This window comes from Polyodon spathula, chromosome 1, assembly GCF_017654505.1.
Source record: "Polyodon spathula isolate WHYD16114869_AA chromosome 1, ASM1765450v1, whole genome shotgun sequence".
Taxonomy (NCBI): domain Eukaryota; kingdom Metazoa; phylum Chordata; class Actinopteri; order Acipenseriformes; family Polyodontidae; genus Polyodon; species Polyodon spathula.
In genome coordinates this window covers 27,149,689-27,283,940 of record NC_054534.1, presented here as the reverse complement: position 1 = coordinate 27,283,940, position 134,252 = coordinate 27,149,689, and the positions used below count along the sequence as shown (strand labels likewise).

At 37.6% G+C, this 134,252-nt stretch overlaps 1 protein-coding gene across 6 annotated transcripts; it reads right to left on the bottom strand.

Annotated features, from left to right (window-relative positions):
- Positions 1 to 36,356: 36,356 nt before the first annotated feature.
- Positions 36,357 to 122,174, bottom strand: LOC121316650 (pro-neuregulin-1, membrane-bound isoform-like). Of its 6 annotated transcripts, XM_041251723.1 has the most exons (12): positions 121,801 to 122,174; positions 110,328 to 110,499; positions 109,809 to 109,930; positions 106,619 to 106,648; positions 53,163 to 53,295; positions 50,204 to 50,262; positions 45,412 to 45,435; positions 43,318 to 43,420; positions 42,597 to 42,723; positions 41,924 to 42,048; positions 41,185 to 41,388; positions 36,357 to 39,053 (listed from the first exon to the last, which is right to left on the bottom strand). In XM_041251723.1, the coding sequence occupies exons 1-12, from the start codon at positions 121,901 to 121,903 to the stop codon at positions 38,396 to 38,398; spliced, it is 1,860 nt and encodes a 619-aa protein (XP_041107657.1). In that variant the 5' UTR covers positions 121,904 to 122,174; the 3' UTR covers positions 36,357 to 38,395. The 6 variants fall into 6 exon arrangements, with proteins under 6 accessions (XP_041107657.1, XP_041107627.1, XP_041107634.1 ...); XM_041251693.1 differs by lacking the exons at positions 106,619 to 106,648; positions 109,809 to 109,930; positions 110,328 to 110,499; positions 121,801 to 122,174 and adding an exon at positions 89,722 to 91,842; XM_041251700.1 differs by lacking the exons at positions 106,619 to 106,648; positions 109,809 to 109,930; positions 110,328 to 110,499; positions 121,801 to 122,174 and adding an exon at positions 89,722 to 91,842 and having other exon boundaries at positions 41,924 to 42,045.
- Between the last annotated feature and the right edge of the window lie 12,078 nt (positions 122,175 to 134,252).

The window sequence follows — 134,252 nt, the reverse complement described above, 5'->3', positions numbered from 1 at the left end:
CAGTGGCATTGCATGCTTCTCTCCCACTAGCAAAAGCAATAGAGTATTCTGCTGCTGAGAGAATGCCTTGCTGGAGGGATGCAGCATTATCTGTATTAGAAAGCATTCAGCTTGGTCCCTGACTCATACAGGAGAATGCAGAGCCCACACCTATTGAAAAGTCGCTTCTTCATAGTCATCTGTAACTGTCTGCTTCTCCACACACCATTGTACAGGCTGTACAAGCACCCACTGCTTTACCAAACATCACATACTGCATCTCAAAACTTGTTTGCTGCTTTGAAATCTTTGAGTGGAACATGGAGAATATGTAAAGAAACATCAAAGCTTTGCAGTAGATGTATTATTTTTAAAATATTTATAATACCAAAAATATAATATCTATGCAGAAATAGGCTGGACCACCAGTAACAGAATGCATTTTGTGTGGTAGTGTTTGAGGTTTTACATGAATGGGTTACCATGGAAATGTAAATTTCCTAGATATGTACAGTAAATGGTACAAGGCTAAGTGAAGAACCTGCAAGATACCAATCGCATGACTCAATCCACATTGCAGTGCATTTTCTAGGTGGGTTACTGGGAAACCCAAGACCACTCCTCCTAATCCATATTCTTTTCCAGAATTTCAGTGAGGAACAAACCTGAAAATGTAAGACTGTTTGCATCATTAAATTGACAGTTTTTCACTATTAAAATGCTGGGTTGACCATTTTGAATTAAAATGTAAAGCAAAAAATGATTTTCTAAGCTGTTTGAAAGACATGGTTTAATATATGTAACGCATTACAAACAAACCCTCCAAATTAAATTGTGTTATCTATTGCTATAGCAGCCATATCAGATTGCCTTATGCTAGGTTTATTGATAACTGATATAAAGTACAAAATATGTTAGTCCAATGTTCCAGCAGTCCCAGGGATCCTTTTTACACACTAGAAGTAGCCAACTTGCCATTATATGTAATTGAATACATTTTACTATTATAGAAAAAATATATATATATATATATATATATATATATATATTATAATATATATATATATATATATATATATATAACACACAACTATTACTATGATATAATAAACCTTTTAGTCCTTATTGTATACATTACATTTATCATTCTAGGTAGACAATCTTTATGCATATACAAAATGATCCAATATTTTTGTATCAGGTTTTAAATGTTTCCCTTTCACAAAGTTTATTGATGGAGTAAATGTAGCTTTTAGCTGTTGGCAGCAGAGACCAGGATCCTGTTTGTTGGCAGTGGTTTCCTACTCATTTGACTTGGCAGTTGGCAATATGTGTCCTTCAATTGGACATCTTGAATGAAATCCAAAAAGCTCTACCTTGATTAGTAAAAGTACACTATCATCTGCTAAGTATTTTTATTAATATAACTTTCTTAATTTATAGCCGTTAAATATTTAATTGTTAGTATAACATCCTAGTACTTTTATTAGCTTTCCATTAGCCTTGTCAGTGAAGGCTTTGATGCTCATTAAACCACTCCAAATGTACATCCATCCATCCATTATCTGTAACTGCTTAATCCTATAGAGGGTCGCTCCAAATGTAATTGCCTAAAACTGCACCACATTAACTGCACCCCTCTGCTATCTAACTGTCTTCTCAGAGAGACTGAACTCACACTTACAGAAAATTCCATAAATGCTCAGAAAGGGGAATGGAATTGGGTGATTTTTGAGGTAACCTAGATGACATTTTCTTTGTATTTTCATGATTAACAAGAAAACACAGTTTAGCAACTGCTTCTGCTTTAACTAGTACAGCCTGTGTCTAAGAATCGCATTCCAATCACGCTTTATTAACAGTTACTATGGTATCAAAACTGATTAGAGATGTTAGAAAAAGGGTTTGTATAAACTGAATACATTATGATGCGATTTGTATAACCCTATATTTTCATAAATATTAATTTCAAAATATACACACCACCCATCAATAGTAATGTATTGGGACCCAGGAGATAGAGAACTGCAAAGAAATGACTAAAATGTGAGAAAAGACCATAAAACACAGCACTTAATATCTTGAAAGCAGAAAGCCACCAAAAACTAAAATTAGCAGATGTAATATATCCAGAGGTGCCCACAATTGCTGTTATTATTCAACTGTGACTCATTATTCAGAACTGGCAACCTGGACCTTTCAAGCTGAAATTGAATCAGGCAGATTTCACTAAAGGGGATATGAATGCATAGCTTAGTACAAATTGCCTTAGCTGGCTAGCCTGATAATACAACATTCTGAATAACCTAATGTGATGCTCTGTGTGATGCCAGCTTTTCTTCCAGAACAATATTAATTTTAAATACTGGTAGAGGATAACACAAACATATTTTACAATATTTATCCTGTATATACTGTGCAAAGACATATTTTTAAAGCGTTAACCAAATGTCTTTTTTTTTATCACTATTAAAATCAGAAATTGAACAGAACTGCACGACATGTAAGATTTATGAAACTATTTCATGAGCTTCTCAGGTCATTAAAGAGGGAGAATCTCATGTGAAACCTTTTCATAGGGAAACTTGTTTGCACAAAAGAGACAAAAGGCTGGAAATAAAAGGACTATAAAAAAGTACACGAAATATATATGGCTTTGCTATATATATATATATATATATATATATATATATATATATATATATATATATATATATATATATATGTATACGGTGTGTGTGTATATATATATATATATATATATATATATATATATATATATGTATATATATATATATATATATATATATATATATATATATATATATATATATATATATATATATATATATATATATATATATATATATAATGTTTGTATATTGAACAAACATTATTAGCCAGCAGTGAGACAGATGACCTAGATAAGTTATCAGTATAACAATACCAAGTGGCAGCCAATACAATGATCCTTTTCTTGACAATCCAAGTTCCCTTCACTAATTATTTGAACCCTGTGGGAACTTGTTTAATGAATGGTTCAATTAGAGTTGTTTTGAATACTTACATATAGCTTTGTTCCTGATTTCATAATAGACTATTTTCATTAAAAATAAATAAATAAATAAATCTTTATTTAATGCAAACATGCTCAGTTGAATTAAAGCAATTGAATTCAGGAATATATTCATCCTGTTTGTGTCTGATTTTTTAATAAACATTTTACATTCTCCATGATGGAAACAAAGTTCAGCATCTTGGCTTGCTGCTGTAATAAGTGCAGACATGGGATTAATAGAACCACTGTGGTTATTTGGACATGAGCAATGGAAAATGATATATGTGGATGATGTACAGCAGATGATGTGACAGGAGGAAACCAACGCTCTTTGCTTTGTGTGCGCCTGCCATCTCATCTTTGGCAAACAACAGACCCTTCAATTCATCCTCATCAAAGCCTATAGGAAAAATGAAGGTCACAAAGAATAAGAATTCAGTCACCCTTCTCAGTTCTTGTTAGTCATTCTGCTACCAGACGTATCCCAGCAGTGCTTGATGACTGCTTGTCAGCTATACCTGACCTCTGACCTCTGTTAAACGGGTTAGTGTGCAATAAAGCTGATCAAATGCACTGGACTGTTCTGTAGGTGGAACATTCTTGTGAAAATAAAGACAGTATCACAGAGGTGCACATGTGCACTTGATATTCACTGCACAAGCAGTATGTATTAATAAAATGCACAACTTAAAAATAAAATCTTAATCCAATGTGCTATTTGCATGACAGGAATATGAATTAGTGATGTTACAAAACTTGTGAAAAAGTTTTATAATGTTATGGGCTCTGAAAGTCCACAAAATGTATTTCTTACTGGTGCAAAATTGCGATCATTTAACTTTTTACTAGGTTTCTGCATTCATTTTTGGTACACGGCTGTGTTCTAGGATTCTCTCTGTCAAGTTCCACTAAAGGTGTAGTCCAGACACCATTTATGAAACAATAGACAACACTTTAGATGTAACATTAAAAAAACATGTTTGCAAACACAAATGCTAAATTCCATTTAGATTAAAATTATTCAATTTATCTCCATTAGCTTTCCTCTATAGGGGTCAAGAAGACAATCAGTGTGTTGAATCAGAGTGCTGAAAAAGGGTCAGACAGGCAATTTATTAAAGGAAGTATTGATCACTGTAGACACACCACCATTTTGTACACACAGGCATTTTTCTGCCTTGAGTGATGTGGGGCATCCATTAATAAAAAATGTATTACTGCAAGGAATAAGAGCAAATTCATGAAAAAAAGACATACTTAAAATTTATATACTTGCTTTTTAAATTACAGGGGAAAAAAATGCTTTGCAAAGGCTGGGCCTGCATTTCCACCTCCAGAGACTTGGGTTTCATGGGCTGAAGTGAGTGGAATGGGTCAGGTGGTCTTCATGTAGCCATCATGAGACAGAAAGAAACACAAGGCTGAAATTCATTGCCGTTAGCACTGCGCATAACCCTACATTAGCACTGAGCATAACCCTACATTAGCACTGCTCATAACCCTACACCCTACATTAGCACTGCTCATAACGTTACACTAGCACTGCTCATAACCCTACATTAGTACTGCTCATAATGTTTCACTAGCACGGCTCATAACCCTACATTAGTACAGCTCATAACCCTACATTAGCACTGCACATAACCCTACATTAGCACTGCACATAACCCTACATTAGCACTGCACATAACCCTACATTAGCACTGCTCGTAACCCTACGTTATCACTGTGCATAACCCTACATTAGCACTGCTCATAACCCTACATTAGCACTGCTCATATCCCCTCCACATTAGCACTGCTCATAACCATACACTAGCACTGTGCATAACCCTACATTAGCACTGCTCATAACCCTACATAAGCACTGCTCATAACCCTACATTAGCACAGCTTGTAACCCTACATTAGCACTGCGCATATCCCCTCCACATTAGCACTGCACATAAGCCCTCCACGGCAGGCTTGATGAGGTTTTTAGGGCAATGTGAAAAATATGACATTGAACTGAAAAGAAATCCACATACACCAATTGAGAACACGTAGTTGGTTAACTGACCTCCAACTGGCAAATTAAAACCCTCTACGCAGGACTTGGATGCTCACTGGGGGCAGACTGTGGCAGTAGTAGTCATGGGTGAGTTAAAGAAAGCTGCAGACGTAGACATAGCTATGAACTGTTGCACCCTTTGGTATGACTGTAGGAGCGAGACTACACGAAGCGAGATCATTTTACCTTTGCTACTGTAAACTGAAGAGATTGTTCAAGAACATTTTTGCTTGTGGTATTTCCCTCTTTTGTCATATTCTGTGCATTACTATTAGACGTTAGACTTTCACATCCAGGACTGCAAAGAGTGACAGGTAGACCTAGATCGTGGTATCTCTGTATTATTACCCCCAGTGGTGGCATCTAGACGTGCAGAACATGGGAGATGGAATGTAACCTTGAGGGATTACAATTAGGGTAGAACTGACACAGCAACCTTCACCTTCGCCATTTGATTCCTCACTCCAACCTGAGCAGGCGTGTATTCACTTGTTCCTTTTTTTGAGACTCTCTTTCTCTTTGCCCTTCCTTTGGATGTAATGGTAGCTCTTTTTTAGTCTGAATCACACGGCTGTGTGTTTTTTGGCTGCTGTTTCCCAAATTCCAAAATTTAAATGTTAGCTTGCGTAAGTTCAGGAGGCGTGTAGCAAGGGGGTTTCCAATTTCCTGTCAATTAGTTCCTATTTACTATTTAAGCCCTGACCACTTGCACCTTTGCTGTCTAAGTGTGGCGCGTCTTTGCTTGTCGAAGAAAAGTACAAAGAGGAGATTCGATGTGAAACAACGGAAGTGACCTCCCAGTTAAGATAAGACGCGCACGAAGGTCTCTATAATAGTTTTACTAAAAGATGGAGCGGTACAACAAAGGGTAGTAAAGTCGAAGAGAGAGGCAAACTCCGGCATCCTTCGAGTCACCAAATCAGAAAGGACGGAAAGGTCGGTGTTGTCGTGGCACTCCCAGTTTTTGTCGTCGCGGGAAAGAGTAGAGTAGGGCGCAGAAGTAATCTTGTTTGAACGGGTGGTGATTTTTAGAGATTTACGGGAAAGTGGTGCTGTAGCTGTAAGGGCAGAAGCGCAACGGACCTGTGGTAGCGAGGGGATAAATTAGGGGGTAGGTTCTAGACGTCGACTTGTAAGGAGTGCAGAAGCGACGTTAGTTCTCGGGGAGGAGGGAGAGGGTCTCGGTCGTTTTAATTGGCAAGGAGTACCTAGGACGGGACTGTGAGACTAACCGATGCAAGTTACAAACATCCTGGACATGGTAAGTCAAAGCACGAGTGCAAACCCTGCGTTTCTTTTTTGTAGCACACGCTCAGACGTCGTCTTTTCATGTTTCTCCTCTAATCTACACTTTGTTGCCTTTCACTGGAGGTCAATTCTCTGCGCAGTGCTCCCAAGATATTATCAAATATTTTCCTACCTGCTCCAGTGTTGTTTCTCATCATTCAGCTTCTCCGTTTGGCCGCAGGAGCTCCAGTGTTAGTCTTTCCTGCTCTTTCCAGCCCAGCAACAGCACCGTTCAAACCGCAGCTCCATTTCTCATCTCATCCGCGTCTTCATTAGACAAACTTGCCCACCACTAAAATCTCTAAAGCTCCTTCAACAAGACATCGACATTCCCGTCGTCAGCGTTTGCCTTGACATCGCTCCCCTATTTAATCCACCATAAAGATCTGTCAGCTGAACATTCCTTCACTCTTCGCTTGCAATCAAGAGCCCCTCCTCCGCTCCCAGAGCCAGCAAAATTACCGTTCCTTCATGGGATCCTGCCCTGAACGTTTTTTCGGGACCTGTCCATTCAGTTCGTGCTCGTTTGGCCATGTGGTGGCTTGTGCTTTAGACTCTTCACAACAAGATTCAACACACTGCGTGTTTTTGAATTTTCCACAGTGCGTCTCGTTCGTGGCTACAAGAACGCCATCATTGCGTATGACTGCGGGGAGTGGAAGAAATGTACCATGGTGACAGGCCGCTTATCTGCACTGCGAGCTCCTACTCCCCAGTACTGCAAATTTCTGGCTGGCTTGCTGCTGGGCTGTGTTCCATCTGCGATCTATTGGCTACGTTCAATGTTTTTAGGGACCTGTCCATTCAGTTTCGTGCTCCGTTTTGCCATGTGGTGGCTTGTGCTTTCGACTCGTCACAACAAGATTCAACAACACTGCTGTTTTGCAACTTTTCCACCAGTGCTTCTCAGTTCGTGGCTACAAGGCAACGCCCTCATTGCGTGACTGCGGGGAGTGGTAAAGTAACCATGGTGACCAGGCAGCTTAATCTGCACTGCGAGCTCCCTACTTCAGTACTGCAATTTTCTGGCTTGCTTGCTGCTGGGCTTTTACAATCTGCGAGGGCTCATTCAACTCGTCGAATTGTGACATCTAAATACTGCACTAACGTATTCATATACATGACTGACTGTTCTAAAACATGTAACGAAGATATTAAAATCTAAAAGAGTACGCAATTGTTGTCTACACCGACAAGGATTTTAATCACAATAACCAAGTATTCTACCCGGCTTCACTCAAGCCAATGGTTAATTCTAATCATAACCTCTAGATGGCAGTGTAACACCACAAATTTTATACAGTCTCTAAGCTGGTTTGCTATCACTGTGAAGCTCACACGCTCCAGCTTTTCTACACATCCCCACAGTTTGTTGTCATTCTGAGGGATTTACAGGAGAACTCCTCCTCAACCTTTTGTAGCAACTGACATTCTCCAATTCCAACAGTTCCCCTCTTCAAGGACCTGATCATGAAGCAACCTTACTCAGCTGTTTGAGATGCTGAGTACCTACCATCATAGTAATGTCCTGCTTTCATGCATCACACATCCATTCCTGTGACTTATTCCTGTTCCCAGATTTGTGTTTTATCATCTGGCGCTGCTCCTCCAATCCGACCAGCTTCATCAAAAGTCATCATTTCATCAACGTGAGCCACTAGTCAGTCATGGAACCATGTCCTACAACTTATCAATGTTTCAGTCAATGTCTTCCTACCCCCAATAGACAATAAACTGCTTCCGACCAATCAATAGGTTTTGCAGACATATTCTTCATCCTCTCTGGTTCTGCAGCGGTCTCAGATCTCTGCAATCTTCATCTCTGCCCAAAAGCAGCCCCATCTCTGGCTCCATCTAAATCGGCCTTAACACCGAAAGACCAATATCTACTGCATTCAGCAGATCCCTACTCTCTGCAGCAGACCACCGCTCTCTACCAATGGTAGTCCTCCATTTCTATCCCAGATCTCTGCTTCAGCAAATCTCTGTTCTCACAGCTGGGCCTCTGCACACTACTGACAGCACTTCATTGTTTTCTTCCTCAGACCTCTGCTCTGTTCAGCAGATCCCGCCCTCTACTGTTAATTGCTCCTCACTACAGCAGATCTCCACTCCCTCTTCAGATCTGTTCACTACCGCAGCTGCAAAGTCGTTCTAGTTTACTGTTGAAGTCTGCAGCTGCACTTCTCCAGAGCCAACAATGCTCCAGCCTTCCTCCAATATGCAGACCGTGGCAGTATTCCCACAATCAAGGCTAATCTCCATCTAATCAAAATATGGGGCACTTCTTCAGCAATCCTATTCCTCCCAAATGTTACAGCATTAATACTTGGTTTGAGATGTGGTACAAGACTGGAAATCTGTCTTGATTATGAGTTCAGGATTTCCACTATTAAGAGAATAACTGGCGTTGCGAAACCCAAATCTCTGAATGTGAGTTTTCCTTTTCCATTTCAAGCAGACATGATAGTAGCAAACCGCTGATCGATCCTGTATTAACTAATACATAGAAAGGCGGCATCTCATCTTTGCCCTCATTTCTAGAACATGGGGCGCAAAGGAGCCGTGCTTCCCCAGTAGCCAATTCATGTTCGTTCAGTCCAGCTGCCACCTCAGCCCTCAGGTCCAGCTCTTCTTCTGCCTCTACTTTCGGTATCCAAGTTCAGTCAGTTGGTCCCATTTGATTCCACAACCCCCATCCAGAATCCTCAGCTTCTCCAGATGCTGTTTAACTGAAACCTGCTCTCCGTAACTCCCTTCAATCTGCTCAGCATTACATGTCTGCAGCCCTCCACCTTGTTCAAGCTCCTATTCTACAGCCTGCTCAGTGTCTTCAATCCCCTGCGCCCAGATTCAAATAATCATAGCCCTTCAATCAAAACCTGGCTCTCATGGTCCGTGCTAGGGATTCTCTCCAACTCCTTCCAGTCTCTCCATATTCAGCATTCTGTCTGACCCTCTGTGGGATTCTTAAGAGCTTTCCCCCTGCCTCACCTTTCTGTCTGTCTATATCAAAATATATTCTCCATTTGCTAATTTCCACTCTTCAGAAAAGCCGCTTCTCCCCCTACAATGATTTACCCATGGAGATCAGCTGCCTCTTGACCACCTTCCATGCTTACTCTATCACTTGGCTGCGTACCTCAGGACGGATCAATTCAGCGCGGTCGGTCCACTCACACGTCAAGTATCAAGTTCCCTATCTCCCTTTTCAAGGTATCTCCACAGCAGGACCCCCCCCCCCCCACTCCCCTCCTCAGACCATCTGTTCATTGATTCCTCTCACTCCTATCATCACTCGCCTCGTCTCGAGCAGACCTCCCTCCATTCCTCCGCCCCTGCCCCCCAAGCAGGCCTCCTTCCTGTCCACCCTCGCCTCGTGAGTAGGCCTCCATCCTCAACTCCACCCTCTCCTCCAGAGCAGGCCTCCCTCCTCGCCTCCTTGCATGGCTCCCTCCTCTCCACCCTCTCCACCTCGCTGGCCTCCCTCCTCTCCACCCTTTCCTCCAGAGCAGGCCCCCCCCCCCGACTCTCCCCTTCCCCCCAGCCTGATCACGAATGTGGGGAAGCTGGTCCTCCTGTGCAGTGGATTCCTACATTCATTCATCCTTCCCTGATATAGTTGCTGCTCCTTCTAAAAATGCTAGAATCATCTCTACTCTTCAGAAAGGCTGCTTTTCCCCCTACGAGGATTTACTCATGGAGACCATCTGCCTCACAGCCTTCTTGGCTTTCTCAGAAGCTCCGAATTCACAGTTCCCTCAGCTTCTTGCTTCCCCTCGGTGGATATTCGTTTATGTGACCTCTCTTCTATTTCCAACTCCTGTTTTCTTATTTGGCTGTGCACTTCAAAGACAGACCAACTCCGGTGCGGTCAATTCATTCAGCTTTCAAGGACCAAGTCTGCTCTCTGCCCTTTCAGCAATGTCAAGGTATCTCTCATGCAGGAAACCCTGCCCCCCCCCCCCCCCCCCCCCCCCCAGACCCTCTATTCATCAATTCTTCCAGATCCATCGTCACTTGTCTCTGGTTCTCAACCCACCTCTCCACCCTCCTCTCCAGGACAGGCCTCCCTCCTCAGCTATTTACCCCATTCCTTCCGTATCGGTGCAGCCACCTCCGCTGCAAGGGCCAGCATCAATCAGAGCCTGATCAAGACCATGGGGCACGGTCCTGTTCTGCAGTGGATTCTTATGTTCATTCATCTCCCTCTGACATAGTTGCAGCCCATTCCAAAATTGCTAGTATGCCTGAAGTGGGGGCTACCTGTGTGCCGGAGCCACTAGAGGTTTTCCCCTAATTAGCTTCAAGGGTTTTTTTCCTCTCCACTGAGCAGCAGGTATACACATAGTCATATCCTACTAATTTACTAACCATCCTCCTGTTTGTCCCATTTGTCCTTCTAGTCAATTGTTTATGTTATGTGCTGGCATGTGCTCTTTTGTTTGTCTCATGGTGTGGGTGATTTGGTGGAGTGCCGGGGGTCCATCCTTTGGGGGGCAAGTGATCTCACTTCCCCGACCTCAGGGCATGGCTTCAGCTAACCCTTGACCTTCAGGGGGGTTCTCACCGTGTGAGTCAGAGCGGACGCCCGGCCACACTCTGTTCTTTCACAGCTCCTGCGCTTATCTTGCCTCACTCAAGGCGTTCTATACTCTGTCTCAGTTTGGGACGTGGCTACTCATGCTCGAGTCCCATACTAACCTCTATGCCTTGTTCTTATCTCAGGTCCCAGGCAGCGTGATGTCTCGGCCAATTGAGGGTCTAACGAGCATCCCTTTACAGAAGTCTCAGATGCTGGATACCTCTCCCTCTCTATCTCCTTTCGTGTCCCAGTCTTCCGGGACCATCTTCCTCTGAGGGGCAGCTCCACGAGTCATAACCCTCATATATATTTTTGGTTGTTAGGTCCGTCGGCCCTGAGCTCGTGTCTGCATCGCCGCCCTCAGTCAGTGACCACTTTTGTATCCCGTTTCCGTTTGCTAGGCCTTCGGCCCTGAGCTCGCATCGGCATTGCCGCCCTCAGTCAGTGACCACTTCTGTTTCCTGTCTTCGGTTGCTAGGTCCGTCGACCCTGAGCTCATGTCGGCATCGCCGCCCTCAGTCGGTGACCACCTTTTGTATCTTGTCTTCGGTTGCTGGGTCCTTCGCCCCTGGGCTCGTGTCGGCATCGCTGCCCTCAGTCAGTGACCACTTTCTGTCCTAGCTTCCATGTCCAGCTTCGCTGGTCTGCTACTAGAGTGAGCCTCGCCTGCTCTTCTATCCTAGGTCCGGTCCTTTCTAGCCGACACTCTGTCCTACTAACCGCTCCCTTCTGCTTCTTCTGCCCTATCTCTATCCCTATCTCTACCCCCAGCTCACGCCTCGTGAATGGACATTGAAAACACACAAGTTATTGGAAAATCAGTGATTGGCTACTGAGGACTTACTTCTGAGAGTTTACTTTTTTTTCTCTCTGCCAGGATAGATTAGGAAAAGTCCTTGATTTTTGCTGCCTTTTTCAGCAGATTGTGCACCACCTGTTTCTATGGTACAGTAACACTTCAATTTTCCGCACCCCGATTATACGCAATTATGCATGGCCTTCAGCTGCATCTCTACTCAAATGTACCATTGTCAGACTACTGCTTTTGTTTGTGGTTTGGCTTGTGTGTTACTCATAACAGTTCAGTGCACTGACTGCCATATCTTATATTTACATTTCCCCATTTCTTATTTTTGAACAAATACCGAAAGAATAGGACTGTGACGTGCTTTGATTTGTGTTTGGTCACTCTGCTTTTTACCTTCTTGCTGGATCTGCCTCGGGTGTGTTGTGAAGTGGTGTTACCCCACAATGACACACACACCCTGGGTGCCATAGTCTCATTATCCAATGGCTGTGAGGTAATATGAAACTAAAAACAACAAAGCAAAAGGTTTTAAGGTAACCATGGTGATGACATCACATAGCCCATGGAAATGAATAGAAGGACGATCGTTGCCATTGGGTAAGCTATTCAATGGTGTGTCATTTCCAGTCCTTCTGTATCTGCTTTTTATAAATGACAGAATTAGTATAAAGCAATGAAATCAATTTGTATTTTAGTTTTTTGTCTTGCATGTATCATTTCTTTGATATGGGTTGGCAGGCACAAGCATATCATCTTAGTTGCCCAGGACCCAAGGCCTTCAGCCTGTCACATGGCCCCACACGATGGTCATCTCTGAGGGAGGTGTGGAAACCCAGCTTTGAGCAGTCCGAGAAGGAGGCTCAAGCATTGAGGCAGCTGGCTGAGAGGAATGCAAACTTCACAGTTGAGGAATTTTGGAAACTGATATTTAAAGACCAAAATTGACTTTTTTATGGTGCAATGAATTCCTTTACATTTTCTTGAAGGCAAATGTGTGTGTTCACAATAGGAATAAAAAGACTTTCAATGTATTTTGCATATATGTGTGTATGTACAGTATATGTGTATAAACACAAACATCATTGACTCAAGACTTATTGATGAAATTATTGTCTATTTTCTTTGAAGGTCAGCTATACAGTATGTCTAATAAGTGCACAGCTAATAACTTAAAATGCACAAAGGGCCTTGATTTAAACAGACCCCAATGTGTCTCAGTCGTTTAGCTGTCCATTGCAAGCCTGACAGATACATATTCTACTTCCATGCATATCGTAATCGAAAGCAAACAATACACCATGTTTATTTTGATATAGAATCAATGTCAAAACTCATCATGCCTTACCCCAAGCAAAGAAGGGGAACAATGACAAGGAGAGCTGCATTCACTCTAAGCTGTTCTGTGAAAGGGATAATAATAATAATAATAATAATAATAATAATAATAATAATAATAATGTGTTAAAGCTTAATTTCTTCATGCTTCACAAGAAAATCTGTATCAGCAAGTTGTGGATGCTTTATGTGTTAGCTAAGAGAGGCTATACTGAGAACCATATCATACTGTATATCCAATGCTCTGTACTATGTTGCTTGGAAATAATGTATTCTGTATACTAGAGGTATCACTGAAAAACATTTTCACTAATTTGCTTGCAGTATTTCTTTATATCTTTTGATTGTTTTAATTTGTAATGCTGGATTGTGACTTTTTATAAAACTCGATGTTTATGAGCATCTCCATAAAACACTGTATATAACATGCAGTACTGGCACAACTATATAACTTGCCTCTCTTTGTTTTTTACAAGGTAAAACTAACAAATAACCACCCTTGTGCGCAAGAGTATAACCTAAAATGGGCGGAAAATACAGTTACTGTTCTTGTAGGATCATATGCTTATACTCTACCATAATTATATGAATAACAAAAACTATATTGAAAGCAGGAGTGTTTCGTGGTGAGATTTAGACCCTGTAGATTTCTGTTGAGCCAGGTATATAGATAATAAGCTGAATTGCATTCCAGATGCAGAATTTCTTACAGGGGTCTGTTGCTTCATAACTAAATGATTGTTAAGCAGCACACTATTCACTAATGTTAATAAATCCTAATGGAAAATATTTACAACATGCCAGGCTTGAATTAGTTGATATCTACTGGTTTTGCTGTAGAAGACATATTTTAAAGGCAGGTAAAACTAGATCAAGCCATTGATCCGTGCTTGGCTCTATCCTTGGATTTCAATTCACTAAAAGGATCCTATGGGCTTTATTGGAATTGAATTGCTGCTAACCTGAGAGTAAACTAGCATTACCTAAATAAAGGAAAGCATAATGTATAGGCATGTGTCTTTTTTGCCAACAAAACAATACAATATATAAACATATTTGATATATTATGTTTTAAGTGAATCATCAAGTGCATACACTATATAAAATGTGCAGTAATGAAAACCTGACACGACCCCCATTTGCCAGCTGGTTATATAAATAGTACACATATCAGGCAAACTTGAAGAATTCCATTTGCTCAAGGGTTTCCCTAAGGTGTAAGACAGATAAGACTTATTTACCGAACAAGCCAACAGAATAATTTCCCACTGGCAGAAAGTGATCTTTATGAGGTATTTATAAGTAACTAAACAGGAACAGGATTCTGTACTGATAACACGCCCAGTTATAGGTCAGTTATAGGTATATATATATATATATATCAGATATATATATATATATATATATATATATATATATATATATATATATATATATATATATATATATGCTACTGTGACACAATAACAGTCTGCAACACAAAACCTTTATTTTTCTTTTGAAACATGTTTTTGTTTGTGTTGTATATTCCTATAAGGTGCCAAACCCATCAAAATATAACGCTGCATGAATGGTGGTAATGCACTATACTTAAGATGAAATCGTCTTCCACACAGACCTGTGGTTTGTGGTTTGTGAGTAATACCCCGAATTAGCATATTAACATATTCATTCCCACACACCCAGACTGCAATACAAATTACCATCCATTCAAAAGAATATGAAGTTCTATTTAAATCAATATTTGCATAGACTTAAAGCTGACTAAACATATTTAACCAGTTCTGTTTAAAAATGAATGAATATAACATTCCTCAACCTATGTTTATTTTTTAAATGCCAACTGCCAAGGGTTCTTGTAAAATGCGAGGGTGTAATAATAATCTGCTTAACCACTAGATGTCACTGTGGTGTAGAAAGTCGCTTTCCTCTGTGTTTCCTCAACTAATCTTCCCTTTTAGTCTGTTTTGTTTCATAATATATCAATGCATTCCACCTGCAGGTCTTTTAATCTGTCATCAAGAACTGCTGCATTCAGCGATTCACTGCCTCCATGGCTCCTTGAGAGGATTGGAACTTTCTGTGATACGCGAGTTTAGACTCTAACAGCCTCTTTCATTTTCTTTTCTAAATGCCCAACTCCCCACTCAAGCTTATTAAGGAAGCTGTGACGAATGCTTCTGAGGATCATTAGGCTCACTGGCAACGGAAGCTCCTTGGAGACTCGATGGTGACCATCTCACTGCCTCTCTCTATGCAGGACCACGTCAGTGCAAATAAAGATCACGCACCCTATTAGACATCCACATGCTTCCTGGTGAATTCATCTCAATGAATCTGCCCCCTCCTTCATTATCATCCTTGCCATGTGTGTATTACTCAGCTAATTGATTACTGCCATGCTACATTAAAGATGCCTCATTGTGCTATTAACATGGAAATTAAACTTTTCTAAAACAAGAAAAAAAGACATGAATAACCTCAAATGAGAAAAAAATGAATATTCTGAGTGGATACCTCGAAAGTCTAATTCCAGGATTTTCCAATTATGTGCTTTTGAAAGCTTTGCAAATCAATGTGGAGGGATGTTTTTATACTTGTTTTTATGCATCAAGGAAGAATGTGCATATTTCTTTTTGATTGTCATGTTGTTGCAATGTACATGCCTGGCAATTGTGTTTATTCAATGAAGTAGGAATGTGATTGATCATTGCTTTACTTTAATGGAAATTAGTTCTGACGTGAGTAGTACAATGTTGGATTTTCTAGCATAGGTATCGTTAATGAAAACTGATGCTGCTGTGTGTCAATCATACAGTGCATTTCTACCAAGATTCCTGAAATGGATCACCCAGCAGCCAAATAGGCATAATAGATGCCTTTAGCATAAAACAAACGATAGCTAGAACAATCTATTTTGGGCAAAATGTGTATTCAGAAATCCATACAAAAACCCTGATTGAATGTCAGTGCAGCTATTGCTTTGGCACATGCCAGCTCAGGAAGTTAGTGTGAATGCAGCAGCAGGTGTGTGTGTGTGTGTTTCTGAATTCATGATCAGGGCATGGTCAGATAATAGGAAAGAATATAGTCATATGTATAGTCATGCATGTGGCCTGATTGACTTGAAGGCTATTTTAGAAATGTAACATGTACACTGTTCTTATGTGTCAAGGGAACATGCTAATGTCATGCACATTATTATTTAGATTTGTCTCTGGAATCGTGCTTTATCATTACATTCATTAAATACATTGTATATGACAAAATACATATAATCTACATATTGTACAGTATAAGTAAAGTTTGCAAAATGTTTTTCCACTGTTGGAGATAGAGAACAAATACTGTATCTATTAACACACACTAGATTTCAGTACATTGCTCAGTTTTAACCAGAACAGAAACAAAAAGTTGATATTCTCTAGAAACTTCGACTCTGAGAAGAGGAGCCCCAGACATATCTTTTAAAAAGTACAGACATGTACTGTTGTCTCAAGGGGTTTTACATTTTTGTTGAATTAATCACTCTGCAGTCGCATGCAACCAGCAATTTCCACAGTACTGAGATCTGGGAGTCTTTCTACTAACACCAACATATGCACCATTAGTCTATTCGACAATGAATCATTTCCAAAGAGCTGGGCACTTTCCTCCTCATAATTAAAGTAGCACTAACAGGACTGACAGTGTTTATTAACATGCGTCTCACTCCCTGCACTGCTGTCATGAGTATATACGTTTACTGCACAACGCTTGGTGTAATTAATATTAATCCAGTTATTAATAATGAAACAAGAAAGGATTTAGTGCTTCCGAGGTGTTTATTCTGTTAGCACCAACAGAGAAATCAGGCACCAGTTGTGTTTTTTATCCTTTGTTCTGAAAGGTTTTCCTGCTCAACCTTTTTTTTTCTCTCAGACAAGAAGGATTTGGCAGCATTAAGCTGATATAAAAACAAGGTTTTGCAAATAATGTTGCCCCAACTTGCAGCCCATGTATGTTCTTCCTTCCTTGTACTATAAAATAGAACATATGACTACATTAGGTTTAGGCTATTGTGTATTGTAATATAAAAGGGAACCCTTTTCTTAAAAGGGAATTAGTGTGACACAATCATTATATAATCTACTATACACTTTAATGATACTACGTATTGTACTCAAAATCATTTGTGTATAGTTATTAATGTAGCATGAATAACACCAAAGCCTGGGTTAGATTAGAAAAAAACAAACAAAAAAACAAACATTTTTTTATAGATATGAATACAATACTGTACAACTGTAGTATAAACCAGTAAGTAACATCCGTGCCCACGGAGAGTAAGAATGCGTGACCATCAGACACTTTTCTCCAGGGTTGACAGTACATGTATGTGCAATAATGCCTTGTACCAAAGGTCATTGCAAAGTTGACCAAAATGACTATAAAAATATATTGAAACAAACAAACATACAGAAGTCTAGCGCTATTCAAATAGCAGCATAGCTTGTACAAAAGGAACAGAACATATACTAAATCATGCCTATGTGATATATGCTGTATATACTGTTCTAGTGATACTATTCCTCTGTCCTGCTACAGTGTTTACTGCTTAAGCCTGGTCAACCAAAAGCAGAACGCTGTCTTAGAATAAATCACTGTGTCAAATGGCAGCAGTTACAATGTTTAGACCAACAGCATCTTAACAATATGTCAAGAACATATTATTTAGAAAACACCTCATTTAATTTGTCCAGCTGCAAGACCCTAGATAATAACCCAGCTGGTGTGACAGTTTGCCTCAAAGGAATATGTGTTTAAACGTGGCTTGTTCAATGTAAATATCTGTCCAGTATGTCAAATAAAATGTAAACAGGTAAAATGTAAACAGGTTACCCCGGTCTAGTGCTCACCCCACAGTTACTGTGTTTTCTAAGAAAAACTACTTCAGTTCGAGAGTTTGAGCTGTCCTTTGTATCTGTTTATTTTTTCAACCAAGAAAAATCTATTTTTTGTATATTTACGCCAGTTTGCTTAATGCACAATTTGAATGTCACCTCACCACAGACTGAGGCTGGAGAACTGAAGATCAACAGCTGCCCCCACTATCTATCTGGCTAATAGCCTCTTTTTACCAGATTAATCCAAGCAGAGGGTTTTGCCAAACTGCTCAATTCTTGCTCTGATTTGTTTTTGCTAAAATGGGGAATAAACCATTGGATCCCCAAGCAATAAAACAAAACAAATTTCATTTTGGGGTGTTTAATTTCATAAGTCACCTTTCTTATAGCCCAAATCACTTCATATGGCCCTTTCCATTTAGCACATAATTTTGATTCTGAGGAGGGAAGCAGCAGCATTACTTTGTCTCCTGGTCTAAAGGTCAGAATTAATGATTTTTATTGTAATACTGCTGTTGCCGGTGATGAGCCAATTTGAGATTGTCCTGGGCCCAATGATCGACCAAATCCAGGCAATCTCTCAGTAGGAGCACATGCTTCATTACATTTTTGGATGAGCCTTTGTGATCCTCCCACCCCTCTCTCAGCAGATCAAGGATGCCACGAGGCTGTTGGCCGTACAAGAGCTCGAAGGGGGAGAACCCTGTCAAACTCTGTGGCACCTCTCTCACTGCAAAAAGGAGGTAAAGAAGAAGTGATGCCCAATGTTTTTGCTCTTGCGTTTCAAAATGTCTCAGCATCTGCTTGAAGGTCTGATTAAAGCGTTCTACCAAACCGTCTGTCTGTGGATGATAAACAGACATCCTGATGGGAAGTATTTTTTATATTTTATTCACCTGCTGTAACGTGTTAGACAGAGAGTTGGTTCCATGGGGATCCCTACTCTAGCCATAATCAGTACTAACTTTGTGGCTATCGCAGCGACACTAGTGGATCTCAATGCAACTGCCTCCAGGTATCGCGTTGCATAATCTACCAGACTAATATATGCATATACCCGGAGTCGGAAGGTAGCAAAGGGCACATTATGTCCATTGCAATGCGTTTAAAAGGAGTAGAAATAATCGGCAGTAGAACCAAAAGGGTGGGGCGCACTCGACCAGGTGCTACTTGCTGGCAGTCTGGGCATGTGGCTACATATTTCGACACATCAGTATGAAGACCTACCCAATAGAATCAAGTCAATATCCGTTCCTTTGTCTTGTCAACTCCGAGGTACCCCGCAAAAGGGATATCATGTTCCAGTCTCATGACCTCGGTCCAACAAGATGGGGAACCAATAATTTTGTCACAGCCTGTCTTCTACCCGCGGCTAGGGTTACCCTATATAGTAATTGTTCCTTGATACTGAAGTGTGGATATATTAGCACCCCAGTGCCATCAACATATTTTGCTTCAATAGACCGGACCTGTCCCCAAGCATGCACTAGTAACAGGTCGTTATGTTGGCCCCACACTATGTCCGCGCTTGAGTACCACATGTCTGGTATATTGAGAGGGGCTGAAGTAGCATCTGCCCTAGATGGTCCAATAACCTCACCCTCTCAGTCACACTGTGTTTTCCGACTCCTTTTGACTGGCGTTTGTTACCATTCGAGTGCTCTTAGTGATGTTCGCTCCCATTTTGCAGTGCTTCTCTCTTTATTTGTTTTTCTAGGGTGGAAAATAGGAGAAAACGTTTTGGCTTGAAAAGGAAACACAGCACCAATTTGTTACTTTTTTTTCCTGCCACGTTTATGTGTGCGGTTGAGACTGCCATTAATTTAACTAATTCTCTATAATTTAGCCAGTCTCAACCCAGAATTATTGGGTGTGGTAGCCTTTCCGGTCCTACCGATAAATATACCTTTAGGGTGGGGTATGTTGCCATATCTGCATGGACGCAGGAGATCGCCACCTGGCCTTGTGGTTGCCACAACACACCGTCCAAGGGAGTTGCTTTAATCAAGGTCAGCTCACATCCGGTGTCCACTAATGCATGGGCTGTCATCTTGCCTAAAACTGCATTAACAATACAAGGCCCCTCCCGACCATTTTCCCTGTGCTTACCCGCTCCAGGTGTCCAATTGCATGCTGCCACATCACACGCCATTGCCGATGAACATGACCTGGCCTGGTGCCCCTGTTGTTTGCATCTAGAAAACAGAGAAGGAGGGAACATTGTTTAAACATGTGTCTTGTTGCTGGTATGGCAACGAGGCCAGGGTAGTAGCTTTACCCCTGCTGGGGGCCAACCTTGACCTCCATGAAGAGGAGGCAAAGTTGCCCATTGGGGCCAGAGATTTAGGTCTGGATTCCAGTGTTGAGGGTGGTGGTGGTGGTGGTGGAGGAGAGAGAGGAGGGGCTTGGCTGCTCCGAAGGGTGGGCACCGACAGTATCCCTGTCCGGGCGGAGACCAGGGAGTTGGCGAAGCGTGGCAGGCATCCTTGGGCGAAGCGAGGCAGGCATCCTTGGGCGAAGCGAGACAGGCATCCTTGGGCGAAGCGAGACAGGCATCCTTGGGCGAAGCGAGACAGGCATCCTTGGGCGAAGCGAGGCAGGGAGTCAGGACAAGCTGGGGTGTGGGTGTTGGCCCTCTTTTCGGCCACTGCAGCCGGGAGGTTCTTCCCCGTGCTTCCCTTAGCAGCCGATGCAAGGGCTGCTGAGGACAGCCAGCATCTAGTCCTGGTCCTTCTGGTGCAGGGAGAGGCAGCTCCTGCTCCTCTCCCCTTGATGGAGGTGGAGGTAGAGGCTCTCCTCACCCTCTGCTGGTGGACAGGGACCCAGCAGGCATTCACCCTCTGCTGGTGGAGAGGCAGAGGCAGCTCCTGCTGCTCTGCTCCTGCCAATGGAGGTGGGAGCGGCGTGTAGTCTTCTGGCAGTGGAGGTGGGAGCGGCATGTAGTCTCCCCTTGTTACTGGGGACTGGTGCGGCTCTCCCTCACTTGCAGGGGACTGGTGCGGCTCTTCCTCCCTTGCAGGAGACTGGTGCGGCTCTGGAGACAGCGGTGGGACCTCTGCCTTTGGCACTGGAGATGGCAGCAACGGCTCCTCTCCCTCTGGCACTGGCGATGGCTCCTCTCCCTCAGGAGGCAACACCAGCAGGCATTCTTCCCCTGCTGGTGAAGACTTGGGCTGTGGACACTCTTTGATCCTCTTCCCCTTTCCCCTTCTCTGCCTCCTCCTCACCTTCCTCTCCTGCACAAGTTCCTCCTCTCCCTCTTGGTATGGGCAGCGGAAGGGACAGTTGGCAAACAAATGGTCCTGGTCGCAATAGAGGCACCCCGGCAAGGGCTTGTTACATTGCTGGGGATGTCTGGCCCTTAGGTGGCACTGCTCCTCCCTGTCCCTCACCTCTTTATCCTCCTTCCATCCCATTTTTTGTAGTGGTTGTGTTTTTTTTTTTTTTTTTTTCACACACACACAACACCTCTCCTGGTCTGACGCTTGGAGGCGCTGTTAAATCCCACACAGGACACCACGTGTCACAAAGACGGTCAAAGTGGGTGGTGTCAGAACCAGGAAAAGGAATGAATGACAGAGAGGTGTGGTTTGGTGGAGCTGAGCGAATGTTTCACTCAGCATTTAATAAACAGAACAGAAAATAAAAAGGTTGTACAAACAAACACAAACACAGGACACAGCACACGTCGCCAAAACAAAAAGACAAACAAAACGGACTAGACAGACAAACACGGTGAGCAGATACTTTACGTTGTTATTATTATTATTATTATTATTATTATACTTATTATTTCCTCCGTCTCCAATCCTGTTCTCCACTCACCGAACACCCAACCGCCAGTATGTGAAAACATGCATCTATATATACTGTTATGCTGGGATTCAATTACTAATTAATTATTCACTTGAATCCCAGCACGTGAATTAATAAAGTGCAATTCCCCGTGCTCACATATTACTACATTTTACTTGCACGTGAAGTGCTGTGCAATCCTCGTGCCTAAATACACATATACATTTTAAACACTTGTGTTACACAGACCCGTTTATATCCTGTGTACCAATGTCTATACACCAACATTTAAACACACCACACAACACATAACAGATAATATACACAGGGGCGGGCACTTTGTCACAGTGCTCAAGAGAAAAGCCAGGGAATAAATTGATTTATTACTGTAATATCTGTGACAGTGTGAAACCCTAATCAGCACCTTCCTCTTGGTGCAACACCAGCACTTGAATCCTTTTTATGTGTTATTAGAAAACTACCTAACACAGCAGAAACAAGTTGTTTTGTGTATTTCCCATGGCACCCAAATGGACTCATTGGACTTTACTTGAACATGCAGTATGTGCCGCGCTGTCAGCAACCTGATTACTACCGGTGCCTGGAGCTAACTGGTTTAATATCTTTTCCTAAAAATAGCTCACCTGTCTAGTCTGAGGCCCTCAGTAAATAGGTCATGTGCTATAATCAGCAAGTGTGTGTCCTTGTACTGCGCTTTAACTTTGCGTTTGTTAGTTCCAGTTTTACAATACCCTGATCTAACCAGCCAATGGTCAGTGAAATGTGTCCTTGTGGGTAAATGATTGGCTTTGCATTGTATTGTTCAAGAGGGCACAGGGATTGGATGATTCAGTAACATCATCCCATTAGATTTTTACGTCTTGGATTTCACATTCCTTCCTTGTAAAGGAATGTGAAGGCTCAATCGTCTGATAGTGGAACTTGACTTGTCCTTTCATTTTGGGACATAACTAATGTTCCTGTCCTATTGATTACTTTAAAATACTTTAAAATGTCTTTACCTCTCATTAGTAAATAACAGCATTCCCCTTTATTGTTTTTCTGTTTATCGCTTTGTTTTCTAGACTTATTTTTCACTTTATTTCCAGTGTAGCCCATTTACCCTGCCTCAATGCTCTGTTTGAAGAAAGTGCTTGGTTTTCCCTCACTGTGCACTTCCTGTGTTACAGTTATTAGGACCCTACCTACCTGAACACACACAAGTTGCAATAGGCTGCAAAGAACATGAATGCAAGGCTCAGGTGGGGTTAGCAAAATAAAGTACTTATAAATGCTGTATGTGTTGGAGCAGTAAGAACTATTTAATGTTCTGTTAACGGTTAATAGAAATCGTATTCTACAGAAACATTTTGCTTTAATGAGAAGTGTTATCTATGTTTAACATCCGTACGCATGCTTCATTTTTATCGAAAATCCCGTCCAGATGATATTAGTCTACAAGCATGCACTGAAGGTTCAGGGACAGCACTCCTCCTGTGAATGTACAAGCTCCTGGGTAACCAAGATTCTGAAGACATATTGGAAGCTAAAGGAAGAGCTCTGATTGGCTTCCTGATGAACACTCCCTTGTGAGCAAGAATAATGAATAATCAGAGGACAGGAAGAGTTTTACTAAAAAAAGATGCATAATAAAAAAAATGCACTCAGCAGAATTAAATAAGAGAAGTGAGGCTGAGCAGTGCACTTCTGTCAGTGTTCAAAATAAAGTTACTGATAGGTATTTGGATACTTGAATTGCCATACACTAGATTCATTACAGACCCAGTTATTATTATTTTGTTCTACTTTCTAGATTAACAAAAAAAAAATAAAAATGCATTTACAAAAGAAAAAAAAGTTATGTAAGTTTTTTTTTTTGTCCACAACTAAGAACAGGCAGCACCCATTTATCTGCCTCTCATTGATCCTTCACTATCATTAAGCCATCAGTCAGCACTGTAACAGAATGATTCTGCTATAAAATACTACATAGAACCACCACATGTGTTTTCAGTGCAGTGGTGCAGCGATATGCCCAGCGACCAGAGGTCCAGACCAGAAGGCCAGGTGGCTGGGAGCCTGAGCCACAGGAACCGATCCACAGGCACTGGGGTTCTGTACAGGGGTGGTGGTCTCCTCGCCTCCTCCTTTCCCCCTGGTTCTTGGTCTTCGAAGAGTCAAGCTAGGGTGCTCCTTGCACCAGCAGTGTTGATGAATAGAAGAAAATGAACAACAGTAAACAACCGTGGGAGGATGTAGCTCTAAACACAGTGGGGATAATATCCCAAACTCCATTACATCACTCTACTTTGAACCATTGAGTCAGCATCACGAGAGCACCGCGAAGGGCGACTCTTAATATAAAAAGTGATGAATAAAACAAATGATTGAATTCATACAATCAGTTTAGTATTATTTTTACAATATGCAGCTGACACACACTACAGAGGGCTCAGTCACACAGGGACATGTGACGGTAATCATGAGCAGTGGGAATAAGATAGGCAGGTTTGACTTCAATCTCTTGCTTTGGCAACTGAGTTACTTAGTAGCAATCAAGAACAACATGCCGGCAAACAACATACACACTGGAATAAAAACATATATCACTGGGCTAGTTGTATTTCAACTCCAGGCCTTCACCAAGAATTGCCTGGCGACAAGGAGATTGTTTATTTTGTGGTATTTTTTAAACTTTTTAAACTATATTACTGCATATAAGTAATATACTCCCTGAGCTAGAATGCAACAGCTAATTTATGGTGAGAACCTGTCTGGAGTAATTCAGGCTGACCTAGAATCAAATCGGCAAGGCAGCTATTCCCATTGCAGGTGCACAGATATGTGTAGCAATATAGTTAATTGCCTTTGCTCCGTTTTACAGCTGGTGCACAGAGGCTCAAGGAGATTGAGAGACTGGTCAAGTTTACACAAGCTATTTTGTCAATTTAAATGTAACTTCAGTTAAGTTTTTTTATTTAACAAAATAGGCACCACTGTTTTTGTCCCAGCACTGTTTTAGCAGACATTTACTCAACGTAAATGAGTCAGGGAAACATATTGTACATAAAGAAACCATGTTAATTACAACCCAATGTATTAGACAAACATGTAGACAAACACACATACTTCTCAATAATTGCTTCATACATTTAACAATGGTGTACTAAAAAAAATGTCACATCAGTTTCTGAAAAGGTTTTGCTAAGAAACCTGCAGGAAGGACTGAAAATGTAAGCATACACATTTCATATTGACGGAATGTCTGAAGAAATGTTGAAGAATGTGTTTTAAAATGGTGTTTTTTCCTTTCTAAATGCAGCTACTGTGGTAGTTGACCTAAAGCATTAACAGCATATTTTTTTTAAGAATGTTCCATTGTTTCCAGAGGGCAGGAAAAAGGCTAAGTGGATACAGAAATATTTATGTTATATTTTATGTATACTTTAAATGTTATAACAATTGATTGAAATGCCATTAATATAAACTGAATTGCATGCTGTAACTGAAGGTAAAGCAGTGCCTAAATAGATATATCTATTTCTGAGAATACCACAATATAATTGCACTGTAAATTATAATTTAATATAAATAAATGTGCTTTTTTTACAAGGAGGTTTGAGGTGTGTTATTTTCAAGCCATCGGTTTCAAGCCTAGTTTTAACAATACATGACACAATGTAAGCCCTAATGTTCATGCTTTATGTGACCGCATTTTAGAAGTAATTCTGTCACAGAAGCAATGGGACTGGCACTATTCTGGGCACAAAATATGCATTTGGCACTGAATAATGCAAGTAGCGTACAATATTCTCTGTGGTAATGATGAAGTCTGACTGGGCTATGTTACATAACTCAATAGTAATACTTGGAATGAAGATGTACTATGTTATCAAGTTTTCACCCTCCCTCCTGCAGCCGTCTAAAAAAATGTAAATACAAAAGCATGAAGTCATTCTGCTCAAGGAAAATACAAATACGAGTATATAATTTTTTTTTCCATGAAAATACTTAAATACTTCCATACTTAAAAGTGTGAAATTGAGTTTCTCTCACATACAGCGGGGTCTGACAGTCATTGACTCGCTTATGACTTCTCGGGTTCTCAGAATAATGACACATGGGGCCCATAGTTTCAGGCCAGCAAGGCCTCGCACTTTTCTGCCCAGTTCATGGACAGAATGTTTGCCAGGAGCTACAGATTGAACGCTAAATACTAGCCAAAAGGTACAATTTAATGATCTAAACGCTAGTGGTTTCATAACTTCTGTTTTGATGGACTGATGGTATATATCTCTCTATATTGTTTATTTTCCTTAATAACAGCCTTGAAGGCTTTAATGCATACAACATGATTTAAAACTTTGTGAACAGGGATCCTAGATGCTGACACACGGTACCTATTTTGGCTTGATTTTAATGCATTGTTAATGTGCTGTTATGCAGGTGGAGGTGTAAAAGTTGTCAGGATATTGACAAAAGCATTATAACATGTACCCAGCCAGCTTAATTAGCACACCTTGAATTTTTCTATTGTGCACCTGCTTACTCCTGGGTGGAATGAAGCAAATGTAAATAGAGAGCACTTCAAGCCTGCACCTTTATCAAGCTGTCCTGGGCTGCCAATTTTGCCAAATTATGTGGTGGGTTTATGGGGTGAACTATTGTGTCCCTGGAGCCTACAGACTTAGATGACCAAAAACCTTTACCTGTTTTACCGGGAACTTGTGCCAGTGTAACAGAGCAGAAGCTGGACATGAACTGGCAACCAGTTCATATACCATACCACATTATGCACTATGAAAATCTGTAATGGCAGTGCAGCACACAACACTGCCAGTTACACCAGACTCAAAACCACATGTACACAGTTGAGAAGCTTGGAAATTAGCGTGCTGCGTGTAATAACATTGTATTTGATCATCCCCACATACCTGCCTGTTTAAGTCAAGGAGAATTTACCCTTCCTGACAAAAATAGATTTTATGAATTACTTCAGCGGTGCCTGGGGGCATAAACTACTTGTTTTTTCCAGCATGATGTATCGCCTTGTGCTTTCAATGAAGACTGGTGTAAAAGCAGTTTTTACACCATTCGGTTGTCATCAGTTATTGGCAGCTACGGTTTCTTGTCATCATGCTACACTACTTTCCAGGCACCCAGTAAGCTCAGGACTCCTGTAGGACTACCATTTGTCCTCCAGAGGTTAGCAGTTGGCGAATCTGCTCTCAAGATCCTGGATGTAAGGACCTTCTTCTGAGCTGTTCTTAGGAACTGATGTGTTGAGGGATGTTACATAATATATATATTATATATATATATATATATATATATATATATATATATATATAGATCACAGTTTTTTTGAAGTTTTAATTTTCAAAGTATGCCAGGTTGCTTCATACAAAACAATGCAGTAACAGACTGGAATCCAGATCTGCTCGTCAGTAACTGTGACACTGGAATGTGCAGTATAATTCTCGTTCTGTTCCCATGCTCTTGTAAGCAATCTCTAAGTGATAAAGGATGCTGACACTTTCTTTCTCTAGTTTGATATTTAGATAGTGATTCATTGTATTAGCACTCGTCACTGTATGAAATTATGCTTCCAAAAAAATAAAAAATATCACTCTTACTTCTGTGTGTGTGTGTGTGTGTGTGTGTGTGTGTGTGTGTGTGTGTGTGTATTTACCACTGAAGTATTCAGGTAGCCATAACTGTTTTGTTTATACCTGTCAGGATATAACCGTACTGTGCCTTTCCTGGAATGCACAGCGGTAGTAGGGATTGTTGAGCAAAGAAATAAATACGATGAATGTAAGTAAGCTCCTGTGTGTCTGAGTCTGTATGTGCACCTGAAGATTATTATACAAGTCTGCATAGTTCATAGTACTTTACTGCACTGTGTACACACACTACTTTTTGTTTAGTGTTTTTTCAGGAGTTGCAGTGTGAAGATGAACACATGCAGGTCTAGCTCTCACTACTGTTATAGAATAGTCTTTGGTGGGAGTTGCATCTTGAATTGCCAAAGGACTTACAGTATGGTGCCGCTGTTCTTATAACAGGTTTTAAAAAGTACCACATAGAGAAAACAATGCTGTGTGTGAGTGATTAATTAATGCTAACACTGCATAAAATACAACTGATATGCATCACAATTGTTACTAGTGATACATATCAATTTGTTACTTGGCACTTTCTAAGGCTATATAATTTAGTTCCCTAAAGCAACGTGCTCTAAAACATAATTAGTGCAACCTTATCAGAGAGGGAAAAAATCATTAAAAAATAACTTAGACATTTAATGATGGATCTTGTAAATCAAAACTGCATCCAGTACCCAAAGATGCAATTATAATCTATGGTAATTCCTATAGTAATTTGCTGTGGGTAATGCTCTGTATGTAACTGCTGGCAGCTCCCTATATATATATATATATATATATATATATATATATATATATATATCTATATATATATATATATCATATACTCTGAGTATAGTCACTACAAAAAACCAAAAAAAGTAATGGCAACATGGATATGTCAAGTTACAGCATCTGGACAACAATTCCAGCTAGTAACCCAGTAACAGCGGGAGATCAATCGCCTTCCGAGAACAACGACTGCAGCAAGCCGTAACTGTAAATCAATGAAATCTCATTTAAAATTTCAGTGGCATGAGACATTTTTCTTTTTTGTTTTTGTATTATTGTGCACTGTACCCAAATCTATCTATCTTTCACAAAATTAATAACATTCACACATAGTATCATTGTTCCCTAACCACCAAGACATTCATATTAAAATCATGCGCTATTTTTTATGCTTTCCAGCATACCTGACCTACAGTACCTTATGTACTGTACTATACTGTATATTATCCAACAAACTGAGTTTTATTTCCCAAACTATGTTTGCATATTTCAGGTTTTCATAAACGTAAATTAGTAAATCAAAATCTCAGAAACCTGTTTCATGTTAGATAAAACCTCTGCTCCTTCTTTGCACATTTAGCATTCATAATTAATATCTAATATCCATATCTATTAAACATTCGATAGTCCTGAATTAAGATGTACTAAAACAAACTAACTGGCTCGGGTAATCTTACATATTGAAGTAGGATAAATACGTTACCTGTAACTTGTAAAAGTAATTAATACCTATTTACAGTTTCTACCCAGTATGTCATATACGGTATGTATTCAATGTATGGATGATGGTTGTATATTTTTTTTTTTGGGGGGGGGGTGGATGCTAGTACCACCGGATCGCACCGCAGGAGCTGGTCTGACAAAGCCACCCACCCTCTCCCCCATCATGGGGACTGTTTACAAATAAAACGGAGGTGGAGGAAGAGGAAGCCAGCAACAGCCAGGTGAGTTTCATTGAGGTTTCAGTAAGTTTGGGAAGAGCTAGCTATAGGAAAGGCAAGTCCCCCATGATGCCTACCTTAGTCTTTAAAACAGCCCAGATACTTCGGTTATCAATTACAGGTGTGACAGCAAAGCTGTGCCAGTTATTTTTCACACCTGTGTTTCAGTACCACGTGAACACAGTAGGTGGAAAGGTCTTTGCGTTGTTGGCATTTTAATCAGTTCCTTTGCAGCTGCCCCTTGGTTAGATAATTATATATTTATCACATTTCTGACATTCTGAGAAAGGACATACTGAACTTTAATTGTCTTTTCAAAGCAATAACTATGTGCTATTCACCGAGGAATCTGCTTTTAACTGATAGTTGCAGATAAAGTGACATGGCAAACCTAAATTAGGTGAAATCAATCATTTACAGAAAGATACAGGCCGGACAGCAGCTAAATGGGATCTTGGTCCAAATTTGTGAGGAGTCTGTGAGATCTCACACAGTAGGAGTGCTTTGTCATTCCATAACATTTTAAACAAACATTGCTTGAGAAAGGGCAGTCCACAGTGAGATATGTCAAAGTTAATGCATAACAGATCAAACACACTTCTTGAAAGAAACACTTCAGTGCAAATTCCAAGCCTCCCTCAGTCACAAAATCAGTGTCACTGACTGCACAGCATGGAACCCTGTGCAACCACCCATGTGAGCAGCATACTTCATTCGTTTGGCAGAGCCTCCAAGCAGTCATGATTGAACCCACAGGCCAATGGGATTAGCCTGTTCCCAGGTGGATTGTGATGTTTCAATGAGAAACAATCAGTGGAATGTAATTGCGTAACTATGGCTTCGGTTCAGGGAACATGTCTGGGCAGGTATGGGAACCTTTGTTCTGAAAAAAAAAAATAAAAGTCACAATTGGGATGTGTGATAATCCCATGAGCCTACAGTATTTCCTAAGCCAAGTGTAATATTCCTTCTATTGTAGTAAAGTTTGCTTTTCTTATAGAGCACAGACATTATTGACAAAGCATTTCTAAACATAAGAATATCATTGTCCTCATAGTGACCCATGCAATTGAATGGACATGTAGCGCCCCCCCCCCCCATAATCCAAGGATAACCCCCTCAGCTATCACTATAATTAAATAGACTATTTTAAATGACCAATTAAGTAGACTTAACGACTACGCCAATTTGGAGCTAATATAAATCCAAATAAATAACATTTTCTTTAAAAATCAAGATAGCTCAGTGTGTAAAGTGAGGACAACAAGGTATAAAAACAACAAGTATTTTATTTAGACAAAATGTTACAGCTTTTACCTATAGCAGCAGATTTGATAGCAGCAACTTTAACTATAACAGCAGGTTTTTAACCAAGAATGATCTCATCAGACCCTAAGCATTAGAATACTTTAAGCTAGATAACGTCACACCAACACTTCTAAGTAAGAAAAAGATAATGATTTTCACCGCACGATTCCAAAAGTAAAATCTTAAACACTTTTAAATAACACCCTTCAAAATGAGTAGTGATTTCCACAAGCACCATTTCAAACAGTAAAATATCAAACACTTAAATAACACACTTGAAAAACTAGTAGTAGACAGTGATTTTCATATAAAAAGAACGACAGAAAGCTTCATGCAACCTAAAAATGCCTAATGCTTAAACACTCAAATAGCTGCTATTTTAGTTTATGCACAGGTTGATAAAAGTGCAAAGGTGCAATCAAGAGTTAACAGACCGCTTATAAATATATATTGTAAACACATACACATTTACAGTTGGAATAATCAGGACAATGATGCTTCTCTAAGAATCTAAAACAGCCACTAACACAGGAAAGGAATTAGTATACAGTGCTGAAATATTACACCTAAATTCAAAAGATCGTAATTACAAACTCTGGATACATTCTCTTTTGTATTCAAACCCGTACAATTGCTATCGAAGTCTGAGAGCATGAGGGATACTTCACTGAAACCACTCCAATATAGAGAGGACCAAACTATTCCCTATGAATAGTAGTAGTTTACCATTAACTTCTAGCGCTTCAGCCAATTCACAATGCATCAGTATTACACTTCAAAATGTAGAATCCTTACCAAACAGTAGCTCCCCAGCCTGTGCTCTCAGCTCACAAATCTCTCAAACCCAGTAGCTCCCTGTTTGATTAACCCCATCTGTTTTTGTACAGCTGGCCCCATTATGAATTAGCACTGCAGTTACTATGGAGACCATAAGTTTCCCTGGGGTTTATAGGGACAGCGCAACATTAAGAAATGATAAAAATCACACAGTAAAACTCAATCTAATTACATGCAAAAAATAAACAATGCATCGATTGCACATCCGTTACAGACACAATAAGAAGAAATAATACTTTAGGTTCCCTTCCCTTCTCTATCCACTCTCCTGTTCCAGATGCAGGACCAGTTTGTTTTCCTTACGTCATCCGTAACAACTCTCCCTTGGAAATTAAAAATGTGTCCACACATTTGCTCAACCAGAACAAAGTGATATCTCCATCCTTACTGGTATCCTTGCAGCAAAGAGCGCGTAGAAGAAAATCTCAGTTCCAGTATCTCAAGAAAGTGCTTAGATACTTAAATACTTACAACAGGCCATACTTTTAGATTTACAGTTCTGCATAGCAAAAATTAAAAGACATCAGCCCTATATCGGAGGGGCTTAATTCCTCTGGTAGACCTTGAAGGCCTAACATTGCTTAATCTGGATTCCGGTTATATAGTGGCTTCATCACTGGCTGCTGGTCCGATTGAAACAATTGGAGTAGGAGGGGTAGCAACAGTCCTGAGCTTTCTTATCAAAGTGGTGCTTCTGTGCACTAGCAGCTTGTTTTGACAGTTCCCCAGCATTCCCATAAGCATAACACATTGTTTATGATGCTGCTGTATCCACCCATCCACAATCTGTCCCTCCCCAGGGTCAGATCAATAGGTAAACGAGCATATCTTTCATACATCAAGTAAAAAGGAGCAAAACCCGTGGAAGCATTAACAGTGTTATTGTAAGCATGTACCATTTCCAAAACAAAGTCAGACCACCTGTACCTTTTCTCCCTCCCCAATGTGGCCAACATGTTCAACAAGGTACGATTAAAACACTCACATTGTCCATTACCAGCAGGATGATACTGTGTAATATGTGATTTCTTTATGCCATACAGAGCACAGAGCTTCCTCATAACCTACGATTCAAAGTTCAGACCTTGATCAGAATGAAATTGCAAGGTGCAGCCATAATGTAATATAAAGTTTTGTCACAGGGCCCTAGACATTCCACCTGCAGTCTGATTTCTAGTAGGTACTGTAATTGCATATCTAGTAAAATGATCAGCGATCAGTAATATATGTTCATGGCCAGTAGTTACTTTTTCTAAAGTAAGGAAGTCCATAGAAACTAATTGTAGTGCTGCAGATGTAGTGATAGGCACTAATGGGGCATGCTCTTGGGGAGTCTTCCGGGTACAACACTGCTGACACTGCGCACACCACTGCTGAATATCAGCCCGCATATTAGTCCAGTAAAAACATGTCCTCACTAACCCCTATGTCTTCTCAGCCCCAGAATGACCAGCATGATCATGTAGTTGTTCCAGTACAAAGGTCTTACTGTTGGCAGGTACCACCACTTGCTGTACTACTTCAAGGGTTCATGGGTCCTTATACTCTCGACATAGTAATCCACTCCTTTGTGCAACTTCCTCCATTGCTTCAATAACTGATGACCCTCCAAAGACTGATCATTTCTCTCTTGCCAGTTAGGGAACCTTCTTTTTACTTTCAATTGCAACACTGCAGTCACCCCTGGGTCCTCTTGCTGTGCCTGCTTCCATCCACCGTCTGGGAAGACTTCAAGTATTGCTTCTCCCTGGGCCATCTTCATTGAAGCAACCCCCAGCTCCACTGCTGGAAGTGCTTGTAAACAGGCTTGAACCACCTGTTGGGGAATACAGACCTGCGCTGGTGCAACTGCAAGATCTTCTTCAGTGTCGATGTAATCTTGCACCTGAGGCCATCTAGGCAGCTTGTCCACATTGTCGTTTGTCTTCCCAGCTCGGTATTTAATCTCAAATTGATAGTTGGACAGTTGAGCAACCCGCCGCTGCTCCAATGCTCCCAACCTGGCCGTATTCAAATGTGCAAGAGGGTTATTATCAGTGTATACGACAAAGGGTGAGACAGCCAAATACTCTTTAAACTTTTCTGTAATGGCCCATTTTAGAGCCAAAAACTCAAGCTTAAATGAGCTGTAGTTCGCATCATTACGTTCCTCAGGGAGTAAACTTCAACTGGCATATGCTATTACCCTCTCTTTACCTTCTTGTACCTGGGATAAAACAGCTCCCACTCCAACTTTACTGGCATCTGTATAAAGAACAAATGGTGCCCATAATCACCATAAACCAAAATAACAGGAGCCAAGGGAAGGATTTGATCACCCTATACCAGGCTGAGATAACTCACTGCTGGATTTTTATTACAGCTCTTGGGAATTACCTCGGATTGCATGAACCACCTTCAGTGGTTCTACGATCCCCCACGATCACTCCTGAACATAAGTGACTGCTGTAATCCAGGTGGATTCTGTCATGCTTTAATCAAATCAGTGGCAGTGTTTTCATATCTTTAAAAATAATTTAGACTGTCTTGAAACACTGTGTTCCAGTGTGTAACTCATGTCTGATGTAACGCTAACGCTTGATGACTGCCTAAAGTTGGACTTTGAGTTGCATATGCAGTACATTCCATAAAAGCAAAAGTTTAACAATGTAATCATCCCAATAATTACCTTTGTTTGTATAAATGGCAGCTGGATTTATGGTCGTATCAGACTGGTAACAGATTGCATCTATAAACTAGGCTGCGTGTCAGTTTAAAGAAGGGATTTATTTGTTTAAATGCAATACCCAGTACAATGCCAGCTGTACATTTAACATATCTAATGTATTTAAGCATTCACTAGTTTGTTCAGGCAGGGGCTCGATCCTCAGTTGCTACCTTCTATGTTGTTAAGGACGTTGCAGCAATTCCTTACACCAGTGGTTCCCAAGCAAAAATGTTATTGCTAACTTGAAATCTGCAACTGTTTAAGAGCTGAAAAAATTAAAAAGGTCTAATTAAGCAAATTATCAGTTCCATTAAGGGTCTAGTTAAGTAATTGAGAGTTCAGTTGGAATGAAAACCAGCAGACACAGGGGGTCCCCAGGACCATGGTTGGGATGCACTGCCTTACACCATGTATATGTACTGACTCAAAAAAGATAAATCATTTTTTTATTTTGTTTCAAGTTTGATGAGGATTTTATTCTTCCACATACAGTATACTCGTTTCACGGATTCTCTTGATTTTCCAGTTTGATAATTTGCTATGAAAATTATTTTTTTTAAGAAAACCTCTGCAAAATGGTCGGTCGGAAACTGATGTTGGGTGCCTACTGTTAAAGGGATTGTAGATAACAAATGAATTAATTAAATATCCCTCTCCACGAACACCCTTTAGCCATATACTGTAGTTCTCAAATGTGCAGTTTTGAAAGAAACACATGTTTTAGCAAACATGTATTTTCATTTTAAAACATGATATCTGTTACTACGTGAAGTAAATGACGTTTCAATTTTCTCTGCCTTTTGCCACAGGAATCAATCTTTCCATTTAAACTCCCTGGATCAGTTCACCTCAGTAGTATCTTCTTGGTCATATGATGATACTGGCTGAAAGCATGTCAAGTCATTAGGGGAAGCAGCTGATTGGTTAATGACAGGAAATAATCCATTTTAAGGGTGGGGATGCACAACGCAAGTGCAACACAATCTGAAAACATTGATAAAGAGAGGTACTAGATAGAATCAGGTATCATGGTCTATAATATAAACACATTTACAACAGTGTTCTTTCCAAACTGGACATTTGAGACACGCGTTAGATAACGAATGGAAGTGCACGGCAGGTAAGTTATATTATTATTTTGTCTGCAACAATCACTTTAATACTTTGACTTTCTTGTTTTTCAGAAATTCCTGGTGATGTCATTGTGTTGCTGAAAGGTAAAGGTTTGTCTTGAAAACATCCTGATGATGGAACCCCTATGATTTAAATGAATTTTGCGCATTGTCACTTGTTACTTGGAGCTTCAACACATAAACCAACTTTGAACCTTACATCAGATTTGTATACCACACCTTTAACTTTTTTGATTAATGGATTAATTATTAAGAAAAAACAAAAACTGTGTGAGTGGTACAAGTATATCAAGGAGAATACAATGCCTAGCTTGAATAGAACAATGACATTATCCCAGGTGAACAGATGTGAATATGAAGCAAAAAAGACAGCATGGTCATTTTATACCTCTGTCTTAAAAGCAAAGGAAAAAGACTAACAAACAACGATTTCTGGTGACATAATACAATTTAATAAACAAGAAAAGGGTACGAAATGTAAGTTCTTTAAAAAAAAAAAAAAAAAAACAATAAATAAATAATAATGTATTGCTGAGTTTCCCAAGTTACAGTTTCTGGTTGCAACATTTTCTATAGTTTTCCAAAGATACATTCTTTATTCTCAACAATAAATTATATTTAAAAAAACAAACAAAAAAAACATAGTATAACAAAAAACAAAAATAACTTTTTTTTTTTTATGAATACAGTATACATTCATACAACATAACAAAACATCTTAAATAAATGACAAGTAAATACACATAATGTATCAGAGTGCCATTTTTAACAGTACACAACTTCTAAAGACTAGCCAATGAGAAAAAATAGTATTTGTATGCATGATGATGCAACACAGGTTCCATATATATTTTACGAAACAACACAATGGTGTTTGGTTCAGACCTGACTGATTTTAAATCTTGCATCTCAGTTCTTATATAAGTTCAACACTGAACCAGACATCAGCTTGGTGGGAACAGTTCAGTTTTATCTTGCCTGACCTTGTATAGGGTTTCTGAGTATTAGGGCTTTGCTAATAATGGGTTTACAACAGATTTGCATGCATAGACTGCCAGGGATTGAACTGTGTAAATAATGCAGATTACGGGAATCAGACAGATTTCAAGAGTTCAAGTTAATATATATATATATATATCATATATATATATAATATATATATATATATATATATATAATGTATGTGTGTGTGTGTGTGTGTGTGTGATGTTACAGTGTGTTGCTTTCAAAACAAGGTGAGTTTTATTATATTATTTTTATAGATTTTACTATTTTTATTATTCTCTACTGCACAGTGACTTGACTATATTGTCAGGCACAGACTAACTGTAATGTATTGCATTGTTTGACATCAGAAATGGATTTGGATGTTATAAAGAGATAGTTACAATAAAAGGCAGCAAAATGTATATTTCCACTGTCAAAACCGGAGAGCTGACCAGCAAAAAAAGACAGTGTCATTGCTAAAGGAGTGGCATTATTAATAGCTAGCAGAACTATCTGCAGGGCCAGTGACTTATTATGCGACCCATAGCATCAGATATGTAGCTGTGAATTGGTGAGACTTAAACCACTGATATAATGTGAAAGACATTGATCAATAGCAATTGGGGTTTATGGTCAAGTCTTATCAAGGTAAATTAAGAAGAGCCTAATGACATTGTGGGAAATGATTCAATAATATATATATATATATATATATATACACACACACACACACACACACACACACACACCAGTTTTCTGAGATTCGATAACTGGTGGGGGACACTGTGGAATGGAAACATCGTTTCAGACTGGCTTGCCGTGGGAATTAGTGGCTGAAAAGCAACAAAGGTGCAATAGTTCTGTCATTATGTAATAATTGTCACTTACAGAAGGTCCTTGTTTTGTAATTCATCCAATCCCTCACATGCACATTAACTACATATGTGCACCGCATGCTAGTTGTAGGTCTGGTCAATGCAATGTGCGTGCATGTTATAGTAATCTGGTTTACCAAAGCAAGTTTAACGGCCTTTGTTACAGTCATTCACTCAGCAGTACAGAGTTCCATTAAGGCTTTGGTATTGAACCATGGGCACCATTTTTATTCCTATTTACAGCTGCATAATAGGAATACTGGTGCACTACTAACCTTTGTAATCATGCTTGTTTAAAAACAGCAACCCTAAAAATAACAAAACAAGCTATTGCACTTTAACTGACAAAAAAATGACCTATAGCCGTAGATTTTTGGTTCTATGCAATTGCATTATGTCTTGCTGTTGGCCCCTTGTTCTAAAGCAAAGCATCATGGGGTGAGCCTGCTTGTATTCCTATGTGTGCACTACTCTCAGTCTACAGGGTGTCCTGTACTTGTTCAGGGGACAGTGTACATGCCCCAGTGGTATACAGTATGTCATGATAATGGTAAATGGGCAGTTTTTATGTCAAAATAACACTTTTAAAAGTTAAATAAATAAATACATAAATACATAAATAATTAATTAAAATAAGCACTTTGAAAAGATTTCAGGCAAAAGTTCCCACCTATTTAAAGAATGCAAAGGTTTTTGAATTTGGTTGGAGTATGATTCATCAAGGTCCTTTTATGTGTTTAGTTTTTTCAGTCTCAACACATAGCCTGTTATGTGTTATTACATTTGTGGCAGAGCACTCGTCTGCAGAGCAAGAACAGCTATGGTTTTCTTTCTGTACTTCACACAATATCCACTTGAAAGGGAAATCTATTTGAGAATGAAGGACTTTACAGAGTAAGTAAAGCAGTTTAGTTGATGGCCAACTCTAATTAAACAAACTAGAAGAAAGGCTGTTTATGACTATCCTTTGCCAGTGTCAGTTAACATGAGTTTTTTTTATTCAAATCCCCATAATGCATTACTTAGAAAGCATCGGACATATTGGTGACAAACACTAAACAGCAAGCCATTGTAAAGTGTAATAGTTTTGTGGAAATACTGTGGGACACCAATCACTGTACGAAACCTGCTCTTAACATAACAGAACAAAAAGGCACCACTGATATTTTTCTCCACTGAAATACTGTAAAAACTGCTACATATGGCACATTCATTCAAAACTCAAAATGCATTTTACATACATTGATTTAATTTATAAAAGATCTTTTTATTCCACTACTGCTAAAATAAAATAGTTTAAGTAATTATTTTCTTCTTTTTTTCAGAATACTTCATTTATATAAAATAAAGTTTTACTGGTGACTCTATGTATAAGTATTTTTTTTTACACAGCAATTGGATCTTGATTAACTATTACACTGGACAGCCTAGCTTGCAAATCCTCCTGCGTGGACAGCCGATGGGTTGTGTTAGTCCTGCTGCCATCAGCCAACCGGAATGCTGGGGCTGACTCGAGGATTGCTGCCATGGGGTTCTGTATGCTCAAGAAGGGCGTGTCTTCCCCTACTCGCTCGTCTTCAGTCTCGCTCTCGGAGCTGCTGCTCTCTGAGCTTGAGTCGCTGTCGGACTCCAATTTGTGTGGAATGTGGCCATTGGGCTTTGTTCTTTTTGCCCGCCGGCCATTGGCAACTTTCTTTGCAGGCTGTTGTACTGCTGGTTCATACTCCTGGGTGGTCTCATACTCATCATCTTCTACTATCCTCAGTGGGCTAGGAGGAGGGCTGTGGGCCTCAAGGCCATGGTTGTAGTGGGCAGAGTTACGCTGCTGGCTGCTATTGGTATTGTCGTTCCGTTTTTCCCTCACACGTGGAGGTGTAACCAATAGGAGCGGCCTCTCGTCCTCCACCAAGGGGCTGATGGCCATGGAGGGAACAGATGTGGCCAAGCTGGAAAGGGGCGGGGACATCTCTGAAGATGGAGACAAAGGGGACTGCAACTCCACAGGGGACATGCGGTTAGGTGTCGTCATCGCAGACACGTACCTGGCGAACAGAGAGAAGAAAACATGTGAATATGTGGGATACACAGATAAATGGTACTCTCAACCCTTTGACTTTAGAAACTTCTGCAACAAAACGAGGTACCACCAAAAGGTGTTTAGGGATGGAAGTATGCATTGCTATTTGATCCATTTGTAAAGATAACAAGCTCAGATGTGTCTAATTAGGCTAATCTTAAACAGAACAGTGCAAACTGGGAGTCCTTTTTCTATCCCTGTCATTTTCAGAGGTCACAACTGGAACAATCCAACTACTGATGAAGACACTATCTGAATAATGCATAGGATAATGCATCACACTGCTGAAGGCGCTGGACAAAACATTTGGATATGTCGAAAAATTTGAAACGTTGAAAAACAAATGTAACTGTGTAGTATGTGTTCGTTTTATATGGATTTGTGTATGCATAATTTAAAAGCAAGCAGATCAACATTTTAACATTAGTTTTGCCCTTCAACTGCTGTGCCGTTTTTTGTGTTGAGAAAACAGATGGGACTTTGTTTTTCCTTCATCTGAAATGAACGTGGAACCTATGACCCGCTGTCTCGGAGGCAGGTGTGCTACTTGCTGGGCTGTCAGCATTATAAGAAAAAGTATAAGATGGGCAGAGAGAACCACAGAAATACAAACAAACCAGGCGCATTATTTTTACAGCCTCCTTCCTTTGCCTTTGCATTCAGAATCGCCCACCCTCTAGAAAATGTAATGCATCACTTTTAAAGTGATGTTAATAGTAAAAGTAAAAAAATATATATATATATATATATATATATATATATATATATATATATATATATATATATATATATATATATATATATATATAATGTTGAATGCACTGTCAATACATATCATTGTTAATATATTTAAACATTGCATTGAGCATGGTGTTTCATATAGTGAAATAGGTGTCATTTTGTATCTTCTTTTGCCTGTAAATTGTCTGCAAAACCCTCCACCTTAAATTGCAGTTTGCACAAATACATTTCAAGGTGTTTATTAATAATTATTTTGTTTTAAAATATCAGACATTGCAAAAGAGACCTTGTTGAAACATTTGTACACTATGTTTAACGTTATAACCTGCTTGTGCTCCATAGTGTTTGTGTTAACAACCATAAACGCTTCCATTCCACCAGCCCCAAGATGCAATTAACAATATCAACAGAAATTTGAATAACTGTTTAAGTAGATTTCTAAAATAATATAATGCTTTACCAGACCACTTAAAAGTTCAATCTATTTTTTATACATTTTATACTATTTTGATACATTTAATAACATTTTGATAATAGAAAAGTATGGCAGAATCAGAACTACTGTACATTCTCCATTCAAACTACAAACACACTGGAATGTATGTTACTGAAGAAAAATGTCTATGTCAAGCTAAACTAAATAAATCACCTTACCTACTTTCATAAAACCACCCTTTATATTCTAATTTACAGCACACAAGTTTTGAAGGATTGAAGGAAAACAAATATTTTATGTGCAGTTTTCTTTCTTTCTATGGGAGATTAACCAGATTTTTTTTTTTTTAAATATGATTTACTGCCTTTCAAGTGTAAATGTATCATTAAAAAACAAATTAATGTGTATTCTGCTAGTTATGATACCCATAAATATTCAGTTGCTGATTATTTTTTTCTTAATCCCCTTTGTGCTTCAGCGCATGTGAGGAAGAGCTGTGATGAAACAGTGATCACTTGGCTTCCTGTCCTCCTTGGATGCTCTAATAAACAAGACAGTGGAATCTTACGTTCTCCATTTTTTTGGCCGGTCAGCATAATGCAGCAGTCTTTTGATTAAGTTTTGATAAAGACACAATTCAACAAACTTGCTCTTCAGTGTTCATAATTTAAGATTACTGAAGATTTAATGATTGTGTGTTTGAAGTTATGGCTGATCCCTCCATATTCTAAATGTGAAGCTCAAAACTTCAAAAGCAATGCAACTGAACAGAGATTAATAGCAATGTTTTCAAAGGCAATGCAACTGAATAGAGCAATGTGTTTTTGTGTTACATTATAACTGAACAGACGTTCTCTGAGGCTCCTTGGTCTCTCTGAAATATCCACAGTAAAAAATAAAAAAGCAATTGTGTCCGTACCTCTCGCTGTGTGGCGAGTCCTTATAAGATTCGGGAGAGTCCCTTGTATTCTTTAAGTAAGTGGTAAGATCTCGAGCACAGCCTGTACCATTCAGACGACCTCGGTACCCAACCGGACTGGTCTGTCCATTGGTTCCCATTGAAGATGTCACCAGTTCGGAACGGCTTTCAGATGTCATGCTTTCAGTGTTTTCATTGTTCCAGCTGGGAAACGGTTCAAAGGAAGAAAGAGCCAAATTCAATTCATGGTTTCACTTTCTTTTAACACCCGTTAAAGGTCAGTCAGTCAGTCTGTCTTATCTAACACAATTTCCATACACCAAGCAAGCCAACCGCATCATACAAGAACACTGGTCAAGATGTATTAGATAATACAGCATATTGGATGTAACCCTAGCTACTTACAATCATTATTTTATCTTCCATCTTCTAATGACAAAGACATCTATAGAATAGACCTCTTCGCAATGCAATAATAGACTATTTCAAAAACACTGTACTCATTCTGGGGCAATGCACCTGATGCTGAAGCTTTTAACTGGAAGGCAGTACTTTACAATAATAGCATCAGACAGCCTGTAGATGTGCCCTACAAAGTAACTTTCAAAGATAGTATAAATGGCTATTTGTAGGTATGCACTGAAAGGGGAAATTGAGGGCATGGTTAGTTTTGACAAGAACCAGAAGTTGGTTGTTTAAGTTTGTATTAAATTGAACTGAAACAAAGGTCTCCAGTTACCTGTGGCTCGATGTCTGGGTGACAGGGGTAGCATGACGTGTGGTTGACGAGTATTGGCTTGTTGAGAATGATGTTTCTGTTTCGGTTACATGGTCTGCAGAGATGGCGTTTTTAGATGCATGCTGCTGAAATAAAAAAGTTATTACAAATATCAATAAAATGAAAAACAGTAGACTACAGAACAATAATGTCATAAAAATACAAGAAATGAGACATTATGATCCTTTGACTAATTTTCAATGAAAAATTAAAAAAACATTCGCTATAATTAGCAAATTCTATTTATGTGTCATTACTGTCTGTGTGATTATGCTTTATTGCCATGATTGTTAGTTTTGTTTTACATTTGACTGCATTATGTTTTCAATAGTGGATAAACCCATTGATTTATTTAGTTTCTTTCATAAACGAAATGTTTCATGAACTCCACATAAAAGGTGCCTACCATTACATCACAAAAATGTCCTTTAACAGAACAGCATTTTCAGATTTGTAATACTGGAGAGCGTATTGCTTTTTCTTCTACTTTTTCTTCTTGTAAAACATGGCAGTCTGGTTCTGGGAGTGTGATATGACACATTTCATAATGTGCAAGAAATGAAGTACTCAAACCTTTTGGTTAATGTCTTCATGTTTGTTACCATATAAACAGTATATGCCATTTTACACTTACAATCACTAGCTGTACACTTTCTGTGGGTGGGTTGGGGTGGTGGGGTCCGTTTGCAAGGTTATTCATGTTGTTACGCTCGGATCGCAAACTCTGCCTTAGGCGGTCGTGAAGCTTTTTCCTCTGTTTCCTGTTTGAGTAAAGATAATCACTGATAAGTACACTGTTTTAGTGCTACGTTTGTTCAGTGCACTATTTACTTTCCAGTTGCATTCAGAAAAAGTTAGATTCAGGTCTTTAATTCTGCAAGTTTATAAGGACTTGCAGATATCTTCTGATGTCTTCAGCAGGGGCTTGAACTCCTTGTGCAATGCAGAAGAGTCCTGTCTGAACCTCAAAGTTTTTAAAATGGTTCTTAATCTGCTTCCAACATACATGTAAAATAACCATGATTTGGTATCTAAAGACAACAGCACAGTTTGATAAGCTGTTATGTAAGTAGAAATGGAGGTGGAACACTGGTGCATGCATAAAGGCAGACAGGCAAGCACCTCCTAACTACGGAGCTAAAGAATGCTCTACTGTAGTCTCCTCATAATTGGATAGGAGGTTCACTAGTTTTTCTACAGATTTTTCTTCAAATAAGACTCCACTTAAAAGTTGATGATTATACATCTATGCATATGCAGTAGTGGGTGATAACTGCTGTACTGTATCAGCTCAACACGTATAATTATTCACATTATACTAAGTCATCATTGAATTAATTGGAAAACTGCATTACTTGGTTTTGCAGTAGGCAACCACACACATGATGCCAACCACTAGCAGAGCAATGCAGATGCCTGTGATTGTTAGCACTCGTTTCTGGTAGAGCTCTTCAGCTTCTAAAAAAAAAAAAAAAAATACAGTTTTAAGTTTTCCACTCTTTACTAAACTTATCGGTGTTTATCATACAAACAAGATAACTGCATACCACAGTACAATGTTAATTTCAAAACTGATGCGGTGTTCTCTTTTAATGTATTTATTTTTTCATTATACATTCTCTTTTAATGTATTTATTTTTTCATTTTACAAGGAGACCCGCCTCCTTCCCTTATTTCAGTTATTTAAAACTTGGTGGAAGTTAGTATTAAGCCACTCTGAAATTAGCTCTTCTTTGATCTCCATAAACATACTGAATAAAGTGCTAAAGGTGATGGGAAACAAGGATGCACATACCAAATGTTAAATAAGGTATGGTTATGTAAATATATGCATACATGAAAATACAATATTGAGCAATATTTTAGTTTGTTACATCGTATTTTTAGTATATATATATATATGAATGATGAATTCCTGTCAAACTAGAAAATTAGTGAGTGGCTGTATACTAAGTTCCTGAATACATGTAGTCAACAGCCACTTACTTTTCATGGGCTATTTCAAATGTTTGAATATATTTTTGGTGAAAGTTATTATATATTTTAAATGTAAAACAATTAAAAATTACATTTCTTTCAATGCACGTATAATATATAGAACATATATCTTTACACATTGTACAGTACATGTAAGGTTTTGTTCACAGGTCACACATAATAGGGCTCTCTCCCAGTTAAACTGGAGATCTTACATACTTGTAGAGAATCCAAGTTGTTTCCTTTAGAATAGGAATGTAACTAATTGAATCTGTATACACATGTTTTACATTTTTTATGTAACACATCAAAATATAGTACCCAATGTGATTTATTAATTTGTAGAACTGTAGTATATTACAGTATGTTTGTGTTTTGTGTGCAGGACTTGAATTATTCCAATCAGCATAATCATTAGCATTACATGTAGATTTCCTGTGAACAAACCCTGGTAAGGCAAGCATGTAAACACAATACAATTATTGAATAATCATTGGCAGAAAAATGAAGGTTGTTTAAAAGAGACAAATGACAACTCAATAATCAACATGAATAGTGTTGTAAATGATAGGAAACACATAACGAGGAAGACACAAAGAGACACTCAATGAAACAGAAGTTTGAAAAAAAAAAAAAAAAGAAAAAGAAGAAATAAACAGAGAGTTTGGAGGAGTCAACTGTAGGCCTGGCACAGCATGCTTGATACTGGAAAAAACAGAGTGAAGAATGCTTGGAAAGGCTGAAGCAAAGTTCGAAGGGATTTCCCATACAGCATAACGACTACATTACTATGGCCAGCTAACAAGGCATGTACTGTACTCCTTTGATGGCATTACTGTCAGTCAGTGCTTAAACTGAACTGACACTAATCAATATTCATTCTGCTCTGTGTGTTCAATGCATATTTTCAGACTCTGCAGACTGAGGATCAAACTCAGTACGTGCAAAATAATTCTATAGCAGAGGTGTATATGGTGCTTGTACTGTCCTATGGCAGTGCAGAGTTGAGGACTTGACTGCCAGCATTCATAAGTGTTTGAGGTGAAAGGTGCATAAAGAATGAAGGATATATTGAATGTTCCTCAAGTGTATGACTCATGCAGGAATCTACTGTTACAGTATGAATGTGATTTGGAGTAGGTCACTACCATAATGTATAATTTTACATTAAATTGAAGAAATGCCATTTATTTTCAGGAAATATTGAATTGGTATGTTGCAGATGTTTAATGAATCACTGCCAAACATTTTTGCCGGGACTACTGCTTTATAATTAAAATGAATTGTCAGTATGTTCAGAGGTTTGTAAATTGTATTGAGTAATTCCTTTAGCACTACTTTTGTGTATAACTAAATCTGTTATAGCTGTATGATCCCTTCTTAAGCATAAGGAAACTGGTTGGAATTAAAGAAAAGTCTTAAGCGCCTAAGAATCCTAAATTCGCAAGCTAAAAGCAATGATCGGTCCATACCCATAAATTCAATCCCAAGATGCTCTGCCAATGCAGAAAGTTGACAAAAAGAAAGAAAAAAGGAAAAACAGTTTCAGAAAAGAGCATTACTCTGTACTCAAAAAGCAAATTACACATGACTAGTCTGCTTTCACACAGAAAATGTGACCAGTGGCAAACATTGGACAGCGCTCAGACAAGCTAATGGTTATCTAGCGAGACCTCTTTTTATAGTGATGGCCTTCATTATATTGGTCTGGTTAAATTGACTTCACTCTCTTTCTTACGGTACAAAAAAGACAAATGTAAAAAAGTAAGTGAAAGCACTCAAGGTTTTTAGAGCTGTACTTCATCTAACTTTGCCTGCAGTAAAACTGATGATACTAAAACAGACAGTAGTAGTAATAGTTCCACTTAAAAAAAATAATCAACTCTTTCAATATTATCATTCTTGCAACAGCATCAAAATAAAATAGATTGTTCTTAACAAATAAATTCAGACTAAGGGGTTGCTTCTATTGTACTGCATTATGTACTGTAACATATATATATATATATATATATATATATATATATATATATATATATATATATATATATATATATATATTTAAAGAAGACCTTGCAACATATAATGTAATTTGTTGTTACTGAAAGGTCAAGAAGCACTAAACTATTCCAATTTTAGTTACTGAAAACATGCTTTACATAACATATGTTAAATCCATGCATAATAATACTGTTTTTTAAGAATATTTAATGTGATCACTGAAAATGATGCATACTGTACTGCATTAGCTGCAGAGTGCTCGTAAAGCAGCTAGTAAAATTAGGAGCATGCTCATGCATACATTTTCACTATAGATATTCTGTTGCAAATGTAAGGCTGGTAGTTCAACTGTAATCACATTTATAGGGAAGTCATTTTTACCAGGCTGCTTCAATTTAACTAATACAATGGGAAACAGGTACTTAGAATCTGAATATATTCAGTCCATAATTCTCACAGGAAAACATGCTGAGAAAAACATGCACAACTCATTCCCAACCCTAACCCAAACAGCAATATAAACTGAATGTACTATTCAGAGCACTGTCTAGTACTCTAATAATGTGGTTAAATCACCATGTTAATCAAATACTTTAATATTACCATGTTAATCAAATACTTTAATATATACATATCCTGTTGCCTTCATTTATAAAATGCATCACTGCCCAGCAACTATTTCCTCTTTCATAAATATGTATGTACTGTTTAGGAAAAAAAAAAACAGAAAAAAAACCTGCTTTCAATTGAAGTTTTGTCAACACTCTTATTTTCCAGTAAGGCATGCAATAAATAATTCATAAAGTTTTATTCTGGACCCCATTTGAATTTAGACATAGTAACAAAATGGGATTTTCAATCTGAGACACGATGGGACTTGTTATAAATAGGGGTCTACTTAAATCGTGGTAAATTTACGTATTTTTCACGGGTAGGTTGTGGAATAAGATTAGGATTTCGCGGACATTTGGCGGACCTGTTTAAACATTAAATAAACCTACGTAGACAGTATTTCAGAACATTGTGAAGCCTAAACATAGTGGTACCTGCTTCCTTACTAAAACAGGGTGCTGTCATTTGTTAAAGGCAAGCATGCAGCATCCCCCTGCACTGGACTTGCCCATACATGAGACTGCACCTTCTGCATCCACTGAATTGGTTGGACGTTAAGGCAAATCTTTGCCAAGTTATACAGATGTGGAAATCGATTAAAAACAGCCCACAAACTTGTTTACCCAAGGGCATCTGGCATACTTAATAAAGGCAATAAATGCGTTTGTTGTCATGTTATTGCTGTCATGTCCCATCCAATAATTTATTTTATTAGTACCGAGTCAAAACAAAGAAAACGTGGCTATTCGGGTCTAAACTTCCAACTGGAAAAAAATTAAGCAGCAGGTTGAATCGAGGTGGATGTGCTAGATCGTTGTAGTACTGATTTAACTTGCCGACAGAAATACTTTTTGTCTGGGCTGACTTCCCAGTTTGGTTTCTGAAAGCTGTTTATTTTACGTTCTGTTCAGCAGCCTCTGTAGTAGCCATTTGTTTAATGTGTGATTCTGAAGCTAAATTGCGACCGAATCGTATTTTCTCCAAAGGCACATTAAGATATGCAAAACAGTTACCTCCATCAGCATGTACAGTTTCTTTGGGAAATATCTTGACACGATCAATCACCGAAATATACTTTGATTTTTTTAATTTTTTTTTGCTTTGTCGTCCATTTCTACTATTTTACATCCAATGCTGAAAACTAGATTTTAGCAACTGGCTAAATCAAAACAATGCAGCGCTAACACACTTTGTCCCACCCCCTACTGCACAGTACAGATCACAGAAAAGCAGTACAGACGCACTGATAGACTGATTAAAACTCTGTTGTCATTTGAATAGTAAACAAGAGCGTTAACCGCTTTGGGGAATTTTTTTGTAAATGTTATTTGTGGACGTTTTTTTTTTTTTTTTTTTTTTTTTTTTTTTTTTGCCTAAGTGCAATGCACACAGGACGGCGAAGGAATAAAAAAGGGCTATCTACAGAAGGAAGAAATGTAGTTTGTGTCGCTTGCATTGTGCAGTAGTTCATTTAAACAAGGTTCCTTTTTTTTTCCTCTCCGTACTTGTTCGGTATGCATTGGCCCCTAAACGAGGTTAATTTCATGGACCCCTCAATTTCACGAGACCCCTAGTTATAAAGTCATTACTGACCCACCAGTATGTTGCTGTTATGACTGCACATTGCTATAGAGCACCTTAATACACAAGACTCTGGGGCAAACAAAGCACATTAGTTTTAGATTCTCCTTAAAAAATAGATTTTGAACACTTGCCATCATCTCAATGGATTTTAAATGACTAAACTGAGGGGAATGAAATGGTAACTAACCTTTAATCTCAACTCTCTATACCCGTCGTCCTGCATATGCCCGTTGGATAAGCGAGACTTGCTGAGCAGCCCAAATGCAGAGCTGCTTTACAATTTTTAAAGTTGTGTTTCTGCTTTAAGTGGCTCTGTCCAATTGAATAATTACTGAAATAAATGTACATAACTACCTATCCCACACAAGGTAAAGGCAGCGGTAAGCAGGCTGGGGAGCTGCAATAGCTGGTGTGTTGCATTACTTGAAAAATACACTGCCCAAAACAATACCCACTTATACACAATACAGACATTCCATATTTATAAGAGCAGAGTTTGAATAACAACCTAAAAAAATCTCTTTGAGTAAATTTGTCATTTACTGCTGTGACTCTCTATTTTTAATAGCCTGATCATTTGGTTCTTGCTGTTTTGCTTCTCTGAATAACTATAAAACACCTGAGAATGGTTCTAACTGATCAAAAATACCCTTGAAATATATTCACTTGTTCTTGGAGGCTGCACCAGCCCAGATGCCAAGACTATCTTAGGCAGCAGCTATTCTTGCCTGTCCCACTCTGGGAGACTAGACACCCGCATCTAAAAGCACACTGACCTTATCGGTCATGGTTTTGCTATTGATTTCCTCTAACAAAAAAATATTTTTAAATGTAATGACAGTAATACTGCAGTGATCATTTGAGCACTTGCATGTGTTCAGATATTTTAATTAAAAACAGTTTAGCTGGTCATGATGACTCTCTAATTTTTAATGCTCATGTTTATGTATTTATCTGTTGCCAAAAGGGCTTCGTTAGAGCTTAGATTCAAAGCACAGTTTATTCATTTTCTCACCAAAACAATGCGCATTGGGCAATTAAAGGGCTTGTTTGTAGTAAAGGTAATTAACACATGAATTCCAGAAAACTCTTTCTGTCCAACATAAAGTACATTATATTGATGGCTGTGTCGTGCAATCGTGTTGTTAAACTTTATTTTTCATCTAAAATGTAAATACAGCAATGCAGTTACACAAGCACTTTCCGGCAGCATTACGGTGCAGCAGTCTTTTATGTTTAGCCTCTTGCATTAGGAAGTTGGATAGAGATAGACTAGCTATATTAAAGGACTGGGGTCCTCTTTGTCTGCTGCACCCCGACACTGCTGGTTAGCTCTCATGTATACTGTGAAATAAACTGCTCCATTGATCGGTCACTAACTATATGAACATTTAAGTTTCTGTATTTTGCATGAACCTTATTGGGCTTAGTTATCTATAGTGGATGCTCACCACCACAAACATCCATCCTTTCCCATGATCCATGTATATACCTCCTGGTGCTGCCTGTGAACTCCTCAGCTACATCTATATACCCATGAAGAACAGCTACCTCAGCACATTTATAATTGCACTAGTCTTTTGTTTGTGTCCTCTTTGACCTCAGTACTTCTAAACTGCAATAACCTTTTTTTTTCCTGTATACTAGTTTCCAATTCTCCTTACAAAGAGTGTTACTACTTGAAACGCTTGTCATTACTTGTTAAGTTTCTTTTAGCATTTCTAAATGTAGCACTGTTGAGTGTTTAAAATATATAGATGGTACACATTCCAGTTTGCATTTTTAATGAGTCAGTCTGTCGCTCACGTATTTTCACCTCTTCTTAACCTGTCTCTGCTCACCCCCCACCCCAAATGCAAGCACTAAAAATTAAGACTGCAATTACCTTCAATGTGGTGTATATATAACTGTTTTGTTTTTACAAAATAAATCAATACATGATACATAAAAATCAAATTAAGAACTAATCTGTCTAGAATTTGAGAAAAAAAAATGGAAGCAACAGGAAATAGCACTGATTGAGCATGTTTGGGTTCAAGCACAGACAGAAAGAGGAAACAGACGTACTGTAGAAGCTGGCCATTACGTAGTTTTGGCAACGATCACCAGTAAATTCATTTGGGCACCTGAGAGGGAAACAAAAACCACCAAGAAAAGAAACAAGAGAAGAAGTGAGTTTACAGCAGAGTAGATGCCTTACACCTCAGCGAGTATCACCGTTGTTGATCACTGTTAAAAAAAAGAAAAACTAGAATGTGTTTAACAAACAGACGTTCAATTACAGTACGACTGCGTCTGTTTGTAACACACGTCCTAGCTGAAAGAAGTACCAGGCTGTGTCTGCGCCGCAGTAGACTACAAATATAGTTTATTTTGTAAAAATAAAAAAGAAATGATAACAATCAACGTTTATCAAATTCAAGTGCAAATAATTTGACCGCTAATGATTCTTTGAGAGATTAAAATGAAGGTGGAGTACTCCAGTGTCCCGGTGGAGTACTCCACGTCCAATCAAAACTACATCTGCAATGCTGACAACCAATGACTAGCCTTTCTGGCTTGCCATGGAAACAATTTTGGAAATCCCTCCAGTAAAACAAATTTGTTCAAATCAAAAGGAAGAAGATTCAATTAGATTTTTTGATTGCACCGGCTTAAAGCAGCCCACTAGAAGACGCAGAAGACACAGACGTTGATACTTTTAACAGAGATTAAACACCAGAGATCTCTTTTTACTTCTGAAGGGACATACGTTGGATTCTCAGCGGCATTCTGTCTAGACATCGTTCTCCCATGAACTCTGGTGTGCACCTAAAGAGCAAAAACGTAATAAGAAACAAAAAAAAACCAAAAGCATAATGCACTGGATCATCACATATTATTATTATATTACTATTATTGTACTCTATATACTATCAAGTGAGGTAAAACAAAAAGGAAGTACTTTAAAATTAAAGTGAACAGAAGCTATTTCACTAATGAAAGAAGGATGTGCTTTCATATTGGTTTGGGACCTACAGTGTGTGACACACCTTTCTGTTTCTACACTGTTTTACACATTTGCTGGAGTCTGCAAATGCAATAGTGATGGTGAGCTTACACTCTTCAGGGTTTGGGGCATTGGATATTCACTTTAAAAGAAACAGCTCTGGCTGACTTAACTTTCCCTTGGCCCAGTTAGTAGAATTGATTGCTTTTCAATCATCCCAGTTATCATCTAGGTAATCTGTGTTCTGCTTTCCTACAATTGACTTGGTCTTTACATTAATTACAGCTCTGCAATTTCTATTAAACAAGAGAAACAGGCATTTAGTACAATTACGGGACAATGGGCAAATTGTTCAGAGCTGACAGCTCCCAGAGTTCTTGAGGCTCTGCAGCTGCGCTACAGAAAATGTCACTGTAGTGTGTCACACTAATGTCAATATTTTATATTGCTCTCTCTTCTTTCCATTACTATTCCTCATCTTGCATTTTCACTTGTGTTTTCCCAAAGTGGTTCATTTGTTCCTATACTTGTCCTTTAATGATGTATTATGATGACATAGTAGAACTGTAACATATGTCATCGATGCATGTTTGCGTGTTTTCACGGGTGGTAGTTCACAATGTCAACCTACAGCCGAGGAGACAAGCTGAGTGTTTGGAGCGCCTGCCTGGCAGTGAGTCAGAGACCTCTCTTACAGGGTAAGCATTTACTTGACACGAGAGAAAACAGGTTTATGGTTTATGAATAGGTTATTCCCCAGAATGCCAGCAATTTACAGCTACTGAACAGAAAACATCCAAGTAGTTGTGTGGGGGTGTCTTAATGTTGCCAGTTGATGTTGGTATGAGTGATATGTACCGTTGTTTGATTCTAGCTGTGTGTAATGTCTACTGGAGAATTATCAAGTAGTTCATAGAGAGTACAGCGCTCCTTGTATATAGTATGCAGCCCCTCCCCCCATGGCTGCAGGTTGTCGTCAACAAATGTTGTTATTTCTATCAAACTGCAATAACTGAAAACCATGCAGCACTTACTAAAAGGAAACAAAATCCCTTAGGGACAGCAGCATTATTTTCTGCTTAGTCATTGAAGAATTTAAACCAACAATTCAGCTTCCTGCAGATAGACTCTAAAACTCTTATGCAGCTTATGGACGGGAGCCAGTGTTGCCAAATGCCTTCTCAAGTGCTATTAAGGAATTCATTAGTTGCAGTTTTCTTTCATAATGTCAAGCCGTATGGGCAAAGGACAGGAAGGGGGCAGGACTGCAGACGTAGGGCTAGCTTTTGTTCCGGTACACATAGAACAACTCCAGAATCCAGTAGGTTAGTACCCTATGAGCTGCGGCTGGTCAATGTAAATCCTTGATGGTTATTCATTGTGAAAGCAGTGACAGTGTGGGTATCCACTTTTTCAAAACTGTGAATACACATAAACTGTGCCCTAATCCTTCTTCTGTCCATTACCTTTACATGCTCTCTAGCTCTGCAGTAAGTAAGCTTAATTAATGTATGCTGAGTTTGCGGTGGATGTCTGATTACTAGGGACACTGGACTAACATGACACCATTAATTTCACTATAGGAATATAAAATACTTTAATATTTGAATGGAGGGAGTGCCTGAATTCCAATGCATTTTCAATACTGATTATACAGAATATTCTGAGACCCGTATTTTATGATCAGGAATCAATATTTGTCATTAGTAAATTTGCTTTAAAATCATCCACTGTCTTTTTAAAAGTAAATATATTTATAATGTATGGTTCAGGGCTCCCAGCAGACAGGAGCCTCCACCTGTTCCCTTTTTAATCTCCTTTTAATACTGAGGCAATATGGTCAAGTAAATACTCATTAATTTTCAGTTTCCAAGGTAATTGGATTGGATAGTTGCAGTTTGAATCTTGGGGAAATATGTTGCCATATTTAATAACGTTTATCAACACAATGACCTTTAAAAAAGTACATTATAAAGGCAAACGTTCCTTGTTAGTTTTATCTGGTGGTTTTTCAGCTTTACCTCTGCTGCCCCTTACCTGCACAGGTATTTAGTTTTGCTTGGGATTGTGTTGAGGACGAAGCATTCTCCTCCGTTCACACAGTAGTTCTTCTCACTGTCGTTACACTTGATGGCATGGCCAGTTCCTAGCGTAGAAGCAGTTGTGGTTGCTAAAACAAAACAAATATGTTAATATGAAAGTAAATAGCTAAGCTGAGTCACATAATACTTAACAACATTAGAGTAAATGGTTTTAAATAGGAAAATGGAACTTTCTGTTTAATGACTGCTGAACTTAACATGTTTTTTTTTTTAAACCTGACTTGAAAGTACAGTGCTTGCAACACTTAAGATATGGATCCATTTTTTATCGTTCATAAATATTGAATAGGTCAGCACATCTATAAAGAGCTCTGCAGATTTTACATAGTTATGAATCTCAATAAAACAAATAGCCTTTTCCTTTTTTTACTAAAGCAAAATGTATTATATCACTAGCACATTTCTGCTGGTACAGTATGTACAATATTACAATAACTTAAACATCCATGAGCCATTTTAATACTGAACTGGGTCAAGCATAAATCAAAGATATACAGTATTTACTTATATAGATAGAAAGATTAATGTATATATATATATATTATCTATATATATATATATATATATATATATATATATATATATATATATATATATATATATATACACACACAATGCGCTTCATAGATAAACCATGTTATCTGTGTTTATGACACATCTAGCAAACAATAACATGCTGTGTTTCATGAATCCAAAGAACGAGGAACAGGAACTGGCAAAAAGTACAGCCTTGAAAGCAGACAGCACTCGTAACAATCACAGCGAGGCAGAGCAACTAGACTAAGAAATCAATGTCTTCATACATAATTCGGACCTGGGTGAGCAAATCCATCACTTCTAACAGGGCATGTTGCCTCCTCAACTGCCACTCGTGAAGGCGAAGAGGCCATGGCTATCCTCTATATCCCATTCTCATAGAAACTCCAGGTCAAGCATGACAACACTGAATGTGTGTGCCCTGCTTACACACTGCACTGTGTACGTTAGGAAAATCAACACACTGTGAGCACTTGTAAGACCTGTCGACAGCTTCTCTAATGGATAGCTCTTTACTTTGCATGATTTGTTATGGTAAAGCTTCCCTTCCAATTAAAATGGGTGCTATAAACAGATGTTCTTTTCAAAGCTGGCTGTATGATCCCTGTTGCTGAGGACTGAAAATGACACGTTGCATTAACTGCATGTTTCTATCACTTTCAAAGTAATAAAAAAGGGGACCTACAGTATGATGTTCTTTAACCCTACTGTGCTTCAAAAGATTGCAAAGCTGTCTTTGCAGGGAGACCTGAGGTGTGACCATTTCTTTTCATAGACTTATTGTAAAGTGCTCTGTTAAAAGTCGACACATCCAGTGGGCTATGCAGGTAAAGGAGAATTAAAAAGATACCTTGCTCAATATTAAGGTAACAAAGCTCACTGTGCAACTTACAATGTTTTTTTTCACTATACAGAGGGGCTTTTAATTTAGTTGCAATAACATGCATTCTTTATTCTGCTGAACTAGAATTTCCCATAAATTCTGGTTTTGTTCAACCGCTTTCAATAAACTATACAGTGGAATAGAGAAACACGCACACAATATCACTGTTTCCAATCCATCTATGGGTTACCACAAATCACTGAACATATTAGAATGCCATTTTAATACTTCAGAACAGAGAAAGGTCAGGACTTCCTATCACCTGCCCAAAAATCAATTTCTATCACATGAAATTTGTATTGGGTATCTGTGGAGAATACAATACTCAATGTCATTCCAGCCATCCAAGACAGATCACCTTGAACGATGGTAAATCCTAGCCGCTAAACACAAGAGCAAATATTGCCTCTGCAAGCTCCAGATTCCTCCTGCAGTATTTACAAGAGAAACATTTAATCTCCAACACAGTGTACACACACACACACACACACACACACACACACACACACACACACATATATATATATATAAAAGGTAATGTTCAGCAAAATCTAGTCTATTACTGTATTATAAACCAAAGTATGTACTGTATCTGAATTGAAATAAGATGAATTACAACATCTGAAAGCACATTTGCAATTTCTGTATAGAACAGGGTTTTACATGTACATAGATATACTGTAGTAATGAAATGTAAAGTGTGTCAAATATGTACATACTGTACATACTTCTCCTTACAAAAAGAAATTAAATAAAGAGAACGAAACTTGTATGAACCACTGTTCAACTGCTCTGGGTACATATTCAAAGGTACATTTTGGATAAGGTCCGGTTCTTGTGAATATAATTTAGCATTTATTCAACACCTTTATTTGTTAAATAAGGTACTTTCTATTATTGCAAAATAAGTCTTACAAAACAGCCATGCAATGAGCTATAATAATTGTGGTTGTATTTTTGAATAGCTAATAACAGTAAACATGAAAATATCATAACCATTGATATTGATATTAATCAATAAATTAAAAAAAAGTCCAAGTATCACATTTTAAGTATAGTATAGATTTATAGATTTTTTATAATGCCCATAAAAAACTATGTATATATTTTTAAAAATTAATAATTTAAAAAAGAAAGTGTTTTATTTATATGTAACTTTCTACTGTAGAAGTATGTGTTTATTGTTTTAGATAGGTGTTCTGCCTTTCCTACAAAACGGACAAAGATATTACAGGAACTATTGTTTGAATGTAAAACACTTCAAAACAAATAAACAAATAAAAACAGCTTACAGTATACAAACTTTCAACACTACACAAACTAGAAGTATTTACTCAAGGGCTTACCTGAAAGTGTTTTGAAGTGTCTGGGAAGGTATAGATGCATGTCGGCTCTCCTCAAGCACCGAGATTCCCTTTAGGCTCTCTACCTCAGATTCAGGACTTTGATCTATGTGCTCTAGATCTCAGCTACTCCTATCCCACCAATATCTGGCTTCCTCTGTCTGGAGCGTTAAAGACTATAAACTATTTTAAATAAGCTTTTTTTTTTCTCTCCAACAGACGTCACTGACAGCATCAGAGGTCTTATGCTCTCAAATAATGGTGGCAAAAAGACGTCAACAGACACTTGAAGAGAACAAAATAAGCGTAGATGAGCTGGCATGTCATAAACAAGTTTGCCACCTAAATTGAGAGGCACGTTCCTCCTCTGCGCTTTTGGGAGCAGAGCTGATTGGAAGCATGTAAATCAGCCTCCAAAAATGCTATTACAATAAATCAATACCAGTCTGGAACGCAAGCCTGGAGCCCCACAAGTACAAGCAGAGAATGCCAAGCGTGATTTCTCATACTAATTGCTCCATTTACCTAAAGCTTCATAAATGTTAATCTAATCACAAAAGGCTGAAAGTTGTTGCAGACCTCTGGCGTTCCATAAAACCCACCCATCCCCACTTGGGCACGTCCGAGTGTCCCAGCTTATCTTCCCTGATTTGTAATTGCGAATACGGTGTGACACCAATAGAGGCTTTTTGAAATTGGCATTGTGATGCAACCTTTTCAAAACCGCAGACAGCACTGAACCCTGTGTCTTTCCTGGCAGACCCAGCTGAGTTTATCCTTAGATTGTCATTTAAAATCTGGAATGATTTCATGGGTCACAGACCTCTCCAGGCCCCCACTGTAACACAAATTATTACTGAAATATCATCTATGCCAAGCAATTGTTTCTTTTATGCCCTAACATTAGCTATCTAAAATTAATAACAGGGACTAGCGATAAATGTGCTGTGTACAGCCAGTTTAAAAACATGAATATACTGTCATCCCTCACTCCTCCAGCCTAACCTCAATTTAATGGTGACATGGCTATTTCACTTATTTTAACTTTTTGTGTGAACATTTCGGTCTCATGTCGTGTCTTTCATCAACTGGTGTTGTGTGTTTTGTCTCATGAGTATCTCCTCAACCAAAGAAAGGTAATCTCAAATCGCTTCTGAATTTTTAGCTTTTCATCAGCAATTACTGAATTGAGGATACAAGATAAATTATTTTATGTTCATGAATTAATAAGCTAATATGGGATCACAAAAAAGCACTAATTATACAGCTGGAAATAATTAATTAATTTACAATTAAAGGGCACTAAATACACCCTGGGGAATTTAATTTACGTAATTATAAATTATAAACGTAATTTTACATGTAAAACATATCACCACGCATAGGTGCGTAATATTACATATCACAGTTAACAGAGAAGGACAGGGAAAATGTCGGATCACAATGAGGGTCAAGGGAGCCACAATAAAGGTCCCACATTACAAACATTTGAAGACATCGACTTGTTTTGGTCATCGACAGCTGACTATCTTTAACAAATACAGCTGATGCTGAGCGCTGCAACTCGCTGTATAATCTTGTCCTGTCCGATCGGAGGCGTTTTCTTTCTGGCGTTCCTTTATTTCAATCTTGCAATTTAGAAAGACTTTATGTTAAAAAAAATCCATTGGTTTCTACTTAATAATGCATTTTTGTTTTTAAATTTACGTGCTAGTATTTTGAAATCCAGTATGAGAGAAGTATGAGATAATTTGATAATTTCCACATAATTTTGCATAACGTTAATTTTTTTTCTGTGCATAATTCCCTGGGGTGTAACTATTCACAAAAATGTAAGGACTGCTTTTGTTAAGGACTATGTTTCCATTTTGATTAATTAAATCAAGTTTGCCCCTCTTTTAGAGAGGTTTTATTAGTTAATCTTATTTTTCAAAGCGCTGATCAAACTAAGAGAATGTTTAGAAATGCTCTTTAACCCTTTCATGCATGGAATATTTGTTTTAAAATATCTGAAAGAAAGTAGTTTTGAACACAATAAATATATTTTTCATTGAAAAAAAAACATTATATGTGAAAAACACCGCATCCTCATATGAAGCTATCATGCATTTGCATCTTCCCTGTGTCACCATGGAGATTTTGTATCCATCCCCATATAAGGTCTCCATTCATGAAATGGTTAAAAAAAAATTTTCTGAAAAGAGTTTTGTGAATAGGACCCATATAGACAATCACCACACAACCTATAGTAATGGGTGGATAATGTTCTTCTGCACTTATATGTGTTCTAATTTTAGTTCAGTACCATGTAATGGGAATACACAGAAAGTACTTCCATGCTCCACAGACTGTTGAAAAGTAGCACACAGTGACAGTAATCAAATCCTCAGGCAAATGTGCTCCACTATCAGGCCATCCTTCACACAAACCTAAAGAAAAAGTGATGCAGACCCTGTAAACTGCATAATTAAGAATGCACAGCTTATGATGCTGCACAGTATTTGGTCCTTTAGGACGAGCAAGTCTCTTCAAGGGGGTCCAGCTGTTATCATGAGAGATTTCACTTTGCAGACATGCTGATCTAACTAAGACTCTAAAAGCCATACACATTGTAGCACAAAAATCTGCATGTGTACGGTATATGGCAATAGGCAGACAGCACTGGTCATAAAGAAATATCTACAGCATCACTGCACAACCACTCACAATAACTGTTCTTTCAACCCTGCCCAGCTACTGATTCTCTAAGTAGAGAACGCTATCTTGACCCAGTATAGACGAACGATGGGTAATGGTGAAAAACAACCATTCTAATTCAGTTTTATGGTTAGATTAGGTGCTGTACATGTTAACTTCTTTATAAACTATATGGAAACAGACCTAATGGTATTTTTCCAACCCTTTGCAGTACAACAATCACTAAAGAATAACTTCAGTTATTTAAGGAAAAAAAAGAACAAATGCTTCCAGCAAGACTGAACGTTGTGTCTTTTTTTTCTAACAAACTTGTTTCTTGTGTGTTCTGTCACTTCTGATTCCTCATCCTCCTTTGAGACATGATATCAGCATGTATTCCAGTCAAAACACGACATTGAATTAGGACTTTTTTTCCCACAATACTGTGTGCAGGCTACAAGAGAGTGAAAATGGTGAAGAAAAAGACTATTGGACAAGATATTCACCAGTTTGAACAGTAGGTATTGTGTGACAACATTTAAAACAGTTTACTCAAGTCTTAAATGTACTCTCACAACGTATGTTCAAGAAAGATCCCATGTTAGAAACTACAATATAAAACAAAGAGCTTGCTAAATTAACAGGGTTTTTCTCCTTTTAAAAGCCAATAAATAACATCCATGCTGTGTGAATTAAAAGCCTCACAAAACAATATTGACAGTCCGCAGTATCTGTCAGAACTATAAGAAGCACAAATGGCTTCAGTAATAAACTTGACTTATAAAATGGAATTTAATTAAAAGGTTTTTTTATATCATGCGTCAGCATTATCCTGACTTCCTGCACACAGGAATGCCACTACTATTCTTGAGCAAGTCTTTTTGAAAATGCAAGGTATTTAGTTTCAATGTGGTAGATGTTCTGATCGGAACTCGACACTAAAAATTGATTAGGCCCTCTTTACATCTGCTGTGGAAAAGTAACACAAAACCTAAAGGCAAAGAAGCTGCAATGCTGCACAGACAGTTACTTGCTTACTCCACTAGCGTATATGTCTCATATTTTTGCTGTAGTGGCACATCGTTATTTTGAAGCAGCCCTATTCAAAGGAATCCACATCCAAATCTGGCCAAGGGCAGATTAAAAAGCACTGCATCAGTGTATCTAATGATGTAATGAAACACTGCAGGATACAGAATACATTATACAGCTATGGCCAAATGGTTTGCATTACCTACAATTTTAGGCTTGAGACAATAAATATATATATATATATATATATATATATATATATATATATATATATATATATAGTGAATGATATCACTTATTTTATCACTTTTTAAGGTTCACAGCCCTTTAAAATTGACCCAGACACAGGATTTAAAGTGTTTAATAGCACTTTCGTGCCATTTTATTAATTACAGAAATCCAAACCAACTGATTTGGTTTCGTTTGTGGACGACTAAATATTCCAACACAATATATATATATATATATATATATATATATATATATATATATATATATATATATATATATATATATAAACATAATTTATATCTGTTATTAAACATCATGCAATCAAAGAAACGACAAAATCATATCGCAAAAGTCTACCATATTTTTTGTCAGTTTTTCGTTAAGTATATGGAAAACTACGAAGCGGTATGGTTTCAGCAGGTTTCATTCAACCTTATGAAGCAAAATGAGTTAGGTGTATAGCTGTACACCAGGGAAGCGTGGCACAGTAAAGTACAAAGACACCCAACAGTAAAATAACAAGCTTCAGATTCACAGTAATCTTCAACCTGTCTTCACAAAGTAACAGCAGCACTTGCAAGCTCTCGTGGCTCATAATTGCATTCCTGTCTCTTGTGCAAATACTATTCTTTTATACCATGCCCTATCTTTTAATGAAGAAAGTTCACTCACTGGCCTGTGTTTTTTGTTTTTTTTTGGGGGGGGGGGGGGCATGTCAAATGTTAGTAATGGTTTTGACTTTGCATGTTAAATTTGTACACACCACAGATAGGGAAAACTTTGCTTGAGCTTATTAAGCGATAGAGGCTAGTAAAGTCGGGGATTCAAAAGTGACGATTAATTTTGTGTCCTCCAGCTTGGTAGAGGACAATACCTCATTAAAGCTATTCACCTAGAACAAAAAAAAAAGTAAAAATCCCCAAATTAGGTTATTTTCAACCATAATAAAACAGAATGTGTAAACTCATTGTATGCGTAACCTTTCAGAGTAATTTTTGTTAAGGGGGATAAAACATAAGGACTACAATCTGTATGCCTTAATGGTCTCTACAGCAGCTGGCCGCACACAGGTATTCACAGATGCTTAGTGTGTCACAGCCTGGCTGTACTATCAGCAGGGGCATTGAAAGGCAGTCGGGTGACAGTAAGTGCTTCCATGTGTTTTTGCATTAAGGTGGCGCATTCTAGTCAGAATCCTGGCAGGAGTCTGAAACATAAGAGAATGACGCAGCACACATAGGTCATAATCCCAGGTGCTGGAAAGGGTAGTTGATATCTGGAAACATAACCTTAAACCAGCTCAATCTAATGAGTTTGAAGCATGTATTGCCAAACCAAGATTACAGGGAAACTCAAGCTTTGCCTTTATCATCTGGGTTAAGAGCTAAATTGTTGGGTATTCGATACAATGGGATAAAAAAAATGACTATAAACTACAAAATATATACCACACCAAAGTGTGTTTAAAACTACACAATTAACTTCTATGAACTTATGTGAAGTTTCAAAGAGTGACCCTAGTTGTGTGGATTTATGCATGAGATACCATCACAGATCCTATACTGCAAAACACAAAGCTGGCAGCACATAACAATCAGGAATCGTTATATGGCAAATCTGCATGAGAGCCTGCTGCTCATCCAAATCGGCTTCTATCAGCAGGGGGTGCTGATGAGTGAGCAACATATTTTTGCTTTCTCAGTATGTGGAAATATCAATTTCTGATTTTAAATAATGACACATTGTGTTACTATATAGGTATGTTATATTAGCATTGCTGCAATTCTCACATGGAAATCTATAAATCTACTTGCAAATGAGCATTGTAATCAAAGGTAAGGGCTGTTTCTATACAAATGCTTGTTTTATAGTGAGCCCAGCTGAGCCAATTGTTTGGCATCTGGTAAAACAGTTTGACAGAACAGAAATAAGACAATCTGAAAGTGGAATGCTGCTATTAACACCACTAAATTGATAAAGAACAGACCTATAACTTCTACGATGGGCAGTAACATGTGTTCACATGTAAAACAGTACTACACCGAGCTCTGACAGCTAAAAGGAAATGGGTAGTTTGATCATCAAATAGGAAACCTTCTCACTGCAGCATGAAGCAGCCTTGTGGCAACATCTACCAGTAGAATACATTCCTGCTAAGTACAGCGGCTAAATGATCTGCCTTGCGTGCATAGCTAATCGGGCTTTAAGCAATGTTTTGAAGTCATTTGAAATCCCTGTGATTAAGCTATCTAAAACACCCAGCAGCGGCTTTCAGACAGCCCTAACGAATACTAATTTCAACCTGTTCATTTACAGATTACATTTTAATAGGCAACCACCCAGCAAATCTGTCGAGCCCAAGGTTTTTCTGAAGTTAAATGGTACGATGCGACCTTGAAACAAGAACACAATTTCCCCCTATTGTTACAGCACTCTCATTTGAAGGATCTTATACAGTAGGGATGGGTCGGTATATCGTTTTTTGGTTTACCTCGGTTTAGGTACATTACGGTATTAATACCGTTCCTTTTAGTCTACACTGCAGTTATCGTCATTCGTTTATACAACACAACGCATATTTCAACTGCAAACACGCATCTTCTAAATCAAGCGATGGTACTTGCTGCCTTAGCAAAGTGTCTGAGGAAGATATTTTTGTGAACTGATACCGTATTTTGATAATGGTTTGGAAGGAAACGGTCAACGACACAGAATTCAGTTGCTGCGTTCTGTTACCCACAGCTTGCTGCGCCGACTGCTCTTGGCTGCTGCCTTTCTGACATCACACGCAGCTTTTAGAGAAACGCCTTCCCCAAACCTTGCAGCACAGAACACATTTTCAACATGCTGTATTTACATGTGTCTGGTTTATCAACAGTCACAGTCAAAATTATACATCACATCACGGATTGAGTAGATTATGTTTGTTTAAATAATTTATTGATTTATTTAATATAGCGTTGAAAAGGCTGTTCACGGCTTCATTGTATAATGATAGAATGTCGTTCGCCTCCGCTAACAAGGTGGCAGCAGTAGTTTTAGTGGTTATTTGCATTACGATTAGCAGGTCACTCGTGTTCTTTGCATCGTCCCTTTAGTTCACAGCCGCAGCCAGCCTCCCGCAGTAACATTTCAAAGCTGCGCTGGACTACGCAGAATCTGCACAGATTGACGTCATCTCCGAGATTCTGTGCAGCGCTGTGCAGAACTGCGAAAATCTGCGCTATAAGAACACGACCAATGTCTCAAACAAAACTAGTATAGACCCGCGACTGCAGCAGGATAGCTTACATATTATCAACGTAGTTTTGTTTAAACAAGTTATAACAGTATTCCAATTTTCTTAGGTAAGTGAAGAAATCTTTTTTTACAAACTCCACATGTGTAATAATTACTGGAAGCTAACTTGTTCACTGTCGTGACGTGTAGCTATAAATCCACTAACGCGTTTTTAGTAACATATTTTATTTGTCCGGTTGAAAAAACAAACAACTCATCTCTGCCCTTAAATAATAACCTGTGCTACATGTTTGTGTTTTAAGCAATACGAACGATCATTTCCCAATTCTATCAGCTAAACAAAGTACTTTAATTATTTATTTAATTTTATACGTTAAAATGTTTTAACAAACTACAGCACCACGTCATTTTGAGCAAATAATAGATCTTAATACTGTCGTAGTATAACATTGAGAGTGTACAAATTTAGATTTTTTTATTATTATTATTATTATTTTATAACTTGCATGATATACAGTATACCGTGATATTAAGGTTTTTTTTACTGAAATGTTTCAGTCAAATGGGAAGGCACTGCTGTAAAGTCAGATTGGTGTAGCTTCTAAACCAAAAATCCATGTTATTACAGTCTGTTCCAACTGTAGCTTTGTGGCTGGTACCGTGTCACCCATCGGGACTGCACAGAAGTCACCAAGACAGTTACTGTAATCTGTGGACACGAGGAGGGCATTTGACCATAACACTTTCATAAGGCCCATCGCTACTGTTGTCCACAGAAAAGTCTGACCCTATTATGTGTACATGCATTATACTTTTTACCATGCTCGCCTATGTCTTACCATACTTTCACGATCTTTTACTATAGTGTACCATGCATTTTACCGTGGTACCTCACAAAACTTTCATAAGCATCATGTCATAGAAGTTGTTGGGAATAAATGGAGACTCATTTCAGCCGACAATTTGTATGCTGGAGGCCAGAACGTTTTTATCTACCCATATACAGTATTTTAGAATGGAAACAATGTACAAGTGCCCTTTAACAAGCTAAAACGACTGTTCGTTTCTTAGCATTTAGTTATTTAGAAGACCTTTTAAAACATATGTAGCACGGAACAAACATGTTTAACTTGATTGAACCAATAAACCAAGGCAGCCGGTGGCTTGTTATCACTCACCGTGAATTCCCTAAAAAGCCTGCTGTGGATGATTACCCAACTCAGCTGCAGCCCATGACAAGAATACGGAAGACACTCATAAGACACTGTCTTTGGCACTGGTTAACACCAACCTTCACCCATTCAACACGAAACCACCAATTACAAAGGTTGCCATTGTCACTCGTAAGTAATAACTATATTACTGCAGGCTGCAACTGTAGCGTTTCATTTTATCCTACTAACAGACAGTGGTTACTTTATGTTACTTTAGTCCAATAATTAAAATAGTGTGTTACTTAGTGAAGTCATATAGAGCTGTTAATTACTCCCATACTGTCTGTCATCAATCTTCAGTTACAATGCCAGCATGCAAACAGAGCCTTGCAAATCCTGACAGCTGTTACGTTTATTTATTTATCTTTTGCTTTTAGCTCGTAGAGTTTCTTTTCAGGCATCAGACAGGCTTTGAAAGTAAATAATATCAATAAAGTAAAGAGAACTATGAAAAAGTGCAACAAATTCTCCCCTATATCAAATATTAAAACCACAACTGGTTACATACAAGGTACTTTTAGGAACTCTTGCATGTATTTTAACAATACCCTTATTAAGTACACATAGCTGTTTCCTAATAAATAACTGAATCAGTTAGATATAGATTTGGATAACCCTACTTGTGCTCACAATAAGCACTGTTATACTGATGCGTTCTATTTTACACCTTACTGTCCTGAATGCATGGCATAAACTCCTTCAACTTTATTTATCCTGTTTACAAAGCATTTAAATTGACTAAGCTGAATGTATTCGCAACTGTGCAGTCCTAAAAACAAGTTTAAAAGCCTGTGGCGCTGTACAATACGCCGAGTCATTAGCTTGTATTGTGAATTTCATTGCTCTTTTAATTCTTCTCCTTCCCAGAGCCACAGGCTCAATTTCCAACATATGGAATTGTCTTTGAGTTGACAGATTTTAACGTGAAAGTGGCCATGAGAACAGAAGACATGGTAATAAATCTTAAAATCGGGAGACAAGCAACATGAGCGCACTGATCCACAGGTCCTTCAGTTCAGTGGAGTCATTTCATCCAAATATTGAATGTATGTACCTATTACTCTGCATTTTTACTTTAGACTGAAGCAAGCAAAACATTTCAGAAATAAGAGGAATAAAAGTCCAAGATAAATACACAGTAAAAGAATGATGTTGTGGTTATTAAGTCAGTAGGTACTTTTATTGTATGGGCATTGCAACGCAATGTAGGCTTTAACCACATCTCTAAAGACCAGCGCAAGAACCTCATTAAGTACTAGATAAATTAATTGTAAAAATAAATAAATAAAAAATTACAATTAGGCACACCAACCTAATTTATCAGTGAAGCAGGGAAAGCTGTCAGATGCTAACAATGCTGTTATTTGACTAAAAAGGATTACATCAACTGTGAAGTTCACTTCATTAGACTAAGGACTTAATCCTGCAATATTTAAACTAAGCACTGGGTGTAGATCGGTGTTAGTTCTACAAAGAAAAGGCGCCCCGGCCTTCTTATAAACTCTAGAGACAACTTATTTGTTTATTTTGCTTGATCTTCATAATACTAAAGAAGATGATTTATTAATGCTAAAGACTTTTTCTGATTCAGTTAACTCTTATCGCTTCCTCTCTTTTCCATGTAAATAGATTTGCAGCACAGAGGAGATTTCTATTTAGTAAGCTTGTTACAGAATGCTAATTACCGTTAAGGTCTGGTAAGTGCAATCAGACAATTAACCACAAGTGCCTACAATTATGACTCAGATTCTACCATGAGAGCTGAGAAATGTTTCATTATTCTTTTGGTAAGCAGCTATACATAGTAACAGATGATACCAAAGCTGTTATGAATTCTGAGCCTGCTATCTTGCCAGTGTTATCAAAAGATGAAATATGTTGTAATAACGTACCGTAGAGTAGAGGTTTTATAATGTATAGTCTTTTGTTTTGTTTTGTTTGTTTTATTGCTGCCTAGGATTAATTATGTAAGTTATTGCAAAACCAAACCATGTGACAGGCTTACTGTTGAAAGTGATTTTAAAGGTAGCTGTAAGAAAATCTCCCTTTGAAAACATTCCTTTGAAAAATAACTTTCAAGATAAGCTGAAACAGCGAGTAAAAGGTAACTGTACTAGCATAAATAAAAAGGCCAATTGCTAGTAGCAGTATGTATTTCCCTTACCAGGAGCCTTTTATTGCTCTCTAAATGGTAATCCATAACTTCACAGTGCAAACAAGTCTCCAAGGTGAAATTAAACCTTCAGCAGCAAGACCTATAAGCAGGAACATTGTCTCTCCCTCTCCGCCACTATCCACTCCTTTTGTGTCTTTGTGAGTGACTAATCAGTGACGGATTACCAGCAAAGATTTAACACGCACAGAAAGGCTTTTTTACATGAATACATCTTGATGTGTCAACCGGCTTTGCACTGGAGGAAGGGAGGCCCTGTCCTCAGTCCTTTTCCTTAATCGACTTCATGATTTATCTGAATTCTCTTCGCAGTCTCCTGCCTCATCTAAGTGCAAAGCTAGTCTGGCATCACACTAACCCCCCATTTTAAGCTAGGGATCACTTTCACATGCTGTCAGTGCGGAAACTCTGCAGGATCATTACCCTCCCTTTGGCAGCGGGTTGAGAAGAAATCACCTAGATCAATGGTCCACCAGTGAAGTATTGCTAGACAAGCATTTTCCCCCATTCAACCCAGCAGAAGAACAATAAGATAAACTATAACTGTCAAGATTATGTTCTGTTAAAAACATTATTTAAAGGAGTAAAATATGTTCTCCTAGTGCTAAGTATAGCATTTATTTAAAAAAATAACATCAATTTTATCACGCCGATGTAGAGTGCTGACTCTCGGTGCTGACATAGAACAAACAATAGGGAAGGCAAAGACGCAATAACAAATCCGTATTGAAGCACGTATTTGCACAAGGTTACTTAACTATGAAATGCACAATTAAAAAAGACTCAAAATGCCTGATAGACATAGTTAATTAACACACTGTAATCAAAGGCATGCTCCATGCAGCTGCATTGTAAATCATGCCCTCCCTAGCCTGTTGGCTATTGTTGAAGTGAAGTGAAAGTTTGCTGTATTTTTTGTGTTTAAATTTACAATTTCATATTTAATTAACCATGCTGTATGATGAGCTTTTAAATTGCGTTGCTGTACTGGCCATGCCCTGTTCTGTGCCGCACCAAAATACAGCACTCAGCATGCATGGATATGACCCAAGTGATATTATGCCAGCCTGTATACAGTACATCCCTTAAACGAAAACTTATATTATTAAATAAAGAGATGGTTGGAGCAGTACAGAGACAAAGCCTCTTTGCAGATGCAAAACTTCTGAAAATTGATAAGTGCATTCCAGCCTTGTGTAAAAAATTATGTCCCTATAATTTGTACTATGCTGTCACAAAGACGGCCGGAGCTGGGGACGTTAGTCCAGAAAAAGGAAATAAACAGAGAGAGAGGTGGAGTTTGGTGGAGCTGAGTGAATGGTTTCGCTCAGCATTTAATAAATGAACAGACAGTAAATAAAAGGTTTGTAACAAAACAAAAACACAGGACACGGCACATTCGCCAAAACAAAAGAGACAAACAAAACGGACTATACAGACAAAAACACGGTGAGCTTCTATTTTTCTTAATATGATTACAATTACCTCCGTCTCCAATCCCATTCTCCACTCACCGAACACACAACCCCGAGTATGTGAAAACATGCTGCTTTTATGCAGCTGTACCGAGACTCGACTGCTAATCAATCATTCAATTGGAGTCGCGGTACAACTGCACGTTAATTAATAAAGTGCAATTCCTCGTGCTCACATATTACATTTTACTTGCACGTGAAGTGCTGTGCAATCCTTGTGCCTAAATACAAATATACATTTTAAACACTCGTGTTACACAGACCCGTTTATATACCATTTACCAATGACTACACACCAACATTAACACACAACACAAAATACACACAGGGACGGGCACTTTGCCACATATGCCTGTTGGGTTTTGTGCCAGTATTCAGTTCTTTTGAATAAAATGTTTGTATGTATCTTGGGGTGCTTGAGAAGCCTATCAGTGTATTAGCCTGATTTTTTTCATCTATTAACATTAACAAAAATGAACTTAAAAAGGAAGTGATATATAGTAATTTAACTTGCTCAATTGTTGAGAAAGTCACAGGCTATACTGGTGGACGTATTCATATGTTATATGTGACGTGTTGTTAAACAAATCATTACGTTAAAGCTAAAGTTCACTGTTGCTAAGCAGCAAGCCATTTCTGTGTGTCTTTGCATGTTTACACAGCAAAAAAAAATCACAACAGCGGCACATTCTGCAACATGGGAGGTGCTGTAGACAAAAAAGAACCAACCCAAACCTTGCGTTACCTTTTCTGACAATTGCTACGAAATGAATTGAAGTTACGGTATAGAAAATACTGCATGGATAGCTTCAGACAGCAGAACAACAGAATATGCGTACCTATTTCTAAATTCAAGGATCACTTGTAGATCCTATTCATTTGTTAATTTATTTTTTTCATATCTTTTTCTTTCCAGAAAACACTCATAATTCAAATGACTGCAGCATCAAACAAAAAAGTGCCCAAAGAATACCTCATCAATGAGTCGTATGGCATCCTCTATCATCAGGACTGTCTATTAGATAAAGAGATAGATCCAGTGACCTATAACCTGCAGGTAACTAAAAGGTCATTAAATCCCTTTAAGTCGAACAGTTGTACACTCATTGACTGAAGCTATAAGGAAATATGAAAGCTGGTCATCAGAAAATCCTACTCATGAGAGGCACACCGTTCCTTTTGACGATGGTAGGGGAGTCGATAGCTCTGATCAATAACTTCATAGCCGTTGCTTTCTTTAACTTTAATTCTCAGTGGAATCAAACATGAATCAAGGAGACAGAGAGAGGTATAAAGGTTAGCTAACAATGCAGAAGCACTTTTATACAGTATTAAGATGAAATGGAAGAAAGTGAAATATGTAGAAAGGCAAGACGCAACTGGGTTTGTGTGCATTACTTATCAGTTCAGTTGTACAAAACCCACACAATTCTTTCAGGCTCCATATACAAGGGGCATTGTCAGTGAATCCAAATATAGCTTTTACAATACACAACATGTTCTTTTACAGCCCCCATGCCAATCCCTTTAGGGAACAGCAAGTGTTAATAGCTTAGTCTGAGAGCCTAATCCATTTAAAACACTTTCCTTTTACACGCCGACTGCCAGTGAGATTTACATAAATTAACAGAATAATAATAATAATAATAATAATAATATATAATAATAATAATACCTTTCTAAAAGTTTCCCATATTAAATAAAGCATAGTGAAAGCATCGCAAAGCATAAGAAAGCATTGTAAGAAATAGCGAGGTGCAGAAAAGCATATTAATATTATAGAGATGGTAAACTGGTTAATGCATAGTATATCCATGGGAAAAGCAGGTAAAACTGCACAGACACTGCAAAAATACCATGGTAAACTTTATAAGGGTAGTAGTAATAATAATATTACTACTACTACTACTACAACTACGAATAAAAATAATAATAATAATAATAATAATAATAATAATAAATAATAATAATAATAATAATAATAATCAGCATCATGATCTCAGTGATTAATGTGTTGTCTGCACACACAATACATCCCACATGTGAAGAAATACCTTTATTGTGAATCATCTTCATGCTTTATTTCCCTAGTTGTTTTTTTCCCCATCCATACCCATGTAAAAATATAGCAAAGTACAGTAGAGCATATTGGCATGGTAAGACACAGACATGGTAAAGCTTGGTAATAAACATGTGATTATTAAAACAAACCATGGCAAAAACATGGAAGAATTCTGAATTCAAAACTCTCGCCTAGAACCGAAAGACAACAAGCCTACATTTAACCAGTGCTAGAGCATCATGAAAAATATGTTTGCAATGCCTCGGACTCTTTTGCAACATGCTGTTTTCCCATTGCTCCGAAAGTAAATATTAAGTTAGCCCATACGCCAGCCTGGAGGGCTGCAGTTTAGCTGCCGTGCCAAACTGGCCTCCTCTATACAGTACAGAAACAATTGCATTTAGTTGCTTAGCTCGGTAGTCATCCAGTTAGAACAGAAATGAAAGAAATACGTTATATTCACTTGAATTCAGATTAATGGAATGTCCTATTAGATTCTCTACTGTTATTATTTGACATGCTTACTTTTGAAAAGCCTTATCCTCGTCAAGGCAGAATTTCTGCAGTCAGGTGGGGAAGCATACTTGTAGCTCTTTGCTCTGCACTGAACCCATAGTTGAAGCATTGTGCACTGGAGCAACAGTGACGTGCTTTCCCAAGAAATAAACATTCCCATTAAAAACAATGATCTAAGCGGACACAACAACAGGGTATTACCCAGAAAACAGATACTATTACATGTAGAAATCAAAACTTAAAGCAGCCCTTAAGAACATAGGAACATAAAAAAAGTTTACAAATGAGAGGAGGCCATTCGGCCCATCTTGCTAGTAGATAGATGTAGCTTGTAGCTTGTTAGTAGCTTATTGATCCCATAATCACACGAAGCAGCTTTAAAGTTATCCACTTTAAATTCTGCTTCAACCAAATCACCATGAAAAGGTTTTAATTAAAAATAGCAACAAATCGCCAGTAGTCTAAAGGTGTACAGGTATGACATATTTTAGTTTACTGATTTTTAAACATGATTTTAAGCTTATATTGTCTAAAATCTATCAATAGTTTAACAGAAGGTCACCCTGTCACAGTTCCATGGAGGGCTGTGTTACAGTTTAAAGTGTTGTTATTAATATGCCACGCTAGTTTTTAAAGTGAGGAATGCAAGCAGAGAAGCACAGCATTTCCCTTTTACTCAGTGTGATTGACATGTAAATATTGAATGTGCGTGCTGAAGGGCAATCTTTATGGAAAATTGATTTCATTCCTGCACAGTGCATTAATCACCAGGGTCAATGTGTGTGTGTGTGTGTGTGTGTGTGTGTGTGTCTGAACCAATCAGAATCCCTGTTTCACAAGTGCTTTAGTTTAATGATTCAGTTTATTTCCATGATTGGGACACAGTATACTCCATCAATATTACCTTTGAAAGGGAAGGAAGTGTAACGCTGTCATTTTTCAATTATAATTAATACAGCACCTGTCCCATCGCTATGTATCATTATTAAACATAATCAACTGCACACATTCCTAAAACAAAGTGCCAATAAGATATAAATAATGACAGATGTTTGCAACCATAATAAATCAATTAAGGCATTACTAACGGATTGAAACACTACACTGCAAATTAAAAACAAATATTTTTTTGAAGACTTCAGTATCCTACTAGAATTACATTCTATTTGAACTATACACGCACACAACAAGCATCAAAAGAAACTTAGCACTATTATATCACATTTATTTTAAAAAAAAATATGACACGCTTGAATGACGATGAGTGAAGCATATGCACTTAATCACCTAATTAGTGAGACAGTGATTGGACATCGGATATGGAGTGATTTCAGCATTTGAATTGCAAGCTTGAATAAAAGTAATAGAAAAATAGTGTGTCAGGAGAGCAGCACCTTCATGCAATCAGCATGTTGGAGGCTAGACTAGGACAGTGTACTGTGGCTTGCCATCTTGGGTGCTCACAGCCAGCAATTTCAAACCTGGCGAGACGGTATAACCAGACACACTCTTTCAGTGACAGGCCACGAACTGAGAGTCACAACACCTGCCCAAGATCGCCAGATCATTTTGCAGCATCTTCATGATGTCAGTTGTTAATCAGCATAATAAAAAGTCACTGTACCTGCTCTAAAACAGAGTTTGTCATTTTTTGATCACATCTAGTGAATTTTATCCAAATATAAGTGATAAGTTTCTTTTGATGCTCAAATATAAGTGATAAGTTTCTTTTGATGCTCAAATATAAGTGATAAGTTTCTTTTTTCTTCTGTTGACCTTTTTTGGGAGGGACTGAGTAATTGAAATGACAAACATGGCACTTTACACACTAAATATCAAAAGCATCCACTCGTGAGGGTAAGCCAATTGAATTTATAATGCAATATATTTCTGATTGGCACTTGCAAGTCAATCTTAAAGTGAGTTGATTTTTGTTGCATCAAAACTACAGGTTATAGAAGTAGGTTCATTACATAAGAAGTCTCGCCTTTGTAAGTCTAGTGAGAGGAGGAGCCTTTCAATACATGGTGAACCTGCCATTTTGGCAACAAACAACATTTCGTGAACCAAGGATTGTTTAAGACCTTTGCCAAGCGATATCTGTCTTCCACTCTATCTTCCAAGCATAAACGGTGGAATGTTATACTGTCATAGACTAAATATAAGAACTGTGATCAACAGTTAGAAGACCTTTTTGTTTCTTTCTCACAAACTTGGCATTGCTTGATGTTGGTTTGAATTGGCCAGAAAGCTATGCTCTTTCCCAAATACTCTTGGTTTTCCATGTATGCAGTAATATAAAACAGCAAAAACAATGTCAAGAGTGTTAATAGTCTTCACCATTATATAAATATATTATTTATATTTTATATCTGCTTTATTCTGTGCATTAAATATGTGCGAGTAATAAGATTCTGCACTTGGCCAAACTGAATAGAAGCAAGTTGTTAATGCTGGCATTCAGTATTATAATCTTTTGAGTTGCCCATAGCACAATTCCCGATGGAGATAAGGGAAGGGTTAATTGATTAATATGAGACAATATGTTCTTGATATAAAGTGTAGAAGTGACGGTTGTACTATGCACAGAAATATTTAACATTCAGCATGTGTCCTTCTTGCTCTTGAAAGTTAATATGCCTTAGAAATGTAAGTTATAGCACAGATAGAGTAGGAGGGAGGCTGTTTTAATGAATACCGTAAAAATAATTTAGTGGTACAATTTGCAGCAGAACTTGTACCCCAAGGGACTGAATTGAAGACTGCTAAACGACAAGCTCAATTTACCATATCAATTTACTAACTGTGAGAGATTCAATTATGCATAAGAATGTATTCCACTACAGGTGTGGTCAGGGCCGGCGCCAGGTTTTTGAGAGCCTCAGGCAATGAACCACCCAAATCAAAAATATTTTTCTCTCAAAAAGCTGTTCATAAAATGAAAGTCTTCATTGTTGGAAAGTATGAAATATTAGTTTACTCATATTTGCAATTTTATTTCTGTATGTGTGTGGGCCCCCCTCTGCCGTCCGGGCCCCGGGCGCTAACACTGGCTCTGGGTGATGGGAAATGAGAGAAGGGAGTTCAGATTCAGGTCTCATTATTCCTTCATAAATTTGTTTGCTATATAACTATAAACTAGTCATATTGGAAAGCTGAAGCTCAGATATGTTACTTTAAAAAATGTACGGAAGTAAGCGAAACAGTGGAATACAGTCCTGTCCCTTTTTCACTGAAATGAACACCTACACTATTGCAGCCCTTCCTATACTTTGGATTCCACTGTACCTGCTGAATAAACAAACCTTTTAAAAAAACGACCCAGCACTGGCTGAGCTTCCCAAATAAAAGTAAATCACATGCTGTCGGACATACTGACTTTGCTAAGAGGCTGAGTGAAAGCGACTCGCTCATCACCCATTATGCTGCTGGCGGGACACCAGTCCAGTAAATAACTTCACTCATTGTGAAAGCAGCAAGAATGAATACCACACTGCCTGTGCACTGCAGAGCTTTTTGATCTAGTGCCACACTAAAGGAGCAGCAACGCTAATAGAAATAAAATAAAAACGAAGATGCTTGAAGTACATTTTTTATTTATTGTTATCTTTAGATTTAGGTCCTCACTATCTATGATATGGGGGGGGGTTACCAGCCAGTATTTATTAACAATAAATGCATACTGTAAAACTTCAAATAATTACCGGGTCTCAAATACTCGCCTGCCCCCAATACGCGCCGGGTCTGGTGGCAAATATTGTAAATAAACATCGGGTCATTATTAAAAGCCGAGTCTCTGTCACTGCCATTGAAGCTGAGGAAGATAAGGAGGAGCTTCAGTGTAATGAACTGCTTATAAGTGACAGCAATGAAAGTAACTCTCAGGATTAATTATTAATAATAATAATAATAATAATAATAATAATAATAATAATAATAATAATTTAAGGTAGGCCTACATGTAATGCATATTAGTTTAATGCAGTTATTACATTATTACAAGTTTTGATAATTTTAAGCGTGCTGAAAGTAGGCCAGATACAAACCTCTTGGTGTATTTTAACATGTTTTGTTGAAATAACAATGTGCCAGTTTGAGATTAAACTATACATTATTTTTGAAAATGATACCTATTGCTTTTACTGTCCATTTTAAAAACATTTTAGAAGTTTGTATTATTATTATTATTATTATTATTATTATTATTATTATTATTATTATTATTAACAATGGTAGATCTAATTCCGTTTCTAAATACAAATTCGTACTTCTGCTTGTTCATTTTCCAGCGTTTTGCATAATGTATCCTTGTTAACCAGTGCATTTAAAAAGACTGTAATAACATCACTTTATACTTGAGGAGGTACAATACAATGTTTTTTGTTCCTTAGTTCCCACTGACACACAACCTTTCAACAAAGCAGCTGGAAAGTTTAAATTGAGTTACGATGTTGCTACAAGGTTGTGTGTTAGCGGCTTATCTATGACCGCATGAAGCATGTGAAGCTAGAGATCTAATATATAGAGATCTAATAGTCTCCAACACCTGCCGGTTCTGCTGGCAAATATTGTTAATAAATGGCAGAGGTGTTTAATTGAAGTTTTACACTACATTAATAAAACACCTTTTTTTTAATACTTTCACAATACTGAAGAAATGCTATTAAAATCTATTAGATGTTGCTCTTTTACATCTTTTAATTTCCTAAAAGCTGAAAATGAACGTGTGTTTTGATTTACATCATTACTTTCACAGTATTAACACAGAACAGCAGTTCATGAAATGAACTCAGCAGACTCCCAGTAAAAAACCCATCACGACACAAGGCTGTTCTGTTTTTGCCCATTTTCTCCACTGAAGTTCATAATCAGGAACGTTCACTTACTATAGCATACAGCAAAACAGTATAAAGGGATTACAAAAAACTAGCTACTGTAATAATAAATATGCATGAAAACATGTCTTCAGAATCCAGAGTTCATCTTTTGCGCTGACACTTCAAAAGAGGGTGACAAGCATTGTTTCTTTTTTGTGAACATTTTTTTTTTCTTTTTATTGTTTTAACTTTAGCCAAAAAAACAAAGAACATAGACACAATTGTAAAAAAAAAAAAAAAAAAAAAAAAAAATCAGTTAGAAATGAAAAAATGGAATAAATAATGACAAAAATAAATATACAAATGCATACAGGCATACAGAAATTAATACAATATATCGTAAAGCAGTGTGTAAAGCAATTTGCCTATGGGAAACCCCGTTGAGAAAATGTTCAGCTGCTGTCGACCATGAATTTAGAGTAGCCAAACTGGTAAGCGATGCCTTGCCATGGATCTTTCTAATAAAATAATCTCATGAAAAAAATATAATTAAACATTGAGTAGAGAAATACCAGGCTCTACCCATGCTCTCAAGATCACCTTCTTGGCTGCAGTCAATCCAGCAAGCAACGAGCGTTTGGCATTCTGTGACGAACGTTGTCTCTTGATCTAGTGCCTTGCCAGATCAAACTATCACAATACAACCGGGTGGCATTGGATGCTGAGCTATGTCATTTTGCCACAAGAAAAGCTAGCAGTATAATGTCTTTCATAATGTGTTAGATTTACATGTTGTGATACGGAACTCCTGTTGTTACCATTTCATCCTATTGTATTATTAAAAACTTTTGGTAACCAACGCAGTCTGAGTTGTGCTGTTAGCGCCTATTTCTAAGACGTTGAGCTTGGTCTCCTCTCCTAAAGAGGAGGCTACAGTCATTGAATCGGGAAAAGAAACAACTGAGTCCACCGTTTTTTGTTTTGCATTTTTACCTACAATCTTAAGCCTCTACTGCAAATTAATGCAGTTCAAGTTATTTAATAAATTGTTCTTTATCATCTTGAATCATAAAGTTGAATGAATTAGCCTTTCATCCTAGTTAAATGTAGCTTCCTTTAACAAATGGAGTACTAGCAAAATGAATGTCCAAGACAAACTGCTAATCGGTATTCATTAATACACCTCATCTAGTGGCCAGCCTCCTGGTTTACATGCCTCATGAGAACAGAGGCTACAGAAAGCCAGCAGCTGTTTGCATTGGGACTACAGTTACATTAAAGTACTGAGAGACGCATTTGTGTTCTGTAAAAGTATATATAAAAAAAAAACCACACATGCTAATCATACTTTCATTTGAATACATCTTTTTTTTTTTTTCTCCCTACCACTGGTTGGAAATAGAACATATTTAAATATTTAAATCCTATAAAATGACTTATTTTTTATAGCGTGTGGTTCATCTCAATCCAAAGCACTCATCTTAGTGCTAAAGGATGCAAGACAGTGAGTGAACAAAGACCTGAACTTTTCTGAGTAGGGACCTGCAATGACTCAGTAGGAAGCTGGTTCATTAATCAATCAATAACATTTTGTATCAGGAAGACTACAATGTATCCGATTCCAAAAAGCAATGCCTATGTATGTCAACAAGCTTAGCTTTCCAGCTCAGACAGCCAGATCTCTGAAACCTACCTCGTTCTGCACCTTTAACACCCCTCCGTGACGGGGATATAAAAACCTAAATTTACTGCCACATTTTCATTTGCCACTAGGACTGAGTTTACACCAGTCCTGGTCATTTCCATTGGAATCAGTAGTAGTGGTAGATTCATATTGGTTGTGTTACATAATCAGAAAGTATTGTGGCGATACTCTCATATGCAAAAGAGGATTCTTTTGTGGCATAACTGTGCAAGTTTCACAATTGAAAATATTTCTAGACGGTTTACTTATACTGGTAGTGATTTTGGGAGTGCAGGGCTTAATAACTTGGTAAACAGTGTGAGCCCTGATCTGAAATGTTCTACTGAAATGCTGTGTTCCAGTGTGTTGGAAAACATGGATTGAGATGCGTCTACAAACTGCCCAACAATGACTGCAAGCTAATGAGATAACAATGCTGTGGACTAGAAGGGAACAGGCTGTAGACTTCAGAGAGATCAAAAGAGATAATCCCACTGGCATCAAAGGGGGTCGCAAGGAGATAACAAAAGGCAGATGTATGGACCTTTTGTCTCCAGGAGTGTGAAGAATGTACTGAGTTCAGAGGTTGTCACATTAGACTACACACACACACACACATACATACAGACACACACACACACACATACACACACTAAATTAACAGAATAAAGTGTTGTACCTTGACCATTGGTTAATGTCAGAGAAAGGGGAGGTGGACCATCTATACAGAAGGGTATTTAATGTCACGCAAACATTGTAATTTTGAGTTCTGTATGTCCTGTACCTGGGACCAGACTCCCTGCATATTTCAATAAACCTGGCAACTGATTGAAGAAAAGGACTCTGTGCATTTTCTTGAATCTACTTACTCACCATCTATTTTTTAAGTACTTCATTGGCGAGCCACCTGTGGACTGTTTCCTGAAACTTTTTTTTTTTCCCAAATACCGGGGGGTTGATACTTGATTACGGAGAAATCTTTTTTGCAAGCCTGTATCCCATGAAGAGGACCAGGACAAAGCAGACAGAAGGAGACTGTTTCTACTTTCAGCTCAGACGGTGTGGATAATTTTTGAATCAGGACTTCAGATCGAACATATAACCACGTACATTGGTGAGTAGTTACTGGTTTTTTGTTTTATATGCAGTTTTTAGAATGTAGTGAGAATCAAGGGTAAAGTATGAAAGAGGACTTTTGACTACTTGATAATTCATGTACATTGAGGACACAATTAGTTAAGACTGCTTAATTAAAAGTGTATTGACTATTAGGACTTTAGGTATGAAAGAGGACCTCTGGAATCCTAAAAAAAGTCATGAGTAAATCGTGTAGTGTTATGACGTGCCAGTAGAGTTTATTGGACTAGTTACACGGACTTGTATTGCTCAACAGGTACGGGCATACTCGGATTTATGTTTTATGTTTGTTTTTGAGAAGATTTGTTACACTTGTTTTGTCTTTGTTTGTACTGTTTGGTTTATATGTCACGATAAGGGGGCAATAGGATAAGCCTCTTATTTAACTGTCCACATTAGGTGGTACAAATAAGGAACAATCAGACAGTAAGTTCCAGTTAAGAACATTGGTAACAACAAGACAAAACTAAAAAGTGTTGTTGTTTTTTTTGTTAGTTTTGTTTTGTTGGGAGTCTGTCTGATCAACTCCAAATATGTTAAAATATAATATTGACGGTCATCAAATGGATGACTGGAGAATATGGAATATAGGCTATGTTTTAAAACATGGCAAAAAGGGAAGCTATGTACAGAACAGTAATGTACATGTTCATGTAACAGATCAGGAGTGTGTGTCTCGTAAGAAGAAAAAGACAAAGGCAATTCAAGACTGGTAGCCCACAAAAAACTAAACAAAACAAAACAAAAAAAAAATAAACTGTAATGCTAAAGATTCTATATCAACTTTGAAGAATACATGTTGTAAAAATAAAATTAAAAGGTCACATTAAAATGTAATTAAGAAGTTGTTTATTAATGATTGTTTGAGTAATTCTGATTTTACTCAAGCGTGGATATAAAGTAACTTCTTAGTAAAATTACGTACTAAGAAATTGTTTATTAATGATTGTTTGAGTAATTCTGATTTTGCTTAAGCGTGGAGATAAAGTAACTTCTTAGTAAAACTACGTACTAAGAACCAGCACGAATACTTATTGTGTTGCCCCGATCATAAGAGGGTTTGATAAGGGAAAGAGACCCAGGTTAATGGATGAATTGTTTGACTGCAAAAGAATGGCCAACCTTTGGACTGAAACAGTAACACAAATATACAAAGGAACAATGAAAAAGTTTGTGTTGGATTATATTGATATACAAAGAGCTTTTTGTTTTTCTAAGGGTTAACTAGAAAAGAAAGTGCAGAGAGGGAGCGAGAGAGAGATAATGTAGAGATTGCTGCTACATTGACTGCTTGAAAAAACACTTAGGAAGAAAACAAATGTTTTTGGAGATCAATAAATCTGAAACTAATTAAGTAAATCAACCTTGAAATATTTTATTAAAAATATTTTCATGAAGCAAATTAAGTGTTTGTTTGTTTGTTTGTGAATTTTATGTTTAAGACACGGGTGAATTTTATGAATCACCTATGAATACATATTTGAAACCACAGATCACATGAGAATGAAATAGGAATGTTGGCGCAAGGGATTTTACAGTGCAGTATAGGACTGTAGGCTTGGTGGATAGTGGTACTGGATAATCAGCAGCACTGATTATGGAAAGTTTTTAGAAACTTATTTTTCAAGAATTAACAGATTTATTTGTAAATTCTTGAAAATGCTTGGCGTGATATTAATCAAACTAACACGTTTTTGCAAAGGGCTTTATAACTTGATTTAAAAAAACAATAAAAACAGAGAAAGCAATCTGTTTGCTACAGGCAGATAAACTAACACAGAGAGATTAAATAAAGCCAATACCAATAACTTTTTTTTTATTACAAATACAAGATATCACTGAGGGATAATGTATACTAAATGGACCAGCAACTAAGTGTAAAATCTTTGGTTGACATTAGGCTGTCTGTGTTAGTATACTATCACCCTACAGGGGTTTCTCTGTCAATTATAAGCACAAATCAAAGTAGTGCACAATTAGCATAGGACTAAGCCCCTACCTAAAGGGTTACAATTTCAAATTGGGGAACAAATGTTGCTTATGAAAAAAAAAAAAATGGGGGATGGCTAGGGTGCCAATTGGGACAGTTCCATATGAAACTATGGACAAACTTGTGCAAATCAATAAAGACTGTATAAAAGATATTAACTTTAAGTTTTTTTCGATTCTGGGTGATGTGCTCAAATAGCTGTTTTGTGATAAGACAAAGATAAACAGACTTTGCACTTAAACACCAGTAGAGATCTTGTAAATAAATAAGCTTACAAAGGCTTAAACAGATCACTGGATTTAAGAAGCGAGTATTATATTTCTCTGTTACAAACTGCTTTAATAGCCTATACATTCCCAGATGAAATAAAGAAAATTCAAGGAGAGAATAACCCCATTGAAGGTTTAAATGAAATCAGATGTTATCAAAAGAATTAATATTGCACTTGATTTTTCTTCTAGGTTTGGAAAAGAAATAATTCTGATGGAGATTCAAGTATTGGGACACAGGTGGAGACAACGGTGAAACAACTGATCGTACAGCAGGGGCTGTGAATGGGATGAGACCATTGAAAACTGCTGTGCTACTGAAGAATATTGTCAGTTATGCTGGACATTCATTTTGAAAAGAACGTGACATTTGAATGATTCAGTGTTGTATATGTCTAAAATGAATGAAGGGAAATTCATGTTAACATTATTTGTAATAGGTTAGCAGTAGAAGTGTTGTGCAAAATGATTATATTTGTGGGGGTATTGTATAGAGAATATCACAAGATATAATTAAGGTTTTTTATAACTATGAGAAAAGAAACACTTACCTACTAATGTGTTACATATAGATAGTTAAGCATTCACACGCTATTTTAGTACTTGTTCAATGTATTGTGATCATTTTTAAGTCATAGTTTTAGTTTGTAATCAATCTTACGTGCATTTTAAGATTGATATGGTCGAGCTAGAATATTGGATTCTAGAATGATGGAATTTTACATATGCAAGTTAAAAATAACAATGATTCACCTAAATGTGTAAGGTCAGAGCAACATACCAATATCCATAATTGGCTTTACAAAGAGAAAGCAAGATAGATACCTACACATAATGGAGAGACTTAGAATAAAGGAACATGCTTCACTATAATATATTATACAAACACGTTACTTGATGTGACTACTCCGAACCAGAGAAGAGGACATCTGAGGGCTCGGGATCACGTGAGCAACATGGTTCTAGCGGGTCACCCCCCTCCATCTTATATTCTAAAAGTAGGGTATGTTGGAAAACATGGATTGAGATGCGTCTACAAACTGCCCAACAATGACTGCAAGCTAATGAGATAACAATGCTGTGGACTAGAAGGGAACAGGCTGTAGACTTCAGAGAGATCAAAAGAGATAATCCCACTGGCATCAAAGGGGGTAGCAAGGAGATAACAAAAGGCAGATGTATGGACCTTTTGTCTCCAGGAGTGTGAAGAATGCACTGAGTTCAGAGGTTGTCACATTAGACTACACACACACACACACACACTAAATTAACAGAATAAAGTGTTGTACCTTGACCATTGGTTAATGTCAGAGAAAGGGGAGGTGGACCATCTATACAGAAGGGTATTTAATGTCACGCAAACATTGTAATTTTGAGTTCTGTATGTCCTGTACCTGGGACCAGACTCCCTGCATATTTCAATAAACCTGGCAACTGATTGAAGAAAAGGACTCTGTGCATTTTCTTGAATCTACTTACTCACCATCTATTTTTTAAGTACTTCACAGTGGAACTAGCATCAGCACATTCTTGACCTTGCACAGTTAATTTTTTATTAATTATACTTGCCTAAATTACTGCTGTTTAACAATGGGAATCACAAACTTCTGGAAACAAGAGGAGTTTGGTTTAATTGAAAATGGAAATGCAAGACAAAAATGGGCTGCAGATAGCAATTGCTTTATTTTTATTTTTGTATTATTAGTACTCTAATGCAAATGTGTCAGGAAGAACTGTTTCTGACTTGCAATTCTCCCAACATTATAGATGCAGTATCTTCTAAATGTGGTTGTTATGTTGTTGATCGGAACACAGAAGAAGGTTCCTTTTTAGAAAAGCAATCATCTGTCTTTTGGTTTGAGTTCAATTTATTCATTGTTGAATTAAAAGGCGGACAGAAACAGACTTGGGGATTACTGCATCATTTCACATTTCACCAGTGCTGGATCTGAATATTCCCTACACCAAAAACTATCAATACAGATTCATATCATCCTATTTAATGGAACTTTTATGTCTAAAAAGAATTGTGTCATTTTTTTTTAACAATCAGATCGACCAAACGTCTTTATAAATAACCCCTGCATTCTTGATAAAATCATATTGTCTATTATTAAACATTTTAACACTGTACGATTTTACAGTTTAAATTGCACAGTGTATATTGATATAACGTACACATTCTTAATCTTTACGAAATCCAACCTTTTATTCTTCTGGATATGTATACAGTATATAACACTTATTTCTGATGCCTGGTAGTTTAAGAGGTAGTTAACAAATAATACAGCTTGTTCCACTACATGTTTATTGCCTACACTAAATGAATGCATGTTTTACCTAATTTAATTAAGTCAAACACAAATATACCTGAAGCCAGAATTTATGTTTTTTTAAAAAATTGTTTTATTGCATTTCAGTTAAATGCCCAAGCAACATTATTATTGTCAAGTAAAATGTGCGATAAAGTGGCTCATGTGACTTTATGACTGGTGACATATAAAATGAAATGACCTGGGTGACGAATCAAACAAAGCACCAACCAACCAAAATGAACTTTATATACAGTATCTTGTGAATTTACCTCCACTAGTATCTGTATGGGCGTCACACACAGCAATATATTGCAGTACCGTGACATCTAATTGGATCTCCAGGTGTGCCTGCATGCTTCTACCATTGTTTAAAACCACCAGGAAGTACTGATGAGAACGATTCTTGCAAGACCACATATACAGATTGTGTTTTATAGGCCAATAAAATGACCTATGAAGCCCTGTCAGCTCAAAGAGCTGGATGAGTTATCAGTGCAGCACAGTGCCTCAAGGAAGGGCTGTAAATATGAGCCACTTCTACAATTTGTCTCCGCATGCAAACAGCTATTAGTACTTTGTTTTTGGTTTTTTTTTTTTTTTTGGGGGGGGGGGGGGGGGGTGTTTGGAATGTTTAAGTCTGCTTCCATTTTACGAATTCATCAAATAAGCCAACCTTCATTGGACGTCCTACTGAAATCCTAATTAAGGTTTTGTGGTTAAGAATGAACTTGTATATGCTGACTTTCACCTTCTGGAATACGAAGCCCTGCCAGGACAAGGACTATATTCTTATATATTTCATTGAATATTATATTGGTGTAAGCAAGTGCTTTTATTTAAGATAAGCACCTTAGTGAGATACAAAGATACATATTTAGGTAACATATAACAGTCTCTTTACTTTGAAGCTCAGCATACACAATAGCACTTTCTTCCAATTTAAAAGCATAATATATACATGAAGCATGATAAAAGTGATTTTAAGAGAACTGCATAATATTCTGGTGTAGAGGGCTCAAATATTCAAATCAATACACCAATGCAAGCCAAAAAACAAAGGACTTTATTTAAGTGTGAATGCCTTGAATCACTTTTATGAAGGAACAGCTTATAATGTCAGCAGCTAATTGCTCACGATATCCTTTATATTTTCGGTTGTTTGTTACTTCATAGTGCAGTAACCATACTGCCTCACTGCAGACACCAGTCAAGGATACAAGCACAAAGTCTACTAATTATTCAGTGTACCTTCAGAAGTGGCACTGAACACATTAAGAAAAAGTGCATTTGTGAATTGGGGAAACAAATACCGTTGGGGACCCCATTACTCTGCTTGATTTATTGCCTTCTAATATTGTAGTCTTAGAATCACTTATAGAATTGAATTCATAATTTGTGCAGTCTGTGCCCCATTAGCTTCTCTAAGATGGGTTATTTTCTAGTGCTGGGTAGCAAGCCAGCATTTGGCAGCAAACAACATACAGTGTAGCTACACTGTACATCCCATTGCTCAATTACAGGCTTAAAGGGTGATTCATTTAAAAATGATAATAAATAAATAAATAAAAAGTATCTGATTCCAAAAAGCTTTGGCCAAACATAAAACAAGTATCAGAAAAAAATACATAAAGTCATAAAACATTGTCTGGACAACATTTGACTCCAGGTTAAAGGCTGAACAAATTACTCTTGCCTGAATTTAAATTACTCTTACTTGACATCTTTAAATCATTTTGTATTCAGTCTTAGCTTTCAAGGGAGGAAAAATCAGAGTATCATGACTAAAGTATTCCTCTTGCTGTCTGAGAGCTACACCTCTAGTGAAGCCACAAGGGTGCTTTCAACCTCTGAGTTTTAAAACACCACAGAGATGTGACGACTGAAACAGAAACTACACAAAGCAAATCTAAACAACAAGAAGAACCTATCAGTATTCAAGTAGCTTTTTAAGACTAGATTTCCCATATTTTAGACTGAAAAATTATTACCAGATTTTCAAAATACATTTCATATTAGGTGGAAATGGCAACCCCCACCCCTTTTTTTTCTACTAACAAAATATAGCTTATAATGACTGGGAACTTCTTTTGTTGTCTCTAAATGGGAGAGAGAATTTTGGATTACAGTTTCTACTTCATTTGATCAAGCTCTACTGGCTTCATTACCAAGCTAAGTGATCCACTGTAGGGCTAAAGAGGAGCAGTATTGATAAAGTACTCTTTACAGTCGTACGCTCAGCTGCCTATGGATTTTTCATTTCTCAGACAAATAACCCTTTAGTTCTAATTCCAGTTAAACGGGTACCTAATGTGTAGTTATAAGTGAACTGGCTTCCTGGCTTTGTTGATTCCAGTGCAACTCTCTGGAGATTACACTTCATCAGGAGAAAGCTCGTTATCCAGGGAAAAGCCTTGCTTTAAAACCCTAACCAGCCTCCTGAGAACAGCATACAGATTCACTGTTTTGCACACCAACTCTTTTACATTAAAATGTACCTCTTTGTAATCATTCCACAATCTCTGTGAAATTAATCATTAAATGTAAAACGTTTTGTATGGCATACAAGCTACGTACAAAGCCGTAGTGCCCATAGTGATGTGTGTATATACATATATTCGTATGAGCTTAACATGCAGCCTACAGCACTCAGTATTCCCAGGTGGTCTCCCATCCAAGTACTAACCAAGCCCAACACTGCTTTGCTTAAGCATTGAATGGTAAATTCGATTTGAAGAGCTTTTTGCCGTCAGAGAGGAAGTAGCTCTTCTTGACCCCCTGGTAGTGATGTGAGACTGTGTAATAAGAAAGTTGATGCAATCTTTAAAAAAAAGAAACAAAACAACTTTTGATCTTTTTAAAGCCATAAATCCCCATAAAGAACACCAAAGGTGGAAGGAGGTAGACAAGAACCTCTGGAGTGCGTTCAAGACCATCGATAAACTAGAGAGCTCTCTGCACATCCTTCAATGGAGCCGCATCGAATGGGTCGCAATCGATCGCTGCTATTGATCACACCACTGATTCCATGGCTTCAACAGGATTAGTTAAGAAGGGATGAACTGTAGTTGGATGTCATGTAGAAATCTATCACTATTACATTTATTAACAGGGCACTACTATAGGGGTTCTTTATGAGAAAATAAGTGTGTGTGCTGTATCAAAGTGCCACAAACAGCTTATTACAAAGAAAACATTACAATTTGGAATAGCCAAATATTTTTAGGCTCAGGTCACCGCTATAACCCCTGTGCTGACTCGGGAGCGGCGAAGACGAACACACGCCGCCCTCCGAAGTGTGTGCTGTCAGCTTCTGTTCACACTGCAGGCCCACCATGCAGCCACCTCTGGGCAGCTTACAGGCAAGCCCGCAGGCGCCCTGACAGACTGCAGGAGTACGCAGTGAGCCGAGGACATCCTGGCTGACCTAAGCAACCCCCCCCAGGTGGCGCTCGGCCAATTGTGCGCCGCCCCCTGAACTCCCATCCATGATTGGCAGTGGAATAGCCTGAACTCGAACCGGCGACATCCAGGCTATAGGGTGCATCCTGCACTCCACGCGGATGGGCCACTTGGGAGACCCTTGATGCTATTTTTATGATCTAATCTAATACAATGTCAAAGCGATTAAGTTCACTCATACTAAAAAAATAAATAAAATGCACACACACACACTAGACTATGAATTCCGAGCTTTGTTTATTTTTTCAACAGATACCGGTACTGTAGTGTAAGAAATGTATTATTATATAGTGCTTTTCTCATCTTAGAGCCCTTTATCATAACTAAATATTGTACATAAAAAAACTAAAACAAATAACATTTGAACAATTCTAGTGCTAGTTGCCATATTTAATATCACCAACTGTAATTCAAACTGGTGGACACACTTCCGGCTCACCAATAGATTTGCAGCGGGAACAAAACAATGCACCCAGTTTTATACTTATTATTGGGCCAGTAAAAACACTACCTCAGTGGCCCAAGAGGCCAGTAGTAAACAAATCTAAATGTAGAGCCCTGAACCAGCTTCTGTAATGAACACATTCCTTTGCCATAGAGCCTTTAATAATAGTTCTAGCTTATAATTTCTATCTGAGTCAGCGAAGAACAGCCTTCAATGGTATCCTTTGCAATAGATGCCTATCACGCTCTCTCGCTGACTCACAAACAGCCAGCTGCTCTATTCTCCTATTGATTTTAGACTTAGGTTTCTGAGACAGCCTTTTGCATTTCCATTAGGGTCAGTAGAATTGATCAAACACATTTACAAAATGTATGTGCTTTCTTTTGCTTTACAGTTACACTTGGTAAGAATGACTGTACAGGAATATTATTTAACCTTTCATTTCCTCAGCTTAAATTGTTATCTAAATGAAGTCACTGTGATGCAGCTATTTTAGTGTGTTGTAAGTTTGTAACCTGAGATAGTGAACTGTCCCGTTTCAATCTTTTGGAGTCAAACATGGACTGATTATCTTTCTTTTTTTACTCAGTGTACCTCTGACAGGTTGTTTTCTGGTAGATTTTAAGATATTAAAGACACTGTCCATATAACTTGCATTCATGCTGTCCATTATCAAAGTAACAGCTGGCTTGTGCTTGATTAACTACAACAACTTAAACACTGATAAGGTGACAGAGCTTATATCTTATTGTACCTTAGGGAATCAATTTTTTATTAAATGTGAACTTGAAGCCATGTACTGTAACAGATAAGACTTTCATTGTATATCAGTATGAGCCAGCTTAACAAGGAAGATTTACAGACGTAAATAATCTCATAACAGAACCTGAAATCCTACTAAATGCTACTAAATACGACTATTATCATCAACCACGTGATAAATCTTTCTTGCCAAGAAAGGTACAATTCTCAAATGGCTACTTTGGTCAAAATGTGTTATTATGGGCATTTAACAGCAACAACAGATGCATTGTATTAAACAAAACAATTACCATATAATACTATTGTACCATCCAAAATGACTACATGTTCCTACAGTTTTGTCTTTGGAAATTATAGTGTTTTTTTTTTTTTTTTTTTTTTTTTTTTTTTTACATCCCTGTAATACTATTGATATTACCTGTGACTGCCAAACACCTCTGTGTATGCTATGATAGGTCTAGTACAGCTACTCACTAGTGTTCAAAGTGGAACACTTCACCAAAAGGGAAAACAAGAAACGTGTTTCACAAATATTTTCAAAGCCTGTTGTGCAAAGTATTAAAACATATTATCTTTGTACACTCATGGTCACCTCCATTATTTACCTCTCAGAGAAACGCAAATGGTAAACTAAGTACCAGAAACAATACAACAGTAGTAACAAACCAGTAATCTATACTCTAGATCAGTAGTGTAAGCACACAATGTTATTGGCTTATGCCTAATTTTCAATAATTAGTCTGCAACAGCATTGCTAATGCATCAGTCCAATCAATGCATACATTTTACAAAGGAGAGAGCGGGTCGGTAAAACGCTGTCACACATAATAATGCATCAAGTAACACAATTGACACACAGTAGTAAAGAAAGAACCACAACGAAGCAATGTATTATTGTAACAAAAAAAACCAAAAAAATCCTTACTAAAAGCAACAGCAAAAAAAAAACGGTTATAAATGGCAAACACTATGAGGCTGGCAGCTTTCCAAATGTATTAATTTCCCTGCTTCCAAAGTCACAGCAGTTAGTGAGCAGATAGCATTACTGGGATTGTCTTTCTCATAGACTCCAGGATAAAGAGGAATCAATTAGTCCAGAGCAGGCACTGACCTTGAAGTAGATCTCAGAGAGGAGAGAAAAGGGAATATCTGGGCTCCACAGCAATTCCATTCAGGAAGTAACATATCATTAGCTATTGATTTTTAATATAGCATCTCTCTACTGACTTTTATCAGGTGCAATTCCAAACATAGATCAGCTGTTCAGATCCTAATCAAATCTGGACCTCACTATTATTCTGTAGTGAGGGAATGAGGAAGGGCAGCGTTTCTCATCGTATGTTTCACTTGAACCTGCACTAAATTGCAACATTCACCACAGCAGGGTTGATAAAAGGAGCCATTTCATTACATGGCTGTCAAAGTACACAAAGTTACGTGTTATGTGACATAGCATCTTTTGCTTTCAGTTCTTTACAGTATCTTAGATTGAAAATGTTTACTTTGAAAGAATGTTGCAGTCTTAAACACTGGACAGGGGTTTAAACAAAAACAAGTGAGATATTAAGCCTGTGCCATTCGTTAAACAAGCATAAAGGGGTTTTCGGGGATTCTTTCCTATTTCAGATAATCTAATCAGTCATTTTGTCAATACAAATCTGAAATTACAAGAAGCCTGTCCATAGAGGTTTTACAAAGGGAGGAGATTTAAAAAAAAAATATTACCTGATCATTAATAAGAGAGGTTCAATTTGAGGCATGCAGGATTTTATTTTTTCAGTCTAGTCATGTAATAAAATAAATAAACACATAAACTAAGACTAAGAGAACAGCCTGACCTTTAAAGCTACTATAATGTGCTTACATATTTATATGTGCTGTGCACACATTGCTTTTCAAGTATTTTGCATTTATATGCACTGTGCCACTGAGTCTTGTACAATACCCCGTTAAAATTAGCTTTCAAAGTATTCATTTCTTAATAAGTAATGAATTTATTCTTCCCGTGTTTGAGAACAAATGCCAACCCACCACTGGTCATTTTAAACCAAACCTACAATGTCCTATTTTGGCCTTCCTAAGATAAGTGTTGCGCTTTCTATAGTACATAACATGAGGTAATTACGACCTACATCCCCACCCATTTCCCTAAGGTATGCTAATTGCATTTAAGGCAGTATGACTTAACAAAAAAGGGGGTGGGTGGTTATAAAAAAAAAAAATGAAATACTTACGCAACTTGAGTATTTTTATTATATTAGTTTCCACTGTTTGCAGAGGATGCCCAGTGGTGGGTCCTTTCACGTTAGGAGTTGTGAGGGGTCTCTGGTTGGCAGGAGTGGTTAGCAGAGTTAAAGCCGAGGTAGGGCTATTGAAGGTTGGATTGTGGACAGAGTCAGGCGCCATAGAAGGGTCACCTTTCACCTGCACTGTTTGCTGCCCTGTGCGGTGGCTGGGTAAGACTGAGGTATGTACAGCTTGGGGCTCGCCAGTGGGCCCCAGAGTTTGGTCGGCATAGATTATTGGGTCCTGACCAATCCGATTGGGGTCAAGGTGGGTGTGGGGCTCGAAGATCTTGTCCACAAAGACCCACTTGAGGCCAGCAGTGCAGAGAGCCAGGCTGATGAGGCAAGCCAGGATGGGCAGGATGCAGATCTTCTCTGAGTTCAGGCAGCTCCTCACTTGTGCTGTCTCCATGCAGATGCAGCAGGTAGCAGCCAGGCCTGCCAATCCCAGAGCTCGGTTTTCCTCGGCAACTCCCTCTGTTGCCGCGGACACTTCTGGGGCATTCTCCTGAGCCGTGGAGGCAAAGAGCGGTGAATCAGTAGCAGCAGCATCAGCACAGGGAGGGGTGGGAGGGCCCGGGGAGGTTTCATCAGCTCCCTCAGCCATCCTCACGGTCAGACAAAGATCTCCGGAGGCCTGAACTCTAACTTGGTGCACAAGACAGCAGCCAGCAAGAATGATGAAGCGTGTCTTCCATTATTTGATCACAAAATAGCTTGATGGTGCGGGCGTAGATACAGACATCAAGCTATAGACATATATAAAAAGTCAAATAAATGATGACTCTTCTTCTTTTGGGACCATTCTCAAGGCATGGCGGTTCTCCGGGTAATTAAAATGAAAATAAATAATTTTTTTCAGGTTTTTCACAGTTTCAGAAGATTTGCTGTAACTCCAGGGTTCAAAATTCAGCTGACTCACCTGAAGTCTTTGCGAGTGGAGCCGGCTTTCATGTAAACACTGTTGTTAAGCAGAGGCAGAAGCAGCATCAGCAGCACAAGCAACATCCTGTTGTGTTCAAACTGCAGCTGTAAGAGGCTGAATCACCAAGGAGCAGCAGGTGCCAGTCCTCTAAGCACCACTGGCAAAGCGTATCATTAGCAGAGAGAGACTAGAAAAACACAAGGACCAGGAGGGTGGATACTCCCCTTCCTTTTCTCCCCTCCTCCTTTTCTCTTTCCTGGTTTCTGTCTCTCTCTTTCCCTTCTGACTGCAGAGAAGGACTGAGCAAAATCAGAACACACAGCACACAGAGGGGCTGGCTCAACTTCCTACTTGATCCAATTAAGAAGAGAAAGCCATCACATCAGAGGCAGAGAGCACTTTTTTTTGTATTTCTTTTTTCTCTTTTCTTTCTCCTCTGATAGGTATAGATAGGCTGGCAATTGATGATGTTAATGTAAAGAGCTACTGCAGGTTTGAAGGGCTGGTGCTGAACCCAGCGGAACTGATATAAGATGCCTCCCCAGAGAACTGGGCTTTTGTTTTAATATTGCCACATATATTGAGGCTTGCTTCCCTGCTCCAGCACTATAGCTGCCATTAATGCTGTTTTTGTATTACAGGTTTGGTGTTGTTTAATCTTATAAAATAGCAAGTTGTATATGAAGGCATGTATGGTATTCATTAGATTTGTCAGTAGTCCAGATAGAGCAATATTCAATCCGTGGTACTCAGCTTTCTTGATTTCTTTCTTTTTTTTAAAACTCTTAATTCAATTTCCACAGTTTCAATTCAATCTATTCTGATTTGGTTTCATGTTACTGTCTGTGAATAAAATAGTTTCTTATAAAACTTGCTCTTTTGCTAATAATAATCACATTTACAGTGACACTGCTGTCTAGTGCTGACTCAGGGGATGTGTACTGTTGTCAAGACCAGCAGGAAACAGCTTTGGCTCAACATAAATATTTTACTAGACAGAGACAACTTGAAGTGTACTAGTGTGAATGTGAAAGCCCTCCTTTTATTAAGACACTAACAGAAAACCCAAGCATTTAGTGTTCATAAAATTAACAAATATTTTTAAAACAGACATTGTGAATTATCGCCAGAGAAAAAAACTATAAAACATGGCTTAAAAAAAAAGCAGTACGCTAATGAAAAAAAGCAACAGGTTTAAAAATATATATCATTTTTTATTATATTTCTAGTAAAACAAACACCAAAATAGTATTATTAAAACCAGGGCAACATTTACAAGAAGTATTCAAACATGATGTAATGGACCTACTCCTACTCACTTGAAACCTTTTAACACTAAAGATTAAAACACCTACAGCCACATGTTCATGAAGCTGCTTCAACAAGGAGAAGCATCCGATCCCCCCACACTTCAGCCCCCACAACTAGAATAATCACATTAGGTGTGCCTTCTCATTAACTTTTCCAGTGTACAAAAGGTTCTTGATACCCTAAATACAGATGAGAAGTGCATTTAGAATGTCAAATGTCCAGAGGGTCCAAATTCTACTTCATTAGAAAGGAAAAATAAAATATCACCCAGGGGAACAGTTAACCCCTCAGTGCCTGTAGCTGCGCTGTGGGAGGGGAAGCTAAGCAACCCAATAAACACAATGAAACTATGCATGTGATTCAGCCTGGAATCCCTAATATGAAGAACACCATGTGGAAAATAAAACTGTAAGAATAACTTTGTGAAACACTAACACTTTTCTTGCCTTAACTTTCCTGTATAAACTATTATAAAAGTGAATTTGCACAGCAATGTTGTAGTTTATTATGATTATAAAGTACTATAAATCTATCATACTTACCCATGTGTTTTTGTTTTTTTTTTTTTAATTTTTAATAATTTTTTTTTTAACAATTTTTATCACATATACTGTATGAAACCAACATGTCACTTTTAATATGCTTTAATACACTTTGAAACTGGGTGTCCACAGACCTTGAAACGCCTTTCACTGTTACATCTGAACTTAAACAAATTACAAATTACAAATCTTTACAGCCAATATACATTCAATGTCACTGCTACAATTCTCCTTTCTTTTTTGGGAGGTCCCTATTAAACATTTTAACCAAATTATTAAAAAGGCATAGGTTCTTAAAAAAAGAAGTAGGAGAACCTATGCCTTACTAAAAATCAATATATACCCATAACAATTGCACACTGTTTTCTTTTCTTAGTGCAGTAAGGGGCTTTAGTAACAGATATATCTGCCTTTTCTATGCTGGACAAAAGCTTTAAAGAGGTCAGGATTACAGGTCACCTAACTCCTGAAGCATTGTTGGGTTTAGGAGACACAATCTTTAAGCCGCACTGTGAGATGGAAAGCTGCTCAAAGAAATCCCCCAATGAGCTGTTAATCTTCTTACTGCTAATTAAGATTATGTAAAAATAAATCCAGATTGGTGTCAGCATGGGTTGCTTACACAAGTAAAAGGTGTTTTGACTGTGGGTCAATAGAAAAGTCTACTCTGAGCTAGAAAGCAGCGCAACCCGTCTCCACAGAGTCTAGCTCTATAACATTCTCTTTATGGAAAACTCTTCTTAGGCAAGCACACTGATAGTTTAAAACAGATGAATCTGTTCATTATTAGAACTCTTCATCTGTTTAGAGCAAGTGTCCGGTTTCTTGCAGATTTCCAGGTTGGAAATGCTTTCACACCAAGGAGGGGCTAAAGGGGGGAGGTAAAAACAAGATGTCAAGAATCACACAGTAGCGTTTCCTGACATCCAATCCTAAACTTAATCCACTATGATGCATCTCTCTCTTTTTGCTTTACCCCTAATTATTTCCCCCTAATTATTTCCCCCCTGTTTTTCTGCCTAATTTAGAATGTCAAATAATATTCCCTCACCTCAGGGAACTCCCAACAAGAGCTCAGGAGAACTGAAGGTCACAGCATGTCTTCTGAGACCACCACCAGTGTGGTGACTCAGTCCCTGACGATTTTACCTTCCGAACCTGCGAGAGCGCCACAGATAATGAAACACTAAGATCGATGACATAGCACTGCCAGGACGCAAACCTCTTCTCCCCTAACTGTATAATTTATCAGGTGAGCCTAACAGGTGAGCCTAACAGGGAATATATATACACACACAGTGCCTATAGAAAGTCATGGCTTGAAGATTGCTATCCATCAGCGTTCCCCAAGGAACTTGACAGAGTTTGAACAGTTTTGTAAAGAAGAATGGTCAAATATTGTCAAATCTAGGTGTGCAAAGTTGGTAGAGACCTATCCCAACAGACTCACAGCTGTAATTGCTGCCAAAGGTGCTTCTACCAAGTATTAACTCAGGGGTGGAGACTTATCCAATTATGATCTTTCAGTTTTGTATTTTTAATATATAATTTAGTTCTAAATAAAAACTTTTTTTCCCCTTAACAGTGTGGAGTATGGTGTGTAGATAAGTGGAAAAAAAAATGCATGAAACTCTGAGGCACTGACACAACAAAATGTGAAAAAAGTTCAAAGGGGTGTGTGTATTTTATATATATATATATATATATATATATATATATATATATATATATATATATATATATATATATATATATATATATATATCAACAGTTTATGTTGTACAATACGGGTATAGTATAAATATTGATTTATTTTCACTTTGTCATTTAAATAAAGCGTATCTGGTACACACATATGGTTAATAGCATTACAAATAATATTTGTCTTTTATAGTATTTCATTTATTTTTTCTTATTAGTCATTAACCAAAAGTTGGAGCTTCCTTATTGAATGCAACCCTGTATTATAGAGAGAATATGTCGTTTACCTATGTATTGACCTTGAACCAAAAACAGTGCTTACAGAACTCCTGTTGTACAAAAGGGCAAACACACATAACTGTACTGTATGTCTTCTTTAAAGGGTTGACAGAAAGGAGCAATCAACCATAAAATATTCCATTCCCTTGGAAATATTGCCACACTTACCGTATTTGTCGTGAAACATGTTTATAGTGGTCACTTCCCCCAGTCCCAGACATTAATAATTGATTGTAAAAACGACATCACATTAATGGTGCCTATATATATATATATATATATATATATATATATATATATATATATATATATATATATATACTATACTTGGGTAAGGCCTAATTCAAATATATTTGAGATCAATTGTCTTTTTTTGTAAAGAAATATGTGAATTTACAAAACATATCAATGAATGTGTCAAAAAGAATTACTAAATCAAGTTATATATTTATCTGATTATCAACAGTTGGTAAATTGAAGACTTTTTTTTTTCAACCTTTAGTGCCCTGTTTGTATATTAGACAGCACTGTACTGTATCACAGTTAATAGATCCGGTGTGAGCAGACTGCGGCTGCTACACTAATCTCTCGTCCCATCCCACTGCTTTGCAGACGGAGGTGGGGGGGGGGTCAAAGGGAGCTGGGTGCTATGGAAATGAGCACCTTGGGGGCACTGCATGCTGCTCTGAACCACCGCAGAGCTAAATAAGTGCATTACGGAGAGTGAGGTCCCGGTCAGTGCAGCATCTGTAATGAGTGAACTTAGCAGCACAACGGCTAGAGCCACAGCACAAAGACAGAGCTGCTCATTCACTGCAGATATACACAAACGACCCAGCAATTTAACACACTGGAACTTTACTGTAGGGCATGTATCTCATCACTGTGTGGAAAAAAATATTCTTCACCTGTAGAAGTGGTGACAGATCCTACTAAACACTGAAAACTACAGTACAAGTCATGGACTAATGCTGAAATACTGTAAATAATTTAGATTTTTTGGTAAGAGACCATGTTGCTTTCTATGAAACATCTCTTTCACCTGTACATCTCCTGCCATTAAGTTCTAGGCCCCTCTTACCATTGCCAGTGTGTGTGGTGGCTGTGTGATGTAATTGTATGAGGAATGTCCACTGAGATCTCCAAACTTATTCAAACCAAAGACCCAACGATTGTGAACAGCCCGCTGGATGCGGACTTGTGGTGTGTGAGTCACCAGTTCGCGCCAAGCCTCCGCCCTGATACAGTTCCACAGTTTTCCTTTTCAAATTGAACTAATTTTCAAAAAGAAAAAAAAACCTAGGTTTTAATATTTTATGGCCCCGGTCTTCAACAATAATGCCATCTTTAGAAAATGATTACAATCCATATATCTTTCAGAGCAGACAAGAGCACTTTGATCTGATCATATTTGGCACACTTACTGTATTGTAAACCACATACAGTATAATGCCCATTTATGTATCACGTACGGTAGAATGCTAAGCCACCCCTCTATATTATTATTTTTAAAATCCAGCCTCATAAGCCAGAATGTTTCATATGCACTAAGTTTCGTTGTCAAACAAGAAAAAAAAAGAAATGGAATCTAATTACATAAATAAAAAAGCTTTTCTCATTAAAAAAAATGTTTAGGCATTACAGGGTTAATAAAGCAAGGCTGAAGTGTGCAGGACAGAAGCTATTTAAAAGTGGCATTTAGGCAGTTTAACGTATTCCTACAACCAGATGACTGCATAATAGTAAAGACGTGTGAGGAAAGACAGCAAAGCAGCAAACAGAGATGTTCTAAATAAAAGATGAACCAGGACTCTAATCAGTAGTAATTAAGGTATTCCTTTAGCTAAACTGGGAAAAAATGATCTCCTTCTACAGGCAGACATTTACAGGAAGTTATATGTATTATTTATAGTGCGTGTGCGAGACAGAGAGAGAGAGAAAGAGACAGAGAGAGAGAGAGAGAGAGAGATAGACAGAGAGAGAGAGAATGACCTAGAAAATTCCCCCTCTGTAGCTTAGAGAAGCAGGGTGAATATCCAGCTATAGGCAACAGGATGTGCATTAGGAGATGAGATTTGGATCTAGCCAAAAACAGCAAAGCATAACTTTTAATAACAAATAAGGCCCCAAGTCTCAGAGGTAGGATTGAATTCAATAATGCAGCTATCTCTCTGCTGATGCACAGACAAAGAGGAATTTCAAAGGGATAGAAAACCTATTTTATCACCTGCTAGCACATTTAGGAAATCATGAGTACACTGTCAGTACAGTCAGTAAACACTGCCATCGAAAAGAACATGCTTCGCATCAATACAAGAGCAAGAGTACTTTCAGATGATAAGAAGCCGAATCTGACAGTCACTGGTGCCAAACCCTGCAACTTCATGCAAGGAGAAAGAACGCCATAGAAGGGAAAACACTCATGGAAATTAAGTATGAGTTGTTAAAAACTATTTCATAACTAACCCCACATTATATAAATTTACCATTACTGTAGGTGACATTTTTACATTATTCCTCCTGTTTTGATGAAAACTTCCGACCACAGCTGCCTAAGAAACTGGTGGGTGAACAGTGTGTACAGTACATATACGTTTAGCAAAATAAATTCAGTCAAGTAAAAAAAAAAAAAAAAAAAAAAAGTGGTATTTCTTTAATTGAATGTGTTCTCATTTGGCATGTTTACAGAACGTTGCTAGCTTGTTGTGTCTGAAGCTCGTGAGATATGTCATCTCTGCCCCAGCCTGCCAGTTCGGTGCCTGCAACAGAGACTCATTTGTCACCCGATCGTGACTTCTGGGGCTCCCTGTCAGAGCAGCAATCTGCTCGGCTGCTGCTGGGTGTGTAATGGAGCTCAGGGCAGGAAGGAACACAGTTGTTCAGTTAAGGAAGCTTTGCATGCTGTAGAGACCATCAATAAAAACAGCTTCCATTATCGTTAATGCTACACTGCATAGGGGTGGGGGCTTCAGCACCACAGCGGTGAACAGCTACTAGCTGACACAGGATCCTCCACAGTCCATACATGGAATCTCATTGATGGAAGAACCACTTAAAACAATTACATGACAGTAGCTTGCCTTAAATGAGTACATACTGTGTGTTCTGAAAAAGAGGCAAATGTTTGATATAAACATAGAAGACATGCTCTTAACAGCTAAATCCCCCTTTTGCAAGCAGAAAATGAAACCTGGAGTGTGTTATCATTTATTCTACAACGCTATGTGTTCAATTTTAAAGTAGAACAATGGGCAGCACATTGTAGCGTAGTGGCGTGCGGCAGAAATAGTAAATCCAGACACGGAAGACCGCAGTTCAGTGCTTTGGCGCACTTTTATTACTTCTACAACAACAAAAAAAGGTTTAAACAAAAATACAAATCCACACCAAAAACAGCATACCAAACAAAACAGCATAGCATTCTGGGGCTGATCAATCAGACAGTCAGCCTCCCCAGAAAGACACCACACCAAACCATTGATCTCATTTAAAACCATGTGACTGTGCAAAGGGTGGACATCATGGAACTTCTTTGCCCTGGGAGACAGCTTAGGTCTTCAGTACCCTAATGTGGGATGCAACACATAATTGGACTTTATATTGTTGGCTTGTTGTGATTGTTTAAATGCAAGCACATTCGCTGTAACTTGAACCCTCTACTTTTCCAATGGGTTGTTCTTCAGTATAGAACAGCCTATACGTTCACTAACCCAGTACAATATAAAAAAACGCATACTTTTCCCATTATATATCCAATTTAAAATTCTGCCTTCTGACAGCTAGAAGATTAAGATAACATCTGAAAACATTTGATGATGCGCACGCTAAAGGTTTTGTTATAATTTAAAGTATCTGTTAGTCACAGTGTGGGCGTACTTTTATTCTGTGGGGTTTTATAAACTTACATTACAAAGAATACTAGATCTCTGGCTGAAAGCTGTCAAAAATATAGATTTTCCAGTCAAGGCTGCAGCGCATGAAGGACCGTTTAAAAGCCGTCTGAATAAATTGTAGGGGAATTGCTTCAGATTTCCAATACCAGCCAGCACTGTGCTGCCAGTGTTAGAAAAAGAAAAACAAATGAGGTGTGTACAGCATACAATACCAACAAGAACTAACAGAAAAAAACTGGCATTGTTTAGTGTAATATGATATACGATGTTGCAATGTACAAAAATACTATAATATAGAACTGTACAATCATTCAATCTATATACTTGTTTATGTATTAATCAGACCACCATATTCTAGTAATCAGTAGTTCATGATTATTCATGACTTTCTTAAATGGCACTTATTGAGTAGTCACCCCTCGCCCCCACCCCCCACCCCAAAAAAAAACCCTACCTGACATTTAATAACTGCCATACCCCATTCATGTTATTTAAAAAATGTGCGACCATCAAATGTGCTTGGGTAGAGTTTACCTTTTCAGCCAAACTGCATAGTGAACTACTACGGTACTGCAACCTACAGTATGTACTCTGACACAAGACCAGTAATTCTAATTAAATATCACAAACACTGCTGCAGACCTCAATCCCACTGGGTACAGTCCTTTCCTATGTAGTGTCTTTGAGTTTGTAGATGCACGTGCATTTCAGGACCTGTCTGTATTTGACCCCAACAAGCTGAAAGACTTGGATTTATATATATATATGGATTTATATATATATATCACATACAGTACAGGTTTTTACATGTCTTATTGTAAAAACTTAACAGTAGCCTATGTTGTACTGTATGACTTTTTCACTTGCAAACAAATCATATATTGCTCTTGTAATTAGCTACGACTCTTTCATCGCAACACACATTATACATTACTCTTTTAATTAGCTGCTAAAGGTTCTGTTAACCTTTAGTACTTTATGAAGTGAAAAATATGTAGCACCAGCAATATTTGATTAGCAGTCAGTGGGCCATGCACAACAGTGGTTATGTCTTATTTCAGATCTCATAAATAATTGAATCCTTCAGCAATCAAGCACTCAACCACAGAAGCATATTATTAACCATGCAATGATATTGTATTGCTATTTCTTCTGTTGTGTTCCTTCAGGTTGAATACTAAGTAAATCACATTAACACGAATGCAGGTTCATATTTCTTTCTTAATATCCATTAAAATGCAGAGTGCTATGGTATTAATAGCTGTAATAAATTATTGAGCTATCTTTAGCAAAATTTCTAAGTGTTGGGGGAAGCACAAGGGGTATTGAAAAGTCCATTTTTTATACCCTTTGTGTACAGTAAAATGTAGTAATACACTCTTCTGTGCTTTAAGCCCAAGTATTGTGTAGCTCCTGAGACCCAGCTGTGTTCCTTATCTTACTTTATTTTAATTACCAATAAAATGGTTACATGTATGGCAGACAATAAGTCATAATGGATGTGTTTCTTTTATTATACGTTGTAATTGATTAAATTAAGCAGAGATTTCCTTTTTGAGGAAAAAAAAGTTTTGTCTGCGAGAATTCCACTCGTTATTTATTAAATTAAAAAGCAGTCAAACCACGAATCATCCGTTTTTCCAGCTACAGACTCCCAGACTGACAAGGGACAATTCCCCCAACCCTGTTAGCATCCTGTCAGAATCTCACAACATGTTTTAAACCAAAATATAAGCATGTTTCATTAAATAACACTAGAGTGCAAAATAATGCAAATAAAAAAGTACTATACTTCAAAAATATATACAGCAGAACAAATAGCCAATAAAAACATATGCTTGATTGCATAAAACAATAAAAAAAAACTACAAAAATATGAAAAACATGAATCAAAACACTGAATTCTATATGACTTCAATGCACTGTCATTATCATTATATGAAAGGGAAAGAAAGGACCAAATGTGGTGCAGATTTGAATATCATGGCAATATACAGACTAATTATATAACTGATACACATAACAAGATTAATTCATTACAGGGAAAGCTGAATCTATTAAGCAGTGTCAGAATGTACTTCCGATGACTAGCAAAAGCTTAGTTTCCACAAGTGTGTATATATTCCAGCTGGCGGCTGCACTAAAGGCACTGTGCCTTTTTTTTATTCATCTTTTTTGATCGCTAGAATTGTGTTTTAAATGTGGCCCCATACTAAAATCCTCGCAGTCAGTGTTGCAGTTAACATGTTTAATATTATATATGTATTCAGTTAGTTATTCCACATTTGAATCCACTAAAATAAATGTATGTACATTCCATCCCTGTCCAAGTCTACCTAGAGTGTGACATGAGTGCTCTGCAGCAGTCCACATGGTAGGTATCCTAATTTGGTGGGACCAGTTAATTAACTTATCACTTCATTGACTGAAAGACCCAGACTGTAATGGGCCAAAGTTGAGAACAACTGGTTTGAATCTTTCACCAACAAGTGCCACATAAACAGAAGGACAATGACAGTGAATATGCTCAATGTTTCAATCAGCAATGTAAAAATATATCATACTGTGCAATAAACTTTCATTTTCTATTAAGTTTGCAATTATCAATGTTGTTGTGTTTCTCTAGTATTAACTGAAGGACAATCTGTCCACTGGAATATACGCTTCAAAGTGCTCGATGGGAATAGGTGACCCAGTTCATTATGTGAGTATTGCAGTAAAGAAAAGCACAGAATAAACGGAAATATGTTTTTAGCATTTGCAGTAGCCTAGCCTAGCTTTTCCCAGTCCAAAAAAAAATAAAAAAATTTAAATGAAACTATGAAATATACAATTTTGCTCATAACTGAAAAGCCCAGTATACTGTACAGGGTTGTGTGATTTTCTAGGGAATATCATATAATTTTCCTTATATTGACTCTACAAGAAACTGATTACTTCAGTTGAATAATTGATACTAATGAAGCTAATCATATAAATACCACAATGCAATGTAGCAATCTACAGTAAATACGAAATAAAATGCATCTGAATGAAATTCTGATATAAAGAGACTATGGGACGGCATATAATATTACAATGAGACTGGGTGAAAACTGTTTCATTATCGTCACATAATATACTAATATTCAAGTTTTCAGGTTGGAATAACTTGTAAATTGGAGTTTTCATATTCTAAATGTCCAAATATTCTGTCTGTTAAAATGCATGATTCTTTAGACAAATGTAACAATAAACCTGATATAGTGACATAGTTTTCTGAAGAACAACAACAAATTGAGTAAAGGCTCCACATGACAAGGCCTTTTGGTCTACTCAGTGATGTCACCAGGAAGTGTCAATGGCCCTTATAAACCTTTCCTGATATTGCTGCACAACTCCAGGACCTATCCATGCAATACTTTTAGTAGATGGGGTAAAAGAGTCAGGATGGCTGGATCTGCACAAGGGAAACTACAAAAAAAATGTAAAAATGTAGTGGAATAATGATTTGACCTTACAAAATTATTATTATTTATTTATTAGCAGACGCCCTTATCCAGGGCGAACTACATTTGTTACAAAATCTATCATATTACAAAATATCACATTACAGAATATAAAATTCAAATAGAGAAAAATAATGAATAGCGTAAATAATTACATTTAGCAGCAAGTTTGACTAAGCGCAGTTAAACTTAAAACTTATAGTAAAAATATTTTCTTATACAAATAAAGTCCATAAGAGTACATAGTAAGTACGATAAATGGGTAAGAATGATTTCAAACAAGAGCAATTACAAAAACGTGAATACGGATATCTATAAGAGTAAAATCAAATACAAGATATAGGAAATAGTTATAATTAAGAGCAGCAGTAGAATACAGCAAGGTATGGAGCAGTTCAGTGCAAGTACAAGCTGTTGCAAGTAGTGGTACAATTGGGTGCCATAAAGTCCAGTATACTGGAGAGTTGACAGGTTTACAAGCCTTATCATGCCTTATTATTACTGCACAGTGGGAAATGGGGCCAATGTGTTTCCTGAAAGACTTGCTGTGTGCAAAAGGGAAAAATACTGTCCGTGCTCAACACACTAATTTACAAAGCCTCAGGGGAAAGGGGCTAAAGGCACCTAATTGTTATTGTACTAGAATTAATTGCTACTTAATTGCCCACCACGCTGGGAAAATAAGTTTTAAATATTACTTGTAAGGGTATTGTAACGAATGTTACTGCTGTGAAAGAAATTTCAGTGTCATGAAATGATTACACACACACACACACACACACACACACACACACACACACACACACACACACACACACACACACCGGGGCCTGAAAGGCTTTAGCAACAGCAATGACCAATGAGGCTGAAGGTAACAAATAGCTTAATTGTCAATAATACATTTGCTGTTTCTAATTCTAAGTTAGCATTTCACAACCATTTTAGGGTTGGGTCCATTTGGTTTGGAAAATGTCCTAAATAACTACACAACATTAAATATGGAATCTGTCAGGTTAATTAATTAATTTCATTTCATTCACACCATTTTCTCGTGAAATCTGGTTTAACCTTAATCATTTTTTTTTTAAATCCATTGGGTGTGGTAGATCAAATATAATTCTAAAATCAGAACTTCTGTATGTAAATAACCTTATAGTTTATTTTTGTTCAAACTTTCAAAAACCATTAAAGGATCCTACAGAAACCATAGGCTTATGAACCCATGTATGCCACTAAACAGAAGGACATTATATATATATATATATATATATATATATATATATATATATATATATATATATATATATATATATATATATATACACACACACACACACACACACACACACAACAGGGAAGGGGTTAATAGTTTCCCTGCCAAAAACAGATGCGAATGCATATTTTTGTTAATTATTTTATTGTTTGATTGTCACCTGCACCTGGGGATTATTGCAAATTAGGACCAGGTGCAGGGTATAAATAGTCAGCAGCCAGTCTACTCAGGGCTGCTGAGTAGTAGGAAGCAGAAGGTGTGCTCTGTTTCTGAGCAGTCAGAAGTAAAGTAAGTGCTGTGTTAAACCTGTATGGTTTGTGTTGATTTGTGACAGGTAAACGGCTTAGCCATCCTGTATGTTAGTCAGGGACCTGTTGAATGTACAATCAGAGCTCCAAAACGGAGTTAGGTTTTGCTGTGTTTGTTTATTTTTTATTCTGTGTTTTTAAAAAGTGCACGTAAGCGCTATAAACTTCCATTTCCGTGTCCTGGATTCTATCTTAAGGGGGCAACGAACGTCTGTGAGTTGCAACACATTTACTATATATATATATATATATATAATTTAACATATTTCATTTACTCATTAAAACTAGGGAATGCATTGGGTATTTATGCCAGTTGTTCATCAATGTTCTTATTAGAGAGCAGTGGTTTCCTCCTGGCTGTCCTTCCATGAACTTTTTCTGATAGTTGAGTCATAAACACTCTAGCCAAGGTGATAGTGGCCTGCAGATTCTTGGATGTTACTGTGGGGTTCTTTGTGACTTCCTTGATGATTTACCGATTTGTTCTTGGAGAGATTTTGGTAGGCCGACCACTCCTTATAGAGTAACTATGGACTATCTGTCTGACAGTGGATTAGTGTAGCCCCAAATCTTTAGAAATAGTTTTGTAACCCTTTCTGCATAAATAACTGTTTTTCTGAGGTCCTCAGAGATTTCTTTCGCTCATGGCATGACGTGTTTCCACACAGCTGTATAGTGAAGACCAAACTCACAAAGTTTCTGATCTTTATATAGAGTCTGGCCTCCCAAACTCACCCCTAAAGGTCTAACTAATCATGTAAACACCTGATTCTAATTATCCCCTTAATTGAGCTGATTAAACCAGGGGTTCACTTACTTTTTCACATACCCTGAAACTTAATTACCCATTGCTTGTCTAATTCATACATCATTTTGTTCCAAAAGACATGGAATTGGTTAATATAAACCCTATTGGATATTTAAGAAAAGACTGTTTTGATTGGGGTTCACAAACTTTTTCTCAGCCCTGTATTTCTACCATGTGAGGCCTCCACATTCTTACACTGAGCTTGCATAAAGAGTTACTTAGCTATTCAGAAAATGCTATTTGACTTGTGAAAATCATTTAAGAATTACTGTACTTAACAGACAACCTGACTGCTGAGGCAGTTAAAACCCCTGATTTATTCCACCAGACTTAAATATGCAGATGGATAAAGCTAATGATCTCTGATACTGTTCAGTTCTGCCAGCTGTATTTAAGCATTTTAAACTGGCCCATCCATTTCACTCCAACTGCAATGTCAGCTTGTTCAGCTTTTAGACAGTTGAGTTCATTTTCTCCCTCTCTCAACCCAGGGTTCAAATGCTGTACAAAGAAGAGTCTTAAATCAATAGGAATATATTCTGGAGATGTTCAAACTTTGCCAGGAGGCCACAGGTGGTGCTTAAAAAAATATATATAAACTTATAAATCAATCAGTGGGTGGGAGTGTAAGAAAATGAGACTGCCACATACTGTGTCCTTTGCATACGAGCCTCACAAGCATACTGTAGCTGAGAGATGTAGACTTGTGTTCTCAGGGCAGGCAAAGATGCTCTCACACAGCCGAGAAACAGGAAATGCTTTTCTCTCAAACTCTGTGACCTCATGCAGCCCAGGTTAAAATGAGGAATTTGACATTTTCTTTACAATTTATTTTTCTATTTTTGTATAAATAATTGCCCAGTTCCAATAATCAGCCACTATGGGCCAGATTTATCAAGGTCTTATGTCACCAAAGTAGTAACAAACAATCTAGGAGGTTTATTCCAAAGTGTAATCTATCTTGCAGCATTAGCAGTTGTATGTGCTAATTGTATTTTGAAGTAAAACCTTAATAAACTTGGCCCCAGGTGTGATAACATATATTTATTGTTTTACATCTTTCAACTAGTTTCCCTTTTCCTTAATTTGACTGTCAAATACAATATAATGAATGACCAAGCCCTGCACCTATTGAGCATTTGCTGTACCAGTGTTAGTATGCAGTCTCAAAGCAGGAAAGTGGGCAGAGTGATGTGTAAACTCATTCATTTACAAAGCCTTGTCCATGAACGACAGGCAGAAGTCATGCTGCTAAATGGTAATGTCAGGACAGATGTGCCTTTAAAACTCAGAAGGTTCCCCACTGTTTCTTACATGAGCTGAGTTATAATGTCATATGAGATTAAGCAGGGAACACTGCTATAGCTGTACATGTAAAGATGTGCATGCCACAGGGCACATGAAAGCAGTAATGCCCAATATGTCATACTCTGCATGCAGATACACCTGACTATATTAAGTGTCTGTCCAAAGAAACATTAATGATGGTATTTCATATTGGTAGCTTTGTTTAGACATTACTGAACTAAATAATATACAAAACATGTTATGCTGTAACTTTTATGAGATAGAAATTATGAAGGGCAGCTTGAGAGCACCGAGTCTATAACAGAGTTTAAAACATAATAATTAGGTTTTTTTCGTAAATGTTGGGCAAACAGTCAGCTGTTCCTAGTAGGTTTTCAAAGAGATTACTGTTACATTGAGTTCTGAAACTTCCAGGAAAAAGAAGCTGCAAAACATGCAGGAAAGAAAGAGTGAATGCAAAGTAAATGAGTATGCTGGCTCAATAGGCTCTCAGCATTGATGAAGGCAATTTATTTCCCAAACATATTAGGGACAAATGCAGGTCATGATGCCCCAAGAATGAATGAAAAATGACTTCCTCTATACAAGTAGGAAAGAAAGCTCAGATGTACTTAGAAATGGTCTCTGTGACTTGACTAATGACATCGCATGGTGTTCAATTACAGGGCTCTTCCTAACATGGTGTGTCCTGCCAGAGAACTCTAATCAAAGAGAAGCACTACAAATCAATAGCGCTGCACCAAGACCACTTCGTCTCAGCAAATGAGGACAGCATTGTTCCCTCACTATCTTCTCCCTTATGAAGGAGTGTGAGGGAGTTGTTCACTCCAACCCTCACCAAAAACCACGCGAGCTAGCACCGCAGTTTCATCGTAGTGTGTTTATCGTTGTGCTGCTTTAAAAAGGACTGCACGGTGTTACAAGGACTTGAACAGACATTATTCTATTAATTGCTTGTACTTTTAAGCCACATGCCAAGTATTGCAAACTGTGTAAATCAGTGTACTTACTGGTAGCAGTGGGCGCTGGTGCCCGGAGACCTGTGAAAAGAAAAAGAAAAGTCAGTAATCTGTGTAAACGCTGTGAAATGCACATGCTCTTTGATGATGCACACTTTTGTTAGAAGAATATTGTAGGAGAGGTTTGTTTTAAAATACAAACTACAAAGTAAAAAGAAAAACACCACCTTTTAATTCAGCCATGATTTGTTTGTTTGGGCTGCCCCGAGTAGCGTGCTGCGGGGGGTGAAAACACTTTGAAATAATAATAACTCTCTTCTCACGCGGATAAGCTTAAAGGGCGGGGCTGATGATAGTCAGCTTTACATAAGTTCACCTAGACATCAGTGAGGGTGGGTTTTGTTTTTGTGGTTTGATATGCTGAAATAGCAGCAGACAGGAGCTGTGTAAGTTTGGACAGCCTAGAGGCAAGCTAATCCTCTGTTAAAGCCCAGCTTAACCTTTCACTGGGCTGCCTGTTCAATATTTATTTTTTGGACTTTTGAAGAGCTCTGTTTATTTTTCCACATTTTTCCTTTTTGTTTTTTTTTTTTTTTTTTTTTTTTTTTTGGGGGTTTTTTTTATAATAATGTTCTAATATTGCACCTTCCATCTCGAACTTCCTGCCTTGCATTCTGTTCATCATTACTGCAACTATTCAGCAACCTCACAAGCAGCATGCTGTAATAGGAATAATCAGCTAGTTGGGTAGTTATGCAATAATTGTACTTATTTAGAAAAGCATATACTGTACTATGGTGGGAAAATTCATTCCAAGTTCCCCATTCACTCCCGTTTTTCTGAAAGGAAAAACAGACCTTGAAGTTACAAAACTACATATATTTCAAAAGCTCTGAAGTTTATTTCTAGTTTTGCACATGCTGTTTTCAAAATTAAAGGTGTTTGTGAAATAACGAGTTTTGTGAATGTATGTGCTATGTATTCTATTGTTTGAGCTCAGGTTGTAAATTATTTTTTAAAAGAATGTAAAAGATAATAATACAAAGGTCGGCCTTTTCTGATTGCTGCAATCTCTGCACAGCACAGGGTAGCTTATCTGAAGGACATCACCAATTACAACACAGCCCCCAACACGCACACGCACACACTGACACACACACACACACACACACACACACTGACGCACACACTGACCCACGCACACACACATTGGTGTGTTGGTATAATGCAGCCAGTCAAGGTTATCCCTAGCCGAGAAATTCAAACCTGTGAAAATCAAGCTCACAGCCAGTGAGCAGGTAATTTTATTATAAAACAGAACAATGAGAAAATGAAAGCCTTTACTTCAAGCGAATGATACTTACTGGAAGCATTAGAAGGTTTTATTATTATTATTATTGGAAGTGAAACTAAAAGCTCCCTGAAATAAAGACTAGTGGTAACTGCAATCTACTATACCTTTACAGTGTTTCTGTCCCTGTCTAATCTACTGTTTTACTATTTTACCTGGATCGTTCATTCTTTGCATAATTACATTTTTACATGCAGGGTTATTAAACTGCCTGTACCAGCAATGTAGATGAATTATTTTCAGTTCTATAAAATTTCTCTATTATTTAAGATAGGCTTTTTCATTAAATATTGCTTCAACTGCGCTGTGCATTTTTATTTCTGTCGGTGTGCTATTTAAAAGGGTTATATTTAAAAAGTAGGACTGCTGTCTAGCCAGTGGTGACATTTATATTGTAGACTGAGCAAGAAAAGCACTCCGATTGGCCACCACTTCAGGACTGCCAGCGAGTTTTTAAAATATTACTGCAGAGTAAAAGGCAAATAAATGACTGTATACTGCAGAGACAGCCTTGAGCATAGACAGATATTCTGGAGCTCGAAGCAGACCTCCAATTGGTTACTGGCATTTATTCCCCCAATTGGGAATCATGATGCACTACAGGGAAAAACACCTGCTTAGCCTGAGGCAAAGTTAAAGCTACAGAACTCCCAGTTTCACCAGAGCAACAAACCGAGCAAAAACCAAGCATCCCTGGTACCACAATCTAAGGGGAAGGTCAGCAAATCAGAGCCACTGGTAAAATGCAAATGTGAAAACCTCTGTATCACTGATGGGATGAACCTTGCTGTACAAAGGTTAAAACAATATGCCAGTGAAATGGTTCACTTCCAGTCGACACCAGTAATGTTTGTTTGTTCTTTTTTTTTTGTTGTTGTTGTATGACATTTTTTAGTCGTATAATTATCTCTTACCTAAATGTATTAACAATGAATACCATTAAAGCAAAGGAATTAAATTCATTCTTTAGGGGTGAAAAATCGGACTTAATGACCTTTGTAGTGGTAAAAATAATATTTCATTTATTCACAATCGTAAAGTTTTTATATTATATCATGAAAAATGAACTATAAAGACAAACCCTTCTAGATTTCAATTGTGTAATGTAATTTTCTCTAGCTGCTGTCTATGTATGACCTTGGCTTGGGGCAAGGGGTTGTTTTTCTTTAAACCCTTTTTGGCAGATGACCCGGGAAGCTCTTCCTTGGTGCAGAACACAAAACAATGACACAGCTATTTCAACTTGGCCCTGCTTCAGAAAAGTACTATTCACTAATTAAAAAAAATGATTGAGTGTCCACATTCAACCAGCCTACACAGCAATGACTCTTCTGTAAACGTAAAATAAGGAGAAAGTGGAAAGGACAAATGGACTTGCATATATTAGAAAAAAAAAATGGTATCACAAGGAGTGGTTTAACAAGCTTTTTACTTCAAATTGTAATTTTATTTTAAAAACGTAACAATAAACACCCTTTCACGTCATGAAAAAACAAAACAAAAACCTAACTGTACTTAATATGTCTTCATTTAAATACCTAACGTGGGGGGGGGTCCACTTTAACAGGCCATTTAAAACACAATAATCTTTGAAAACTGGCACACAGGGGGTAGATTCTCAAAGCTATTTACTACAAAACATCATGTGCACAATTTTTTTTCAGACAGACAATTCTGAGTTAACAACTTTGAGAATCCAGTACTGTATTTTTACATGTGACAGAAAAAAAAAACAATAAAAGAAAAAAAAGATACGTTGCAAGAGCTAAGCACTGCGTTCAGATACCTAAACCATACAGCAGGTGTGCAGTTTTGAATAATGTCTGTGTAGTATCACAGATTACCACCAAACCAGTACTCGTGTTTGAAGTGATCTGAAAAGACGCCTACCTGGAATGACTGTGATGTTGCCTACGGACCTGACCGTTCCATGGTTATTGGTAGCTTCACACATGTACTGTCCAGTATGGGATAGCTTTGCTTTTAGAATCTGAATATCTGATGAATTCCCACTACAGAAAACATAATGGAGGGGGGAAAAAACATACATTTACACATCACACAACACTGACTTTTTAAGAAAAGCTCACTGAGGTGCCACTTCGTAAATAAATAATTTATTTTTTATTCAGATGACAGTCTTTACACCTTAAAGATTGAACAAAATTGAACATTGAATGGGCATTGAGTTATTTTAGAGGTTGCAACTCTGTCACTGTTTTAATATATTTTTTAGATATAATGAGAACAAAACTATGATAATGATAAAGACAATACGTACATGTGGAATGGAAAACCACATAAAGTTATTACCCATCCTCTTCTATTGATACTGTATGTATCATAGATGAAACAGTGATGACCAATATTGAAAGGTATCTATTATCTAGAGTGATAAAGTCCTCTTACATTTTCTTTTGTTTGATCTTGATGTCTTTGGGTTTGTTGTTTTCTTTCAATGGTTTCCCATCTTTGTACCACGTGAGGACCGGCTTGGGATTTCCTGCACTGGCTTCACATTTTAAGACCACTTTCTTCCCCTCCTCCACTTCTAGGCTTTTTAGTTTCTTTAACTTTGGAGCTGTTGTTAAACAAAGAACAAAAGCACATTTTAGAGTAAAGTATTTGCTACAAAGAGTTTGGATTCCCTCCACTACACAGGAGAAAATCAAAGTGTGTCAGTGAAAAACATATCCCCTGCCATGCATAGAAACAACATTTTAGATGTCAAAAAACAAACAAAAGTAGGTCATCACGAAATCAAACCATGAGTTACCTTTACAGCACTGTGTTGTATGTGGAATATATTCTAAATAAATGCACATGCAAAGCTATATCAAATTTAGACATGAGGATCCCAAGATAAAGCCTTTTTACAGCTCAGCCAATCAGGTGTCAGTACAGTGAAAAAGTAGCCCAGACATCATACAGAAGAAAGTCACCTTTGTCACAACTGAATGAACTGTTCTATTAAAGTGAACATACTGTAGCCACATACATTGCTGGGAACATTCCGTTTTTACACACTGTACATTCATTAATTATCAATGCCCACATTCCTATTACCTGTGCTAGCTTGATAGTAAGTTAGGTTGACATTATCTACATAGTTATATATTTGTATGTTAAATTCCCCTTAGTGATTTTTTTAAAAAATGCACAGTGTCCCTAATGAAACAAAAGCATGGCTACAGAGGCTTTAACAATTAGAAAATACGACAGTGGATACTAAGCTCTTTTCACACTGGCATGATCTACCTGGGTCAGAACCTACCCGGGCAGGACCCGGTGTCATGCGGGTCAGGTACGCGATTTCACACTGCTTTTGATAAAGCAAGGCTGGCCTGGATAACAGACGTCAGTACACAATGCGCGTATCAGTGCCCCGGAAGCAGCTTGTTACGGACGTTTCCATCCAAGCTTGTCTGGACTGAACTGTCAGCCATGTTCTGCAATCTGACTCAAGCTGTGGCTCAATCAACAAAAACATGGCTAAACAGAATAAACAGAAACGCAAACGGCCATCAAGCATTTCATCTCACTCAACCCGGGTCAATGCGTGTCAACCCACATCCTGAGGGGGGTTACTGGATCCTCACCCGCATCCGACACTATACGGGATTAGAACCCGGGTAGGCGTGCCAGTGTGAAAGGGGCTCTTTAGGCAACTGAATCAAAAAGTTCAAAGTAACATGTACAAACAATACAGCTACATTCTCCTGGGTGCCCACACATTGAAACACAGCCCAGGTGTTATAGTAATCTCTTGTACAATTCATTATACCATCAATTGTTCTTCAACCAATCCTCTTTGTTGCACAATTTCCTGTGTAAAGCAAACAGTTTTAATATCGTAGTCTGTTCCCAAACTCAATCTTCCTTCCCATCAATTGTGATTTAAAAATGTGCTTTAGAATTATGTTACTTGTGATAAAATGAACATGTGACCCAGCCGCAGATTGAAGGGCCTGTACTGCAGTACATGTTTTCCCTTTTGATCTCATCTGGATTTGAGAATGCTGAGTTCACTTTGTCCACAAATATGTGTTTTCACTGAAATGTTCTACATTGGTTCTGAGTAAGTGAATTTAGACTCTAGTGCTGACTTGGAATTCTTTTGAAGCCTAAAATGAAACCTACATTGGACTGGGACTGCTTGTTGATTGCCCTGAATGGACTGGGAGACTGGTCTATTCCCAAAGGTGCAACATCATGCACCACGAGAGTAGCTTCTAGTGACGCAACATAAATGTAATAAAAAGAGGAAAGGATGCTAAGCTAACGCCTTGAAGGATAAGCTGCACAGTATCGGGACATGACCTGTGACGCAGTAGCACACCCACTCCCATTTATCAGCCAAGAAAATCCGCCTCATGCAACCACCCTTGACAAGTACGCAGAGTGAAAAGATCATAATCATAGATAAAATCCACCCACGGGAAATTAAAATATTGTACCCATGGGTACATAATGACTGATGAAGCAAACCTTAACCAGTGCTCATGTTTATTCATACCTGCAAGGCAGATCCAAACCTGCTAGGCTGATTGGAAAGATGTAGAACAAATTCACTTCACAGGTCCTGCAGCAGAAGTAATTCTCCATTAAGGTAGATATACTATACAGCAACTAATGGAATACTTCTATACACCTTACCTGTAATAAACTTCCATTCTTGATGTAGGTTTCATATGCGCAGTTTGCAGAAAGCACACCTTTTAGGAAATATGTATTTTCATGTATTATTGTTGTTGTTTAAATCTGATACCATACTTAAACAAAGGAAAGCACTGACTGCTTTGCGTTAAACTGCTGTTACATTCCCTCTGTCGTTTCACCTCGGCTGTGTCTTTGAAATCAAAGTGTGTCACTGGCTGCAAAGCATGTCAGTCATCAGGAACCAGCTGATTGGTTCATGACAGGGGAAAAAAGGAGCTGAAAGTGAGAATGTCACTCTCCAGGTGAAACGATCTTGGAAGCACACGTACACTGTAGCAGACTACCTGAAAGTAGGGCATAGCAAACACACAGGAGAAATGAAACAACATATTTATCATAACATGTGCTTCTATCAGAACACATGCGAGAACTCTTTACTGAACGGGCTGCACAGCAGGTAAGAGTTATGGAGCTATTTCACAAGCTGTAACGTCTTTAACAACTCTCCACTCTTTCTACTCTGTGAATCCTGATACTTTCCCTAGTCTAGCTGGACAGTACAGTTTTCCCATCTACTGTACCTGTGCCCCCTGGTGGATATTAATCGTACACCCTACAGTAAGGTAAATAATAACTACAGTGATCATTTCTGCACTATATTATACCCTGGATAACCCAAATAACATGTGAAAAGCACGACTACCACCCCCAGGGATAACAAGACCACAGGACGGTTGACCAGTAAGTCCGGCCCAGGGTTGGTAAGATAGTATGCTATAGTATGGATATTTGTCTGGTCCTATGTTTGTTTTCAGTAGTTATGACAGGTCATGCTTGGTTTGGACTGTGAGGGCTGTTGTTGTGGCTAGGGGGCTGTATTTTTTGTTTTATTATTGTGATGCACCTAAGCAGGTTAAGGCACAGGAGCAAGAACAAACAAGAGCAAGCGATACTCATTACAACATACACTGCACACTGTAGCGGCAGAAACAAATCTTTTTCACTAGCACTTTAAATAGATTACAAAAAAAATAACCCATTCAAGTTTCCCTTTATTTTGACTTATAAAGTGGACAATCTAATCTGTGACAGCAGTAACAAGAAGACTCTCTGTCCACCTTAACTGCTATTAAACGTGATATCTTCCCCTTCGCTATGCAGTGGCATTCCAAGGAGCTTTATGGACACATGTGTCTAATTAAATGTGTCACCACCACAGCTGTTCACACCGGTAACAGTGACACAGACATAATTAATGAACATATGTATTAGGTGTAGCAGTGATCAGCTCCCAGCATTATTATAATGACAGAATACTTCATTTGAATGTATTCAAACAGATCTCCCTTCTTTGTTTTACAAATATTTACCAACAGATTTGTGTTTACATACACACACTTCATCAAGAAATCATTTAGGATGAGTCACATTAAGAAATGTTTTGTTAGGGTCTGTTTTTTAAAGCACATTTAGACTGATTAAATCAAGCTTCCAGTTCATGAAACACCACTTCTTAGCTGTTTTAGAGATGTTGTATTTGTTTTTTCACCCCCCAAAGCAGACGGCACCTGTCCACAGCACTTTAATTCATGCTGAGATATTGGTTGATACAGAATATCTAGGATTTCCCAAAGTAGGATTTGAAAAATCATTGGAATAATTTAGAACAAGGAAAAAAAAAAACATTTACAGATGATCCTTGTCTAATAACATGTGATTATAGTGCTATCACTGTTCGATACCTACCCACGATAGCCAAAATGTTAATGAAGAGGAAGCAAAAAATCTGTGCTCTGTAAACGCAAAGAAATAAATATGAAACACGATGCCATGAATCAGCACTGATTCACGACTCTCTCCACAGCTGTCAAAGACAGTGGCTGCCTTGACAAAGCCCCCACCACCCACAGCTGCTCTGTAATGTACTGACATCACAAATGTGTGAACAGTATCCACATGTGATAGCTTTCGAAAAAACTGCCTGGCGAAATTATACAAAGATTTACCTCAACTACACTTAAAAGGCCCCTACACAGCAGACGCAATGCGGCAAGCGAAAATGTGCAGCAATACAATAAAATTAATAGAAACTTTTATTAGAAGGTCTGGTGTTCCAGACACCTAAGATGTTGGAGGTGACAGCAGACTTGCAGTCTTTGTAATCCACTATCAATATTAAAACAGTGCATTTTGTTCCTCTAATTCCGACATCTAAAAAGGGGGATTTATGTTTATAAACTGAACTATATATGTACTATTGGTTTTACTTGTGTGCCCTGTATGCATGTGAATGTGTCTACAATGATTGTCGGGCAGTGGCCTGAGTTCAATTTTGTATCAAGTGCACTGAACCAATAGAAAGACAAAAAGGAGAAAAGACCTCAACAGTAGCTAGAGGTTATAATGTTGGACGGCATTAGCAATTCGTTTACACAGAAGCAGTATCGCCTCCCTTCAGATACAGACCACTGGGAGGGCAGCATGCAGAAAGCAGGAAGCAAGATTCTGTTTGGTTCAAACAACAACAGGAACACCCTGTGCTCAAGATCAGAATTTGTGAGCCTTTTATTGTTTCTATTCAATGCAGCTCCATTCTAGCCTTTCTGAGCACATTCACCAAAGCAGCTTGGTGCAAACTGTAAGTTATTGCTTTTTAATCATTGCATTTGGGTGCCACTGCATGCTGAGTAGTACCTGGTGTAGCTCATGTAGATACTGTATGGAAATCAGCTTTGTCTCCTAATTTTTTTATTTAATTTTTTTTTTTTTTTTTATTTACAGTTTGACATACGCAGCTGAACAGCAGGTTAATATGTGTTCAGACGTAGTTACAACGTTTGATGTTCATATTAATAAGGAATCTAATATAGTTCTACCAGACAATGTCCTCAATTTACAAGTACACAAACAGCTCTCCATTGCAAAGCTTTGGAGATCAAGCTAGATCACTTGAGGTTGAATATACAGTGCTGGAATGTTCTGGCATCTAAAGTTGCACAACACAGCATACAGTACAGAACACTAATGTTTTATTTGAATAAAATGACATGAAATAAATTCCAGAACTCCCAAACAGCGTAGGAGTAGCAAACGTGCCACTCAAGAATAGCATGTGCTTTTTGAATGTATGCAAACTGACCTTAAATCACTGCCTCCTATTAATAACAGTACTGAACACAATCATTTGAATAGGTTATTTTTTTTTAAAATGTTCAGAAAATGTTGTGAAACATTGGTGAAACACTGTATATTATAAATCACATGAGGCATGAAGTTAAGGATTTGTTAAAAAGCACATCTTACGACCTGTAAAAAATGTCATTTCAAGCACAGAACATACAAAAGTAGTTTTGTGATTTAAAATAACTTACTAGGGAGTTATTATACTTTATAAAGTAACCTATTTACAAACTAATACAAACAAGGCCAGCTGCGGGATTCAGGATTATCAAGTCCAAGTCTATACAGAATATTTAGACAGCGGGAGACCCTGGAGAATCACCAGCAGCAGCTCTGTGCAGCACTATGGGTGGCATTTCCTCTTTGATCTGAATCCGAATCGCTTTTTACCATCACATGAGTTTACAATGCTAGCTCTGCATCCAAACATTTACGGTTCCTGCTCAAAAGAAATTGAATATTGACTGCAGAGTGACACATTTGTACCAGTGCGCCGCAGATTCAACACACTCAACTGATTTTTATCACGTCTGTTTTCTCCACGATATTTCAGTGCTGAAGAAGTTGCTTGATAACATTCACTGAGAGCAGTAGTGCATGAAGATGTCTGCATAATGGTCATAAATACAATATGCACACACAGGGAAATTGACTCATATTGAGTCATATGGACTCAAACAGTTCTTCTGCTGAATGTTTTGTTGGCCCTCTGCTGTTAAAAATAACAGTTCTATAACTGTTTTATTTTTTTTTGCAAAACCAATGATGACTCAAAACTATTATATTAGGGAAGGAATATACTGGAGTTGTGCAAAAATGGGGATTGACAGCCAAGGCTCAAGTCAGGTTTTCCCAAAGTTTTGGTGACGGAGGGCCAATTTCCAGAGGTTGCATGGGATGGGGGGCCACACAAGAAAATGTACCACTCAAGAAACCGAAATATGTTCCAAATCATACCTTTTTATTTCCTATACATTTTTGTATTTAAATTAGGAATGTATATTACTACCACTGCAACACCAGCAGCTTTGAAATGTATTTGTATTTTATCCTGTGTCTTGATGTCACAACAGGCTTAGGTTTGAGCACCAATATCATGCTGTCACATCTTACATTGTCCTGGTAACAACAATTAAAGAAGATAATCCCGAAATAGGAACTCTTCAAACTATACCAATTAAACTATTTTGTGGGTTATTCTTCAGTAGCGAGGCAGAATGCATCTTGACTTGTACAACTAACCACTTCACTAAGAGCTGAATATATGTACAGTGAACTCCGCTTAATTCAAATCTCTGGGGACCATACTAATAGTTTGAGATGAAAGAAAGGGGGTGGGGGTTGAGGGTGGACCTTGGGGGGCCGCACCAAACACTGCATTTGGCCCACGGGCTGCACTTTGGGAACCCCTGGCTCAAGTAATGCCTAGCATGCACTAGCTCCTTTACACCACAGGGGTCAGTCTTCTACCAGCTCTTTCTGATTCTTTTTTCATTGCTGTTTTACAGTGTCATGGTGCAAGAAGAGAATACTGTGACTACTTTGCATAATTGATATCTGTTTTTGTTGGAATAGATCCGTCTGGAACGTCCAACATTTTCACAGTTTGTTGTGTTACAACCTGAAATCTTGATGCATTTAAATGGGATTTTTTGATCCTTTTTACACAACCTACTCAACACTTTCAATATGCGGGGGGGGGGGGGGGGGGGGGGTGAAAAAACAAATCAATTAAAAATAAAAAATAAAATAAAATCCTGTCTAAAATAAAAAGTCTTCATTAGATAAGTATTCACCCCCTTTGCTATGACACTCCTAAATAAACTCAGGTGCAACCAATTGCCTTCAGAATTCACACAATAAGTTAAATGGAGTCCATCTGTGTGCAATAAAAGTGGTTCACATGATTTCAGATTAAACACACCTGTCTTGGGAAGGTCCCACAGTTGGATAGTGCATTCAAAGCAAAGATACTACCATGAAGACCAAGGAGCTTTCAGAACATCTCTGGGATAAAGTTGTGGAAAGGCACAGATCAGGGGAGGGGTATAAAAAGATTTCAAAGGCATTGAATATCCCTCGGGGCACAGTCAAGTCGATCATTAAGAAGTGGAAGATATACAGCACCACCCAGAAACTGCTTAGAGCAGGCCTTCCTCCCAAACTGAGCAGCCAGGTATAAAGGGCATTGATCAGAGAAGCCACCAAGGCCAATGACAACTTTGAAAGACCTACAGCGTTCCACGGCTGAGATGAGAGAAACTGTCCATTTGTCAACAATAGCCCATTACTCCACAAATCTGGCCTGTATGAAAGAGTGGCAAGAAGGAAGCCATTTCTGAAAAAAGCCCATGTAAAATCCTGCTTGGAATTTGCAAAAAGCATGTGGGAGACTGAAAAGATGTGGCAAAAGATTATGTGGTCTGATGAAACAAAAATTGAACTATTTGGCCTAAATGCAAAGCGTTATGTCTGGCGTAAACCCAGCAGCACATCACCCAAGTAACTGCGAAGCATGGTGGTGACAGCATCATGCTATGGGGATGCTTTTCATCGGCAGGGACTGGGAAGCTTGTCAGGGTAGAGCGCAAAATGGATGGAGCAAAATATAGGCAAATCCTTGAGGAAAACCTGCTTCAGACTGCAAAAGACCACGACTGGGACAGGGATTCACCTTTCAGCAGGACAATGACCCCAAGCACACAGCCAAAGTGACACTGGAGTGGCTTAAAACAAGAAAGTGAATGTCCTAGAGTGGCCCAGTCAAAGCCCAGACTTGAATCTGATTGAGAATCTGTGACAAGACATGAAGATCCCCATCCAACTTGATAGAGCTTGAACAATTTTGCCAAGAAGAATGGGTGAATACCGCATGATCCAGATGTGCAAACTTGGTAGAGACTTACCCCAAAAGACTCACAGTTGTAATTTCCTGTAAGTGCTAATCAGGGCTTGGAAAAACCTTACAAGTGAGACAAAAAAATTATTTTAACGGCCCACTTAATGTTCTACCAAACGCTCATAGTTAACATTTGGAATTTACTGGAAAAATACCAATTTTGTCATAAAATTTATGAGTTTTAAAAGCACACATAAACTCCTTACATGTAATTCCAGTCTGCATACTGTAAGGACAGCAAAACTAAGACACAATTAAAATTAAAATTAAAAGCATTTCTATGCAGCATACTGTATAGGTCTACTTTTTAATTATTGATACTGTATTATTGTTAAAGCAAAAACACTCCCTCAGTGCTGCATTCTTTTGACAGCATATTAGTGATAATGAAATATTTTTTCATTTCTGTCAAAATCAAAGCACTTTAATTGTATGAAATGTCCTAACTATCTGTTCACATTAGAATGCTGATCACCTTGTTTAAAAACATCAAGGCATTAACTCATCAGTGATGCTTACCTCAAGCATCTAATTAATTATAATTCTCTCTTTTAGACACAGCTGTGCATTTGTTTTCAAGACAAACTGTAACCAATGGTGGTTGTATAACAATAATGAACCTAAATAGTACTTCTTGGTGCTTGAAATAATACAATAATTGTGTCTGGCTGAATGTTATGCAATTGCTTTCGTTTCGTCTTTGGCTGACTTCAACATAAAGTTGTAATCAAAAGTTTACACACCCCAATGGAAATTTATGCTTTCTAGAAATTTCTCAAAAACAAAGAATTTTAGGAAAAATCTTTTTTAGCAAAAGTTTTGCTTTTGTGGAAGAGGAAAAAAGTTTATTTAATTTAGCAATTATTTTTGCAAATCTCCAAAAATGCTAATTCAAAAGTATTCACATTCTTTGATGCTATGATAGTATTGTCTACAAGGTGGTAGAAATTTCAATATGATAGTGCAGAATCTAATTCTAGAAAAGTAGAAAATGCTGGATTGTAGGTGAACATTCTTAGAATGCATAAAAGGGTTAGGCATAGGATCACAATGCTCCCTTGGTCTGGAAGAAAGAAGGTTCTTTCACCAAGAACAAGTAGAGGAATTTTGAGGAAGGTTAATAACAATCTGAAATTGACTACCAAAGATATTCAAAGTGAACTGGCTGCAAGTGGGACTGGGGTTTCCATTTCAGCCATAGGGTCGAGGATTGCATGGTGAAGGTCTCGATGGTCGCAGGCCAAGGAAAAAGTCACTCTTAGAAAACATCACAAGGACAATTAAAGTTTGCACAATAGCATTTGAATGACGGATAAGAATTCTGGTCAAAGGTTTTGTGGAGTGATGAAATAAAAATCGAGCTCTTTGATCACGCTGATAGTTGTTTAAAGAAATACTGGTGAAACATACAAAGAACACCATAACTACTCTCACGCATGGGAGTCGTAATATCCTTTTATGTGGCTGTTTTCTATATTATGGCACAGGAAATTTAGTTTCAATACATGGTAAAATGGATTCCATAGCATATCAAAAGATACTGGCCAATCATCTTCAACCCTCCGCTGGTTTAAAGCACAACAACGTTCCAACACAACAACGATCCAAAGCACACATTAAAATCTACTTCAGAATGGTAATGAAGAATAAAATCAAGGTTCTGGAATGGTATTTGAAGACAAGAGAACTCCTCAGAATTTGAATGAACTGGAACAATGATCCTAATCATTAAAAAAAAAAAAAAAGTTATTATTGCAAAAGGTGCCTCAACTAGCTATTAATTTCATTTTTCTTGTCAGGGTATGAATACTTTTGAATTAGCATTTGCAAAAAATAGTGCTGAAATAAATAACTGTACACATCTATTTCTTGTAACTTTCTCCTCATCCACAAAAGCAAAACTTTTGCTACAAAAGATTTGTCCTAATTCTTTGTTTTTGAGAAATTTCTACAAATTATAAATTGCCATTGGGGAATGTAAACTTTTGACTGCAACTGCATACTGATCATTGTGATATAAACAGCTGTTAGCATCCTTCACCTGTATGGTGCCCAATCCATAAACACAAACTTGTAATGACTGAAAACAGCAAAGTTCTACAGAACTGCAACTGTGACAAAATCTTTTATTTTGCAAACATTAGCAGCTGTGTCAGCACCTTGCACTCAGGGGCTAACTGATACATGGCATAAATGCAGAATACCTCATCTTTTGTTATGCAAACGGAAACCCAACTTACAAAACAGTGCCTCTCCTTTTTGCAATTAAGGCCTAGTCCTCACAGACAAGGTGCTTGGTTGGTGGATGCATCCTACCTTAAGGTGGCCCTACACCCTGTTGACAGTATTATGACAATTGTTTTATTTTATTTGTGTGTTCACACCCTCATTATTAAACAACAAACATACACATTCAGCTACAGTTACAGTTAACAACTCTTACATGCAGCCTTACTTTCAGCCTTTATCGCGTCCTACCCATTAATGACTGAAACGTGTTATATTATCCCTTACTCCATATATTCCAATATTGTGTTCATGCCCATTATACTGTAAACTATAGGCTACCTTATGGCTTTAAGAACAATATTATATAACATATAGCATCTCTTGAACTTGCTCAGCATGAGCTTAGAATTACCTTCTCTACACGCAAAAAGTATTTATTTATTTTTTAAAAGTACAGTCCATACCGTATCGATTTGACGTTATTTTTACACCTGCCGCTACAAGGCGTTACAAAAAGTGAAGCTCAAATTTGAATTAATAATACGCAAAGTAAACTAGCAAAGCAAACTAAAAACAAATTAATGAATCACGTTTAAAAACTGATAACAACTAGTTTTGAGTTACCTTACTGTAAAGATAGTCAATCTCATAGTGACTAGATACACCTGTACTAGGGTAACTAGAGTGCTTCCTCGCCGGCCTGAAGTGGAGTTCTGACCACTTGAAATTCCAGTTTGGAATTGGCTTCTACTGTAGCGTTAGTAAATACGACACTTTTCTGTACGTTTGTTAAAGCATATTTGATGTTCAACACAACTAAGCTTGCACGGGAAAGTAATATTTGATTTATAATAGCGTAAACTGTAATGTTTTGATTGCGTGTCACGTTGCCTTTGCTTGGTATGCTAAACTTACCTGGATCTGAAGTGTCTTCTGCGGGAGCTGTATCGACTTTTCCTTTTCCTTCCTTCTTATTTTTCCCTTTATTTCCACGTCTTCCTGTTTTCTTCTCCGACATTGTAAATGTTATATTAGATCCCTAAACTGTGTAAATCAGCTAGGTCCAGGCAGTTCAAAAACAATTTTCCAAAAACGCTTATTAAAAGTGTTTCAACTGTTGAAGAAAGGTCTATATGTAACTGTCTTGTCAAAACGTATAACAATATTTTAATTTGATTTCCTTCAGATGTATTTTTCTTGTCACGCTTTTGTCCCCGGAGATGATCAAAAGTTCTAACTTCACTTCACTAACACTTACAATAACTACCAGCAACTCCTCTTGTGATCAAGGTCTTATTGAAAGTTAACATAGCATGTAGTGTAGATGACAGGTTAAACTCCTCACTTGAGCCCATCCCCGTGGGTGGAGTGTGTGTGTGTGTGTGTGTGTGTGTGTCTATATATATATATATATATATATATATATATATATATATATATATATATATATATATATAGATAGATAGATAGATAGATAGATAGATAGATATCGTTTTAATGAAATGTTTTATAACATTTTTTTTTTTTTTTTGTTCCTGGATAGTAAGTGTTATTTCCTAATTGCTTATGCCCAAAAGTATAGAAAATGGCTATTATTCCCCACAAACTTTGCTTTTGTGACCAGGACAGTGATATTTCAAAATATCACCATTTCCAATGGGAAAACGGGCAAATGTGTGTCTTTTCGTTCACATAAAGTCAGAAAAAAAACAACATATGAATCCAAATTAACATGTATTTATACTAAAGTAATACAAATATGACTACAAAAGATTTAGAAGTGAGTAGTTTTTCGAGATTTACGATTATGAGTAGTTTTTCGAGATTTACGATTATACTGTATTTACAGTATAATCGTAAATCTCGAAAAACTACTCACTTCTAAATCTTTTGTAGTCATTTTTTAAAAAATTAAAAAAGGACTGCATAACCTTAAAACTGAAGTTTGTTTTAATCACATATTGTTGCTATTGATTATCATCTTTGACTTATTTATACATGAACATAACACTTATAGTGGTATTTATTGCAGTTAAGTTTATTAAACTGCCTTGTAAATGTTACAATACTCCATTGAAATAATCATTAAAAATATCTCAAAACATAATTTACTTTGGCAATAAGCGTACCCCTATAGTGAAAACGTGGTGGATCCTAAATCACCAACATGTAAATATTAAAACCTGTAATCTGACTTACTTTTAAAAGGCAAAAATACAGGTAGGAGGCGCGCGCGCGCGCACACACACACACACACACACACACACACACACACACACACACACAGAGTCCCTTCTTTTATGGATTCTATGTTTAGATCAAGTGAATGATCAGTAGTTACATGATTGTAAAAGGTTGCACATTCATTTCAACTGATCATCTTTAAGTCGTGGCTTTTTAGAGACTCCTTTTCTAAATTGACACTTTTTGTGACTGCGTTTTTTGTATTTGTGTGTGTGTTGAAACTGAATGTCGGTCTATATTCCAAAGTGTTTACTCCCGTTTTTAAATAACTAATATTTTCTGTCTGCAGAAAAACATCTGTCAAAGCTAGAACAAAAAGTCTTTTGAGTCTCATTTAGTAACTTCAATGTTATCTTTTTCTCTGTTAAAAAAAATAGGAGTTGATTAAAGACTGGCGTAAACGCTTTGAAAATATGGTCCATCTCGTTATTAAAGTTTATTACACATTTAAAATAAATAAATAAATAAATAACTTAACGACTCATTTTCACCGGAATCATTTCTATAAACATGCGTTCTGTGGCATTATGAAAACACATAACATTGGTGATGAGTCTGATGACGTCAATGAGTGTCATTGTATAAAAATCGATAGACACTGCCGTCTTGTTTGCACGACAATGTACACAGAGGAAGAATACTTAGGGCTCTGCAGCCTTCATAAAGAAGTGGGGGTGGGAAATCCAGCTGTATAGCTTATAGTTGTTTATATAACAATGCAGATTTAGGAAATTGACACATACCTTTGTTTAGGAAAAATGTACAATACTATTGCATTCAGACTGGATAATGCTTGATTAAGGTTAGTGTCATAAAAGGTATTGTAACATCGACAGCCTGCGAGGTTAACGTCACCAGACTCCCTGCTGCAGGGTAAGGTTAATGTAGAGTCATCCTATCAGGAAAAGGGACACTGCTATGGAACGCTGTAAAGGGACTTCTTCATCTAGACAATGTGGGAAAGCTATAAAAAAAGGCCAAGATGCTCGGATACATAGTGAAAAGTGTTGAGTTTAAATCAAGGGAAGTAATGTTAAAACTTTACAATGCATTAGTAAGACCTCATCTAGAATATTGTGTTCAGTTTTGGTCACCTCGCTATAAAAAAGATATTGCCGCTCTAGAAAGAGTGCAAAGAAGAGCGACCAGAATTATTCTGGGCTTAAAAGGCATGTCATATGCAGACAGGCTAAAAGAATTGAATCTATTCGGTCTTGAACAAACAAGATTATGCGGCGATCAATGCCAACCCAAGGGACTTTTTCGACCTGAAAAAAGAAACAAAGACCAGGGATCACAAATGGAGATTAGATAAAGGGGCATTCAGAACAGAAATTAGGAGGCACTTTTTTACACAGAGAATTATGAGGGTTTGGAACCAACTCCCCTGTAATGTTGTTGAAGCTGACACCCTGGGATCCTTCAAGAAGCTGCTTGATGACATTCTGGGATCAATAAGCTGCAAACAACCAAATGAGCAAAATGGGCCAAATGGCCTCCTCTAGTCTGTAAACATTCTCATGTTCTTATGTTGTTATGAATGTTTGGGACTGGTGGGCTGAAGTCAGGAGGGGTTGGGTTAGAGCTGCTATAAAAGCAGCCTCACGCCCTCACCACGAGGACAGCGTTAGGAGCAGATGAAGAGACTGGTTAGCGTTGTAAACAGTACATGGTTGTTTTGCGTGGTTGAGGCCTACAGCGACCAAGTGCATTCAGAAGCCTGTAAACAGTTAATTGCAGCCGCTTCTATTATTAGTTTAAAGGGACTGCCAGCTGCTACCTCAAGTTCGGTTGGCACCCTGCAATTGTACAACAAATAAACCGCAAATTGAAAACTGCACCATCATCTCCCTAGTCTCCTTAAATGTTGAAAAGTTACAATATTAAAGAGTTGTATGTATGTTTTTAACAATGCTCATAAAGTAAATTGTTTACAGTGCTCCCTTTTTATGTCACTAATTGATGTACATATCACAAAATCAATCAAACAATCTTTATTTTATATAGCGCCTTTCATAGTGGACCACCATCACAAAGTGTTTTTCAAGATGCAGTAACAACAAGAAAATCCATAATACTTTAAATACAGAGGAATACATAATACATGATATACAGTAAAAAAAAATTAAAAAATACATACTGGTAATACATTAAATACATGTTACAATATTGAAAGCAATGAATCAGTGAAGGGTCCTTATACTGCATAGTACATCTGAGCAAAAATCAAGCTGTATCTCTTTTTTTGTTTTGTTTTACAGCTCTGAGTTACAATTCAAAATCTAGTATGGGTATTGTGCAATTTATTCAATGACAAAGTAAGGAAACCAACATTCACCAACAGGTTTCAATAAAACACAAGACGAAAGCAGAAGCTGTCTTTGCAAGAGAAGACGTGTCTGTAAAGCTAGATTCCTGGAAGCACTGCTGCTGTTAAAAGTTGAAGCCTATTTGACAGGTGCAGTTACAGTACATTGCAATTGATGTTGCCCCTATCAGTGAATAGCAACTGGAGATTTGGCAGATATGAAGCAAAACAGTCCAGTCAGTAGCAAGGCGATTGCTCCAGCTAAACAGGCATCATATATTCCGGGTGGATTGTGCTGTGGGTGGGGGTGTAGCACGTTATCAGTGACAGGGTGGGTAAACAAAAGCAACGAAAACCATTATAGATTTAGATGTTTCCATTATTTCTAGCTAAGAATAAGCAGTGTGTCATTTATTTGAAGACAGCTACTCATGATTGAATCTGGGGTTCTATTTCCATGAGGCCTGTCTCTATTTATAGGTGTTGTGGAGATAAATACTTAAAAAAAAGGTTTTATATTTGTAAGCTAGTGTGTGCAAGGACAAAGGGCAGGTTTTTTTTTTTTTCTTAGTACTTATTTAATACATGTTTATTTACTATGCATAACTATTGCAAAAGTGAATATATCTAAAAGCTACATTGTATCGGTATAAAATATTGTATCACAGATGCAGTGTAACCATGAACCTATCCACCAGCAACACTCTGCCCCCTAGTGGAAGCAAGAAATGCCACACTTGTTCTCTGTGGTATTCGTTATTCTTTCATCTCCAAGAGGGTGCTGCAGGGCAGCATGGCACTGGCCACACTTTGCTGTACCAGCTGTTCTTAGAGATTAGACATGTTTGAGCTCTCTGTTGAGGCCACAAAGGTGCTTCAAACTGCTGCGTTTCAAACAGTCACAAGGAGGTGACATCAGAAACAGAACATTATATCCAAAGTGAATGGAAACAAGAAAATAATCAGTCAAGACCAAGTGATCATTCATACCAATTGGCTCTTTACATTTGCCACATCAACTTCTTCCATTAGAATAGAAAATGAATTAAAGCTAAAAGTTGAAGAGAACCATGAGTGACACAAAACTGCTTTAATACAAAGCGTACAGTGTAATCCTTGACTGTTAGGAGACAGCCGAGCTGCAGCACCATGTAAATGAAACAAATATATAATTTCAAATATAACAATCCTATTGGCTAATTGGTCCTTGGCGTAGAACCTTTTGAAACATTGATAACACATTAAGGGATAGTCCCAGTCTTTAATTAAAATGCATTGTGAAATGTCCATATTAATGTTACAAAATGAGAATCAAACAATGAGAGAACAGAAGACCTTAAATCATATGACTGAGTACTTTTATTGAAGTAAATTCTGTAGCAGTAAATTAAAGGGGAACTGTAATGCCAGTGAATATATAATCATTTCAATGGAAAACATGTTAACTAAAGCTTCTGATGCATTTTCAACCTCTCCTTGAGCAGTTTTTCATATAAAAACCATTGAAACAAATGAACATTGAATGTATTGGAGCTCTCTTCGGTCACGCTTTGTGTGACGTCCTGTCGTTGACTCGCTCTATAGTCACACATGGCATTTTACTGAGCAGATGTCCCGTTCCTATATTATGTAGCCATTGTTTTGTTAAGGCCACTCTTTGTTGGTTTAAAGGCTTAGGCACACAAAAATAATTTTTGTTACTGTTTTTCCTTTTGCTATTTTTGCACCCGAACGCTTTGCATTCCGACATAATTCACCCTGCCGGCGTTCACTGGTGTGGTTGGCTGTCAACGATATGACGTAACAGCAAAATACTGGCTAAACGCTTGACTTTTTAACAAAACTGGTGCAGCGAGAAGCATTTGTTATGTATATAGAGCATTTAGTTCCCCTTTAAAGATTGTGTAACGCCATGAGAATATGCCTCACAGTGTCAAACATTATCTATTTAAAGTCAGTATTCAAAATACCATTCCTGTCTACTGCTTAGCAAAAAGAAAAGAAAAAGCTGTACTTTTGGAAATATGTGTCTGGCTAAGGCATCATCATCCAAGAATTTGAAACGAATACAGAATACGAATGCAATAACTGAAACGTCTATATAGTCACTGGGGGCCTGGTTTCTAATGTTTCTCAAGTCTTTTGAAAAGATCAAATTCTACACTGGCAAGTTTGGGCAAGCATCTGGATATAAATGTATAGCTCAGTGTGCGTAGACTACTTGATGGTCTCCTTTGAAGTATCAGTTTCACTCTGTGGGTGTAAATCAAACTAGTAGAAACAGATTTTTTTTTTAAGCATCTACAGTATTGTGTAGTAGCTCACTTCCTTTCCATGGCAACGATAAGTTTTGTGCATTGAACTGCTAAATCTAAAAGAAAACAATTTGTTTAGGTGACCATCTGCTTAATAAAAATTCCATACAAATTCAGATTTCGTATTTCAATAGATTTCATTCCATTGAATTAAATGGCGAAGTAGAGTGTGGACACAATTGTAGTGGAGAGGTAGAGCTACGGTATCTCCGCAGGCTGACTCAAGTAAAACAGCACTTGAAAAACAACCTTGATCCTGTTCCTAGATGGCAATGTTTCATATTTCTATATAAACACTTTGGATAACCTAGCTTGGGCTGTCTATAGCAGCAACAAGACAGAAGAGAAGCTCCTGGACTCGAGTCACAGAACCACAAAACAGGAAATATTCACAAGTATGATTTAAAAGAAAAACACAATATTGAGCATTCCACAACTACTCAGTAGTTGCAAACATCATACACGTTGTAAGGAGATGGATGTTGTGTGTGTGTGTATATCTATATATAGAACATATCAGTAATATGGTGTGTATATACTGTATAATTCCTATGATAGTAAACGTTGGGAGATCTATTCGAGGACACAACAAGGGAACATGTTTTTTGTCCAAAAGTGGTACCCGTGTATGTAATGAATATAAATTCCATCACCGTTATATCCCAGGATGTTATATGCGGACGTTGTGTTACGTACCGACTTCTCTCCCTATACTTGTCGTACCCCGGTCATGTCTGGGATGTGCCTAACTCCTTTTTACGAATGTTTTGTTTTGTTTCCCTGCCAAACTCATATATTAATATAATATATATATATATATATATATATATATATATATATATATATATATATATATATATATATATATATATATATATAAATGTTGTATAGTCTTTATTGGTCACAGAAGACCAAGGAGTTGAGTTAGTTAGCTGGTTTTCTAATTCAACCACACTTCCTGCAGTTAATTTACCAGTGTTTATTTTGGCCCACCCTGAATATTCTTAACCAAAATGATGACATATTAAGATACTATCAGTTGCAACCCTCTAATAAGCTCCTGTGTTTCCCTTGTAGCAAAAAACAGGTTTTCCATGGCACATGCATTACTATATGTAAGGAGTGGTCAATATAGGCCTACATATAAGACCTGCACACAATGCAGTCTGAAAGAGGGATATGAAAGCATGCAGTACAGACCTACCGTATGAGGAAAAATGCTTAACAAAACAACAAGGGACGTTGCAATAAAAATACTTATAATAATAATAATAATAATAATAATAATAATAATAATAATAATAATAATAATACACCTTTGGTTAAATAAGCCTCTTGATTGAGTGATGAACTATATTTGACATGTCTTCTGGTCACAATGTAATCACAAGACATTAGGCTTGTGTTATTAACGGCTTACATATAGATGGACCAATTCACAAGGGCTGTCAATCCATCCCTAGCATAGGAATTACACTAAACACCACCAAATGAAAGAAAGGGAAAAAAAAGCCAGGTACAGTTTGTCAGTCACGTGGTTGTGCATTGGAATAAAAAGTTACAGGAGTCACTATTAACTTATCACCCATCATACAGTAGTCTTTACTTGTTTTCTTGTAACTTGATTCATATACAATACACAGTATACTGGTATAACGTGTAGGGAATGAAAGTCTAAATTTAGATTAATCTTGGCACAGCACATCTTAAACAAAGGAAAGCGAAACTCCCATTTATATATATATATATAGATAGATAGATAGATAGATAGATAGATAGATAGATAGATAGATAGATAGATAGATAGATAGGTACATCTCGCAAGTTTTCTGGGTTTTTTTAGAAAAGTGATATATATATATATATATATATATATATATATATATATATATATATATATATATATACACACACACACACACACACACACACACACACACACACACACACACACACACTGTATATGTGTGCTTTTGTTGCAGTACTTCCAGTGTGGATGGGATTTTGAAAAGACTGTACAATACTAGTGGTAGGGAATAAAATGTATCTCAGGATCTGATAGTGGCTAAATAAAACTATTAAACTATAAAGGTTACTTTAATATGTGAACAAATGCTTTGGCTAATGTCTCCACATCAACATACTGTACTGTAACACAGATGCTAAAACATTTTGTCTTCTTGACTTTATTGTTATTTTTAAATAGATTTTTAATTTTTGAGTAAAATCTTGTTGCTTTTGTAACAACAATCTATAAACTAAAACAGACAAAAGCCTACACATCAAGCAGAGAAAGAGAACACTTTTTTATTTATTTATTTTTATTTACCAAGATAAACAATTGCATGTAATTTTATTATTATTTTGTGTGTGTTTTGTTTTTTTCAGTGTAATCCTGTTGCAGCAATTTCAACTTTTGGACTCAGATTTCAGTATTACACATTTTCAAAAAATGCCTGTATGTGCACACATTTAATCCAAATATACAACCAAGATGCGAGTTAATGGATTTGTTGCATGTTAGAAGAACATCTGTATCAATAATGCTCTCCTTTGCCCTTTATCTTTCATTAAACAAGCTAGATCAGCCCTCTTCACCTACTCATAGGCTTGTTTGTACAAACAGTTTACAATAATGAGGCCCCACGCACTTGAATTTCAAATCTTAAAAGTGTTTTTTTTTTTTTTCTCTGAGAAGTTGATAATATATCCATGTTGTAATCAGTTTACTCATTACTCCCACGTGCAAACTGCATTGGGAAAGTTACATTTTACCTACATTATGCCTAACTGTAAATGGTGATATTGTCTCTCACAAACTCACAGAAATTGTATAAACTCAAACAAAATAAAGTTAAGTCATCATAGTTCTAAACTTTTACATATATTTTTCCAAGATGAATAAGTGAGTGCAGTGCAATGTTTATTGGTGTTGTTTCATTTATAGGCTTCACTTAACAAACTGGAAAATTACAACAAACAAATAAAATAAAAACCCAGGAGTGTATACCCCAAAAAGCTGTCTAAGAAGGATGAGCAATACTTGAAGATAATATCCTTAAAGAATAGAAAGAAGACAAGCGTTGAATTGACAACAGAACTGGCAGAAGGCACAGGTGTCGTTGTCCATCCATCAACAGTCCAAAGCACTTTTAACCATTGTTTCATAGTCCAATTTCTGTGTTCTTGTGCATATTTTAGCCTTTTAGTCTTTCTCCCCTTTCTTAACAGAATATATAATATATCCTTTAAGTCCTGATTTCAAGAGTAACCTTCGTACTGTTGATTTGATTGACAATGACACCTGTACCTTCTGCCAGTTCTGTTGTAAATTCAGCGCTTGCCTTTTTTCTATTCCTTAAGGATATTCTCTTCAAGTATCGCTCATCCTTGTTAGACAGCTTTATGTGTCTTCCAGTCCTGGGTTTGTCAATTACAGATGATGTTTCTCTGCACTTGTTGATTATGCTTCGGATACCACACCTTGAAAATCAAGTGACGCAAGCTATTTCACTCAATGTTTTTCCTTCTTTATGCAAGTCAAGGGTGTTATAATAGTAGAAAATACTAGTGGAGGCTTTGAGTAAATTGTTGATGCTCATAATGCATCAGAGTAGAAAAATGCAACATGTCTAAGACTTGTCTAAGACACAGCAATGCATAAAAAAGAACTAATTACCATACTGTGCAGTTTGAATGGATTGCCTTTCATATCTGGCAGATATTTGTTTCAGTCATTCCTTGCACTATTCCTGTTCTGTGAAGGGATTCGGTGTTAATAGGCTTGTGACAGGATAGTGTTGTGGACCCAGATTTTACCAGTAGGGAAGGAGACTCAGACACTAATCGCTTCAGAGCACTTTAATAAACAAAAGTAACATAAAATACAAAACAAAAAGGGACACGGGCCAAAATAAAGGTTTACACAAACACAAAACTGTTCTGGCTTGGCAGAGTCTTCACTTAACTTTACAGGTACAAAAATGTAAAAACAGAGTCACAAAAAACACTCACCAAACTCCTTTACACCCACTCCAATCAAAGGATTTTTTTCCCCTCATATCCTATGTGGCTGAAGCCTAATTAAGCACCAATTATTTAATAAAGGTTCCAGCCAGTGTCTCACATGTTTTTGGCAGGCATATGAAATTAACCCCATCCCTGCCAAACACCACCAAAACACCACAAAACACTATAAAGGCAGGGCCCTGCCCTGCCACAAGGCTCTTCTTTGGTTTTTAGGAGGAGCCTTTACCTTTCAACTACCTTTACTAGACCCAAAAGCATGTTTTAACTTGAACTGTTCATTGTATCCTATTCCATTAGTCACTAGATATTCAAGTCTAAAAAAAGACAGTTATTCTGTACTCCATTGTACCTGTATTGCCTGTGCTATTACTGTATTACAAAGCATATAATTAATTTTGAGAGGAAAGTGAAAGACAATTAAAAGCAATAACATGTTGATTATGCAAAGAACAATGGACTAGGCTTCCTGTTATTATTTTTAGCATTTATCCATCACAGGTTTCTAATACAGAGTGGGACAGAAGTATTTTCAGACAGGAAATTATCCAGTGGTATTTTCTCTGGCAGTAGATGACTGGTCCATAGAGATGGCAGGCTACGGGACGAGTCTGTGACTGTTGCATTGGTGGTATAATCAATGCCATTGATAGAAATAAACAGTGGTGTGACACTCCATTAAAGTGTCTCTGAGGAGGACAACAAATCCACCCTGTTCAATTGATCGTGCACCAATACATGTATACAATCACAGGTCAAGAAGGTTCAAGAGAAATATCAGGTTCTAAAGGAATTATGAACTGACAGGCAGCTTAAGCCCTGTTTCCATGTTTGCAAACCCATGCAATTTGAAAGAAGATTTTTTTAAATCCATTTATCTTGTAGCATTTTGATCCAGCTTATTTGAAATCTGACAGATTTTGGGAAAGCACATTGAAACAAGGCATCAGCTGTAGCTGTGTTAATCTAAGGGAAGATGCAGTATGTTTATATGACAAAGCGTTTTTAGAAAACTAATGTTTTCAGAAAACTGAATCAGAAAAATGATTTTCTTAAAACGTCACTTTTCTGTGTTTACATGATTAACGATAGAAAGGATATAATTAGAATTGAACTGTAGACATGGATTGAAGTTTTTGGAAAACGCAGGATATTTTTGCATGCAAAGTACTGTAGTAGCCCAAGTACGATGTGAAGACCGGAGATTTCTGCGATAGAACAGAGACCAATCCAATAACTCAAGTGCTTAAATTCAAAGACTACTATCCTATACCTCTATTCAGATTCCCCACAATGTGCAATCAGCCTTTCCAACAGCTCATCCTGTTCTATATTACCAGTTTCTTTTGCAGACATTATTTTTTGCTGCTTCACTATGGGCTATTAATAAATACATATGGACTTTAAAATGCAGTACTTTATCCTTAACTAGACAAATAAATGCATGCAGACTGACTGCAGATTATTATTATTTTCTCTGTTTTCTAAAACCACGTGCAGGAGAAAAGGGTCAAAGTGTGCACATGCACAGTATGCTATTTCAATAAGTTTTCCAAAAAGTGTGTTTACATGATTTACATTTTGTTAGTTTTTGGAATTTATTCGGAAATTTCAAAGTGCTATTTTCTGAAAACTGACTTTCGGAATATTCCGATACATTTTCTGAAAACTGTGTTTATATGACTTTTGATATTAGAATTAGTTTTCCGAAAAATGTCGGAATTCTTATGCTCATGTAAACGCACTGGATAAAGCCACCTTTTCAGGAACAGTGGCTTGAAACCTGGTTCCGGGAGACTGGAAGATCCAGTCTGAGGTAACTTTGCTCTTTTAAACCCCAAGTCTCCCCTGGTATGCCGTGCAGTGGCTTGAAACCCTATCTCCTGAAACCACGTTTCAAGCCACGTAATGTCTTTGCGCTCCCTCAGCTTTACAAACAAATTTGCATACAGTATTCTTACCTATCTTTGGTGCCACAAATCTCTGTTTGCAAGCCACACCTTCAGATTGTCTTACACTTCCAGTTGCTGTCCCTGACATGCTTTGTAACCAGTAAGATACTTTGAACCTAAAGAAACTGCTGCAGTGACCTACAGTAAGATTTAGGAAGTAAAGTAGTAACAAAACAAGGCAAGCAAATGTGCTTTTTAAACCTATTGTAGTACCAGATGTTGCTATATCAATCAATCAATCAATCAATCAATTTTTATTTTATATAATGCCTTTCATAGCAGAACACCATCACAAAGCGCTTTACTAAGCTATAACATGTACTTCTTTCAAATAAGCATGAGACCGGTAGGACATGACAGGTAGGATTTTATGATTTTTTTTTTTTTTTTTTAGCTAAAACCACTTCATGAGTAACTTAACTGTATGCCTATCCTATATTACTGTTGATCTTAAAGTGACTCGTGACCCCAAAGATTTATGGAGCTCTGTATAGTTGGAAGGTAATGTGCATAGAGGGTAGA

Coding starts and splice junctions, on each gene's coding strand:
- LOC121316650 (XM_041251693.1), bottom strand. CDS start 90,379: ATGGCTGAGGGAGCTGATGAAACCTCCCCGGGCCCTCCCACCCCTCCC. Junction 45,436..50,203: donor CGTAATGGCCAGCTTCTACA/GTACGTCTGTTT, acceptor CTGCATTGGCAG/AGCATCTTGGGATTGAATTT. Junction 42,724..43,317: donor GTTGCCTACTGCAAAACCAA/GTAATGCAGTTT, acceptor TTACTCAAACAG/GAAACAGAGGAAAAAGCTTC.